General features: G+C 34.1%; 16 protein-coding genes, 1 non-coding gene and 1 pseudogene across 24 annotated transcripts in view; 7 read left to right on the plus strand and 11 right to left on the minus strand.

Moving 5' to 3' along the window:
* Window positions 1-5,061: 5,061 nt before the first annotated feature.
* On the minus strand, window positions 5,062-7,998 carry LOC137819438 (putative receptor protein kinase ZmPK1). Its single transcript, XM_068623293.1, has 2 exons — window positions 6,936-7,998; window positions 5,062-6,726 (listed from the first exon to the last, which is right to left on the minus strand). Exons 1-2 carry the CDS (start codon window positions 7,873-7,875, stop codon window positions 5,246-5,248), a joined length of 2,421 nt encoding a protein of 806 aa, XP_068479394.1. The 5' UTR covers window positions 7,876-7,998; the 3' UTR covers window positions 5,062-5,245.
* A 3,254-nt stretch (window positions 7,999-11,252) lies between these two features.
* Window positions 11,253-13,183, minus strand: LOC137818559 (protein WHAT'S THIS FACTOR 1 homolog, chloroplastic). Its single transcript, XM_068622058.1, has one exon. The coding sequence runs from the start codon at window positions 12,983-12,985 to the stop codon at window positions 11,435-11,437; it is 1,551 nt and encodes a 516-aa protein (XP_068478159.1). The 5' UTR covers window positions 12,986-13,183; the 3' UTR covers window positions 11,253-11,434.
* Window positions 13,184-26,497: 13,314 nt separating this feature from the next.
* TRNAT-AGU (transfer RNA threonine (anticodon AGU)) lies at window positions 26,498-26,571 on the plus strand. Its single transcript has one exon. It is a non-coding gene; the product is annotated as a tRNA-Thr (tRNA).
* A 1,743-nt stretch (window positions 26,572-28,314) lies between these two features.
* LOC137818570 (uncharacterized) lies at window positions 28,315-32,172 on the minus strand. The gene is made up of 5 exons (XM_068622076.1): window positions 31,623-32,172; window positions 30,601-31,540; window positions 30,275-30,370; window positions 30,007-30,143; window positions 28,315-28,889 (listed from the first exon to the last, which is right to left on the minus strand). Exons 1-5 carry the CDS (start codon window positions 31,787-31,789, stop codon window positions 28,733-28,735), a joined length of 1,497 nt encoding a protein of 498 aa, XP_068478177.1. The 5' UTR covers window positions 31,790-32,172; the 3' UTR covers window positions 28,315-28,732.
* A 1,499-nt stretch (window positions 32,173-33,671) lies between these two features.
* On the minus strand, window positions 33,672-35,385 carry LOC137818683 (WRKY DNA-binding transcription factor 70-like). Its single transcript, XM_068622243.1, has 3 exons — window positions 34,974-35,385; window positions 34,470-34,574; window positions 33,672-34,388 (listed from the first exon to the last, which is right to left on the minus strand). The coding sequence occupies exons 1-3, from the start codon at window positions 35,258-35,260 to the stop codon at window positions 33,923-33,925; spliced, it is 858 nt and encodes a 285-aa protein (XP_068478344.1). The 5' UTR covers window positions 35,261-35,385; the 3' UTR covers window positions 33,672-33,922.
* Window positions 35,386-56,054: 20,669 nt separating this feature from the next.
* On the minus strand, window positions 56,055-63,971 carry LOC137818697 (phospholipid-transporting ATPase 1-like). The gene is made up of 10 exons (XM_068622262.1): window positions 63,789-63,971; window positions 63,578-63,676; window positions 61,990-63,466; window positions 61,099-61,450; window positions 60,137-60,926; window positions 59,857-59,980; window positions 59,433-59,652; window positions 58,536-58,994; window positions 58,136-58,449; window positions 56,055-56,406 (listed from the first exon to the last, which is right to left on the minus strand). Exons 3-9 carry the CDS (start codon window positions 63,383-63,385, stop codon window positions 58,251-58,253), a joined length of 3,540 nt encoding a protein of 1,179 aa, XP_068478363.1. The 5' UTR covers window positions 63,386-63,466; window positions 63,578-63,676; window positions 63,789-63,971; the 3' UTR covers window positions 56,055-56,406; window positions 58,136-58,250.
* A 719-nt stretch (window positions 63,972-64,690) lies between these two features.
* Window positions 64,691-76,517, plus strand: LOC137818300 (serine/threonine-protein kinase STN8, chloroplastic-like). Of its 2 annotated transcripts, XR_011082054.1 has the most exons (6): window positions 64,691-65,398; window positions 65,991-66,164; window positions 66,353-66,757; window positions 74,850-75,213; window positions 75,964-76,025; window positions 76,122-76,517. XR_011082054.1 is itself a non-coding variant. In XM_068621631.1 (5 exons), exons 1-4 carry the CDS (start codon window positions 64,799-64,801, stop codon window positions 75,198-75,200), a joined length of 1,530 nt encoding a protein of 509 aa, XP_068477732.1. In that variant the 5' UTR covers window positions 64,691-64,798; the 3' UTR covers window positions 75,201-75,213; window positions 75,964-76,517. The 2 variants fall into 2 exon arrangements, 1 of the variants encoding a protein (XP_068477732.1); XM_068621631.1 differs by having other exon boundaries at window positions 75,964-76,517.
* Window positions 72,594-72,699, plus strand: LOC137819917 (small nucleolar RNA R71; annotated as a pseudogene).
* On the minus strand, window positions 76,468-80,078 carry LOC137818301 (mannan endo-1,4-beta-mannosidase 6-like). 2 transcript variants are annotated; one of them, XM_068621633.1, is made up of 7 exons: window positions 79,637-80,078; window positions 78,835-78,888; window positions 78,451-78,727; window positions 78,029-78,223; window positions 77,758-77,880; window positions 77,402-77,613; window positions 76,468-77,148 (listed from the first exon to the last, which is right to left on the minus strand). In XM_068621633.1, the coding sequence occupies exons 1-7, from the start codon at window positions 79,657-79,659 to the stop codon at window positions 76,716-76,718; spliced, it is 1,317 nt and encodes a 438-aa protein (XP_068477734.1). In that variant the 5' UTR covers window positions 79,660-80,078; the 3' UTR covers window positions 76,468-76,715. The 2 variants fall into 2 exon arrangements, with proteins under 2 accessions (XP_068477734.1, XP_068477733.1); XM_068621632.1 differs by having other exon boundaries at window positions 78,835-78,995; window positions 79,637-79,717.
* A 2,020-nt stretch (window positions 80,079-82,098) lies between these two features.
* Window positions 82,099-97,590, plus strand: LOC137814057 (alpha-galactosidase 1-like). The gene is made up of 18 exons (XM_068616593.1): window positions 82,099-82,246; window positions 82,527-82,696; window positions 82,790-82,852; window positions 87,119-87,225; window positions 94,505-94,563; window positions 94,886-94,942; window positions 95,051-95,085; window positions 95,194-95,297; window positions 95,410-95,485; window positions 95,814-95,872; window positions 95,976-96,041; window positions 96,115-96,198; window positions 96,290-96,354; window positions 96,434-96,516; window positions 96,713-96,803; window positions 96,892-96,941; window positions 97,044-97,187; window positions 97,274-97,590. Exons 1-18 carry the CDS (start codon window positions 82,099-82,101, stop codon window positions 97,364-97,366), a joined length of 1,554 nt encoding a protein of 517 aa, XP_068472694.1. The 3' UTR covers window positions 97,367-97,590.
* Window positions 97,591-99,609: 2,019 nt separating this feature from the next.
* On the minus strand, window positions 99,610-102,027 carry LOC137818686 (transcription initiation factor TFIID subunit 11). The gene is made up of 4 exons (XM_068622246.1): window positions 101,648-102,027; window positions 101,479-101,566; window positions 100,100-100,199; window positions 99,610-99,949 (listed from the first exon to the last, which is right to left on the minus strand). The coding sequence occupies exons 1-4, from the start codon at window positions 101,950-101,952 to the stop codon at window positions 99,822-99,824; spliced, it is 621 nt and encodes a 206-aa protein (XP_068478347.1). The 5' UTR covers window positions 101,953-102,027; the 3' UTR covers window positions 99,610-99,821.
* A 651-nt stretch (window positions 102,028-102,678) lies between these two features.
* On the minus strand, window positions 102,679-105,525 carry LOC137819060 (thioredoxin H9-like). 2 transcript variants are annotated; one of them, XM_068622784.1, is made up of 5 exons: window positions 105,123-105,525; window positions 104,505-104,572; window positions 103,432-103,557; window positions 103,221-103,343; window positions 102,679-103,009 (listed from the first exon to the last, which is right to left on the minus strand). In XM_068622784.1, the coding sequence occupies exons 2-5, from the start codon at window positions 104,523-104,525 to the stop codon at window positions 102,857-102,859; spliced, it is 423 nt and encodes a 140-aa protein (XP_068478885.1). In that variant the 5' UTR covers window positions 104,526-104,572; window positions 105,123-105,525; the 3' UTR covers window positions 102,679-102,856. The 2 variants fall into 2 exon arrangements, with proteins under 2 accessions (XP_068478885.1, XP_068478886.1); XM_068622785.1 differs by having other exon boundaries at window positions 105,428-105,520.
* Window positions 105,526-109,346: 3,821 nt separating this feature from the next.
* LOC137814065 (uncharacterized) lies at window positions 109,347-109,922 on the minus strand. The gene has a single exon (XM_068616605.1). It carries the CDS (start codon window positions 109,920-109,922, stop codon window positions 109,347-109,349), a length of 576 nt encoding a protein of 191 aa, XP_068472706.1.
* Window positions 109,923-110,357: 435 nt separating this feature from the next.
* On the minus strand, window positions 110,358-111,167 carry LOC137814071 (uncharacterized). Its single transcript, XM_068616618.1, has one exon. It carries the CDS (start codon window positions 111,165-111,167, stop codon window positions 110,358-110,360), a length of 810 nt encoding a protein of 269 aa, XP_068472719.1.
* A 4,474-nt stretch (window positions 111,168-115,641) lies between these two features.
* LOC137819298 (uncharacterized) lies at window positions 115,642-118,875 on the minus strand. The gene is made up of 5 exons (XM_068623099.1): window positions 118,418-118,875; window positions 118,156-118,255; window positions 117,627-117,744; window positions 116,288-117,091; window positions 115,642-116,203 (listed from the first exon to the last, which is right to left on the minus strand). The coding sequence occupies exons 1-5, from the start codon at window positions 118,518-118,520 to the stop codon at window positions 115,823-115,825; spliced, it is 1,506 nt and encodes a 501-aa protein (XP_068479200.1). The 5' UTR covers window positions 118,521-118,875; the 3' UTR covers window positions 115,642-115,822.
* Window positions 118,876-124,173: 5,298 nt separating this feature from the next.
* Window positions 124,174-126,188, plus strand: LOC137819383 (acid phosphatase 1-like). Of its 2 annotated transcripts, none has more exons than XM_068623215.1 (4): window positions 124,174-124,307; window positions 124,899-125,346; window positions 125,571-125,783; window positions 125,859-126,188. In XM_068623215.1, the coding sequence occupies exons 2-4, from the start codon at window positions 124,937-124,939 to the stop codon at window positions 126,034-126,036; spliced, it is 801 nt and encodes a 266-aa protein (XP_068479316.1). In that variant the 5' UTR covers window positions 124,174-124,307; window positions 124,899-124,936; the 3' UTR covers window positions 126,037-126,188. The 2 variants fall into 2 exon arrangements, with proteins under 2 accessions (XP_068479316.1, XP_068479317.1); XM_068623216.1 differs by lacking the exon at window positions 124,174-124,307 and adding an exon at window positions 124,440-124,538.
* Window positions 126,189-127,822: 1,634 nt separating this feature from the next.
* LOC137819035 (uncharacterized) lies at window positions 127,823-131,200 on the plus strand. 4 transcript variants are annotated; one of them, XM_068622742.1, is made up of 5 exons: window positions 127,823-128,022; window positions 128,123-128,151; window positions 129,192-129,447; window positions 129,515-129,636; window positions 130,860-131,200. In XM_068622742.1, exons 3-5 carry the CDS (start codon window positions 129,198-129,200, stop codon window positions 131,013-131,015), a joined length of 528 nt encoding a protein of 175 aa, XP_068478843.1. In that variant the 5' UTR covers window positions 127,823-128,022; window positions 128,123-128,151; window positions 129,192-129,197; the 3' UTR covers window positions 131,016-131,200. The 4 variants fall into 4 exon arrangements, with proteins under 4 accessions (XP_068478843.1, XP_068478846.1, XP_068478844.1 ...); XM_068622743.1 differs by having other exon boundaries at window positions 127,853-127,968; XM_068622744.1 differs by having other exon boundaries at window positions 127,880-128,022; window positions 128,123-128,215.
* A 9,467-nt stretch (window positions 131,201-140,667) lies between these two features.
* The window catches only part of LOC137818352 (acid phosphatase 1-like), a 3,703-nt gene continuing 1,592 nt past the window's right edge, over window positions 140,668-142,778 (plus strand). Inside the window, exons 1-2 of the mRNA XM_068621716.1 lie at window positions 140,668-141,462; window positions 141,550-141,762. Coding sequence (XP_068477817.1) covers window positions 141,059-141,462; window positions 141,550-141,762 — 617 coding nt within the window. The 5' untranslated portion in view covers window positions 140,668-141,058. The remainder of the gene's footprint in view (window positions 141,463-141,549; window positions 141,763-142,778) is intronic.

Consider the following 142,778-nt stretch of genomic DNA (forward strand, 5'->3'; position numbering starts at 1 on the left):
GCGTGCATTGCTCACCACTTACACACACCAGGATAGGGTGAGTGAACCCATGCCTGAACAATTTTTCATCGATTAAGGTGTACTTGCTCGAATTTTTGTTGATTTTTCTAGCCTCCGTAGGCTCTAGCGGGAGTATCCCATCAGCCAAGTAGTGTTGGTAGGGTGTCATCCAGGTTTCTCCTGCTTCAACTAGGTAAACCTGCAACGAATTCTCCCCAGCAACTGGGTACGCGCTTATTCTGGGCGTTTTTAACGTCTCCTGAGTCAATGACCAATGACTCATCTTCACCCCTTCCGAGGTGCTGATCTACTAGACTTCTGCCGTATTATCTGTGGCAGTTCGAGGTGTCCTCAGAGTCTCCTGGATGACTATCCTCTGTCTGTCCCCCTTGCCTGAACTGGCGAGCTTTGCTAGCAAGTCAGCTCGGGCATTCTGTTCTCTGGGCACGTGGACTAACTCGAACACTTCGAACGTCTCCCTCAGAATCTGGACGTACTCCAGATATGCGGTCATCTGATGGTCTTTAGCCTGGTATTCTCCCATGACCTGTCTTGTGACTAACAAGGAGTCACTCTTTGCCAGCAAACCTTTCACATCCATCTCTTTGGCCAACAGCATTCCAGCGATTAAGGCCTCATACTTTGCCTGGTTGTTACTAGCTTTGAAAGCGAACCGCAGGGCCTGCTCAATCAGCAGCCCATTTGGCCCTTCCAAGATGACGCCAGCCCCACTACCTTATTGGTTGAAGGAACCGTCTACAAAGAGCACCCATTTGAAACCTGCTCCTTCCTAGTGTGTGGCTCCCGATGAGAGCTCTACCACGAAGTCAACATAAACATGGCCTTTAATAGGGCCTCTGGGCTCATATTGCACGTCAAACTCATATAGCTCTACTGCCCAACGCACCATCCTTCCTGCAACATTCGGCTTCTGTAAGACCTTGCGAATGGGAAGGTTTGTCATCACTATTATGGCAAAGCTTTGGAAGTAGTGGTGAAGTCTTTGTGCTGAGAACACTACTGCTAGGGTTGCTTTCTCTATGGCCTGGTATCTAACATATGGCCCCTGCAATACTTTGCTGACAAAGTAGATTGGCTTCTGCACCTGGTCCTGCTTTTGCACCAGGACCAAACTGATCGTCTTTTCTATAACTGTGAAGTACAAACGAAGTGGAGTACTCAGCTGTGGCTTGCACAACACTAGTGGATTGGCCAGGTACTCCTTCAGTTTTAGGAATGCCTCTTCACACTCTCTGATCCATACGAACCTGTTATTCCTCTTCAGGCATTGGAAATAAGGATTCCCCTTATCTCCCCCTGCCGATACGAATTTGGACAGAGCGACCATGCGCCCTGTCAACTGTTGCACCTCCTTTATTGAGATCGGGCTCCTCATTGCTATGATCGCAGCGCACTTCTCAGGATTCACCTCTATCCCACTTTAGTGAGTAGGAAACCCAAGAACTTGCCAGCTTCTACCCCGAACACACACTTCTCAGGGTTCAGCTTCAATCTGTACTTAGCTATTGTGGTGAATAGCTCTTATAGATCTGCTACATGTTGCTCCCTCTGCTGGGAGGTGACCACCATGTCATCCACATATGCTTGGACATTCCTCCCTATCATGGGCGCTAGTACTATGTCCATCAGCCTTTGGTAAGTTGCACCCACATTCTTAAGCCCAAAGGGCATCACCTTATAACAATAACAAGACAGCTTTGTCATGAACGTTGTCTTGCACTCGTCCCTGGGGTGCATCCTGATCTGGTTATAACCAAAAAAGGCATCCAGGAAGCTGAGTAGTCTGCAACCAGACGCACTGTTCACCAAAGCGTCAATATTGGGCAGCGGGTAGGAGTCCTTCGGACAGGCCTTGTTGAGGTTTGTGAAGTCAATGCACATTCTCCATTTCCCGCTAGCCTTTTTCACTAGCACCACGTTTGCCAGCCACTCAAGGTACTGAATCTCCCTGATGTGGCCAGCCCTGAGTAGCTTCTTTGTCTCTTCTCTGACGACCTGACGCCTCCCGTCATTGAACCTTCGTCTTCTTTTGCGGGCAAGTCGTACCTGGGGGTCCATGGTGAGACGATGACACAAGAAGTCAGAATCTATGTCAGGCATATCTGAGGCAGACCATGCAAAAGCATCAAGGTGTCGAGCTATGACTTTGGTGATCTGGTCCTGTGTCTCTTGGCCTAGGGATTTGCTAAGTTTGAACTTCCCACCGATCTCCCTCTCTAACACGTCTTCGGCGGGTTCGGTCCGTCTCTCCCGGGCTATCTTTGCGCAGGTGACCCCTTCTTCCCTCGGAAGCTGAGTGGTAACAACGAACACTCCTTTCTTCGTCTTGAGGCTATTCTCGTAGCACTTCTTAGCCTCCTTCTGATCAGACTTGATGGTGATCACCGTACCCTCGAGGGAAGGCAGCTTCATCTTCATGTGCCTCGTAGAGGCCATCGATCCAATCATGTTCAAAGTAGGTCTTCCCAAAAGTATATTGTAGGCTGATGGAGCGTTAACGACGAGGTACCTGATGTTTGTAGTGCATGAAGTTGTGCCATCTGTGAAGGTCGTCCTCAACTCTATGTGTCCACGCACCTCCACCTGGTCCCCAACGAAACCATGCAAGAAACCGGTATAAGGCCTCAACTGGTCTAGAGACAACTATAACTTGTTGAGGGTCGACCAGAACATCACATCGGTCGAACTCCCCTGGTCCACGAGGACGCGGTGCACCTTCATTCCTGTTGTCACTATCGAAATCACCACCGGGTCATTGTCATGTGGAACGACGTCCTGGCGGTCGGCCTTGGTGAAGATGAGGTCGACATCGGGAGTCAGATCTATCTCCTGTACCTCTACTACCATCACCTCTCGTGCGTACTTCTTTCGCTGGGAGGCGGTGCATCCTCCTACTGAGAACCCTCCAGAGATGGTGTTGATCTCACCATGAATGGGCACCTCGTGCCCCTGATCTACTCTTGTGGCTGCTAACGCCTGATCCCCCTGCGGCTCTAGGAGGTAGTCCTTCAAGAAGTCGCTTTTCACTAGCTCGTCCAATTGGTATCCCAGTGACAAGCAGTTGCGTATGGGGTGGTCATATGCTTGGTGGAATTTGCACCAAGCATTCTTGTTGGGCTCCATCTTTTTGTCGGTCTTTGGGGGCATCTTCAGTCTTGCCGCTATGTTAGGAATAACGATCAGCTCCTTGAGCTCTACAAGAAAATTGTGCTTGGGGGGTGGGTCTCCCCGTGTGTGTGCTCTAATCTGGGGCTTCTCGTAAGGTCGTTACTTTCCTGAGCTTTTCTTCTCTATTGTCGCTTCATGCACCCTCATGGGTTGAGGTCGACCTGTTGCTCAAGGTCGGACAGGACCGACGCTGTCGCGTTTCTCTGTGACTCGATCTTCCACGGCAATGTGCACCATAGCTCGACGCCTGATCCCGCAGAACGTCTTCGGGTAATATCTAAGCAGCGATTCACTGAAGGGCCCTGGTAGCATTCCTTTGGTGAAGGCGTGCACCGTCATGGCCTCATCCGTGGGTTTTAGCCTCACCACCTGGACTCCAAACCTGTTCAAGAACTCTTTCAAGGACTCTCCCTGGTACTGTTTTATGTCAAAGACATCGTCAGAGATTCGAGGGGGAGCCCTATTGATAAGGTACTGCTCTCTGAACAGCCTTGCAAATTGGTCAAAGGTAGTAATGTGTCCGTCAAGGAGATTGACGAACCATTCCTACGCTCGCCTGCCAATGTGCTCATCAACAACTTGCAGTACACAGTATCAGATCCTTCTGTAAGCATCATCTGGGTGTGGAATGTTGTGAGGTGAGCCTTTGGGTCCTCTACACCCGTGAAGGTGACTTTCGGGCCCAAAGACGTGGTTGGTAACACAATATCCATAATCTCCTGAGAGAACGGCATCGGGCGTGCCCTAAATGGTATGGATGGGGCACGCTCATCCACCGCGCGCTCCCCTGCATGTTGCAAACTCCTGTGCAGTTCCTCATTGGTTATGCGCAACTCTTCGTTGTCTGCCTGTGACGCAGCTATGTCAACCCTAGACGCTGCTACCGCCTCCTGGAGGGCGCGCATAGTCTCCATGAGTTGTTGCATGGTGACGTTGTCCCCTCCCGGGGGCGTAGCAGATCCTTGCCTCGTAGTCCTCATATTGTTGGTAAACTCTTAACAAGATTGCGAGTGGGACCTTGTTTTATCGAGCCCCACGGTGGGCGTCAAATGTTCTCGTCGGTTGACTTGCTTGCCGGTTGACTTGAACGGCTAGCTTTGGCCCGCCTATCTCCGTCTGAGAATCAAACTTCCTTGGTTGAAGAATCTCTCACCTGCAAAGACAAAGGGCGCCTAGATGACCGTTTGCACTTCGACGCTCAAGTCAATACTAGGGCAAAGAAACAGTAAGTGTATAAAGTAGTTTCAGTCTTAGAAAAGGTGTACCTTGCTAGGGTTCTTAGTGCCCTTTATATAGGTTGAAACTAAGGTTTACCTTAGTTCTGTTACCCATGTCTAGGGTTCCTTGGAGAATGTCCATGCGCCGCTATTACACAATCTTAGCATAATCTGGCACATAGGACTTCCCTTTACTAGGGTGCAACGACTAATAGAATGGCCGCCAAGGTACCAACTCATGTCTCAATGTTGCGGGGCCATCTGTTCTACGGGTGCCCTAAGTATTCACGTGCCATGCATGCAGGCTACCCTTGGAAACCTTAACCCTAATGGGCCTTAGCGCCTCCAAGGGTTTTTTACTTGTGTCGCGCCGGGATGCGTCATACACCCCACATGCATGGATTCCTCATGACTTAGGTTTTCCTATATCTGAGTGTTTCATCTGATAACTGATATGATTTCTGGGGCCCATCTTTACTATCTGATACCGATGTCCGATGTCTGAGGTCTTCTCCGGAGTCGATGGACTGATCGGTACATATTTGATTTTTAAGAATTTGTTATTTTAATTAGCTTTTGATTTTGTGTACTTTTTTTCACCTCATCAAAGTTTAAAGTATAAATTTACATTTCACAATTGAATAAAAGAAACGTCTTCTGAAAAATATATCCTCTATTTTTTTCAGCCATTTGTATATATTTTATATAACCAACAGAAATATATAACAACTGCATTGAACTGCAGAACAGATTGAAGAAGAACCACAAGCACATGCAATTTATGACAAACAAAACAAAAACAAAGGAAGTGACAACCGTAAGACCCTTCTTTGTTCAAACTATCTTGAATCATGGTCATGATTTTGGAGCCTCTCAGCAACTTGGCTCATGTTGGGTCTCACGTTTTTCTCTTCCTCTACACATTCCAGAGCCACCGTTGCCAATATCTCCATTTCATTCATGTCATAGTTTGATCCCAAAGCAGGGTCAACGATCTCATCCACCCAAGATGGTCCCACTTCTGATCCTTTCCTCTTTTTCTCCCTCACCCATGTCACCAATCTCTCATTATGACCTGACTCTGATTCTAACTCTGTGAATTGGACACCTGTTGTTGGGCTCCTTCCAGTGATCATCTCCAAGAGAACAATGCCATAGCTGTACACATCAACCTTGGAAGTGATTGGCAAGTTGAAAACCCATTCAGGTGCCATGTAACCTCTTGTTCCTCTTATCCTTGAGAAGCTTGAATTCTTAAGATTGTTCCGGTTAAGTAGCTTAGACAACCCAAAATCCCCTACTTTAGGTTTATAATCAGAGTCAAGAAGTATGTTTTGAGGCTTGATGTCACAATGCAAAATCCACTCCAAGCATTCTTCATGCAAGTAGGCCAGACCTCTTGCTGTTCCCACAGCAATGTTATACCTTTTTCTCCAGTCAAGTGCATTTGAAGCTGATGAAAGGTTGTGAGCCAATGAACCATTTTCCATGTACTCATAAACCAACAACCTATGCTTTCCCTCTGCACAATACCCCAACATGCCAATCAAATTCATGTGGTTAAGCCTTCCAATGATACTTACCTCAGCCAGAAACTCGCTTTCTCCTTGGTTTGCTACTTCATGCAGACGCTTTATTGCCACCACTAGATTATCTGTCAAGACACCCTTATACACTGTTCCACCACCACCCCTTCCAATCTCATCTCTGAAACCTTTGGTGGCTTGTTTCAGTTCAGAGTAACTGAATTTTCTGAACCCCGTTTCCACGGCAACAACATAGCCTTCTTTATCAGTATTTTTCCTGAACAAGAAACACCACACCACAAAGATGCACACAACCTCAATTCCACCTAAGGCAACCGCAAACCACAACATGAACTTCACCAACTCATTTCCTTTTTCTTTGGTATATGGTCTCGCTAGAACTTCCTCTACTGCACTACTCCCCCCACATACCATGCCATTGCCATTACGTACAATTGCTATGTCATCAAAGTCACGGGGTAGTCTCAGGAAGAATGCTCCGTCGAAATCCGCTGAACGATGCCCATTTAGTAACTGCCACTTGAGGTAGCAGTGACTACCTAGCCCATCTTGCTTCGGAAAGTTGAACTGAAACCCTTTGCATTCGCACAACCTTAAACACTCATCCACACATTGTTGGTACGTGTGATTCGAATAGAGACCATAGTCGTATCCGTAAAAGTCCGTTTGAGGCAAGGTCAAGAAGTTAGACTCTTGCGGTGTGTTGCCGCACCCTGACTGGAAATTTGGTTCGCAACCTTGAGACCAGTCTTGAGTATTATTCCATCTGTGACCTGATCGCATAAACAAAAATCATCAATGAACACGCGAACCTGACCAAAACAGAAGCAGACAAGTGCTGCATTGGAAATCCATATATACAAGCACTTGGTAAGTCTCTCTCTATGCAATATTCTAGCATACGGTACCAAACATGTTTTAATATTTTTGCTTGGCATCGTACTAAAACTAGTAACAGGTACAATATTTGTGCTTGAAATACCTGGAAGGCAGGAACACTTTCTTCCAATTGTGGGGTCATTGGTGCAATAGCTGTTGGGTCCACAAATGCCATGAATAAAACAAGGTTGTTGCCGAAACAGCCCTGACACCACCCACTTCTCTTCTCCATCTATCATGGTGTACACCCTCACATTACCGTCATGATCCAGGGTCAATCTCCGCTGAAGCACCGTCCCGTAATCGATCGTTCTGAAAGTGAAGTTGTCGGAAGAAAGCACGGCACCCAAATCATCAAGCAAAGCAACCCTGCTATCATTGAAAGTAGATCTGCCGTTGCCATTACCGAAGTTGTTGCTCTGAAGCCAAGCGTAAGGCCAGAAAACGCTGGAAACTCGAGGGCCCTGGTAGATGAGGCGTAGAACATTCTCGAAGTCGAAGAAGAGCTTGTAGAAACCGGAGGAGTGGTTGCTCCCGCTTCTGGAGGAAACCAGGTTGGTGCTCCCTCTCAGAGGCTGATTTGGAAGAAGCGTGTCGGTTGGGAAATCGAAGCTCTGCCACAAAACAGTGTTGTTGGAGGAATCTTCGAGGAGTACGAGGTTGCCGGAGTCGTGCAAACGTAAGTGGACTTGTTTGGATGTGGTGGCGGTGGCGGTGGACCAGACTTGGAACTGGGCGGCGTCGGTGAGAACGAGGTTGCCGGATTTGAGAAGGGAGAGGGTGGAGCGTTTTCCGTTAAAGGGGTGGTCCCGGTTGGCGATCCAAACGAGGGTGTTGGGTGAGTTGGTGTACCATATTGCGAAGCAGAAAGCGTTGTGTCCGACGGCGTAAAAGCCTGCTGTGAATGTTGGTTTGGGTGATGACACTATCACGTCTTCATTCAACTTCTCTACGGAGAGAGAGAAGGAAGATGAAGCATGCAACTTATGGAACAATATCAGAGAAATCAGAACACCCAAACACAATGTTGTTGAAGATGCCATTAGTGGATTTTCTCATGCTATGGTATGGTCTATTATGGGTGTAATTTGTGAGTATTTAAAGTGAAAAAGGAAGAAGCATTCCAACACGAAGTGAGTAGGTGAATAGTTTAGGCTGAACATGATGGAATTCTGAATGATTAAACTGTACAAGATAGTACTGTTGAAGATATTATAGAAAGATTGAGAAATTGAACATTAGAATTGTCTTACTTTAATTGAAAATGAGAAAACGAGAGGAACCTGCAAAGAAGACTTAGCAACTCATTCATGTATTAGTCAACGTCGATGTTTAAAGTCATATGGTTCGAACAGAGAAAAAAAATCCTTAGTAATAGCACCAACCAACCACACACTTGTTCTTATTAAAGGATGTTGGTTTTCATTAATCACATGATTGTAGACCAATCCAATGTTCATGAAAACTGTCTTTAACAACTTTTATCAATTTTCTTTGTTCTTTCTTCTTTCCTTTTCGCAAGTAACATTCTTTCCAAGGCACCCAAATGACCTTAACCGATATACATCATCATTTTTTAAGGGACATCATCCTAGTATCTCCTAGTATACAATATACTGTTACTTTGTTGTGAGACATAATTTTGTATACTTTTCTGTTGCTTTGACTACTCAATCTGTAAGGACCCCCACCCCAAGTCTTCTGTAAAAACACCCAAAGAAAATCAGTTTAATATACTAAGTAAAATAGATTTATGAAGTTTCTGCGAAAATTCATTTAAAAATAATTTTTGCTTGCTTTGTGAAAATAAATTACTTTGATTTTAATGTTTCAACTCCATAATCCTCACACCCAAAGTATGTGATTATTCTATGTGCATGTCCACAACATCACTTAGTCCATCTGTTTTTAAAATTTTTATTTTAATCTAACAAACAAGAATTCACATTTCCTATTTAAAAGTTTTAAATTAGGCTGTATGCAGCAGCAAGTGATTAATTTCCTCATCATAATTGATCAATGGTTTCGTGTCAACTACAACTATATAATCATGCTTTCTGAGATAAATGTGAAATACTATTATATTGGTAGAAACATATTAAAGGGGAAAACATATTAAGCAATAGTGTCTATTTCAATGAGACTATGGTTCCCTCGAGGATATACTCACCTGCAGAAACTTATTTCCTTATTACAAAAACCAAATGACTGAGGAGATTGACTATGGATTCACAACATAGTTCTGCACCAACTCCTCTATCTTCCAATTCTGCAGGGGTCAAGTTCTCTACTGATAGCTGAAGCCTCAAATTCAGATATAATATTTTAAGTATTTATTTTCATCAACCTTGCAAATAAATCCAACTTCTGGTTCAGGGTTGAAATTTTTACAAGTCCAAGCTCTGAGATTTTTAGACCAATTACAATTACAAGAATCTTTCCGACTTGTTGCTGAAATTAAAGAACGGATTCAGGAAGAGCAGTTAATGAATAAATGGTGTTAAATATGCCTGGTGGAAAGCTGAAACTGCCATGTTCAGGGATCACTGATTCAGGTATTTTGAACAAAAGTATGCTTAAGTATTCAGGAGGGACCTTTAACTAAGGCCAAGAAATGCATTTTAGTTACTATAAAATAATTTTCTAATCTGCAGAACTCACAATTAAAATTCAATCTTCTTTACAAATCATCAGTAAAAGGATCATCGAACAAGTTGAATACTGCAAGCGTGGTGTAAAGCACTCATCACAAATCAGCCAGTACAAAATCAAATTTGATGCCAGATGTTTTCTAGTATGAAAACTCCAAGCTTGAAAGCTCTTGTGGAGATCACCATTGTTCTCTGGAAGGCCATCAGGGAATACAGAAACAAGGACCTCTTCATCATTCTGTCTCAAGTCTTTAACTTGTTGAATTGTCTTTCCTTGTCCATCTCCAGTATTTGAGCATCTTCACCAAAATCTGGTGGCAAACTGTCATTGTCTTCATCACTCCAGTCATCGTCGTCATCATTAACATCATCAAATCCTTTCTCACTCATTAAATTATCAACTTCTTCTCACCACTCTTCTTCCTCTTGATCACTTTCATCTTTTCTGATGATTAGAATGAAGGTTGGGAATGGGGGAACGGGGTGACTGTGGCTATGAGTCTATGACTGTGACTGAGTAAGTTGAAACCTCAAACTCATTGCACTAAGATTTGATTGAGATGAAAATGAAGCAGAGTGTTTGTGTGTAAGTGAAAGCACCAATAAAACCCAGAACACAACATTCTTACAACCTTCAGAACTCAAAATGGATTAAAAGGTTTGACCGGATAGATTACACCGTGAAAACGGTGAAGCCCACCAGTTTATACGGGTTACTGATCAATTGAGTGCCAATGGTGCAGTAGTTCCTTCTTCCTTTCCTGCATTCCACTTGAGAAGCCCAATGATTTTGTATCATTTTAAATATCAGGGAACCATGTCTAGAATCAGTTTTGCACTTCAGATTCTGATATTCTCTATTTGAAAATTTCAACCCATACTTGGTTATAGCATCAGTCAAGAGCTTTCTGCACTCAACCTCTGAAGTGCCATTTATAATTATCTACTCATATCTCCACTCAGAAGTTTACAAGAAAGACCAATTGAAATTGCAGTCTCTTGCTTATCACCAGTAAGAACCCAGACCTTGATTCCTGCTTGCCAAATGGACTCAATGGCTTCTGGTACGCCCTCCTGCAGCTTGTCCTCAATTCTAGTTGCTCCAAGAAGCTTTACGTTGCACTCTATAGGAGCCACCATTTGACGTAATTTTTCAGCTCGATCAGAACTTATTAACCGAATATAAACCACCCAAAACATAAAAGGCTGCACTAGTATATACAATGTAAATACAAAAGCCCAACAACATCTTGAATAGTAAAACACATACTTTCTCACCAAATGTGTGTTGCTATTTACCTGAGTTATTCACCATTGACATCAATAACAACGTATGTCTGTATGCTTGAAGTTATGCTTACTTTAATCTGTTAAAAGTATTGTTTTTGTTTCCGATATATAATACCACTCAAAAGTTTGTGAACACACTATAATTAATTAAAGAACAGCCACATCTTTAATTATAAGCCAATGGAGTTAATAGTGAGAGATGTGGTTTCATGAACTGCTTTGATTCTAGCCTTCGTTTTTTGTAATGCATTTCAAGATATTTTGTGTTTCTCCAGTGTCAAATTTTGTTACAATTACACGCATCTTTCCTGGTGTTAAATATGCCTGGTGGAAAGTGGGAAATATTATGTTTAGGGATCAATGATTCAGGTATTTTGACAAAATATTCTTAAGTATACATGGAGGGACTTTTCATAACTAAGGCCAAGAAATGCATTATAGTTACTACAAAATAATCAGCTAATCTGCAAAGCTCGCAATTGAAATTCAACCTTCTATACTGATCACCTTTAAAAGGAGGATCAAACAAGTCTAAATAAATAAAGTTGAATACAAGAAGCGTAGTGTAAAGCACCCATCACAAATCAGCAAGAACAAATCAAATTTGAAGCCAGATGCTTTCTTGTATGAAAAACTCCAAGCTTGAAAGCTCTTGAGGAGATCACCATTGTTCTCTGGGACGGCCGTCAGAGAATACAGGAAGAAGGACCTCTTCATCATTCTGTCTCGAGTATTTAACTTGTTTATTTGTCTTTCCTTGTCCAATCTCCAATATTTCAGCTTCGTCATCAAAATCTGGTGGCAAACTGTCATCGTCGTCATCACTCCAGCCATCATCACCATCCTCAAATTCTTCGTCACTGACCAAATTATCAACTTCTTCTGACCATGCTTCTTCCCCTTGATCACTTTCATCTTCTCTGCCATCACCTTCTCTCAAGCTATCTTCAAGCGTCCTGCGAGCAGGTCCCTTGGGGAATCGCGGAACATTAACCAGGACACGAAACTTTTCCTTTACAAGCAACAATCGGTCCTTGTCCACCAACTGAGAGTCCCGGTAAGCTTCCCTGAGAAACACAGAATCCCTGTCTCCTTTCAGAGAGACATAAAACATATCAGGATGCCTTATCAACATCCCCCTCAGCTGCTGAGAGAATCTGAACTCCTCGCGAAAGTGTGTGAAGTGATCAACAAGCGTCCGCTTCTCAAGTGTGAGACTCAGAATCTCATGAACAACTGCACAAGCATGTTTTTCCTTCTCCCTTGTCCCTGGCCTCAGTCCTGTGAAATCAGAGTAAGGCGACATATAAGGCAAGTCTCTGAATTGCATGATCTTCCTCATCTCACCCTTGGAAAGATTAAGACCCTTAGGAAGCTTCACCCTGTGGAACTTGAGAGGTCTGTCTATGATCAAATTCTGCTCCTCCATTTCCCTGATACGATTATCCTCAGCCGATAGCTCAGCCGCTGAAACTGCAAGCTCAGGGTCCCAATGAGTTAGTTCCAAGGCAGGGCCACGCTCAGTGGCAACCACTTTGAAGTACTGAGGGTACCTATGACAAATGGTGTCCCGAAATCCTTGCGGGAGACCAAAATCAGTCCTGAGATGTGCAATTTTCTCCAACAAAATCCGCTTTTCCAGAGACATCATCAACAACTTCCTGAGCTTGACAATCACCAACTCTTCCATCTCATTCCTAATCTTCAATTCCTCAAAATAGAGTCTCTCAGCTTCAGGGGTCATTTTGAACTTAAGAGAGTAAACCCCTTCTTCCATAATCTGAAACACAGCTGGGAATTTCTTCAATATGGCAATAAGTTTCCTCCTTTTATCAAGACCCAAATCTCTTTTGAACTTGCCAAGCTGCTTAAGCGACATAACCCTATCTGGTTGAGCCACCAGAATACTCCTCACCCTCAGAACGAATTTCAGCTTCTTGTCCCTCTGAATCACGTTGTCAAACGGAAGCTCTTTCCTTCTCTTCACCGCCGCTGTTATTATGGGCCTCATCGCATCAAATTTCGATCTCCCATGCGGCAATTGTGATGGGACCCAACTCAAATTTCTTCCCCAAAAATGGGACTTTTGGAGGGTGCAATTGAGTTTGACGGAAAGATTGGGTTTTGCATGGAAAGGAAGTGCGTTTGAGATGAAGAAAGGTAAAGGGGTGGACGATGAAGGTGGAGAGAGTATGAGTGAAGGCTCCATCATCTATTCTATCACTCAACACAACACCGAAAACAGCAGCAACAACACCAAAAGCAGCAGCAACAACACCAAAAATAGCAGCAACAACTAGGAACAGAAAAAATGCAGAAATGATGAGAAGAAGAGGAAAAGATGAGACTCACTGAGTGTGTGATGATAAACCCCGTGCGGAAACAATATCTTAGGGTTCTTCTGCTCTATCTATTTGCAAATATCAATTCATTATTTATTATATCACAAAAACTTAATTAATAAAATTACATTAATTCATTTTGAGAACAGATTGAGAGTGTGATAATAAAATTTAATTTTGAAAATAATATCAATGTGAAACTTGTTAGTACTCTATATTTGATTTCTTAAAAACAAACCTATGTTTTTCTTTAAAAGAGATGTTAAAGTCTTTTGAATTAATTTTTCAAGATATAAATATTTTTAAACAAATGGAGTGAAATATATAAAAATAAAAATAAGGAATGGTAAATTTTTTATCTAATAAATTATAAAATCAGAAGGAAAAAGTTACCGAGACCTCCTCACATATGAAGTACTAAAATGTTTAAAGTTGACCTTGATATCGTAATGACGAGCTTAATAAAGAATTAGAAATAAAATTATGCATAATATCATAATATTAACTACGAAAATTGTACTAGCTCACAGGAAAAAAACTCAATTTATTCTTATTCTGAAAAAAAAAACACTCAATTTATTCTTATTCTTATAAATAAAATGACGAACATCATATGAAAATATATATTTACACCTTTTACAAATACTCCAATTGAAAATGAATATCAAGAACTAAACATATATAAGACATATAAAGAATATCCACAGACAAAACATATCAAAGATATCGACCACCAAACATATATAAAACATGTAAGAGGAGATAGATGAATCTTACTTACATTGTATAATCATTGATTAAAAACTTAATCAAAATTCACTCTTTTTGATAAACATATATTTATATATATATATATATAAATAATAAAGAGTGAACTTTTGTACAATACTAAAAGAGATGAATCTTACTTACATTGTATAATCATTGATTAAAAACTTAATCAAAAATTACTCTTTGATAAACATATATCTATATATATAAACAAATAATAAGGAGTGAGATTCCTAGCAAGCACGTTAATCTTAATTAAACCTTACCAAGCAGGTTTAGCAGTGGGCTTGGATTAACCATCTAAATAGGGTCAGGCTCATTAGAACGCTATAAATAAGAAGGAACCCCTACGGTGAAAAGGATGTCACTTTGAACTTTGGATATAATCACTAAGAATAACCTCACCTAACTGGAGTGTTAGAGCCTCTTAGCAGGCACCTTGCCTACTCGGGCTTCTCGAAAGTTCATATAAGGAAAAGAGCAGGTGGAGTGAGGACGGACAAAAAGATAAGGCCTAAAGGGTTTGTAGGGAATATTCGGTCCTAGATACTCTTGTAAGAACATTTTAGCGCTCACCATGGGACCAAAAGAAAACCTACCGAAGAAACCGCATGGTGTTCACAAGAAGCATGACGGGAAACGAGCGACGAGACAACGAAGAGCTGCCAATAGACCCAATGGCCCTGATATTGGAGATGAAGAAGGAGTTCGAGAACATGAAACGGAAGAACACAGAAGAAATAGAGACTTTGAAGAAAATCAATTTATGAGGAAGAAATTGGAGTTAGGACATACTCCAACTGTTCACGAAACACATGGACGATCACGGTTAGTTCGGTAACCAAACCCATATGGAGGAAAATGGTTCACGCCTGAACCAAGCTGCCTACGTTGGTTCCAGAGGAATGGGCGACATGTTGTCCTGGAAGCATCCCTTCGCCGAGGCAATCATGGCAGTGTCCTTACTAGCAGGGTGGAAAGGTCCGGTGATTGACAAGTACGACGAAAAATTCGATCCAGACGAACACATAGATACCTATGTGACTCAAATAAGCCTCTACACAATTGATGATGTCTTGTGGTGTAGGATTTTCCCCACCTTCTTGAAGGGAACGACATTGAGCTGGTTCACGCGACTGCCACCACTCTCGATTGATTGTTTCGACACCCTAATGGCCAAATTATCGGCCCAATTCACCACAAGCAAACCTCATCACCTCACCTCTCTAGCTCTGGTCAATATTAGGCAAGAAAGGGCTAGACCCTTCGGTCATTCATGGATCAATTTAGGAGGGTGGCCCTCAATATTTGCAATCTGAGCTCAGAAGTGGTGTTGCATCATCTGGTAACCTCCCTAAAGTTGGGTCCATTTTCAAATAATCTTTGCAAAAAACTGGCGGCAAGTATGGATGAACTAAGATAGAGGGCTGCTAAGTTCATGCAATTTGAGAAAATACGGGAATTTAAGACGAAACTAACGGACGTCACTGAAAACCGCAAGACAGAAAAGGAAGCGTATGGGGGAGTGCAGCCGCCCAGACGATTAAAGGAATACTTGAAGCCTCTCAGGTTCTCACATTATACTCCACTGACCACAGGAGGGCAAAAATATTGGAAGAAGCCATGAATGTTGATATTATACCACCGTATAAGCGGACACCGACACCCCCTAAAGTCGATCAAAACCCTCATGTCGATATCATAGGAACTTCGGTCACACCACAGAAGAATGTGTGGCTCTAAAGGACAAAATTGAAGAGCTTATCCAGGCTGGCAATTTAAAGCAATTCGTCAACAAGCCAAGAGACGAAGGATGCACTCGCCAAAATGCAGTACTAAAGCCACGAAGACGAAGAGAATCTCGCCCGAGAACGAGAACTCCCAACCAATGAGCCAGTAGGGAAAGGGAGCAGGGTGCCCCCTCTAAAGGGGTAATCAACACGATTGCTAGCGGCTTTGCCGGAGGGGGAACAACATACTCATCCAGAAAGCGCCACATGCGCAACTTGCACTCAGTCAACTTCATAGGACGAAAGTGGACCATGTTGCCCATTACCTTTACTAACCAAGATTTTGAGGGGATTGACCCAGACCAAGATGACCCCATGATAATAATGGTTGATGTGGCGAAATACGTAGTCAAGAAAACCTTGGTCGATCAGGGAAGTTCAATTGACGTCCTCTTCTGGAAAACCTTCAAGAAGTTGGGGCTATCCTCGAGGGAAATAATTCCTTTCAACGAGCAGATCGTCAGCTTCTCGAGCGACCGAGTTGACACAAAGGGATATGTCGACCTCTATACGAAATTTGGAGAAGATGAAAAACACAAAACAATTAAGGTCAGGTACCTCATAGTTTATATGGATACTTCATATAACTTGTTGCTAGGAAGACCCTCTCTGAACCGGTTAGGGGCCATCGTGTCGACCCCGCATCTCACAACGAAGTTCCTTGCCGAGGATGGAAGAGTGACAAGGGTGAGGGTGCACCAACAAACGGCCCGAGAGTACTACACGGCCAGTTTAAAGGTCCCTCCGCGATATAAGCTGAAGAAGAGGGAAGTGAATATGATAACTGGAACTACGACCTGGACCCGGGACCAAACGATGAGTCGCGAGTGGAGCCGAGAGACGAAACTCTACCGTGGCAACTGGGGGAGTTCGGGCAAAATACCAAGATCGATGCAAATTTGGAAGAGGTGGACAAGTAGAGGATAACACAGGTCTTGACGCGAAATAATGATCTTTTCACGTGGACAGCTGCGGATATGCCGGGAATCGACCCAGACGTGATGTCTCATAGGCTATCCGTTTGCCGAGAGGCGATGCCGATATCCCAGAAGAGGAGAGGGTTAGGAGACGAAAGAAGACTCGTCCCGGAGAAGGAGGTATGCAAATTGTTAGAAGTTGGGTTATCCGAGAAATACAATACACTACGTGGCTGGAAAATGTAGTGTTGGTAAGAAAAAACAATGGTCAATGGCGCATGTGCACAAATTATAAGGATCTAAACAAGGCATGCCCGAAAGACACGTACCCGCTTCCAAGCATCGACAGGCTGGTTGACTATGCAGCTAGACACAATATCATGAGCTTTTTTTTATGCATATTCGGGTTACAAGCAAATCCCGATGTATGAGGCCGATAAACCGAAGACGGCCTTCACAACTGACAAAGGAAACTTCTATTACGAAGTCATGCCTTTTGGCTTGAAAAACGCAGGGGCCACTTACCAAAGGTTAATGGACCGGATATTATGGGACCAGATAGGATGTAACCTGGAAGTATACATGGACGATATGATAGTCAAATCGCCCACACTGGAACAACACGCATTAGACCTAGCAGAAATTTTTGGACAACTCTGAGAGTTTGATATGAGGCTAAACTTGTCAAAAGCGTCTTTGGAGTTCAAGGAGGAAAAATCCTCGGCTTCATGCTCACAAGTCGAGGAATAGAGGCGAATCCTTATAAGTGTAAGGCTTTGGAGCAAATGAGAAGCATCCGTGTAAACAGGTATTATTATGAAATTCTAACCACTACACTAGACAAATTTTTTAATATTATTATGATTTTTATTATACTTATTATTATTATTAATATTAATAATATGAATAATATGAATAGTATGAATAGTATTAATAATATTATTAATATGAATATAATATTAATAATATGAATATAATTTATAATATTAACAATATGAATATAATTTATATTATTATTATTATTTATATTATTATTTATATTATTATTATTATTATTATTATTATTTATATTATTATTATTATTATAATTTATATTATTATTATTATTATAATTTTTATAATTATCATTATTATTAATATAATTATTATAATTATTATTATTATTAATATAATTTTTATAATTATTATTATTATTAATATAATTTTTATAATAATTATTATTATTAATATAATTTTTATAATAATTATTATTATTAATATAATTTTTATAATTATTATTATTATTAATATAATAATAATTATTATTATTATTAATATAATTTTTATTATTATTATTATTATTACTAGCGGGAACACAGGCACTCACGTGCCTGTGTATCTGCATTTTTCATTTTTACTATTTATATATTCATATAATTTTAATAAATATTAAATTATATGAGAAAATATGTAAATTATCTAAATGCACCATTGATAATAGTTTTATTAAGATTTTATGTTAATTTTTTTATATTTTCATTTTATTGTTTTTGAATATTAAATTTTGATTTAACTTGGGTGTAATCTTGAACTTTGTAAGGTTATCAAGATTAAAATTAAGGTTTAAAAAAAATGGACCAGCAAACAATGTCAAAACATAATGCAAATGGTTGTATGTTGGAAGTTGTAGAATCTATCACCATATCAATTGAATCCACATCTTCCATGGCAAAGAAGTTGAAAAAAATAAAATAATAAACTAAATACAAATTACCAAACTTCCAACTTATGTAATATCTAATAGATCAAAGCACTAGTAGACATAAAAACTTTGCCCGCAAAGCTGGGCTTAGGATTCATACAAAAATATAAAAAAAAATTAAGAAAGCAATAGAAACAAAAATGTTCAAATCCTATAACAATGAGACACGTCTCTACTTCTAACGCTTTGGGAAGTGCGAGAAGGAGGAAACAATGGTGGTTGTTGTTGTACAGTGGTGATTGAAGAGGGACTAAGATGGGTGAGAGTAGGGGAAGAACATGGAGCGTGAAGGAAGAGGGTACAAAATGTGTCAAAATTTATGAGCATTTTTTTTCTTTGGATGTAACGGGTGAAAACTACTCCTTATAAGGAAGTGGAAGAAAGTGGTAACCGCTCAACTACTCCTTATAAGGGAGTGGATGTAACTGGTGAAAACTACTCCTTCGTAAGAAAGTGGATGTAAATGGTGACGGTGAAAACTACTGAAGAAAGTGATAACCGCTCAGTAATAATCAAATTGTTCACGTTTGGTCACTACTCGCATTTCCTAATATTTATTTCTCTCTCATAAAACAGACACCCCCTCTCATTATGCAATTAATTTTCAAAATAAATTATCTCTTTCAATTCAAACGGTTGCTCCATTTATTTCAAATATTTTATTAAATTTATTTCTCTCTCATACAACAGACACTCTCTCATTATGCAATTAATTTTCAAAATAAATTATCTCTTTCAATTTATAACCACTCCTCCACCTCTCTTTCAATTCATAACCGTTCATCCACCTCTTTTTCAATTCATAACTGTTCCTCCACATCTTTTTCAATTCAAAACCGCTTTTCCACCTCTCTTTCAATTCAAAACCGCCTCACTACGTATACCAAATATTGTAGAAAAAATAAGAAACGGCACAATGACCATAATACAATAATAAAATTAAATATTAATATAAGGATAAAATGGGAAAAAAATTAAGAGCAGCTAAGAGAGGAATAAGAAATGACACAATGACCATAATACAATAATAAAATTAAATATTAATATAAGGATAAAATAGAGAAAAAAATTAAGAGCAGTTAAGAGGGGAATCCCCTTTATATATAGGTATAGATTAATAATATAATTTTTATTATTAATAATAATAATAAGTATAAATTATATTAATAATAATAAGTATAATAAAAATCGCAATATGACAAAAGAATTTGTCTGGTTTATTGGTTACTACTTCTCTGGTGGTAACTGAGAGGACTTGGCTTCAAGTCCTACCTAATGTCGATATTGTTCTTAATAGAACGTAATGAACAATCGAAGGGACTTTAACGAGGCACAAACCAACGTGGCGGATATTCAAAGTCGCATCCAAATGAGCCCATTTGGCCGATTTCCCGTACGATGACTTATAGCGGCTACACCGCTTCGGTAGCTTCATGTCGTTGCCTCCGATGTTTTTTGAAGTAGTTTTTCCCAACATTCGGTGCAATGGTTACCATGATAGCTGCGAAGAAAAGAAAGTCAACAGATATCGAGTCGAATGCAAGTAAAGAAAAAAGGGAAAGTGTGGGTTATGACTCACCTTTCCATTTTCTTGGCATAATTGGGAGGTTTCTTACTACAATTAATTGTCATCAAAGGGAGGTTAATTACCATTAATTGTATTTATTATTGTTGTCTCCTAGAACCACTATATATAGTGGCTTCCTTCAAGCAATGTAACACACAACAAATAGCAACACACACTTGCTTCCTCTCTCTTTTCCTATACTCTCTATTTCTGCTCTTGGGTGTAAGTGTTTAACCCATATAGAGAATTTGTTTTGAGGCTATTTATCTATTAGCCTGAGAGGAATTCATTGTACTCCCAATACCATTATAGTGGAAGTTTTGGCTCTATCGTTGGTGGTTTTTTACCTCTATTTAAAGGGGTTTTCCACCTAAAAATTTCTGGTATCATTTTCATTTTCCTTGTTAATTTAATTTCTCATAATCTTTGGTTGAAATTATTATGCTTTCGCACACGATATCCCTACAAATTGGTATCAGAGCTTTTTTCGATAATTCAACCAGGATCTGTTGTTCAATAATGTCAAAATTGGATATTGAGAAATTTGATGGTAAAATCAGCTCTGCTATCTGGCGAGTCCAGATGCTAGCTGTTCTCACCCAGAAAGGTTTAAAGAAAGTTTTAACAGGTAAAATGATGAGACCAACCACTATGACGGAGGAGTAGTGGGATGAGATGGATGAAAAGGCATTGTCTGCAATCCAGTTATGTTTGTCCCGTGAGGTGTTGCGTGAGGTCATCAACGAGAAAACTACAGCATGCATATGGAGTAAATTGGAGTTTCTATACATGACCAAAAGTCTTGCAAACAAACTTCGGTTAAAGGAGCGACTCTTTACACTCCGAATGTCCGAAGGTACTCCCATCCAATCTCACCTTGATGAATTTAATTCCATCATAATTGATTTGGAAAATTTGGATGTTAAAATTGATGATGAGGATAAAGTCGTTCTACTTATTGTTTCTCTACCACCCTCGCATCGACAATTCAAAGAAATTATGTTATACGGTAATTATCTTACCTTAAGCTTTGATGATGTCAAGACTAATTTACTAGCCAAAGAGAAATTTGATACTCAAATTCATTCTGGAAGTTCTAGTGAAGGATTAGTAGTTAGAGGGAGAAACCAAGAGAAAGGTAGGAACAATAAGTATAAATATAGGTCAAAATCTAGAGGCAAGAACTCCAAATATTGTCGTTGTTGCAAGAAAAAGGGATACGAGATCTCTGAATGCTATAAATTGAAAAATAAGATAGATAGAGAAGATAAAGGAAATGGTAAACAACCAGAAAAATTTGCCGAAGCTAGTATTGTTGAAACTGAATCCGATGGGGATTGTTTTGTAGCTTCCAACACTGAACAAAGGTCTAAAAATGAATGGATTCTTGATTCTGGTTGTACTTTTCACATGTCCCACAATAGAGATTGGTTTACCACATATGAACCAATTTATAATGGTCTTGTTTTGATGGGAAACGATGCTCAATGCAAAGTTGTTGGTGAAGGAACAATCAAAATCAAGACACATGATGGAATTGTTAGAACTTTAACAGGTGTCAGATATGTCCCTAAGTTGAAACGGAATCTCATTTCCTTAGGCACCCTTGAATCTCATGGGTGTAGATACTCAACTGAAGGTGGAGTTTTAAAAGTGTCTAAAGGAGCTCTTGTGTTACTAAAGCCATTTCGATGTGATAGTTTGTATGTGTTGCAGGGTTCAACAGTTACAGGTTCTGCAACTGTAGCCTCACCCAACAAAGATAACACCAAGTTGTGGCATATGAGATTAGGCCACATGAGTGAGAAGGAAATTCTAAACCTCAAGAAGAAGGGTCACTTTGGTAACCACTGTACTAGAAAGGTTGATTTCTGTGAACATTGCATTTTTGGTAAGCAGAAAAAGGTTAGTTTTTCTAAAGCCATACACATAACCAAAGGTACTTTGGATTATATTCATTCGGATCTTTGGGGTCCGTCAAAAGTTCTCTCCAGAGGTAAATGTCGTTATATGATGACAATTATTGATGACTTCTCACGAAAACTATGGGTGTATTTTCTCAAACATAAGAATGAAGCATTTTGCACTTTTAAAGAGTGGAAATTATTGATTGAGAATCATATTGGCAAGAAGATAAAGAGGCTAAGGTCAGACAATGGCCTTGAGTTCTGTTCGAATGAATTCAATGACTTATGCAAGAAAGAAGGCATTTCTAGACACCTCACCATCTCAGGGACTCCACAACAGAACGAAGTTGCAGAAAAAATGAATAGAACTATCCTGAAGAGAGTTCGTTGCATGTTCTTCCATTCTGGTTTGAGCAAATCTTTTTGGGTTGAAGCGACTTCAACGACATGTTATCTGATAAATCGTTCTCCTAACGGATCAATTGATTGCAACATTCCAGAAGAAGTTTGGTCAGGTAACCCTGTTGATTATTCTAATCTTAAAATATTTGGTTGCCCTGCTTATTCTCATGTAAACCAGGGAAAATTAGAACTTCGTGCTAAGAAGTGAATTTTCTTAGGTTATGGCTCAGGGGTTAAAGGCTATCGTTTGTATGACCCAGAATCTCACAAAATAATTCACAATCGGAATGTGACCTTTAATGAAAAAGCTATGCTCTCTTCTGTAAATGATACTGTCATTTTCTCCATTGATACAGGTGGCCAGGAAGAGGCTCGAGAGAAGGTGGAGTTTGAGATTAAAACACTCGCTCATGAGGAAGACGTTCCCAATTCCTCCAGTACTCAAGATGATCAAGTCACTGCTATTGATGGTACAAGTGAACATTTGAGTCCACATGAGCAATGTCCACCTAAACGACGAGGATTACCACAGCCGTGGTCTATGGCTCAAGAACTTCCACAATAGAGACCAAGAAAACCAACTCAAAGATTAATTGCAGAATCTACTAACATTGCTTATGCTTTAACTATTGCACAAGAGATGGGTGAAGAAGGTGAACCCAAGAATTACTCTGAAGTTATCTCTGGTGACGACTCAACAAAATGGATTGTTGCTATGCAAGAAGAAGTTGAGAGTCTTCTCAAAAACGAAACATGGGAATTGGTGAAGTTACCAGAAGGAAAACGAGTCATTAGTTGCAAGTGGATCTTTAAGAGAAAAGAAGGGATCCCTGGTGTTGAGAGTACGAGGAATAAAACAAGGTTTCTTGTAAGAGGTTTTGATCAAGAGAAAGGTATTGACTTTAATGAAGTATTTTCTCCTGTTGTTCATCATACTTCAATACGTATATTACTTGCTTTAGTTGCCTTGTATGATTTGGAGCTGGAACAGTTAGATGTGAAAATTGCTTTTCTTATGGTAATCTTGAGGAAGAGATTTACATCCAGCAACCTGAGGGGTTCGTTGTTCCTGGAAAGGAGGATCATGTATGTCGTTTGAAGAAATCTCTCTACGGCTTGAAGCAATCACCAAGACAATGGTATAAGAGGTTTGATTCTTTCATGGTTGGACATGGATACTCCAGAAGTAGCTATGATAATTGCGTTTATTTTCAAAAGACATCTAATGGGTCATTTATATACTTGTTGTTATATGTTGATGACATGTTGATTGCCGCAAGAGATAAATCTTTAGTTAACAAGTTAAAGGCCCAACTTAGTAGTGAATTTGATATGAAGGACTTAGGTCCTGCCAATAAAATTTTAGGAATGGAGATCAACAGAGATCCTCAAGCTGGAAAACATTTTCTATCACAAAAGAAGTATGTTCTTAAGATGCTTGATAAATTTGGAATGCGAGATTGCAAAGCTGTTAATACTCCAATTGTCGCCCACTTCAAGTTGTCATCAGATCAGTGTCCAAAATCAGACGAGGACAAAAGGCGCATGTCACATGTCCTGTATTCAAATGCAATTGGAAGTCTCATGTATGATATGGTATGTACTAGACCTGATTTAGCTTATGTTGTTAGCATTGTTAGCAGGTTCATGCATAATCCAGACAAGACACACTGGGAAGCCATTAAATTGATACTTCGTTATCTGAAAGGGTCTCCAGATCTTGGTTTGGTATTTGACCAACATAGAGCCGATCCCGGAGGAGCAGTTGGCTATGTTGATGTTGACTATGGTGGTGATTTAGATCGGAGAAGGTCACTTTCAGCCTACATTTTTACCCTATGTGGGTCTGCTATCAGTTGGTATTCTTCACTTCAAGCCATTACGGTTTTGTCCACCACTGAAGCAGAATATATTACTGCTACAGAAGGTATGAAAGAGGCTATATCGAGGCTTGCTAAGTGAACTTGGTCTTCAACAAGATGTTCTTGTTATATTTTGTGATAGTCAGAGTGTTGTCCACTTAACCAGGAACAGTAAGTATCACTCAAGGACCAAGCACATTGAAATTAAACACCATTTTATCCAAGACATTGTTGATACAGGAGATATAATTGTTGAAAAACTTCATACGGCCGAAAATCCTGCAGACATGTTAACCAAGCCACTTCCGTCGGCTAAGTTCGATCATTGCCTGAACTTAATTGGTATTATCCATACTTAATCAAGGCTTCATGGCGAGAGAGTGTTTCAGTCAAAGGCAAGTCAAGGTGGAGATTTGTGGGTTATGACTCACCTTTCTGTTTTCTTGGCATAATTGGGAGGTTACTTGCCACAATTAAATTGTAATCGAATGGAGGTTTCTTACTACAATTAATTGTCATCAAAGGGAGGTTAATTACCATTAATTGTATTTATTATTGTTGTCTCCTAGAACCACTATATATAGTGGCTTCCTTCAAGCAATGTAACACACAACAAATATCAACACACACTTGCTTCATCTCTCTTTTCCTATACTCTCTATTTCTGCTCTTGGGTGTAAGTGTTTAACCCATATAGAGAGAATTTGTCTATTTATCTATTAGCCTGAGAGGAATTCATTATACTCCCAATACCATTATAGTGAAAGTTTTGGCTCTCTCGTCGGTGGTTTTTTACCTCTATTTAAAGGGGTTTTCCACCTAAAAATTTCTGGTATCATTTTCATTTTCCTTGTTACTTTAATTTCTCATAATCTTTGGTTGAAATTATTGCGCTTTCGCACATGATATTCCTACAGAAAACATACCCTCAACATCGTCTAGTTGAGTGGATGACAGGAAAACTCGCAACAGTTGTCGAGTAGGGATTTTTCGGAAAAGTTTGTCTAGTACGGACAAAGTTTCTAGGTCTTCCCAGGTTAGCGACGACCTTGGCCAATTACAGAACCATGCCGGCTCACGAGTTCAAAAGAAGGGAAACCGAGGAGAATCGTCATCGTAAAAAAATTGACAATCCTCCTCTCTGACCATAACTTTGAAAAAACTCCCTTTAAACCTCTTATATGAAGAACTGAAGGGAGCCAACAAAAACGACCTTGGTTAGCTTATCAAGGACAACTACCCTACTTGACTACCCGAGCGGGTACTATACATTTGAATAAACACATGAGGAGTCGGTTTTAAGCATAGCGACATACACATACTCGAACTATACGTTAGAACCTCTTAGTAGGCACCTTGCATACTCGGACTTCTCAGAAGTTCATCTAAGAAAAAGAACAGATGAAGTGATGAAGAGAAGGATTCGATAGAAAATATACAGTCCTATATACTTTTAAATAATATCATAAGTTTTATGTAAAAAAATAACTTTGAAATATTTTCTATTTACCTAGTCCTATATACTCTCAAGTAATATCATAAGTTTGATGTAAAAAAGTAACTTTAAAATATCTTCTATTTACCTGGATTTATGTAATTTTAAACATCACAAAAATATTATAGTAGTTATATTATGTCAATGTAAAAAATAAGAATGAAAAAGTGAGTACCATTACTCATGCTCTTGTTCGTGGGTTTCTTATATTTCATATTAAAATATTTGATATTGTTTGTAGATATTGTATTTCATATTGAAATGGTTGATATCTCTTTACTAAATTGTTGTTTACATCTACATTTATTGTATCATTTTATTTTTTGAATAATTCTTTTAACCTTTTTTTTAATTCACGGATTCGTGGCATTCATTCAAGTATTTGTGGTGATCTTAGTTCAAAATGGTTTCAAAAGCAGCATAGTTTGATTATCACAGTTTCAAAGCATTTCATTTCATTCTAAGAATTCATTCAAACAAACCATGAGTTTTATAATTAGATTTATTCAAAAAAAAAAAAATCTTCAATAAAAATATTTTTCTTAAAGTGTAATTACTTAGTGGATGTTTCTTTCTCTTAAGACATTTGAAATAATTTTTAATTTAATCAAATTAATTTATAAAAGAACTCACAAAATTTATTTGTTTTTTTATTCTAAATTTCGTCCAAAACAATACTATATTCCTAATTATTATTATATAAGCTAAGAATATCATATATATTATAACACGATTAAGAACATCTAAACGAGGTCATGATAGGAAATATTAAATTAATAACATTTGTGTGTTACTAATTTAATAAAAAAAAAACTGTAAGAATTAAAATTGGGAATTTGACATATTTAAAGAAGCATTTTATACTTTTGGAAAGTAAATGAAGATGCTTTCATTTGTTCTATATTTATTGTTTTGCATTTGATTTCAAGTGCTTTCATAGCTCAGTTGGTTAGAGCACCCGTTTAGTAAGCGGGAGGTCTTGAGTTCAACTCTCAATGAAAGCAAAATCAAATCTTTTATGTTTTCTAAACCAAATTTTTGTAAATTTGGTTTTTGGAAGTGATGATATCTGGGAGAAGATTCATTCATTCCAGCCAAAGCACAAAACAAGGTAAAAGGATGGATCTTTGGAAGGCACTGAGAATGTAAGAGATGCCCAGAAAACAGTGGCAGCAGCAGCAGCATGAATGCAAGAAAGGGTCATCATAGGGACTGTTTCCTCCACCACCTGGGTTTTGGTGCTTTTGATGGTGATGCCCAATTTCTTAGGTTTTCAACAAAATGAAAACCAAGTGCAGCAATTGAGACATAACTAGAAAGGGCTTCTTGATCAAGAAAATTGAAGGTGAATGATAATATTATTTGATTGTATGTGAAGAATGAGATTGAATGGGTTGGTAGATATAGAGAAAGTGGAAGGAAGGGGAGGATTCATATCAATTTCATGATTGGCAGTAATGATTGCAACTGTTGACAGCACTACCCAGCTCCTAACAGATCAGATGCCTCTACAGTTAATCATGACTCTGTGTTCAAGTTTATCCACAAACAGCCATTTTTTTTCTTAAAATTTAATACTTTTTGTTTATCACCAACCATTTAAATCAACCATCAAATGGGGATAATGTCATAGATTAACTCATATAATAATAATTTTACTTATTGTTTATAAGATGATCAAGAATACTCTTACCATATTTAAAATTACAATGTATCTTACCTTTTTCTATTCATATATTTGCATTTATTTCCATTTAATTAGGAAGACTAGAAAAATAGTATAATTACAATATAAGGATTTTTTTAGTTTAGTCGTTTTCTTTTTTTTTTCTTAGAAATTTTATTGTTTCAAATATTGGTTTTTACCCTTTTTAGTAGGAAGACTCTTTTTTTTCTTTCGTTTTACCCTTCTATTTTATTCTTGGTGGTAAAGAAAATAGGCTATATGAATGAATTTAGATGTTGGCCTAGTTGACAAATATAAGAAAAAAAATGAGAACATGCACGTATTTTTTTATGCAAATTATATTTATTTTAAAATAACTACTATTTTAAAAAAAAATATTTTATTTTGAGTTATTTGTCATCTCCTATATTGATACTTTTTACTTATTATTTTTATTGAATGAAAAAACAAGTTTCTGTTATTGATACCTATTGTGATTTTGAAAAATTATTGTGATTTAAATAGGTATATTTTAATCTATTCTCTAATTTTTTCACTAGTTTGTCTTCTGATTTCTCAAAAACATATCTAATTATCTCAACTGTAGAGGTAGAAAGGCTTACGTTTGTTTTCTTACAATGTTATTGATATAAATTAGATACAACATTACTTTCTTTGTTTGCCTCAAATTTAAAAGAGGAAAGGATTATGAATATTCACAAAATCATACTCGAGTCTTATATATATTATATCTTTATTCTTTGAAAATTTACATTTTTTGCGTTTCCACTTCATTTAGTTCTAGTTGGAATTTTTTTAAATAAATTGATGAAAATTGAGTTATTGAGGTTGGGGGTTATGTATAGGGAACCATATTGTGAAATTAGTTAATTTTACTCTTGAATGTTTTAACCCTTTTTTTCTTATTCAGTAAAGGTGTTTCCTGTGTTTCAAGTGAAAGGTCATTAATATCATCTCATTCCATTATTCCATCTTGTCTCAAATTATAAATTTGATTTTCGAAGAATAATGACTAGAAATCTAAAAGAACAATTTCACATTTTTCTTGGACATAACACAATTAGTGCAAGTTGAAACTACTTAAATATAGTCCGAGTCAGACTCAACAATGTCAGAAAAGTTCCTTAAAACTGGGTTTGCTACTAATTGTAGTATGAAAAAAGGCGTGAGAAACAGCAATGTAAATTTGAAGGCATGAGATGGATACATACGGATGATGGTCATTTGAAACCATACAGGGGAATGATTTGATCACACCATCTGTTAAGGAAAACTATTCAATCTAATTTCTAATGGAATGGGGTATGACTTGCAACTAAACCATTTTGATCTATTGATGAGATTGGCACTGCCTCCCTTGTTTCCCATCACAACTGACACCTGCTGCACCATTCAAAACCATATCTCTATATATGGACATCTACAGACATCCTTGTGAGAAATGAGGTCATGTGAAACACTACTATACAAGTTTGACATTATTCTCGCTTATCCTCCTCCAGATCTTCCCCAAAGGCAAGATCAGTCTTCCGATCAAGTTTGGCTGCCACATCCCCAGTTATCTTTGCTACACTGCTTGTCAGAGAGATACCCTCCTCATCAAAGTCATCTCCCGTTTCCTCCAAGTACGCATATCTAGAAACAAAGATATAAATGCAATCAGTCTTTCCAGGAATAAAACAGCACCAAACACAGAAAGAAGACCGATCCCATCGAGGCATGTATGAGCAAGAGAGAAAACGACTGATTACTCATTTCTTTAATGAGTAAAATGTATAATATTCATAGTTACTAAAGTACAATTGTTATGTAAGCAAATAAAGAAATACCTAACGTAAAAAAAGTATGATGTTGGAGAGCAGGTTAGCATTTCTCCAACAGAGATAAAGTTAAGTAGTGACTGCAATGCAAGAACTATCTAGACCCAACATATATTAACAGGGTTAATAATTAAAATCATTATCATTGTTGAAAACTTAACTTCAAGTAGTGGTTCATAACAACCCATGGAGGAGAGCAGTAGCATTCGCCTACACACACACACACAACTCAAGTAGCAACTGCAAGACTACGATTGTCTAGGCCCACTAATTGATTAGCATAGTTAAAAACATATATTGAAAATAACACGTTGAAACTAATGTGACCACTAAGTTCTAAAATTGGTCTAATTATCAGGCACTCTCCTTTGCAAGGGAGTAACAACACTTGTGGTGTGTGTGGATGGCATACTAGAGACAGAAAACGAAGACATAATAGTCACAACACTGCATATAAGGAATTACTACAATTTTTTTATGCTTTTAAGCATAACTTGAGAAGCGACATATAGTGACACAACTAATCTCTCATAACATGAAGTTGCAAAGATAGCTGTCCCATTTTCTACATTGGCACACGCATACACAGAGACAAAATTGAAAGATATAATGAAGGTTTAATGGAATTTTGCATTTTCTTCTATAGGTTAAAGGAAACTAGCACTAGTGTATCTAATCTAATAGTATACGATGCAAACAAAATCCAACAGCCACCTAAATGTGCAGTATATAAATGCAAGTTTGCAGTGAAATGAAAAATAAAAATCAGCAAATGAAGACCAAAAGCAACTGTTGCTATCACAATAACTACTTCTGTGGTAAAGAATATTAAAGGCATTTCAAATAAAAGGTTAAATATATTAGCATAAAAACACCAAGTGGCATAAAAAAAACATCATTCACCACACCAAGGCCATGAAAATGACAAGTACCTAGTAGGGTTCCGAGAAGGAGCCCAAAGGACACATATCACCAGCAAGAGAGCATATGAAAGCAGACACCAGAAGGCTGGAATAATCCAAGCGATTTGCCACAACTCACTCAATGGATCAGTAGCATTGAAGTATAGCTGGTTGAACACAAAGAAGCCAGATAATTAGCAACACTGACACGCATAAAAATGCTAAAGTAAAAATGTTTTGAAACTCCGGCTCTAAAATTGCTAATTTCTGTACATCAAATATCTTTTCCAATAACTACCTCAAAGCCAATCCATGCAATGGACAGTAGCACAGACACCGCGAGTGTATTTGTAAACTTTCGGTAGAGCTCCAGTTTAGCTAAGTTTCTCCTTGTCTGCATCCATAAATAACAACACAATCAAAGAACAATAAGGGCAAACGTTACTCAGCCCGACCATTTCAAAAGGGTAAACAAGTCATGCCTGCTGAACCAAACACACTCAACTAGAGCTAACAGTTGTACAACAAAACAGTCAAAACTCAAACCAAGGCAGCACTCACTCCGTTACCATCATAAACTAAATCAACAACAACACACTAGATAACCCAAGGTTTTGGAATTGCCTGCAGTTTCTCCAAGGTTTTGGACAACGATGAGAAAATCCATAAAATGAAGCACGAGTCAAGGCAAACAACAGGGAGCACCAAAAGCAGCTTGGTCTTCCCGGAGAAGTCATTGATGTTCCCCAAATGCTCAACAAGCTCGAGGGCCTCGGAGGCAACAAAATACAGCAGACCAAGAAGCAGCACTCTGTAAGCAATCCTGTTCCCACCGAGCGTGGGGCGAACAACCCCATACCCCATGGAGACAACCAACAGCAGCAGCCGCGACAGCGTCTTCTTCACCGAAGTAAAGGTGACAGCCCAGAGGGTAACCCCCATGGGTCTAGTCCCAGTGGAGTTAAAATTAGCATACTCGAAATACCACACAGCCATCTCACACATTCCAAGCGCAATAACAGCGGTGATATGATAATGCAAGTGGATAATGTCTTTCCAAAACTGAACAAACCTCAAAAACCAACAAAGACCGAGTAAAAGATAAGCCAGAGACATGAAGCCATAGAGGGTCATGAGAGGGGCCATTTTGCCAGGCAAGTACCCTTTAGGGTTACGCCACACGGTCCTTCCCTGAATGGTGGTGCCCTTAAGGGAAGGGTCGCAGAACATGAAGTAGAGGTAGTACATACCAGTGGCGTTGATGTCAAGGGCCATTGTATCCATCTGGGCCTGTTCCTCGATTCCCTGGAAGAAGGTTTTGATGCGCTTCGGCAACTCGAGGTTATCCGGGTTCTTCTGGATTATCACTTCGCCGAGGTTGCAGATCCGCTCCTTGGCCAGCTTCGGATCGCAGCAAATCAAATCAGATTTCAGGTACGAACCTCCGATCCGGTTCCGATCCCGTACCTCTAGCACTATGGCCTCCACTAATCCCGTGTTCTGCTGCATCCTCCCCTGCACGCTTGCTGATTCAGGCGGACGTGTAAACGTCACCGTTTCGAACCTGAATCCAATTGATTGGAATCAGAAACCTTAACCCTAGAAATGAGAGAGTGAGTGAGTGAACGAGTGAAGGGGAACAAGACCTGATGAAGGATTTGGCCGTGAGCGCTTCGCTGCCACCGTGGAAGAAGAAGGCGTCGGAGCGGTGGGTGAAGGTCTCGTTGGAGTAGTCGTGGATGGAGGCATTGATCGGAGTCAGTAACAGTAAGAGGAGGAGAGGAAGCGCGTGAGACTCAAACGCCGTCATCATCGTCGTCGTCGTGAAACACGCACATGCAACAAGCAATGTGATGCGATGCAATAGAAGCAATCGAAATTGTGAAGAAACGAAACGGAACGGAAGAACCAATTTTGCAGCTTGAAACAAAAGTGAAAGTGAAGCTCAAAACGGTGATCATGCTTCAGTTAAATCCTTCGTCAAAAACCAAAAGAAAAAAAAATATTAATTAAATTTGAATTTGTATTTTAGTATAAATTAAATACTTCACGTGTACGTATTAATCGAAAATTATTTTTACAATAACTTTTGCAATAACTATTTTTAAATAAATAAATAAATAAAGATTTTGAATTGGATATTTGGATGTTGGGTTCAAAGATGTGAAGATTTTAAAGAAGTGAAGCACCATGACTATGTTCTTCATTCTTTTTTTTACTTTTGACATGGTGGTTGGTTAACTTGTTAATTTTTAGAGTGTAGTTAGTGATTATGACATTTCAGTGTAAATCCAAAACAAAGATTGGTGAAAACAACTTATTAGTGTATACTTGATGCCCTTTCTCTCCTAAACAAAAGAACAAGACAAAGGACATATGAATAGGATTATTTACATTCTCCTTGGAGGTGAAGTGAATCATGAATAACCTTAATTAATTAATTAACTATCCCATTAATCCATCTACCCCTTTTACCAGAAAGTAACAAGAAGTAGCAAACAAAAATTATTTTAATTGCTGGTTGAAAGTGGATGGAGAAATATTATCATGGATTGGTATCATTTTAAAAGGTTGTTCAACAATTTGAGACAAAGATACAGGATTTTATCATTGAATTCAAAGGATTCAACCAACTTTTTGTTTTTCAGTGTGAACTCTTCTAAATTTTTCAAACACATTTCTCAATTTGTTGGAAAATTAGAGTACACGGACGATGATTCCTTGCACTATGGTACCGAGGAGGAGCCTTCTTGTCTTTATTTTGTATAAGCTGGTTGCTTTTTTTTCTTTTTCACATCGAAAAATGAATACATTTCATATATAATTTCATATAGTATATATAAGTGAGTGGTTTATAAAATTTATGTTTAAAGTTTATTTTTTAATATTATAGTCAGGTTAGAGTCTATTTTATCGAATGTTTGTGTTGAATTTATCGAGTTACCCGTTGTCGAATCACTCATTAATATATAGTCTTTCACGAGTTGGAGGGTCTCAACTTGACAGAGAACGTGTTGGAAATTTCATATTGACTAAAAAGTATATAAGTAAATACAAATTTTATTTCATAAAATTGAGTTAGATTTAAAATTTGGTCGTATAAAATATTTTTTGCCCAATAGATAACAAAATCATATCGACAAAGCACCATTGTTTTTGTAGCAGCCATAGTATTTCTAAATGCAATGGCTTAATAGTGATGGGGTTGTTTGTGCATCGCTTTACACCATCATGTTTTCTATCTTTATTTTACTTTAAAAGCTACCCTCTTTCCATGACTCTTCTTTCTTTCATTTCTTGCTTTTTTCTATGTGCATTAACCGTGTTGTGTCATACTCAACTATTTCTATCTGGTGATAGATATGTATATGACCATGATGATCTTCTTTTCAAAGTTCTAAAGTAATGCTACTTGTTCACACTACCATATTGGGTTTAGGTGGAAAAAAGTCCATTCTGGTCACATTAATTTATACTATTGAACAATCTCAGAACTTTCCTTGCTCTCACTTTCACCATTAGATAATTGATTAATTGAATGTTGTTAGATTCTATATGATGTTAATCTTGCCTCCAAAGTACATTTTTTGAATATGAGAACTCGTTCACATTGTTTTTGTATTTTTTTAATCTTGCTTTCATTGGACTGGTTTTGCAGAACACGTAGGTGGGAATAAATTCAAAACAAAAAACTATGGCAAACAAGACATATTCAGATTAATTTGTTTGATGAAGGGACACAGATTCATCAAAACAAAACCAAATGAATTGAAAATGGAAGAAGACTTAATCAAAGATATGTACTACAATGATGGAGCTAGCTAAAACAAAACTCTTCCAACTTTCAAGAAAAGCATGGAGCAACATTTATCTAGTTAAGTGACCTTTCACACTTTATTTATAACAAACACTCCTTCCAAAATGATCTAAGAAATTTGCGACCCAATTAATCATCAAAATCCAACAGAAGGTTGATATCATCAAGGTCAACAGAAGAATCACACAAGGCAGAAGACAAAACATCCCAGTGATCGAGTGGTAGAGTGACATTATTGTGCCATGAAGAATCATCTAAAGTGGGTTCTGAGGATAGCATGTAATCATTGGAGGAAGATGAGGGAATTCTCTCCTCTTTGATGAAGGATGGTGAGGGATCAAGAGATGCTGAGGATGATAAAAAAGGACAATCTTGCTTGGTTGGAGTAGGGAAGCTGTTGTTAAAGCTAAGCAGTATGGAAGTGTCAGAAGGAGAACTGATGGAATCAAGTATGATTTCAGAGTTTAGCAAGTCATTGCATGTGTGGTGGCCAAAATAGGTGGTCTTATACAAGGGAGGATCCTCTTGAATTCTTTGCACTTGTTTTGTTGCTTGACAATTCCCATCATACTTGTGAGTGCACCTGTAATAGTTCCTGCACAGGCTTACAATAAGAGAATAATTAAGGAAAAGGATGAAATATGTGGATCTATATACATATATGTTTGTTACCTACCTTGAGTATTTGGTTTTGAGGATCTCTTTTTGGCCATACTTTCTCCAGTGGTGGCCATCAACTGCTGGAGCTTCTGAAACCTTCTCCCATTCTTGTGTAGTTCTTCTGCATAAATACAAGAAATGCTGATTAATTTACACCAGCACTTGACCAAAACCTACCCTTAGTTTTGAACAAGCAAGCACAACCAAGGGGTAAAAGCAGTTAAAGACAAAACACCTTATATATTATACATCATAATATACAGTAATGCTAAACAATTTGATGGGGTCCATCAGCAACAACCTTGGATAGAAGAACAATGACCATTGAGGTTCCAAAGGGACACTTCAATTTTATATTGGAGATCCAAAAATGTTCAGACTCAAATTAAGAAACTGAGAAGTGAATTCAAACCTCATACTCAAGCACACAAACAGATCACTCTAGGAAGAAATGAATTGTGTCATTAAAGAGGAAAGAGATGTGTGTGATTAGAAAAAGAAAGAGAACTAGCATGATTACTTTCTCTTGTAGCAGCCTCTTCTGTTCTTGAAACTGGTGAAACTCTTGCAACTTTCTTGGGAGTCCTCAGATTTGGTGGGAGTGACAAGATTGGAAAGGTGATGAGAGGGATAGTACTTGTCCAAGAGGAAAAGGGTGTTGGTGAAGGATCTAAGCACGTTCTTGGCAAGAGTTTGGACAAATGGGGTGGTTGTTGCTGAATCATCTTTTTCATTGATGACTAGTCGAAGTTGAGTAGCAAACTCATGACCTCTCACAAGCTCCTCCTGCACCTTTCTATGATCCATATTCTTCTTCTTTCTCTTAATTACTTCCACTATATCTTACTCTTTTGGAGCCACCAAGCTCTTGCAGCTACCTTGCCTTTCTCCAAATGTTCTTCTTCTTGCCTCTTATATTCATATATATACATTGGTTGCTTTTGTTTTTTGTTTTTTCATGGATAGATTTATGTTAGTATATGTATATTGGTTGCTTTCACATTCCAAACACTTGCTTTTGGTCCACAACTGTACAAGGTATATTACCAGGTGCACAAGGTTGATTGGCAATTTCACATTTAAAATTGTTAAAATGTCCTTTTCTAAAATGACAAGATCTGGTTAGTTAAACATATTTTAATTCAACAAGATTCATAAAGGCTTTTAAATTTGAGAATGTGACCCAACTAAGAAATAAAACTTAGGTTAAAAGTGTTTGAAGTATTTTTTTAGATTATATTGTGAAATTTGAAATTGATTAAACCTTTAAAGAAAATTAAACTTGTCTGTATAAGATTTTTCAGATTTTCACTGGTTTCAAGGAAATAAATGCGACTTATCTAATATTTGGTTGGCATTCAATGTTGTTTTAAATGAAAATTCACTTCCTTTGTCAATAGGAAAAGTCATGGAAATGGAAAATTAAAAAAAAATACAAGTTTTTTAAAAGAATATTTTTTCTAAGGGATTAGAGTATACTTTGTGGACTCATAATTATTTCTCATGGTAGTATTTTTCTTCCTTTTTATTTATTTATTCAGGTTTAGATCTTTCATATGAAATGTGTACTTTTTAAAAAAATTCTGAGGTTGAAGTAAGTATTTGAATTGAATTGTAATTGTTTTACTGTTATAATAAATTTTATAATTGATGAACTATATTAAATATATATAATCATAAAAATAGTATTATCTGATTTATCACATATTGTTTTATCTTGATGTATTTATATAAGTTGATTAGACAACATCCCATATCAAAAATTATTAATATGGAAAAAATTATTATTCTTATTCTATAATTTATTCTCTCTAATTTAGAAAGAAATTCATACACTATCCATAAATATATTTTTGTCTAATGCTTTTTATTTACTTTTTTGATTTGATAAAGAAATATATTGTTAATGGTTGGGATATTGACAAAGAGAGAGAGGTTGTGAGGTTAGAAAATGGAGCAAACAAACAATAAAGAGGCACTTTGTTGAATAAGATCTATCTAGTGTCCCCAGCCACTAAAATCCATGTAACAATGGACGGCTTAGGATGTGCCACGTGTGTGAAGATTGTTGAGGTGATGTCACAGTTATTGTGTCATATGATGACGTGAAGAGAGATGTAAGATGAGAGTATGTTTGGGTATGAAAGGACGATGTTGCCCTTCCTGGATGTGCGGAACATTCTTGTCAAGTCATTTTTAAACTCACTAGTACGTTGACACGTGCAACGCACGTGAATTTTTCTAATATTTTATATTTAAAAATTAATATTAAAAATAATAAATTTATTTAGATATATATAAATTATTAAGTTAATGAAATGAAATTAAATATATTACAATAGTATAAGTTTCTTTTAGTATATTAATGAATTTAATATAATATAACATAAATAATAAAAAATTCATGAATATATTTTTGTCATAATAAATACATTACAATACAATATTAATATAATAAAATAATTTGAACAAATACATTATTATATAAACAATTATCTAATACTATGTATCTATTACGTATCTATGGTGAAGTCCTCTTCACCAACCTCATGTTATCTTCATACTATAATTTAATCTGCAAAAAAAAACTTTCCAAAAAATCTTTGCAATTAAAAAATATAATTCAATAGATTATACCAAGTACAATTATTACAAAAAAAACTATCAGTAAATGTGTGTTTCTTTCCGTAACAGATTGTAGGCAAAATCATATTAAATTATGAATTCACCTTTTATGATATAAATTAAATTAAAATGTAATGTAATATAATACAAATAAAACATAATGAAATATAAATACAATGAAATACTATTATATAAATAACTAAAGATCTTAAAAACCACACAACAACAATAAACATATATACATTATCAGGTTTCTAGATAAAAAAAGTAACAATTATAAATAATTTGAACAAATTTACATTATATAAATAATTATCTAATATTATGTTCCCATAAGATATTTACGAAGAAAATGAAGTATTCTTCACCAACTTCATGCTAAGTTAATATGCAAAAATCTCTCAGAAAGAATAATTATTGCAAATAAAAAATTAATTCATTATATTATACCAAGTACAGTTATAATAAAGGTAATAAAAAAATGTGTGTTTCTTCCAGAAACATTGTAGGCGAAAATCATATTAAATTATGAAGTCACATTTTGTCATATAAATTAATACTTGTGCACATAAATCTTTATTGTCAATTTATATAATTCATAATTATATAATATATAGATTTGTGTCTCCGTGTCCCCGTGTCAGTATCTATGCTAAATAGATTAGTAGTCCACAAATTAATTATAAATAAAAAGGAATGAATAAATTTTTGTCATAACAAACACATTACAATAGAAAAAAAAAATTTGAACAAATTTACATTATATAAATAATTATCCAATATTATGTTTCCATAAGAAATTTACGAAGAAAATGAAGTACTCTTCATCAACTTCATGCTAAGTTAATATGCAAAAATATCTCAGAATAATTATTGCAATTAAAAAATTAATTCATTATATTATATCAATTACATTTATAGTAAAAGTAATAAAAAAGGTGTGTTTCATCTAGAAACATATTGTAGGCGAAAATCATATTAAATTATGAAATCACATTTTGTCATATAAATTAATATTTGTGCACATAAATCTTTATTGTCGATTTATATAATTCATAATTATATAATATATAGATATGTGTCCCCGTGTCCCGTGTCCCGTGTCCCCATGTCCCGTGTCCCGTGTCCACCCGTGTCCCCGTGTCAGTGTCTATGCTACATAGATTAGTAGTCAAAAAATTAATTATAAATAAAAAGAAATGAATAAATTTTTGGCATAACAAATACATTACAATAAAAAAAAAATTTGAACAAATTTACATTATATAAATAATTATCTAATATTATGTTCCCATAAGATATTTACGAAGAAAATTAAGTATTGTTCACCAACTTCATGCTACATTAATATGCAAAAATCTCTCAGAATAATTATTGCAATTAAAAAATTAATTCATTATATTATACCAAATACAGTTATAGTAAAAATTAAAAAAAAATGTGTGTTTCTTTCAGAAACATATTGTAGGTGAAAATCATATTAAATTATGAAGTCACATTTTGTGATATAAATTAATACTTGTGCACATAAATCTTTACAGTCAATTTATATAATTCATAATTATATAATATATAGATTTGTGTCCTTGTGTCCCCGTGTCAGTGTCTATGCTACATAGATTAGTAGTCTACAAATTATTTATAAATAAAAAGGAATGAATAAGTTTTTGCCATAACAAATACATTACAATAAAAAAAATTGAACAAATTTACATTATATATACAATTATCTAATATTATGTTCCCATAAGATATTTACGAAGAAAATGAAGTATTGTTCACGCTAAGTTAATATGCAAATATCTCTCAGAATAATTATTGCAATTAAAAAATTAATTCATTATATTATACCAAGTGAAGTTATAGTAAAAGTAATAAAAAAAATGTGTTTCTTCCATAAACATATTGTAGGCGAAAATCATATTAAATTATGAAATCACATTTTGTCATATAAATTAATACTTGTGCACATTAATCTTTATAGTCAATTTCTATAATTCATAATTATTTAATATATAGATCTGTGACCCTGTGTCCTATGTCCCCGTGTCAGTGTCTATGCTACATAGATTAGTAGTCCACAAATTAATTATAAATAAAAAGGAATGAATAAATTTTTGCCATAACAAATACATTACAATAGAAAAAAAAATAATTTGAACAAATTTACATTATATAAATAATTATCTAATATTATGTTCTCATAAGATATTTACGAAGAAAATGAAGTATTGTTCACCAACTTCATGCTAAGTTAATATGCAACAATCTCTCAGAATAATTATTGCAATTATAAAATTAATTAATTATATTATACCAATTAACGTTATAATAAAAGTAATAAAAAATGTGGGTTTCCTCCAGAAACATATTGTAGGAGAAAATCATATTAAATTATGAAGTCACATTTTGTCATATAAATTAATACTTGTGCACATAAATCTTTATTGTCAATTTATATAATTCATAATTATATAATATATAGATCACTGTCCCCGTGTCGCTGTGTCAGTGTCCATGCTACATAGATTAGTAGTGCACAAATTAATTATAAATAAAAAGGAATGAATAAATTTTTGTCATAACAAATACATTACAATAGAAACAAAGTAATTTAAACAAATTTACATTATATAAATAATTATCTAATATTATGTTCCCATAAGATATTTACGAAGAAAATGAAGTATGTTCACCAACTTCATGCTAAGTTAATATGCAAAAATCTCTCAGAATAATTATTGCAATTAAAAAATTAATTCATTATATTATACCAAGTCCTGATATAGTAAAAGTAATAAAAATTGTGTATTTCTTCCAGAAACATATTGTAGGCGAAAATCATATTAAATTATGAAGTCACATTTAGTCATATAAATTAATACTTGTGTACATAAATCTTTATTGTCAAGTTATATAATTCTTTATTATATAATATATAGATGCGTGTCCCTCTGACTCTGTTTCCCCGTGACAATTTTATGCTACATAGATTAGTAGTTCATAAATTAATTATAAATAAAATTGAATGCATAAATTTTTGCCTTAACAAATACATTACAATAGAAAAAAATAATTTGAACAAATTTACATTATATAAATAATTATATAATAGTTTGTTCTCATAATATATTTACGAAGAAAATGAAGTACTGTTCACCAACTTCATGCTATGTTAATATGCAGAAATCTCTCAGAATAATTATTGCAATTAAAAAATTAATTCATTATATTATACCAATTAAAGTTATAATAAAAGTAATAAAAAATGTGTGTTTCTTCCATAAACATATTGTAGGCGAAAATCATATTAAATTATGAAGTCACATTTTGTCATATAAATTAAGACTTGTGCACATAAATCTTTATTGTCATGTTATATAATTCATAATTATATAATATATAGATTTGTGTCCCCGTGTCAGTGTCTATGCTACATAGATTAGTAGTACAAAAATTAATTATAAATAAAAAGGAATGAATAAATTTTTGTCATAAAAAATACATTACAATAGAAAAAATTAATTTGAACAAATTTACATTATATAAATAATTATATAATATTATATTCCCATAAGATATTTATGAAGAAAATGAAGTATTGTTCACCAACTTCATGCTAAGTTAATATGCAAATATCTCTCAGAATAATTATTGCAATTAAAAAATTAATTCATTATATTATACCAAGTACATTTATAGCAAAAGTAATAAAAAAAATGTGTGTTTCTTCCAGAAACATATTGTAGGCGAAAATCATATTAAATTATGAAGTCACATTTTGTCATATAAATTAATACTTGTGCACATAAATCTTTATTTTCAATTTCTATAATTCATAATTATTTAATATATAGATCTGTGTCCACGTGTCCCCTTGTCCCGTGTCCCCTTGTCCCCGTGTCACTGTCTATACTACATAGATTAGTAGTCCACAAATTAATTATAAATAAAAAGGAATGAATAAATTTTTGTCTTAACAAAGACATTACAATAGAAAAAAATAATTTGAACAAATTTACATTATATAAATAATTATCTAATATTATGTTCCTAGAAAATATTTACGAAAAAAATGAAGTACTGTTCACCAACTTCATGCTAAGTTAATACACAAAAATATCTCAGAATAATTATTGCAATTAAAAAATTAATTCATTATATTATATCAACTAAAGTTATAATAAAAGTAATAAAAAATGTGTGTTTCTTCCATAAACATATTGTAGGAAAAAATCATATTAAATTATGAAGTCACATTTTGTCATATAAATTAATACTTGTGCACATAAATATTTATTGTCAATTTATATAATTCATAATTATATAATATATAGATATGTGTCCCCGTGTCCATGCTACATAAATTAGTAGTGCACAAATTAATAATAAATAGAAAGGAATGAATAAATTTTTGTCATAACAAATATATTACAATAGAAAAAAATAATTTGAACAAATTTACATTATATAAATAATTATCTAATATTATGTTCCCATAAGATATTTACGTAGAAAATGAAGTACTGTTCCCCAACTTCATGCTAACTTAATATGCAAAAACCTCTCCGAATAATTATTGCAATTAAAAAATTAATTCATTATATTATACCAAGTAGTGTTATAGTAAAAACAATAAAAAATGTGTATTTATTCCTGATACATATTGTAGGCGAGAATCATATTAAATTAAGAAGTCATATTAAGTCATATATATTAATACTTGTGCACATAAATCTTTATTGTTAAGTTATATAATTTATAATTATATAATATATAGATCCGTGTCCCGGTCTCCCTGTTTCCACGTGTCCCGTGTCCCCGTGTCAATGTCTATGCTACATAGATTAGTAGTCCATAAATTAATTATAAATAAAAATGAATGCATAAATTTCTGCCATAACAAATACATTGCAATAGAAAAAAATAATTTGAACAAATTTAAATTATATAAAGAATTATCTAATATTATGTTCTCATAAGATATTTAGGAAGAAAATAGAGTTCTATTCACTAACTTCATGCTAAATTATTATGCAATAATCTCTCAGAATAATTATTGCAATTAAAAAATTAGTTGATTATATTATACCAATTACAGTTATAATAAAAGTAATAAAAAATGTGTGTTTCTTCCAGAAACATATTGTAGGGGAAAATCATATTAAATTATGAAGTCACATTTTGTCATATAAATTAATACTTGTGAACATAAATCTTTATTGTCAATTTATATAATTCATAATTATAAGATATATAAATTCGTGTCCCAGTGTCCCGTTTCCCCGTGTCAATGTCTATGCTACATAGATTAGTAGTCTATAAATTAATTATAAATAAAAAGGAATGAATAAGTTTTTGCCATAACAAATACATTACAATAAAAAAAATAATTTGAACAAATTACATTATATAAATAATTATCTAATATTATGTTCCCATAAGATATTTACGAAGGAAATGAAGTATTGTTCACCAACTTCATGCTAAGTAAGTATGCAAATGTCTCTGATAATAATTATAGCAAAAGTAATAAAAAATGTGTGTTTCTTCCAGAAACATATTGTAGGCGAAAATCATATTAAATTATGAAGTCATATTTTGTCATATAAATTAATATTTGTGCACATAAATCTTTATTGTCAATTTCTAGAATTCATAATTATTTAATATATAGATCTGTGTCCCCGTGTCCCGTGTCACTGTCTATACTACATAGATTAGTAGTCAACAAATTAATTATAAATAAAAAGGAAAGAATAATTAACAAATACATTACAATAGAAAAAAATAATTTGAACAAATTTACATTATATAAATAATTATCTAATATTTTGTTCCCATAAGATATTTACGAAGAAAATGAAGTACTGTTCACCAACTTCATGCTAAGTTAATTTGCAAAAATCTCTCAGAATAATTATTGCAATTAAAAAATTAATTCATTATATTATACCAAGTACTGTTATGGTAAAAGTAATAAAAAATGTGTATTTCTTCCAGAAAAATATTATAGGCGAAAATGATATTAAATTATGAAGTCACATTTTGTCATATAAATTAATACTTGTCAACATAAATCTTTATTGTCAATTTATATAATTCATAATTATATAATATATAAATCTGTGTCCCTGTGACTCTGTTTCCCCGTGTCAATGTTATGCTACATAGATTAGTAGTTCATAAATTAATTATAAATAAAAATGAATGCATAAATTTTTGCCTTAACAAATACATTACAATAGAAAAAAATAATTTGAACAAATTTACATTATATAAATAATTATCTAATAGTATGTTCCCATAAGATATTTACGAAGAAAATGAAGTACTATTCACCAACTTCATGCTAAGTTAATATGCAAAAATCTCTAAGAATAATTATTGCAATTAAAAAAATAATTCATTATATTATACCAATTAAAGTTATAATAAAAGTAATAAAAAATGTGTGTTTCTTCCAGAAACATATTGTAGGCGAAAATCATATTAAATTATGAAGTCATATTTTGTCATATAAATTAATACTTGTGCACATAAATCTTTATTATCATGTTATATAATTCATAATTATATAATATATAGATTTGTGTCCCCATGTCCCCTTGTCCCCGTGTCCCAGTGTCCCGTGTGCCCGTGTCAGTGTCTATGCTACATAGATTAGTAGTGCAAAAATTAATTATAAATAAAAAAGAATGAACAAATTTTTGTCATAAAAATACATTACAATAGAAAAAAAATAATTTGAACAAATTTACATTATATAAATAATTATATAATATTATGTTCCCATAAGATATTTACGAAGAAAATGAAGTATTGCTCACCAACTTCATGCTAAGTTAATATGCAAATATCTCTCATAATAATTATTGCAATTAAAAAATTAATTCATTATATTATACCAAGTACAGTTATAGCAAAAGTAATAAAAAAATGTGTGTTTCTTCCAGAAACATATTGTAGGGGAAAATCATATTAAATTATGAAGTCACATTTTGTCATATAAATTAATACTTCTGCACATAAATCTTTATTGTCAATTTCTATAATTCATAATTATTTAATATATAGATCTGTGTCCCCGTGTCACTGTCTATGGTACATAGATTAGTAGTCCACAAATTAATTATAAATAAAAAGGAATGAATAAATTTTTGCCTTAACAAATACATTACAATAGAAAAAAATAATTTGAACAAATTTACATTATATAAATAATTATCTAATATTTTGTTCCCATAAGATATTTACGAAGAAAATGAAGTACTGTTCACCAACTTCATGCTAAGTTAATTTGCAAAAATCTCTCAGAATAATTATTGCAATTAAAAAATTAATTCATTATATTATACCAAGTACTGTTATGGTAAGAGTAATAAAAAATGTTTATTTCTACCAGAAACATATTATAGGCGAAAATGATATTAAATTATGAAGTCATATTTTGTCATATAAATTAGTACTTGTGCACATAAATCTTTATTGTCAATTTATATCATTCATAATTATATAATATATAAATCTGTGTCCCTGTTTCCCCGTGTCAATGTTATGCTACATAGATTAGTAGTTCATAAATTAATTATAAATAAAAATGAATGCATGAATTTTTGCCTTAACAAATACATTACAATAGAAAAAAATAATTTTAACAAATTTACATTATATAAATAATTATCTAATAGTATGTTCCCATAAGATATTTACGAAGAAAATGAAGTATTGTTAACCAAGTTCATGCTAAGTTAATATGCAAAAATCTCTCAGAATAATTATTGCAATTAAAACAATAATTCATTATATTATACCAATTAAAGTTATAATAAAAGTAATAAAAAATGTGTTTTTCTTCCATAAACATATTGTAGGCGAAAATCATATTAAATTATGAAGTCATATTTTGTCATATAAATTAATACTTGTGCACATAAATTTTTATTGTCATGTTATATAATTCATAATTATATAATATATAGATTTGTGTCCCCATGTCCCCATGTCCCCTTGTCCCCGTGTCCCAGTGTCCCGTGTGCCCGTGTCAGTATCTATGCTACATAGATTAGTAGTGCAAAAATTAATTATAAATAAAAAGGAATGAATAAATTTTTGTCATAAAAAATACATTACAATAGAAAAAAAATAATTTGAACAAATTTACATTATCTAAATAATTATATAATATTATGTTCCCATAAGATATTTACGAAGAAAATGAAGTATTGCTCACCAACTTCATGCTAAGTTAATATGCAAATATCTCTCATAATAATTATTGCAATTAAAAAATTAATTCATTATATTATACCAAGTACAATTTTAGCAAAAGTAATAAAAAAATGTGTGTTTTTTCCAGAAACATATTGTAGGGGAAAATCATATTACATTATGAAGTCACATTTTGTCATATAAATTAATACTTCTGCACATAAATCTTTATTGTCAATTTCTATAATTCATAATTATTTAATTTATAGATCTGTGTCCTCGTGTCACTGTCTATGCTACATATATTAGTAGTCCACAAATTAATTATAAATAAAAAGGAATGAATAAATTTTTGCCTTAACAAATACATTACAATAGAAAAAAATAATTTGAACAAATTTACATTATATAAATAATTATCTAATATTTTGTTCCCATAAGATATTTACGAAGAAAATGAAGTACTGTTCACCAACTTCATGCTAAGTTAATTTGCAAAACTTTCTCAGAATTATTATTGCAATTAAAAAATTAATTCATTATATTATACCAAGTACTGTTATGGTAAGAGTAATAAAAAATGTTTATTTCTACCAGAAACATATTATAGGCGAAAATGATATTAAATTATGAAGTCATATTTTGTCATATAAATTAGTACTTGTGCACATAAATCTTTATTGTCAATTTATATCATTCATAATTATATAATATATAAATCTGTGTCCCTGTTTCCCCGTGTCAATGTTATGCTACATAGATTAGTAGTTCATCAATTAATTATAAATAAAAATGAATGCATGAATTTTTGCCTTAACAAATACATTACAATAGAAAAAAATAATTTGAACAAATTTACATTATATAAATAATTATCTAATAGTATGTTCCCAAAAGATATTTACGAAGAAAATGAAGTACTGTTCACCGATTTCATCCTAAGTTAATATGCAAAAATCTATCAAAATAATTATTGCAATTAAAAAAATAATTCATTATATTATACCAATTAAAGTTATAATAAAAGTAATAAAAAATGTGTGTTTCTTCCAGAAACATATTGTAGGCGAAAATCATATTAAATTATGAAGTCATATAAATTAATACTTGTGCACATAAATCTTTATTGTCATGTTATATAATTCATAATTATATAATATATAGATTTGTGTCGCCATGTCCCCTTGTACCCGTGTCCCGTGTGCCCGTGTCAGTGTCTATGCTACATAGATTAGTAGTGCAAAAATTAATTATAAATAAAAAGGAATGAATAAATTTTTTTCATAAAAAATACATTACAATAGAAAAAAAATAATTTGAACAAATTTACATTATATAAATAATTATATAATATTATGTTCCCATAAGATATTTACGAAGAAAATGAAGTATTGCTCACCAACTTCATGCTAAGTTAACATGCAAATATCTCTCATAATAATTATTGCAATTAAAAAATTAAATCATTATATTATACAAAGTACAGTTATAGCAAAAGTAATAAAAGAAATGTGTGTTTCTTCCAGAAACATATTGTAAGGGAAAATCATATTAAATTATGAAGTCACATTTTGTCATATAAATTAATACTTGTGCACATAAATTTTTATTGTGATGTTATATAATTCATAATTATATAATATATAGAATTGTGTCCCCATGTCCCCTTGTCCCCGTGTCCTCGTGTCCCAGTGTCCCGTGTGCCCGTGTCAGTGTCTATGCTACATAGATTAGTATTGCAAAAATTAATTATAAATAAAAAGGAATGAAGAACTTTTTGCCATAAAAAATACATTACAATAGAAAAAAAATAATTTGAACAAATTTACATTATATAAATAATTATATAATATTATGTTCCCATTAGATATTTACGAAGAAAATGAAGTATTGCTCACCAACTTCATGCTAAGTTAATATGCAAATATCTCTCATAATAATTATTGCAATTAAAAAATTAATTCATTATATTATACAAAGTACAGTTATAGGAAAAGTAATAAAAAAAATGTGTGTTTCTTCCAGAAACATATTGTAAGGGAAAATCATATTAAATTATGAAGTCACATTTTGTCATATAAATTAATACTTGTGCACATAAATTTTTATTGTGATGTTATATAATTAATAATTATATAATATATAGAATTGTGTCCCCATGTCCCCTTGTCCCCGTGTCCCAGTGTCCCGTGTGCCCGTGTCAGTGTCTATGCTACATAGATTAGTAGTGCAAAAATTAATTATAAATAAAAAGGAATGAATAAATTTTTGTCATAAAAAATACATTACAATAGAAAAAAAATAATTTGAACAAATTTACAATATATAAATAATTATATAATATTATGTTCCCATAAGATATTTACGAAGAAAATGAAGTATTGCTCACCAACTTCATGCTAAGTTAATATGCAAATATCTATCATAATAATTATTGCAATTAAAAAATTAATTCATTATATTATACCAAGTACAGTTATAGCAAAAGTAATGAAAAAAATGTGTGTTTCTTCCATAAACATATTGTAGTGGAAAATCATATTAAATTACGAAGTCACATTTTGTCATATAAATTAATACTTCTGCACATAAATCTTTATTGTCAATTTCTATAATTCATAATTATTTAATATATAGATCTGTGTCCCCGTGTCACTGTCTATGCTACATAGATTAGTAGTCCACAAATTAATTATAAATAAAAAGGAATGAATAAATTTTTGCCTTAACAAATACATTACAATAGAAAAAAATAATTTGAACAAATTTACATTATATAAATAATTATCTAATATTTTGTTCCTATAAGATATTTACGAAGAAAATGAAGTACTGTTCACCAAATTCATGCTAAGTTAATTTGCAAAAATCTCTTAGAATAATTATTGCAATTAAAAAATTAATTCATTATATTATACCAAGTACTGTTATGGTAAAAGTAATAAAAAATGTGTATTTCTTCCAGAAACATATTATAGGCGAAAATGATATTAAATTATGAAGTCATATTTTGTCATATAAATTAATACTTGTGCACATAAATCTTTATTGTCAATTTATATCATTCATAATTATATAATATATAAATCTGTGTCCCTCTGACTCTGTTTCCCCGTGTCAATGTTATGCTACATAGATTAGTAGTGCAAAAATTAATTATAAATAAAAAGGAATGAATAAATTTTTGTCATAAAAAATACATTACAATAAAAAAAAAATAATTTGAACAAATTTACTTTATATAAATAATTATATAATCTTATGTTCCCATAAGATATTGACGAAGAAAATGAAGTATTGCTCACCAACTTCATGCTAAGTTAATATGCAAATATCTCTCATAATAATTATTGCAATTAAAAAATTAATTCATTATATTATACCAAGTACAATTATAGCAAAAGTAATAAAAAAAATGTGTGTTTCTTCCAGAAACATATTGTAGGGGAAAATCATATTAAATTATGAAGTTACATTTTCTCATATAAATTAATACTTGTGCACATAAATTTTTATTGTGATGTTATATAATTCATAATTATATAATATATAGAATTGTGTCCCCATGTCCCCTTGTCCCCGTGTCCCCGTGTCCCAGTGTCCCGTGTGCCCGTGTCAGTGTCTATGCTACATAGATTAGTATTGCAAAAATTAATTATAAATAAAAAGGAATGAAGAAATTTTTGCCATAAAAAATACATTACAATAGAAAAAAAATAATTTGAACAAATTTACATTATATAAATAATTATATAATATTATGTTCCCATTAGATATTTACGAAGAAAATGAAGTATTGCTCACCAACTTCATGCTAAGTTAATATGCAAATATCTCTCATAATAATTATTGCAATTAAAAAATTAATTCATTATATTATACAAAGTACAGTTATAGGAAAAGTAATAAAAAAAATGTGTGTTTCTTCCAGAAACATATTGTAAGGGAAAATCATATTAAATTATGAAGTCACATTTTGTCATATAAATTAATACTTGTGCACATAAATTTTTATTGTGATGTTATATAATTCATAATTATATAATATATAGATTTGTGTCCCCATGTCCCCTTGTCCCCTTGTCCCCGTGTCCCCGTGTCCCAGTGTCCCGTGTGCCCGTGTCAGTGTCTATGCTACATAGATTAGTAGTGCAAAAATTAATTATAAATAAAAAGGAATGAATAAATTTTTGTCATAAAAAATACATTACAATAGAAAAAAAATAATTTGAAGAAATTTACATTATATAAATAATTATATAATATTTTGTTCCCATAAGATATTTACGAAGAAAATGAAGTATTGCTCACCAACTTCATGCTAAGTTAATATGCAAATATCTCTCATAATAATTATTGCAATTAAAAAATTAATTCATTATATTATACCAAGTACAATTATAGCAAAAGTAATAAAAAAAATGTGTGTTTCTTCCAGAATCATATTGTAGGGGAAAATCATATTAAATTATGAAGTCACATTTTGTCATATAAATTAATACTTCTGCACATAAATCTTTATTGTCAATTTCTATAATTCATAATTATTTAATTTATAGATCTGTTTCCCCGTGTCACTGTCTATGCTACATAGATTAGTAGTCAACAAATTAATTATAAATAAAAATGAATGAATAAATTTTTGCCTTAACAAATACATTACAATAGAAAAAAATAATTTGAACAAATTTACATTATATAAATAATTATCTAATATTTTGTTCCCATAAGATATTTACGAAGAAAATGAAGTACTCTTCACCAACTTTAAGCTAAGTTAATACACAAAAATCTCTTAGAATAATTATTGCAAATAAAAAATTAATTCATTATATTATACCAATTAAAGTTATAATAAAAGTAATAAAAAATGTGTGTTTCTTCCATAAACATATTGTAGGCAAAAATCATATGAAATTATGAAGTCACATTTTGTCATATAAATTAATACTTGTTCACATAAATATTTATTGTCAATTTATATAATTCATAATTATATAATATATAGATATGTGTCCCCGTGTCCCCGTGGCTATGTTACATAAATTAGTAGTGCACAAATTAATAATAAATAAAAAGTAATGAATAAATTTTGGTCATAACAAATACATTACAATAGAAAAAAATAATTTGAACAAATTTACATTATATAAATAATGATATAATATTATGTTCCCATAAGATATTTACGAAGAAAATGAAGTACTGTTCCCCAACTTCATGCTAACTTAATATGCAAAAATCTCTCTGAATAATTATTGCAATTAAAAAATTAATTCATTATATTATACCAGGTAGTGTTATAGTAAAAGTAATAGAAAATGTGTATTTCTTCCAGATACATATTGTACATATTGTAGGCGAGAATCATATTAAATTAAGAAGTCACATTTAGTCATATAAATTAATACTCGTGCACATAAATCTTTATTGTTAAGTTATATAATTCATAATTATATAATATATATATCCGTGTCCCTGTCTCCCTGTTTCCCCGTGTCCCGTGTCCCCGTGTCAATTTCTATGCTACATAGATTAGTAGTCCATAAATTAATTATAAATAAAAATGAATGCATAAATTTTTGCCATAACAAATACATCACAATAGAAAAAAATAATTTGAACAAATTTAAATTATATAAAGAATTATCTAATATTATGTTCTCATAAGATATTTATGAAGAAAATGAACTTCTATTCACCAACTTCATGCTAAGTTAATATGCAAAAATCTCTCAGAATAATTATTGAAATTAAAATATTAGTTGATTATATTATACCAATTACAGTTATAATAAAAGTAATAAAAAATGTTTGTTTCTTCCAGAAACATATTGTAGGGGAAAATGATATTAAATTATGAAGTCACATTTTGTCATATAAATTAATACTTGTGCACATAAATCTTTATTGTCAATTTATATAATTCATAATTATATAATATATAGATTTGTGTCCCAGTGTCCCGTTTCCCCGTGTCAATGTCTATGCTACATAGATTAGTAGTCTACAAATTAATTATAAATAAAAAGGAATGAATAAGTTTTTGCTATAACAAATACATTACAATAAAAAAAAAAATTTGAACAAATTACATTATATAAATAATTATCTAATGTTATGTTCCCATAAGATATTTACAAAGAAAATGAAGTATTGTTCACCAACTTCATGCTACGTTAATATATACAATTCATGAACATAAAATAATACAGAGAGATAAATAATTAAAGTATAACAAACTTACAAAATTTGTTTAGAAAATTAGTAACAATAAACAGTTATGTGTAAACAGTTATAATAATAATAATTATTTTGATATTTAGAATAATGAAAAAAAAATTATTTATTTAAGTAGGACATTAAATAATTTAGGATTTTTATGTGTTTAAAATTCTTAAATTATTTAAAAATATTATTATTATAAAATTTTATCCAAGTATGACATTGAATAATTTAAAATCTGTGTTTATTTATATTTTTAAATAATTTAAGAATTTTATGTATTATAAATTTTTATTTAAGTATGACATTCAATAATTAGAATTTGTATTTATTTCTAATTTTCAATAATTTATGTATTTTATTTATTGCAAATTTTTTATTTAAGTACTACATTTATTAATTTAAGATTTGTATTTGTTTATAATTTTAAATAATTTAGGATTTTTTTTATTTCCATTAAATTAAGTATGACATTTTTTATTTCCATTTAGGATTTTGAATAATTTAGGAATTTAATTTATTTAAAAAAATTATTTATTTAAAATATTAAATCATTTAGATTTTGTATTTATTTAGGATTTTAAAAACATTATAAATGTTATTTATTATTTAGGATTTGTATTCATTTAGAAATTTGAAAAACATAAAAATTTAATTAATTTAGATTTTCATTTAAGAATGACATTAAATAATTTAGAAATTTTATTGATTTTCAGTTTTTATTTAAGAATGAGATTAAATGATTTAGGAATTGTATTATTTTGAATTTTTATTTAAGAATGACATTAAATATTTTTTGGACTTATATTTATTTGATTTTGAAAAACCTATAAATTTCCTTTATTTTAGTTTTTTATTTAAGTTGGAAATAAAATAATTTAATATTTTTTTATTATTCAGTATTTTGAAAACTTATAAATGTTTTATTTATTTGAGATATGTATTTATTTAGAATTTTGAATAATCTAGTAACTTTATTGATTTTCGATTTTTATTTAAGAATGACATTAAAATTGAGTGAATTTATATTTATTTAGGATGTTAAAAAACTTATAAATTTTATATTTTTATTTAAGTAGAAAATAAATAATAGGACCAGAAATAGTAAGAAAACATAATGAAAGTATTGTCAGAAAGGTAATTATTGTTGTTGAAATTTTAAAATTTTAAAATCTGAAAAATTAAATATTTGAAGATTAATAATAATAATAATAATAATAATAATAATAATAATAATAATAATAATAATAATCTTGGAATTGGAAATAAGTGTGCAGCAGAAGAAGTCAGAAAAAGAAGATATGAATCAGAAAAGTAATTAATGATCTTGGAATTGTAAAATTTGAAAATATGAAATATTAAATATTTTAAAATTATTATTTTTAATAATAATCTTGGAATTGGAAATAAGTGTGCAGCAGAAGAAGTCAGAAAAAGAAGATATGAATCAGAAAGGTAATTAATGATATTGGAATTGTAAAATTTGAAAATATTTTAAGATTAATAATAATAATAATAATAATAATCTTGGAATTGGAAATAAGTGTGCAGCAGAATAAGTCAGAAAAAAGAAGATATGAGTCAGAAAAAAAGAAGATATGAGTCAGAAGAAAGAAGATATGAGTCAGAAAGATAATTAATGATCTTGGAATTGTAAATTTTGAATATTAAATACATTAAATTTTTGAATTTGAATTTGAAATTTGAATTTGAATTTGAATTTGAAATTTGAATTTTGAATTTGAATTTGAATTTTGAATTTTGAAGAATAATATAATGCGAATAATCTTAACGTTAAAGTTTTTCGGAGGAATACATTAATGCGAATAATAAAATTAAATACATTAAATATAATTAAATACATTAAATTGAAGAATAACTTTTTATGAAGTTTAACTTATTTATGCCAACACATTATTATAAACAAATAACACACATTTCATGTCTCTTTTCAAAGTAAACTATAAAGTAACATATTGAAATAAAAAATACAAAATAACATTCCATAATAAGATTTAATATGAAATTACAAAATTTGACCATGTATCTAAACAAAACTTGATAACTGAAATAAAGTAAACAATTAATTTTTTCCGGTGGACATTACAACAATTTGCAAATTACATAACTCTATAATAGTAATGAAATCTCTATAATCAGAACATTGTCTTTGGAAAATTAAATTCAGAAGAATACAATCTTGAATTTTCCCAGCACTTACAACACCATCATATGAATTCCACTATGAAAGATCAATTTGTGGTCTTCACAAAGTGCATGGATCTGACAAAATTTCCTCCATCCCAACAAAATTTTGCCGCACATATTTGAGAGGAAGTCAAAACCCTAAGTAGCCCAAAAATAACTTCATTAACGATTTTATCAGAAAAAAAATGAACAATGAAAACAACTCTGAGAAAAGAGGAAAGAAAAGATTTCACCTTGATGCTTGAAGGTACTATTGATATGAACGAAAATTCATTCCACTTCCACTACACGAAGCTGCACAAACTGAAATATAGATGAAAAAAAGGTGTAAAAAATTTGCCAAAGAAAGTTTAACAACAAAAAGGAGATCTCTTTGAGTGGAAGTCCAAATCCTAAGTAAAAAAAAACTCCATTAACGATTTTATCAGCAAAGAAACAAAGAGGTGGTAAAAGAGATGAAAAGAATAAGCAGAAACATGAAAATAATGAAACTTTGATAAGAAAAACCAAAAAAAATATCATTTTTATGCTATGAAACGTAACAACAAAACCCAGGATCAACAATGTGAAGAACAAAGAAGCAAGAAACGGTAAAAGAGATGAACATAATCAACAGAAACATGAAAATAATGAAACTTTGATAAGAAAAACAAAAAAAAAAAAATATCATTTTTATGCTATGAAACGTAACAACAAAACACAGGATCAACAATGTCAAGAACAAAGAAGCAAAGAAACAAAAGAAATGAAAAGAATCAGCAGAGACATGAAAAAAACGAAACTTTGATAAACAAAACCCAAAAAAATATCTCTTTGAGTGGAAGTCCAAACCATGAGGACAGACAAACTTACCCTGGAAAAGACTTTACCTTGGTGCTTGAACATACAATGGATATGAACGAAAATCCATTTCACTTCCACTACTGGTTGCGGAAGAAACTGAAATGAAATGTGGATGAAAAAAAGAAACTTAAATGAAATGTAGATGAAAAAAAACCAGCAGAAACATGAAAAGAACGAAACTTTGATAAGAAAAACCAAAAAAGAATAAATAATAACCTGGAGAAATAGGAGAGAACCACGGGAAATCCAGAGAAGAACTGTGCAAGAAACCAGAGAAGAGAAACCGGGGAAGTTGAAAAATAGGAGAGAGAAGGAAACAAAGAGAAGAACGGTGCAGGGAACCAGAGAAAGAGAAGAGAGATCGGGGAAGTTGAGTAATAGGAGAGAGAAACGCTGAAAGTGTGTATAAAGAAAGGGAGTATTTAAAGAAATGGGATTTTGCACACGTGTAAGTCATATAGAGTGCCACTTGTCACTCCCAGAATGAGTTTCAGCTTGCTATTTTTAGTTAAAATTTGAATTTTTTTCTTTTTGAATTTTTTTTAAAACTTACCCTGGAAGTGCCTTCTATTTGTTATATTTATAGATGTCTACTTGTCAATTTTTTCCTCTTCAACTTCTTTGCCAATCTAATCTATCTGTTTTTTCATCACATTTTTTTAAAAAGAATTTGAAATGGTTTAATTGTTTTGATCTAGAGTTTCTTCAATTTTAAATGTTTTATTCAAATAAATCAATTCATGTTTATTAAATTTTAAATTCTAGATTTAGATAGGGTGATTTTACTTCTACTATATGTAAAAAACTATATATATATATGTATTTTTTAAAATTAAAATTTAAATATTAATCTAAAGAGGAAAAAGGAAGAGAGAGAAGAGAGAAATAAAAATGGGAAAAAAATTATGAATTTTTTTAAATTCTTGTCTTTTTTGGAACTGAAAATTTTAAACTTTCAGGCAATCAAATTCTGATAAATTTCTAATTAAAAAAATTCTATCTAAACTTGTTACAAAGCATTTTAAGTTCTTTTCAATAAAAACTTTGTATTATGAATTTCTAAAATGCAAAAAATGATGTTTTTTAATCAAAGCTTTCAATTTTGAATTATAATTTATCTTGGATTTATATACTGACAGATTTGAATTTTGAAAAACAACCAGAAACTCACAATTAGGAATGCAATAAAAAAGATCAGAAAAAAGTATGAGTTCATTGTTTGGAACCATATCTGTACATGTTTGTTCTAGAACTATGAATAAACATTTATTTGAATGTTTAAGTTAGTTTTGTTAGAAGTGTTGCATCGGAATGTAAACAGAATAAATGAATTTGCTTGGTGTTTTCAGTGTACTCAATTCCAGAACGAAAGAAAAAAACATTTTTTTAGCCCCATTTGTAGCTCAGGTGCCTCTTGCAGCCTTTAGTTGAAGCATTTTGCAGGGTTGGCTGTTGGTTTGACTATAAACTGGACAAAAGGGCTGTGTGATTGCAGAAAATTGCATTATTTTATTTTATCCTTTTGTTGAGACAGAATCTTTTTCTTTCCCGTTTAAAAAATGGGGATAATAAGGATAATACAAGCTTCATTTTTACATAACTATTGTACATCTGATTACTCTGTATGGTAACCATCCTCTAAACAAGATTGGCTGATCATGATCATGATGCCAGTGCCCCATTTTTCAAATTTCACCCACAACCAATTGCCGAGTACCTCTTTAACCCTCTTTCATCCTCCTTCTCCAAGCTTGAATTCATGTGATTCCCCACGACATACTTGATTACTGTGTAGGATGGGCACCTGTTTTGAATTGTTGCAATTTGCTGATGCTACTCACCTGAAGAATTGACATAAAAAAAGATTAGGGGCAAGTACAAACGGATCTAAACACTTGACAAGAGAAAGCTTATTTTAGTTCTGTAAAAGAAGGGTGAGCACAACATTTATGCATCTTCAACCATGTATATATGCACGCACATATATATATATATATTCCTGGTACGATAACCATAAAAATCACTTGAAAATAAGAATTTAGAAAATACCAATTGGTGACATTCAATGGTGAACTTTTAACTCGTTTCTCAGTTACAAAACAAACTGTATACATGTTTCCTCAACTGTTTGCTAAACCCATGACCATCTCAGGAGTTGGCAAATGTAAACAAAAACAATCACAGAAAGCATCCAATAAAAACCATTCTTAACCAATTGGATTCCAAACTTCATTGCCACAGGACACACTTTAGCAGTAAATAATGCAGACAGTGGATGAGCATTGCACAGTCACATACATAAGTTTACTTTTTCTAGTGGGTAGGAACTCCATGCCCTGGGAGATTCCTATATAAAACCGGCCAACAGAACCCAATGCAAGCTGGATTTTTGGTTACCAAATTAATAAATTCTCGTATTCCAGGGAGGAATCCTTGTTGCTGCCAAATGACATCCATTCTCCCTTCAGAAATTAAATAATTGAAAATTTTAAATTTAAAGATTCATGTTGAGGAGAGAGAACCACCCATCAAATCCATCATTGTTTTTGCAGGGAAAACTATTTCCAAGGCAATTATAAAATACTCATCTGACTGTTGCCCAAATCAAAGACTCACATTGTGCCATTTGACAGAGTTAGGTTGAGTTGAATTAAGTTGCAAACGCAACAAGAGCTTTTAAACCTTTATAGAAAGAAAAATAAATGTACTACATATTGAATATTGAATATCAAAGAGTAAAAGAGAGATAATGCAACTTAATTTTAAGAATTGCAACTGAAAGTGTAACTGAATTATTACGTCTTAAGCATCTTACAAAGAGCGGCATATATAGCTGACCAACAAACAGAGAGGTTCAGAAGACTATCTGATCCCAATGATTATTGAAGGCCCAAGTCCCAATAAAGAAAAGACAGACAGTAAAGTACAAAGTTTGGATAAAGAATATATAAATCTAATACTACAAATACATATTGTTGAGAGAGCTCTCATTTTACTCCCAAAATCCCCAAAATAAAAACTCCCTTATCCAGCTTTAATATTTGTTCAAAATATTATAATCAAATCGTAAATTCAAGATTTAACGATGATTTTGGACCTCAATTTCCATAAATTTGAGTTTTGGTAACACCTACAAATATTATTATCGGTAATTATTCGTCCTTATATTTTCACTCATTTGAGTATTAGTCCCTCAGGGACCAGTACCTAAATAACTATAAGAATCAGTCCTCCACAGAACACAAGGTCCAATGTCTCTTTTAGTAGACACAATCAAGGTCATGGGACTTCTAAGTTCAATAAAATCTATGTGTAACACAGCATTACTATTACGTCATTAAGTATGAAGGGTTATAATAAACCATTGAGAGATCTCTGTCTCCTTTAACTACTCATCAAGATATCTTTTGGACTATAAGTAATACACATCCAAACCTATTAAATTCACTCTCAGCTTTAGAAAACCACTACGTTCAATGAAACAAGTTTTAAATAAAAAAAAAACATTAGATAACTATAAAAGAACACCATTCAAAATATGTTTTAGATACAGAGAAAGCATACACTTGCCTGGTCACTTATAAAGCCAAGCCAACTGCCACAAGAATGCAATGTGATGGACAAATACAGTGGAAACCATTCCAATGAGATTCTGTAGTTACTACAAGATTGATAGTAACTCAAGTTATTTAGAAAATAGACACTTTGATTGCAAATCATCATGCTGTTTGCTCATTGTCTCAGCTTCTCTAGCTATCTGGATATCGGAAGGACAAAAGACTTGATAAAAAGCTTTGCAAGAAAAGCGAGGTAGCAACGCCACGACTATTATAAGCAAAATTGTCATCCAATATGTAGGGGAACTTGCCAAATGATAAATAGTCCTGAAATTATTAGAGGAACATTAGCTATATATGTGCCACAGTACTAATCTAGAATATAGTATGCTAATAGGAAGACTGTGACTAACCCGTAATTGGGAAAGGCAGGTATAGAATCCAATATCACCAGGCAGCCATATGTAATGATTATTGATCCCCATACAGCAACATGACTAACCAGTGCCCACTGGTTAATGTCCATAGCCAGGTGTACGTTTACAAGGATAACAACTGAAATTGTCCATAAACTGCCCATGCTCCATATATCAATTGTGCTGTCCTTATAGGTGAATAGGGGAATGTAGAAGAGAACAAGACTCTGCCATAGTGTGTCAATCATTGTAATCCAAAATAATTGTAAATTGTAAGCCTCATGCCTGTGACCTGTACCATATAATTTTGGATACTGCAAGAGTGTACTATGACTCAAGTCTTTGTCCAACACACCAATAATGATAGTAGGGATAGATGTGTATATCACAGAATAAAATACACTGCTCCACTCTGTCAATGCAGAAGTTGTAGAAAAAGCAGTGCATAATATATACCTACGGACAACGATGATACCGTGATAGAATCAATAAATTTTTTATAAAATATCATTATGTAAATTAAATGACTTCTATCACTAAGCCCAGGAATTGGCAATACATCCTCCAATATATTACAAATTTGAACATGGATCGCATAGCATACAGCCAGAATCAGACTATTCTTAGTGGCCTACTTCATTGACAAATGTTAACATACAAACATAACATGGATAAATTCCTTTTCCCAGTTGAACCTAGATGTAGGAATTTAGGAAAAATAATGAAAATATCAATTTTTAAGTTCAAGTCCATGCATAAAACATTTAAGAGAAGATAACAGAAAAAAAAATATATGCTGAGCACAAGAATGAATCTACAAGATAAAAGAAAGACTAATTATATTAAACAAACTGGTGGAAGTCAGCCAGCGGTATGAAAAAAAGCCATACATACCAGAATAGCATCAACACAAAGACAGCATTGCGGTAAAAGTTGTACAGAACTAGATAACCAACACGCTGATAATTCCAGTGCCCGTGAACCAGAAGCAATTTTTTCAAGAACTGGAATTGTGCCATAGCAAAATCTGATGCCATAACAGCTTGGCGCCCTTCCTGCCCACATATTCCAACACCAACATCTGCCATTTGGATCATTGACACATCATTTGCCCCTGTCCAAAGTAAGAAAAAAAAAACAGAAGAGGTCATAAGTTAGATACTGAAAATCTTCATTTAAAAAAAGTGCATCTGTTCATATAAATAACAAGTTACATGCAAAAGAATCTTGATGACCTCAACTACTAATCATCACTCAGGCACCCCAAGAAAGTACAAATGTAAAGTATACGAATTTCGTATCATTGTGAAGAACTTACCATCACCAATAGCTAATGTCAGATCATCTGTGCGGCTTTTTATCAGATCAACAATTCCTGCTTTCTGCAAGGGTGCAACACGGCAGCATAGCACAACCCTACAGGAAGTTGCAAGGTTGAAAAGCTGTAGAAAGGAAAAGGGAAAACAGTAAATATTTGCCATGAAATTATTGATACCAATCTAAACAGTTGTGCATGCACTTAAATAAATTAAGCTTATGTTTTCCAATATACGTAAATATTCCCAATGAAAACTTTAAGTGAGCAAGGTTAATCTTGCCTCTGACTGCAGATCCTTCTCCAAAATATAAACTAAACTGGTTCCATCAATTATGAGTGCCAATTGAGAAGTAGTTCCTTCTTCCTTTCCTGCATTTGACTTGGGCAAGCCCAATGATTTTGTGTCATTGTGAATATCAGGGCAACCATGTCTAGAATCAGTTTTGCGCTTCAGATTCTGATGTTCTCTACTCGAAGATTGTAACCCATACTTAGCTATAGCATCAGTCAATAGCTTTCTGCACTCAACCTCTGAAGTGCCATTTATAATTATCTGCTGCATATCTCCATTCAGAAGTTTACAAGAAAGACCAATTGAAATTGCAGTCTCTTGCTTATCACCAGTAAGAACCCAGACCTTGATTCCAGCTTCCCGAATGCACTCAATGGCTTCTGGCACACCCTCTTGTAGCTTGTCCTCAATTCCAGTTGCTCCAAGTAGCTTTAGCTTGCATTCTATTAGAGCCGCTGTTTGACGTAGTTTTGCAGCTCGATCAGTCAATGAAGTGCTTGCATCTTCATACATGTTTTGCCACTCCTCAAATTCAGCATCTGAAAGATCCCTGGAGCCTACTACAAGAGTTCGTAAACCTTGCATAGAATATTCATTTAAATGACTCTGAGTTTTATGCTGTATGCGATTGTTTCCTTCAGAGTCAGGTGCTAAAATGCTAAACATAGAAGTGTCAGCGCCTTTAACCAACACCTTAACAGCATTATCAGGAAACCGGATAATAACAGACATCCTCTTTCGCACACTATCAAACTCGTGCAGGCCCAATACATCCAACCTATAATAATGCACACAAAAATGATTAACTGAATGTAAACCACACAAAGCATAAAAGGATGCACTTGTATATGCAATGTAAATATAATTCAATTTCATAAAATATAAAAGCCGAAAAACATTTTGGAAAGTAAAGCACATAGTCTCCCACCAAAATGGAGGTCACTATTTACCTGAGTTTCTCACCATTGACATCAATAACAACGTTTCCAGATGTTCGCTCAAATAGAGTATATCCATATGCAGATGCAGCTGAAACTAGAGCTTGTTCATCAGGAGACTCTCCCTGGTAATCAATACCTTCTATGTCTTGATTTGATTCATCTTTTTCACAACTGGAAACTTTACTACTACTGAGAATGGGGATCACAGTATTACAAGCAGCCAATGTGAGGAAAAACTCATGAGCAGCAATTCTTTCATCTAAATTTGAGTCTTTCTGCAACAATGCCATTAGTTCAGAATCAACAGCAATTTCAGATTTGAGGTTCCATTTTCGTTTACCATTATTGGCTGCTGCCGCTTCTGCAAAACATTACCAAAATTGGTTTGTGATGCATATACTGTCAAATTTCCATCGCATCATAAGCTTATAGATGATTCTAATGAGAAATCAAGTAGTCATTCAGCTCAAACATACAATACAACATAATCAAATGGTGGATGATAGAAAAATTTTATTGAGGGTATGGATATTTCATCAGACAACTCTAAGATGAGGCGGAAATTTTGAAAACTGAAAATAAGTCATACATAATTATAGAGCTTTAGATATGAATGAATGAAACATATTCCACAAGTCAATCCCAGGATTTATTGAGGTAAACAAATAGAAAATGAAAGCCCAAGAGAACATCGAGCTACTGGGAAATGAATAGCGCATTACTCAAACTTCCATGAAAAATCAAAAAAATTCTCATGATCTCAGTGCAACACATATAAAGCTTTTCGGAAAATTTCAAACTATATCAGCAGGACAGAGATAAAAGCATCGCTACCACATCTTTAAGCAAACTGGAATTACATAATGACCCCAAGTGAAGCCCAACTAAAGAAAAAAATACCTGTACTTTTATCATCTGTAAGCAAGGAGCCCCTGTAGTTCTTTCCATGTATACTGGCTCTCTGAAACTCCATTTTGTTTTCTGTTAGAGTTCCTGTCTTGTCAGAAAACACGTAGCGTATTTGACCCAAATCTTCATTTATATTTAATGATCTACACTGGAACCTTGATCCAGATTTAGTATCATACATATCCTTGTCCTCTATCATGAAGTACGACTGACCCAATCGAACTAACTCCATTGTGATATATAGAGATATTGGTATCATTATCTGAAACACAATAATAGAGCTCAAAAAGGAGAAGAATGTTTCCATTGTTATCCCATAGTACCTGTATTTCCTTCCCTCATTTGGCCCATTGTCGAAGAATTTTTTTCTGTAGTAAGGCAAGGTATCAAGCTGATCCTCGTGGCGTATCAGCCAGAGATTCATCCCAAGGGCAACAACTGCGCACATGATAAAAAGAAAAACTGACAACCACAAAGTTTCTCTGTTCATGTAACTTTCCAGTTTGCTTCTCTTGGAAGGGGAAGCTGCGCTGTTCATCATTGCTTTTGTTTGCTGTCCTGCATAGACCACAACACCAATTATCCAATTCGTGTTCTTCAGCATGCAACCACGCAGTACAATGTTTGACTGGTTAAGGGGAATCTTATGGCCATTGAACTCCATGTTGGCAGTGAACTCATAGATATTCCGATTAGGTGGCTCACATCTAATAACTCCATCGACAGCACAAGCATCTGGCAAAACCAATGAAGCTGTTTCTTGCTTGGCAAACCGTGTCTTCAAATTCGATTCACCATCCAAATTCATTGTCTGAATATAGGCAACCCCACTCGGATCGCTTGTTCCCAACAAGACCACGTCAGCAGGAATCATCCCATCTGCAAAGATTTTAACCACATCACCGGCCTGTACATTTTTCCATCTCTTGGAACGGAACTGAGCCGATTGAAGAACCAGACACTCACGATTGTTTTCATGGCAATCCGACCTGTGCCTGCGCCAATCCTCGTAGGCATCCTTGATAGCAGTGACGCAAAGCACAAACAATAAGGGGAAAAGGGAGACGGTTCGGCCGAAAACAGCTAGCGGAGGAAGCTGATTCAGGGCAGCAATGGCAAGGAAATAGAGATAAGCAACCCGGTGAAACTGAATGAACAGATTCTTGGGCAAGAAGGTGAGAAGAGTGTATCTGCTGGTTCGGATGGCATTCCCAGAAAACTCATACTTTTCATTAGTCTTGACGGGATCATTAACATAGATGAGGTTGGCATTGTCATCATGTATGATGATGTTATCATCAAATTGGACGCTGCTTTTGGGACGAACCCTGTGGCGGCGAGAATGGGAAGTTTCAGAAGGGGGAACATGTGGGGCATTATGTTCCATAGCACTCCACGATCCCCCCTAACGTGGTGCACTCAAATTCAAAACTTGTTCAGTACATTGGCAAGCCTATCCTGAACAAGGCTATGCAATTCCAACCAGATTCAAAACATTACATCAACAACGAACAATCATCTTCTCTTCCACGCAATCAGAAAATCAAACAAATAACAGAAATCGAAACAAATGACGCACCTAGTGGGCCTTCGAGCCCAAATTGGCGGCAAAATCACCTCATTCCGATTGCACTGCAAATTGCATCCATGTTGAAGATTGTTCCTCCCCCTCCCCCTCCTGCTGCAACAACAACAACAACAAACCATTAAATTGGATGAACGATGACAACAACAATTAAACAATAAGCAAATGAACGAAGAAATGTGGAAACCGAAACAGAAAACCTGACCTTGAAGAAAACACAGTGTGCAATCGAGGAGAAGAGGAAAGGGATTGGTTGGAGGTGAAGATGAAGAAGTTGATGTAATGAAAATGCAAATGCAAATGCAAATGAAATGGTAATGCAGGGAGAATGGGATGGGATTTGCGTTCCCCCGCGGAATGGAACGGAACGGCTAAAGAAAACCGTTAGATGGAACAGAATACTTACAGAACGATCGTATAAAAATATAATAACAAATTAACAATAAAAGTGTAATAATAATAATAATAATATACTAATAAATAACACTTTGTTTGTTATAGTAATAATAATATTCGTAAAAATATAGTAATAAAAATTCGTAAAAACTCACTTTGTTATTACTATATTCGTAAAAATATAGTAATAATAACACAGTAATGTAATAATTAAATTGATAATAATAAATAAATTGTAAGATTAAAGTTGGCAATTGAGAAGGAAGCGGGGCAACCACCAATTCCGTTTCAGACTGCCGCAACATTCAAACAAAAATCACTTATTTTTTTATTCAAGAAAATATATTTTTAATTCTTCATTATTATTAATTTTAGATACATTTTTACGAACAATATATATAGCAAGAATACAACATCTATTACTTGTTCTTTGTCACTATATTTTGTATAGTTGGCAAATGTACTTTTTGTTAGAATTTAAGATAATAAAATTTAAGCGAAATGTACATTTTACTTTAAAAAATTATAAATTTCAGGGCGCATTTAAATAATGTATGTATATTTTTTTTACTTAACATGAATTTATTGTAAAATTGAGCATATTTTATAATGAAATGAGGTTATAAAATATTTCAATAAAATTGTGCATAAAAAAATGATTTTCCATAAATGTAAATAAAGTGTTGCACGTGTTTAATATTTTTCTGTGGCTTCAAGTTTGATGGATGAGGTCTTAAATTTGGACCAAGAGAAGCAGTGGATAAAGTGAAGAAGAAGAAGAAGAAGTGGTACCTCTGATCTGAGAAGCATCATCACCCAATGGCTTCTCTGCTCCCTCCAACTCCAACTGCTACTTCCACGCTCAAACACAGCCAAATGGCTTCTCCCTTGAAGCTCACCACACCAAACAATGCTTCTTTCTTGCCAAACTCAAACCACCGTGTGAAGAGCAACTCTGCAAAGTGCCATGCACTGTTTGGTGAGGTGGCCAAAGGGTTGGTGGAGAACAGTGTTGGCATGGACCAGTTTCAAAGTATCCAATCAGGAATAGTGCAGTTTGAAAGAGTGACTGAAAGCTTATCTGACATGCAGAGGTGGGGGGTTCTCGTGTTTGGTGGGTTGACGTGGATTTACCTGACTGCGAGACCAGGTGTGCTTGTTGGTGCCATTGATGCGTACCTTTTGGCCCCTCTTCAACTGGGGTTCGACAGTTTGGTTGGAAGGAGGAACTTGAAGAGGAGTGACTTTGTGGTTGGAGAAAAGCTTGGTGAAGGGTCTTTTGGTGTTGTCTATTCGGGTGTTTTGGTTCCCAAGAATGGGAATGGGAATGGTGGGAGTCTTGATGTTGTGCAGAAGAGGGGGAGAGGCAAGGCAACGCCGGTGGAAGCCAAGTCTAAGGATAAAGTCATTCTTAAAAAGGTATTGTTGTTGGAACTTTTTTAAGGAAGTAAAGAACAGTGATCTTATGTTGGTGTTTGTTTGTTGTATGCACGAACTTAGATAGAGTTTTACCTTCGGTAAATTATACTGATTCATAACACATCCGATAGGAGAGCAATGCTTAAAGAACTTGTCTAAATTTTATCCTTTTTTATTATTTGCTCTGTTTGAATTCAATTGAACTGTTTTCTCAACATGTTATCTAGGTTAGTGTGTGGGAAGGGGGTGGGGTAGGAACTAGATAGCCTATTCAAGATGCTGAATATAGCAGTATTTCCTGCATTGAATTGATATGGAGATATTGGAAAAACCTTACTTTTAGTTGTGGTTTTGTTCTTTGATTTGATGGCTGGATGATATTTGAATGTTGCAGTCCACCAACCCTTGATCATTATTCATTCTGTCTTTGTTCTCTATTATAAATTCTTGTTTTCTGATCAAGAGAGGGAAGATGTATAATTCAAATGTTTAAACCAGAAAATTGGATACTTGATTTTCTGAATATCCATCATCCGGTTTTAGATTATTAGTCTATAGAAAGTATTTTGCAGCTGACTAATGGGATGTGCAGGTTAAGGTGGGAATTCAAGGCGCTGAGGAGTTTGGTGATTATGAGGAGTGGTTCAATTACAGGCTATCTAGGGCAGCTCCCGAAACATGTGCTGACTTCCTGGGAAGTTTTGTAGCTGATCAAACAAATTCACAGTTTACAAAAGGTGGAAAATGGCTTGTTTGGAAGTTTGAGGTGCTCTAGCTTGTATTTCTATTCCATAAACAATAGCCTTAGATGAACTAATCATAACTATTTAACTGTCAGGAGTTTTACAAAAAAGTTATTTGTATGATGTTCTTGAAAATATAAATTAAATTGCCATCTTAGTCTAATTTATTCCTCCATTTACTTCATTAATTGGAGAGTTCCATGTGTCATAGGGAGATCGTACTCTTGGTGATTACATGAAGGATCGCAACTTCCCTTCAAACTTAGAATCTGTGATGTTTGGACGTGTCCTGCAAGGTGTGGACTCTTCAAAAAGAAATGCATTGATCATCAAACAAATAATGCGGCAGATCATTACATCTCTGAGGAAAATTCATGATACTGGCATTGTTCACAGGGATGTAAAGCCAGCCAACTTAGTGGTTACTAAACGAGGGCAGATTAAACTCATTGATTTTGGTGCAGCAACAGACTTGCGGATTGGAAAGAATTATGTTCCCAACCGTACCCTTTTGGATCCTGACTACTGCCCCCCAGAATTATATGTACTTCCAGAAGAAACACTAAGTCCACCACCAGAACCAATTGCTGCTTTCCTTTCTCCAATCCTTTGGCAGGTATACTACTACTACCCTATTCGTGAAGTCAAATTATGGTTCTTCTGTAGGGATTACTGATTTTATCGAGTTGGTTAAAGCAGCATATTGGCTAAGATCAGTTCACAAAAATATAATTCTTCTGTAAATTAAAATTTGAGAACTCCTAATTAAGAATCTTCTAATTTTGGAGTATTAAGTAGTGGACTTTAAGTTTAACTCAACCTTAAGGACAGTTTTTGTCGAGCTCTTTTGGCTCTCAAACAGTTTTTGGATAGTGTTGATTTTTCTCGGCAAGTGTACCGAATCAACTGTAATATAGTACTCTTTAAAGTACGAATGTCGAACCCACAGGGAACAATTCTAATTAAGATGTTATGTTTTAAAACTCATTAAGTATAGAAAATAATTTTGAGACTTTGTTCATAACCAAATTAAAGATTTCACAAGAACTCAAAGATTTAGGGTTTGATTCTGGATGTAACAAAACCAACTTATCAAATATAGAGAAAGATACTTGGGATTGAATTGCGTTTATCTCAATCATCTGTATTTTGAAATAATACAATATATAATACTCAAAACTACTTATTCTTGATGCTTAATTTAAAGTCATTCATCTTGATCCCTCACAGATGAAATTCATAAGATAATTTCTTAAACATTGATTCCTCACATATTTAACAAATCATCCAGCTTTAGGAACAGAATTATCATGCAATCAATAACCTGGAATCTATTCCTAGCATTACAAGTTATCAAGCATTTTCGTCTATTTCAGATCCTTAAAGGTACTTTCCAATTAAATTTAAGGATCAAAATCAAGACTCTATTGATCAGACAGAATCAAGCAATAAGCATAAAACGAAAATACCAAGAACAAGTAGAAAAGAGAATTTTATATATATATCACCAAGAATACATTTGATCAAGATAAATTACATTCAATCCCAAGATAGAAAGAACTTAGCCACTCATGACAGCTCCTCCAATCTTCATTCTTGATCTGGATTGCATAAGAAGGGCTGATCAGAGCAAGTTCTTCTCCTAAGAACAGAGGTTTCTTCCCTTTCTCTCACTAGTCTCTCTCTAAAAAACCTAATCTGTTTTCCACCGCTGGTTTTGAGATATGTTTCAGAATTTATATAATCAACTTTAGCTCAAGCTAGCGATTCTAGCCTGAGCTAGATCAGTACTGCACCTTTAATCAACTCTGGATAGTTTTAGCTTGAGCTAAATCCTCTAGCTTGAGCTAAATCTTCTTGTGATCCAATTAAGTTTTTACTTTATTTCTCTTTCAATGCCAGCTTGAATACATTCTTTCAATGCTTCATATTCATCTGCAATTTTCACAAAAATTGAGATTAAATTTCTTCATTTGTTTCTTGGTTCAAAAAATATATAATCAGATTCAATAATTCTTAGATTAGGGTAATTTTCTTACATTAAGCAACAATTAAGTTCCAAAGTGTTCAATTTTCTCAATCATAAAAACTACACATTGGCACTTATCAAATTCCCCCCAACCTAGAATCTTGCTTGTCCTCAAGCAAAGTAATTGAATCCCAAAAAAAAAAATATGAGTTCATTCTTCCCCAAAATCCTTAGAAATCAAATCTATAGTTTAATATCAGAACAACTTCATGGAAAGAGCACAAGATAATTCAACAAAAAATTATGGTGTTTCCTATCAATTCAAACCAAGACAGGATAAGAATATATTCAATTTCCAAGGTAAACAATTGTTACTCTTCACTGAGAATCAAACTTAGGAATTTCTCTCTTCATTCCTCACTGGTGAGTGTTTTCCCTCTTTTTTTCACTGAATTCCAAGTTAATTTAAGGTGGCCCTTCATTTCCAGTTGATTACAAACACTTTCACAAACATAGATCTTGAGGTCTTTTCAGGTTGTAATGAGGCTGAGTTACAAAGAAAATTTGGTTTTTCCAGGATAACAAAATGCACACTTAACAAAAGATTAGCATATTTGCAATTCACTTTCTAATTGTGTTATCCATTATCCCTTCCATAAGATTCATTCAGATTGCTTCTTTTTCTATTTTTGTAATCCCCTTTGCTTTTCTTTTTCTTTTTTTTTCTTTTTTTTTTTAGAAAAGAGAATGAGAATTTGGATAATTTTGTCATTCCTTTTTTCTCTCTTTTTTTTTTCATTCTTAAAATCCCAGCAGCCACACCAAACCCAATTCTTTTAATTATAGAAATTTGAATTGCACCTATGCTCTCCTTTTGTTAGCATACCACAAGGTAGGACAATATATGTATATCAGAAGCTAGGGTGCAATAAAACAAATTTGGCTCAAAAAGGGTTATTTTTCTGCACATTTCATCATATATTGCAAAGGTTAGCTGTTTGGTTCTGAGTTTTCTCACCTCCACTCTATTAAACATGCCTCAATCCTCTCCATATTTGATTTTGTGATGCAAATTGACTAGAAAATTAGGCAACCTCAATTAAGTCTTCACTAGTGAAAGTCTCTCAAACTGTTTAAAAGTTTCACACTCTCACTTGGTTGGCTAATTTCAATTCCTCATTTGTTCTCAGACATTGCTTTCAACTATTTACCTTGTTCCAACTTTTACACATTACTATCCTTTCTCAATTTGAGTGATGGTTCCAACCACACATTCTTTTTTAAATTAAGACCATGATTAATCCATTTGGTTGTTCTAATTTAGAATTATGGTTTGATTTCTTTTTCCAAAAAAAATATACCATCATCTATATACAAGATTTCACAAAATATGCAAACATCAACCACTATACTAACTTAAGCTTGCCATCAACAAAAGCTAAATTAAGAAATATTAAACTAAACTGTTAAAGTCAACTTACTAAATTAAACTGAAAGTAAAGTTAAACAAAAAGATAAAACCAGTTTTTTGTTCATTGTGCATGATAAGTATCAATCTCCTCTTGTGATTTTGTTCCGCTCTGTGCCAACATCATCATTCTGAACTTGAATGTTCATCATTTGTTGCTGCTCCAGTTGGTTCAGCTGCCATTTCTGGTGTATCTTCAACTCTAGTCCCAACTCCATATGTTCCTGCCTCCCCTGAAAAATTGTGCCTGTCCCCAGGCCAAGATAGATAATCATGAAATTCAGTGGGTGTCAACGACAGATTATTTAATACCAGATGTGGATTTGGTGTGACTCATTTTTCTGCACATGTAAGAATAAGCATTTCTCAAACCAAAGTGTTTTATTTGATTGACATTTTAACAAACACTTGTTATGCATAATATAGAATGGCATTGAATGAGTAATTTTTGGTATTTAATCCATGGAAGACAGTGCTTAACATTGATTATCCTATTCCACAATCCTATTCAACATCAAGACATTGAAATTTCAAAAAGATTGAATCTTTCAATTTAAAAACGAAACTGTGAACTGGAAGCAGAAACATGCATGACTGGGTTTGGTTGAATGGAAATGGCAATGAAAATGATTATGGAGAAGAGTAATTACTTACCTTGATAATGACAATGTAGATGAAATGTTTGTTTGAGAATGATTATGTAGATGGAAGCTTTGGGATTTTTTTAGAACAGAGGGTGCTTCTGAAACTGAGTTAGGGTGCAGGATTTTCAAAATGTGATTTTTATAAAATGCTGCAGTTTTTTTTTTTTTTTTTTTTTTTTTTTTAGAAATCTCACTAGCTTAGGCTAGAGCTTCTTAGCTCAGGCTAAAATTTGGCAGAGAGCAACAAATTTGTTCTAGCTTAAGCTAGCTCATTTTAGCTCAGGCTAAAATTTGGCAGAGAGCAACAGATTTGTTTTAGCTCAAGCTAGCCCAGTTTAGCTCAAGCGAAAGTTGCAGAACAATTTTTTTTCTTCTTTTTCTGCATATTTAGCTTAGGCTAGAAGTTCTAGCTTAAGCTAAAATTACCCTGCAATGAAATTTTCTTGAAAATTTTCATTTTGTCTTTGCCAAAAGTCTCAAACCTTTCTAAGCTTTTTTCCATCCATTCATTTCACCAAACATTTCAAAACCTACATGACCATTTCACATATCAAATTGGTTTTAAAGACATCAAATATTAAAACATACTACTAAATCAAAACAAAAATTAAAGACACATTTCAAAATAAAACACTGGGTTGCCTCCCAGCAAGCGCTCGTTTAACGTCATATAACTTGACGCCTGATTAACATCATTGAAGGTTCAACAACAATCACATCCACTCTGAAACACTCTTTCTGATCATTTGAATATTTCATTGCTTCAAAAACATTAAAGCTTACTTCTTCATCTTGAGCACAAACCTTCAATCTTCCTTTGTCTACATCAATTATAACTTTGGCAGTTTTCATGAATGGTCTTCCCAGTATTAAAGGTACATCAACATCTTCTTCAATATCCATTACAACAAAATCTACTGGGAATAGAAATTTATCTACCTTTACCAATAGATCTTCAACTATTCCATGTGGATATTTGATTGATCTATCAGCCAACTGCAAAGTCATTCTTGTTGGTTTCACTTCTACATCTCCAATTTTCTTCAGCATTGATAAAGGCATCAAATTAATGCTAGCTCCAAGATCCAATAATGCCTTTCCAACAGTGAGATTTCCTATGGTAACCGGCAAAGTGAAACTCCCAGGATCTCTGGATTTCTGTGGTAATGATTTTTGAATTATAGCACTGCATCCAGCTTCCAATTCAACTATCTCCTGATCATTGATTTTTCTTTTCTTTGTCAATAATTCCTTCATGAATTTAGCATATGTAGGCATTTGCTTTAAAGCTTCAGTAAATGGAATGTTAATTTGCAATCTTTTGAGAATATCCATAAATCTTGCAAATTGTCTTTCCTTGCATTTCTTTGTAGGAGCATGTGGATAAGGTACATCTTTTATAGGAACACTCCTCTCTTGTTTTTCACTTTTTTGATTTTTTTCTATTTTCTCTCCAATATGTACAACATCTTCCTTATTCCTTCTTTCTCCTCCCTCACACTCACTCTGTTCTTTTTCACTCTCTTTATCTTTTAAAACCTCCTCCCCAACAACTAAGTTTTTCCCAATTCCTTTTCCTATAACTATCCCACTTCTGGTAGTGATAGAATTGCAATGCTCCTTGGGATTGGTTTGTGTATTGGCTGAAAATTGACTTCCTTGATTATCAGCTATCTGTTTAGCCAGCTGCCCCACCTGTGTCTCTAAATTTCTTATTGATGCTTCAGTATTTTTCTGATTAGATAGAGAGGCTTGCATGAATTTCTCAAAAGTATCCTCCAATTTGGATGTTCTCTCATGAACGGAAGGATAATGTGGTTGCTGCTGATAAGGGACTTGTCTGTTAGATGATCCAGCCTCTTGCTTCCACCCAAATCCTTGATTTGGATTATTCCTCCATCCTTGAGCCATGTTATTTGGATAATTATATGCAAAGCCACCTTGCCTTCCTTGATTATTCATATACTGAACCTCTTCCTCTGATGGATTTTGGTAAGAGCATTGGCCATTAAGATGATTTCCCCCACAAAAATCACACTTCAAAGCTTGATTCTGAATTGAAGGAGAATTTACTGCATGTAATTGTTGAGGCAGTTTTGACATTTGCTTGGTTAATGCCTCAATTTGCTGAGTCAAAATCTTGTTTTGTGCTAAAATTGCATCTGAAGTACTAAGATCCAACACCCCTTTCTTTTGCACTGAATATCTATCATGTTGAGCTTGGTAATCTGTTGAGGCTAAGGCATCAATGATTCTTGTAGCTTGTTCTGCATCAACACTCATCATTGTACCTCCTGCTGCAGCATCCAAGATCATTTTAGTATCAGGCCTCAAACCATTGTGGAATATGTTCAACTGAGCAATATCCTCAAAGCCATGATTAGGACATCTTCTTAACATCACTTTAAAGCGTTCCCAAACTTCACAAAAAGGTTCTTCTGGCCCTTGCCTGAATGTGGAGATATCAGACTTAGCCTTGATGTATCGAGAGAGTGGGAAGAATCTGTGTAGGAATTTCTCTTCTACATCATTCCAGCTACTTAGACTCTGGTTTGGATGCGACTTTAACCACTCTTCTGCTTTTCCTGCAAGTGAGAAAGGAAATAGACGCAGATAAACAGATTCAATATCATTTTCCTTGAAGCCCATGGTCCCAACCAACTCATAGAATGTGGATAGATGAGTATAAGGGTCTTCATGATCCATTCCAGTGAATTGATGAGTGCTGATTAAGCTAAGAAAAGCTGGCTTCATTTCTAATGATTTGGTGGCAGGAGGTATGACTATGCTGGAGAAATGCCTTGGTCCTTGTTGCATAGCATAGTCTCCCAATGTCCTTCTAGGTGGATTTTGTCTATTTTCAGCCATTTGGAACTCTGTTTGATTGTGTGAGTTAAGAGTGTTGGAAGATTCTCCTTTTGCTTGTCCTTGCTTCTTCTTTTCTTCTCTCTTCTTGCTCTGATTTCTTCTAGCTGTCTTCTCAATTTCTGGATCAAATTCCAATTGATCTTCAAGAACCTGTCCTCTTAATAGCATGTATCTAAGACAACTCAAGCAAGGATTAACACAGGATAAAAAAAATAAGATATAAACAAGTGTATATTCACAAAGAAAACAGAATATTCACAATACTCAATGAGTTATACTTCAGATATTCTTAAAAGAAATTGTTCCCCGGCAACGGCGCCAAAAACTTGTTGATTTTTCTCGGCAAGTGTACCGAATCAACTGTAATATAGTACTCTTTAAAGTACGAATGTCGAACCCACAGGGAACAATTCTAATTAAGATGTTATGTTTTAAAACTCATTAAGTATAGAAAATAATTTTGAGACTTTGTTCATAACCAAATTAAAGATTTCACAAGAACTCAAAGATTTAGGGTTTGATTCTGGATGTAACAAAACCAACTTATCAAATATAGAGAAAGATACTTGGGATTGAATTGCGTTTATCTCAATCATCTGTATTTTGAAATAATACAATATATAATACTCAAAACTACTTATTCTTGATGCTTAATTTAAAGTCATTCATCTTGATCCCTCACAGATGAAATTCATAAGATAATTTCTTAAACATTGATTCCTCACATATTTAACAAATCATCCAGCTTTAGGAACAGAATTATCATGCAATCAATAACCTGAAATCTATTCCTAGCATTACAAGTTATCAAGCATTTTCGTCTATTTCAGATCCTTAAAGGTACTTTCCAGTTAAATTTAAGGATCAAAATCAAGACTCTATTGATCAGACAGAATCAAGCAATAAGCATAAAACGAAAATACCAAGAACAAGTAGAAAAGAGAATTTTATATATATATCACCAAGAATACATTTGATCAAGATAAATTACATTCAATCCCAAGATAGAAAGAACTTAGCCACTCATGACAGCTCCTCCAATCTTCATTCTTGATCTGGATTGCATAAGAAGGGCTGATCAGAGCAAGTTCTTCTCCTAAGAACAGAGGTTTCTTCCCTTTCTCTCACTAGTCTCTCTCTAAAAAACCTAATCTGTTTTCCACCGCTGGTTTTGAGATATGTTTCAGAATTTATATAATCAACTTTAGCTCAAGCTAGCGATTCTAGCCTGAGCTAGATCAGTACTGCACATTTAATCAACTCTGGACAGTTTTAGCTTGAGCTAAATCCTCTAGCTTGAGCTAAATCTTCTTGTGATCCAATTAAGTTTTTACTTTTTTTCTCTTTCAATGCCAGCTTGAATACATTCTTTCAATGCTTCATATTCATCTGCAATTTTCACAAAAATTGAGATTAAATTTCTTCATTTGTTTCTTGGTTCAAAAAATATATAATCAGATTCAATAATTCTTAGATTAGGGTAATTTTCTTACATTAAGCAACAATTAAGTTCCAAAGTGTTCAATTTTCTCAATCATAAAAACTATACATTGGCACTTATCAGATAGACCAATTCAAGTACCAATATGTTTGTCCTTAAGTTGGTTTTATAAGATTGAGTTAGGCTTAAAGTTCACTTCTTAATAAGGAACATTAACTAAAAGATTCGTTAATGTCTTAGTCACGTACTGGTTTATTCCACTTGTATTTTGTTTTGCTGAGGAAGTGCTAAAGTGGAGTTATGTGATTATTGTTGCAGTTAAACAGCCCTGATTTGTTTGATATGTATTCAGCTGGGATTGTACTTCTTCAAATGGCAATACCATCTTTAAGGTCTTCAGCTGCTTTGAAGAATTTCAACTTGGAACTAAAAAACTGTGGATTTGATTTGAAAAAATGGAGGGACTATACTCGCAGCAGGCCTGACTTCCAAATTCTAGATAGTGAATCTGGTAGAGGGTGGGACTTAGCTACAAAGCTTGTATCTGAGAGAGGTTCCCTAAGAAGAGGACGTTTATCTGCTGCCGCAGCTCTGAGACATCCCTATTTTCTTCTGGGTGGTGATCAGGCAGCTGCAGTACTTTCAAAACTAAGCTTGAGCAGAAAGTGAGCTGCTTAGCAATGTGGGTATACTGTTTCATTTTTAATTCATTCATTTTTTTAATCACTGGTTATCTTTCAAATTTGTCTAGTCAAGTTTGATAGATAAGATTTCTATTTCCTCATGCTGCCCTTATGCTGTCTTCCGAAATTGTATCTAGAGTTATCTACTGTTTCCTTGGCAAGAAACCAAGCAAGATAATTTAGAATGAATGAAAATCACTTTTGTGAGCTACCTGTATCTGGGCATTCTCTTTTGCCTCACAAGGTGATGTAAAAATTGCTAGTTAACCCGAAAGGTAGTTTCTCAGTGTACAAACAACAGGTTTGTTTAGTTTTTGGGTTACTGGTAATATGACAGGAGGGATCACTCATTTGTTTTTGGTGTAAGAACTTAACAAAGGATATGGATACAAGGCTTCTAGAAGGAAACTAATATTAATTTTGTCTTTTCTAATTCTTAGTTGTTTCTCTTTCTACATATGTCTAGTCTTTGTTTTGTCTTTTCTTATTCTAGTCTTTATTGACTCTTTATTTTACATTCTATCTCTTTAGCTATCTAGAATGAGTGTATTGCTTGTATATATATTGAGACTTTTTGTTTTGATTTAATTAAGGAAAATAAAATAGAAGAAATATTTTTTCCCATATCCTTTGCCTTCTTTTTCTCTTTTGTTTATCCCAGTTCTTTTTTTATAATAGAAATAGGAATCATATCACTTTTGATTGAAGTCCTCTAAGGGAATGTTATTTTAAGAAATTTCTTTCATCAGGAGGAGGAGGAGGAGGAGCACATTTGAATTCAGAGGTGTTCCACAGCCAGCGTGCCTAACATGTGAATTCAACACCATCAATTATAAGACTTTGTTCCATTTTTTGTGTTCGGATTTTCCTCCCTAAGTTTAAGGGGAAATTTTCTACTCAATTTCAGGCATTTGATAAGCCTGGGGACATCAAAGCATACAGAGGGAAAAATTATTGCTGCAATATACATTTATATCTTTCATTGTAACCTATTTGACAACAATTTCAAACGGGAGCACATAGTGGTTGTAAGAGGTTTCTTTCTACAAAAGGTGAATGCTTGAAGATTGGTGGACCTTGTCTGTAAGACCATAACTTTGAGTTCAATGCTTGAAACGGGACATACAGCCAAGTAGAGCTGCAGTCTATTGACACATACCAGACGAAGTTACATACTTACATCCAGGATGATATTATGTATTTAGTTCCATATAGTTCTTTCATCTTAATAGTATTCTTGTACGAAATTGTGCTTCTTGTAAGAGTTGTCACTGATATAATAACATAGTTCTCCACACCAAAATTACTAGCTTATTTTACAAATTGCCACACAACTATCAGAACATACAAAAGTATAACTATTGGCATCAATACAAACAGAATTGTATGCTGCATACCCATGTTTATCTCTTCTCTTCACTTTTTTCTGGAGTATCGTTTTCATACTGAAGCTATTATCTTGGATGCATCACGAGAAGTTTGCAACTTTCCACATATGGTATTAGAGTTCGTCATGATAGAGTACTTTTTCCAACACATTTCGCTTCTTACAACCCCAACGGCATTTCTTAGAGCACAAGGAATTGAAGAGGGCTAGCCTTGTGGATTGAAGGGATATAATGCTTGATGTGGAAGGTGATTTTGAGAGAACAATTGCATACCCATCATCCATGTAATCCGTTCCATCGGGAAAGAGCTGCCACACAAGGCTTCCAGCACCACTACCTCCTTTCTTGGTAGAGTTTAGGATTGTCTTGTACACAGTGTTTACAAGGTTGTCTCTGTATGATGAATTGAAGCCAGGAGCTTTTGCAGACACACCAAACTCACCAAAAACAACAGGCATTCCAAGATACTTTTCTGCATCCTCTATGTGAGCTTCCATCCAAGACTTTATAAATGGGAGGTGGGAATCAGCAATTGATTGTGAAATCCTTTGGCAAGGTAATTAATTCATAGTCAGAAACTCTCATACTCATGCTGGATTTCAGATAATTTTTGGATGAATGGTAAAAGCAAAGAAGAAACACTTATGTCATAGTACAATAATGTAGTTTATAATCTGTATGCACTTGAATAGGATTATGATATTAAGATGAATGCTAAGAGTTTGCAGCAGTTCAGTTTTATGATACTGTACATACTATAGTAAAAGTCATCATTGAATGAATAAACTTAGTAACTTACCAAGAGTCTGGATATATGTGAACAGAAGCGAAGTCAACACCTAGAACCTGGTGGTTCCTGATAAAATCAGTTCCGACCTGTTGAGCAAATGCATTTGGGTTTAACTGATATCTCTGAGGTGTTGACGGGCCATAAAATCCTTCCAGTCCAATCTCCACTAGATGTTTTGTATCAATGCTTTTCACATAGAATGCCATTTCTTTTATCCAATCCTACAATGTCAGTTGAGCACAAGATGTGATATCATGGAAGGAACTTATTAATTGAATGCAATGATTATATGATATTACAAACTGTAAGAATAGCTCCACTGGACCTTCTTTTTAATGGAAAGCAAAAGTTCTGAAGGGGCAAACCTGTAACACATCACCTGAGGAGTCTGAGGTGCACCGAGGCTCATTCATCAGTTCCCAAGCAAAAATGGTTGGATCTTCCTTGTAAGTGATATTTGTGAATGTATTAACTCTATTGAGCACCGTCTACACAGTGAAAAATAGTACTCAACCCAATTAGTTATTAGGTAGTTGAGCATTGCAGCAAATAACAAAACAGGCTTCAATTCCAGTGTCCAATTCCCAAGCAACAAAAGGTGGTTTTTGATCTGTTAGATTGTAAGGAACTACTTGCCTTAACATGAGCCTGGTAATAGCTTCTGAGAGTTGGATGTGAAAAAAAGTCATCATCAGAGGTCAAGTTAAGGCCAGCTGCATTGCCCCATTTCACATACTGTGCTTTGCCCCCATAAGCCTCCCAGTTGTTAACCAGTGATAATATGAGCCTAATTTTATATTTCTTTGCTTCACTTACCACAAAATCCAAGGCCTACGGTTCCAACAATAAAATGGAATTGCATGAGGATTGCTATTTAACTGCACAGATATAACTAGAAATTTGACACTATCATAATTTAAAACATTAACAACTACTAGCCATAATACAATGGTGAAGAAAATATTGATTATACAAGAGAAGTCAAAATCATAATACTGTTTTTAGTTGAACATAAAAAAGTACTGAAAATAACAAGCAGATAATTCAGAAACACTGACCTTGAACACGTCTTCATCATATACTGATGGAGATTTCTGAAGAGCGCGCCATTGGCCATCATTGAAGGCCCAAGTCCTACAAACTGACATGCCCACAGACGATGCATGTTTGAACACCTCAGTGACCTTTCCTCTGGTAGACTCATCTGCAGCAAATACCATCAACCAGTACGTGTTGAATCCATTAACATAGAAAGGTTGGTCATTCACCACAAATTGGTTTCCTTTAGTTTGCACCATCTGCCATTCATTTTCTTCCATGTCTTCCATTTCATTTCTTAACCCCAAAAAAGGGAGGAAAAAAATATAATTAAGTACCAAAAGTTAAAAAGGACAAAAGTAAGAATTTTTGAACAATTAACAAGAGGGTTTTCTAATACATACCCATAACTTAAGAAAGAATCTGCTATATCAACGCTTTCCCCATCTTCATATTCACTGACATCAAATGCAGTTGAGCTTAAACTTTTACTAAGAGTCAGAAAAAGGACCAAGGAAATGGTACATAATCCAAATCTCTTGTGTGTTTCCATAGTGTTTGTTACCTAGCCACGATATCATATGGTGTTTTGGACAACATTATATAAGTGATCATCTTAAATTTTCTTACATAGAAGTGGATCAAAGAGAGAAGAGTAGTGTGTAAGTTGAGACCATGTCACTGCTCTAGCTTTAAAGCCAAGAAAAGCTTTTACTCTATTATATTCTCTTCCATTGCTTAGCAATGTGTAGCAAAGTCAGGTAGGAGTAAAGTAGCAAAAAAATGTGTGTCCTAACTCCCAAGGTACGCTCATGTCAAGTGGGCTCCACAAACCAGAACTAAGGATACATGAATCTTAAAATCAATTGATATTATGTAAAGTTTGTTAAATAAAAATATAAATAACCCCATATATGATTGAAGATCATTATACTTGAATAAATAACTCTTAGACTTGAATAATTATTGGTGTTTGACACTTTATTCTTTTGATAAACTACAATTAAGACTAGAAGTGATGACAAATGCAGCCACTTCTCAACACAAACATATCAAAGTATAACACCACCAAGTTTGTTCTTATTACTTCTTCACCTTTTTAAAATAAGGTCTTCATAGTCAATTCTGTCAGATGGCATATATGGTGAAGGAGTTGACGAGAAGAATTTATCCAGAAGAAAAATTAAAGAAAAAAACCAGATATACCTGTTTCTGTGTGTTGAGTCCATGTAGCTGCTAAAAAGGAGTTTGATCCCTTGATGGGGAGAAAAAGAAAAGATAGATGGAGATCAGAAGCATTTGGCAAAAGAAGAAGAGGGTATCGGTTGGAACTGACACTTCTTCCATTGTTTGTGATATTTGTACTTTACCAGCAACATTTGATGTTTTGTGGGGATGCCGATTAGATATATTAATGTCTGCCTCCAAAGTCAAACCTCATCTTTTTTTGGCTACTGTTGGTACTTGAGCTTGCTAATTGTCCTTGTTCCCAACTTATGAACAAGCATTTGTGTTTGGCTGTGCACCACATGTTCTTACACTTTTTTCCTTACAGCATTTTGATTACAAGACTTAGAATCTGTCCCAGATTCAGAAAATCCATGAAGCCACACATTTTGGTTTGCATGGATATCAAATTTCTATATTTGCATTCATAAATAAAGGACAAGTTTATATGGTTCAAGGTTTAGGATTATTATTATCATCCTTTGCCACATTCTAAGAAGTGTCCCTGAAAAATGTTTTGGGTGTTGTCCAACTAGGGTAACGGGAAAAAAATGAGAGAAAAAAACAGACAAGTAGCCACATAGTTTATTTAAAAAAATTACGATAAAATTAAAAAGAAAATGTATAAAACCTAAATTAGATCTAAAGTTGGTCAAGTGTAGCGAAGGTGTTAGTAACCTAATATCGATAATAAAATGGTACTTTTTTCATTAAATATGTAAAACTTTATTTTCCCCACAAGAAAAACACAAATGCACATGAAAATAAAGAAATTTTTTATTTGAGTCCATCAATTAACCTTGTTCTAATGTATTTTTATTTACAATGAAAAAATTAGGAGTTATGCTTAAGTGGAGATAATGTAAACTATATACTAATATTGTTGAGGGTTTGCTTGTATTTTATTTAGAGAAAACACATTTTTTTAAATTTTGCAGAAAAATGTATTAAGTAGAAGATGATGTGTATAATTATATAAATACTCAAACAATTAATTTTATTAAATATCATATTACGCATACAGTCATAACGATATTTAGAATTTATTAGGGCATAGTACCCAAAAAAATAAATTTCAATTTTAAATTTAAAAAAGAACATTGCTGAATGTATATGTAAAAACAGGTGGCAAATAGTAGAAATATTGGGCCTAACAAAGGGCCCATATTAAAAACTGATGGTGAAAATATAAAAAAACGAATGGCAAATAACCAAAGGCAATTTCTCCATGCACCATATCTATTAAGACATGCACTCAATGTAAAATTTAAAATTTAACATTGCCCTTGACTTCATATTTGCTTACGGATATAGAAAGCCAGAAGTGGTTATTATATACTCCAGATTTATATATCAATAAGGTCATTTTTGTGGTTCATTTAAGCTTCCAGATGGTTATATCTTGAAGTGAGTTATGAGTTTCGAATTTTCATGTCTAGAATGATATGTTGTAAATGATGTTGAGAGTTAAGATCCAGAACTCATTTATATTTGCTTACGGAACTTGGTATCAAGAAGGTCATTTATGTTGTCGAAATAAACTTCCAGATAGCCAAATTTAGAAGTGACATATTAGTTCCAGACTTATATATCCAGAACTTTGTCATTTAACTTAGGGATATGAATATCCAAAAGGAAAAAACTTTTAAACCATTAAAAACAAAACGAATATTTTATATGAATGTGTTGGGTGCAAATTTGAATTGATAGGGAGAATTAACCATGACAAAAACAGTGCTTCTTCCTGCACCTCCATCCCTTCTTCAGCCACCCCCATAGTAAACTTGATTTTACTATTATGCCCCTCAGTAAAATAATATTAAAAATTTAAAAGTAAACCTAATTTTACCCCTTTTCACTTTGTTTTAGCACTTTGCTTCCTTTCACCAGCAGCAGAAGCGCGGCAGCACCCACCCCTCTCCTTCAAAGAACCAACAGTTCACCTCCTTTTCTTCAAACGACCAACAGACCTTCATCCTCTCCCAGCAGCCCCCATCCTCGCCTTCAAAGGAGCATCATTCACTTCCATTGTAACTCCAAATCACTGTTCAAGCATTGAGCCTCTTCATCCAACACTGAAAAGGTTAGTTCCGGATTCTTTGTAGAGGAATTGTTTTAAAGCATGCATTGTCTTTGTTCCGCATCACATAGATTTTTAAATCCGGTAGTGTGTAGTTAGGTTCCATATTTAATAATCCGATAGTCTTTTTCAATAGTTCCAAATCCGGTAGTTTTTTTGAATAGTTCCGGATTACATAGGTTTTCGGATTAAATAATCCAGTAGTGTTTAATTAGGTAAGAACGAAAAAAACTTCAATTAAATTATTTTTGTTAATTATTGTTTAAATTGATTTAATTATATTAAATATATACAAATTTTGTATTAGGATCGGGGAGAACTTAAATTGGTATCCCACGATAGGAAATTACATAAATTTGGGATGCCTCATGCTGAGATTGAAGTTCTTATACAAAATTCTGGATTATTTAGTCTGTGCAATATAAGCTATGGGGTGGGGGACAAGGAGTTGATTTCAGCCTTTGTTGAAAGGTGGCATGCTGAGACAAACTCCTTCCACCTTCCCATAGGTGAGATGACCATCACACTTGATGATGTGTCATCTCTTCCCCATTTTGGGTCAATTCCCTACGTATGTGCCCTTAGAGTACAACGGAGCTGCAACTATTTTAACTGAGTTATTAGGGGTGGAGGAGGCTCGTGGGAAGGCTGAGATGAGGCAGTGTCGAGGCGTCCACGTACGATTGAGTTGACTTCGAGATATATATGCGGAATGTTGCGCTTAAGAGGTTTGGGAGTGTGCTGCTAGAGCTTACTTGTTGCATGTGGTTGGATGCACTTTTTTTGCAGATAAAAGTGTCAAATCTGTATCTGTTTCGTACTTGTTGTTATTCAACAATCTTCGTATGTGTGGTGGATACGCATGGGGAGCAGCAGCACTTACACATCTATATGAGCAGTTGAGGGATGCCTCCTACTTTAACACAAAGCAGTTGGGCAGTTATGTGACACTTGTTCAGGTATGAAACCATACAAATAATTAGCAATCACATGTTACATTCCATAATTTTTTGTATTAAATATTTTATAATTAATATGATCGAATTACACAGGCATGGATTTATGAGCACTTCTCAGGCATGGGAAGAAGGGATATTAATCCCTCATATGACGAGGTACATCCACGTGCAGCACGATACATTGTTGCCCAACACATTCAGATAAATTTGAAAAGCTTAGTCTCGTCCACATAACATGAACTTCAATAAGAGGAATAACACCCATAGCATATCTGGGTAATTGACAAGCACATGGTAATCCGTGAGTCCGTCTAAGTACACATCCACAACATTCACTATCAAACCCCACATCATTGATCCGATCAAACTCTTCAGCAATGAGAATCAAAGCATGTTTAGATACAAAGCCAACCAACATTTTGTACAACTGCACATTGAATGTATGTCCTATCACATGTAGACTCATTTCAAAGGATGCCTTGATTTCGTTATGTTGAAGTATAATAACATGTTTGATAGCATATGATCCTGCCGGTTGACCAAGCGCAAGAACGATGCCTCGTCACGATCTTTCCTCACCAACTTTAACACCGCGTGCGCTTCAAGTCCACGCTACAAATTGTCTCTCTGAGAACCTGAAAACACAGTATGGCGCCTCTGCGGCCGGTGGCGCTCCAACGCTCAAGTCAGCAACAGGAACACCCAAAAACTGAGAGAAAACTAGGTGTTGTAGAACCGTGCTCAAGTGTTCTCAACAAGAAAAATGAGTCGTAATGAACGTACCCCCCAAATTCTGTTAAGTTTACCTTTTATACCTGGGTATTTTCTCTCTCCAGACAGTTACACTTTGGACGCGTGGCTCGCATCCAACTCTACACGCGTCATCATCTGGGCTAGGGTAACTTAAGCGTCATTTCTATGTAGCATCCAACTCTACACGTGTCATCATCTGGGTCGGGGTAACTTAAGCGTCATTTCTATGTAGCATCCAACTCTACACGTGTCATCATCTGGGCTGGGGTAACTTAAGCGTCATTTCTATGTAGCATCCAACTCTACACGTGTCATCATCTGGGCCAGGGTAACTTAAGCGTCATTTCTATGTGGCATCCCGTTACGCGGCCAAGTCTCCTATTCAAGGTGTAACCTAGCACGTAACACGCTCTGGAACGCCACCCGACAAAGCGAGTATCGGATGCAACAAAGTACATCATCTCTGTGATATCGCTTGTCGTAGGTGCCACCTTCCTCGTTGCCACGCCATGCATGTTCTAGCTAAGGAAACCTCCCCATCGACGAATGTCCACTCTGGGAATCCCGTCATCGATGAGCAAGTTGTTTCCTCCAACTCACTTAACCTTTATGCTTCATGATGACGTAACAATCATCTTTACTGAACTTACACGCCTGAACTTACTCGCCTGAACTTCCAACAGCTTCAACTAAGTTTACTGGGAAATCCGGCGATGTGCCTCTTGTGGCGATTCTTGACCACCTGATCTTCCATTATCTAACACGGCGATGATACGAAAACCTGGCGACAACCGACTATGTACACTGAAGAATGCCACTTCCACAAACGACGACTATGTTAACTTCTTGACCACTCATCTTTCTCTCGTCCACGTGTCCCGCCAAGCACGCCCCACGTAGTCACTTACTGTTCACGTCATCACACCCGATGACCTGATCGGTACAACATCCCAACATGAGCACAAGTCTCCCATGCTATTTTGTAATATTCGTTTCAAAGACCAATGAGTTTATTCAACCCTGTATAAGTATAAAACATAAAACAATTAGACGTTATACATGTTCTAAACAAAGTAAAGGCATTGATATACCTGTTTGATGTTGTATTTTCCAAATGCATTAATGAATTTGTCCAACACTTTACAAATTTTTCTTTGTGCGGAATAATCCATGTGTTCTTCACATATTCAACAAGTAATGGCCACGGTGAACAAATAGTTTCAAAACTTTTAACAAACTCATCAAATTTAGCGATATCTGTACAGTCAATGATAGTCCTCCATGAATCCATCACAACTTCCGAAGCCTCGTAAGAATCAACCAACATTTTACACTTTGCTTTAACATTCTTATTGATATGAAACCGACAAAGAAGGTTTCTTGCTTTAGGAAACACAATATTGATGGCATTCATCAAAGCAAGATCTCTATCACAAACAATGACTTCAGGCCCTACATGCGATGTCAAAAGTGACCCTCTAAATTTTTGTAGTGCCCATATGAAGTTCTTTTTCTTCTAGCTAGATAAGAATGCAAAACCAGCAGAAAAGGACAAACTTGTACAAGTCACACCAACAAAACATATGTTTTTCTCCCTTGCTTTCCATTTGCTATGTCAGACCTAATAATGACAATAACAAAACCAAGTCTATAAGCAACCCTACAGACCCATTCAAGTAAGTCTTCTCGCGAAGGAAAAACCTACACAAAGTTATTCCAACAATATTACAAAATCACTTCTTCAAATTATAAAGCAATAAACATAAATAGAACGAAATTTTATTCACCTCATCTGTTGTAAAATGAGTACCATAATCCTCTTCAACTAATTCATGTTGATGCACAAAATTCATTAATTCTTCCATATATATCATTTCTACTTCATCTGATCTTTTTGTAATCAATCAAACCTCCATGTCCATACTTACACCTTCATTCATAAAACATAAATTTCTATTTTATTCTAATTTTCATAAATTCACACAAGTATGCAAAACAAAAACAACATTCAATTACCCTTCCGAATTGTGTAATCCATAAGTAAAATAGTACCTTCCAGATTAGATAATCCGTCATGCATTTCACAACTTCAAAGTGACTTCTGGATTGTTTAATCCATAAGTCAAATTAAAACAGCAAATTGCATTCTGGATTACATAATCCATAAGTCATATTTAAAGTTCTAAAATGACTTCCGGATTATGTAATCCATAGTTCATTTTGTATCGGATTACACAATTTGGAAAAGTGAGTACGTTTGTTCCGGATTTGGTTTACCTCCAGTTTAACTAATCCGGATCACTTTAATGTTGTCTTACGAATTGTAAAAACATTCCGGATTATAAGGGGGATAACATGAAGTTCATTGCACGGATTATACAATCCAGTGATCTAGCGGATTAACCCAATCCGAGGAAATAAGTGTTTAAAGCACCGAAGACTTACCTTACAATGACGAACTGAGAATACAAGTCGTGAAGACCACCCACCACAGCAACACCACCACCACGGTTACCACTAGCACTACCACCACAAGCACCACTATCACCACTATCACCACGACTACGGCAAGCCGCAAGCACCAAGCACCAAGCACCAAACACCAAGGACCAAACACCTTCGTTTTCACTATGCGAAGAAAGGTAAAACAAATTTTCTATTTTTATCTTTTTTTACTAATAGACAATTTTGAAATTTTAAAAGTGTATGGAGGTGGCTGAAGAAGGGATGGAGGTGCAGGAAGAAGCACTCTGACAAAAATCTTGAACCAGCCAAATGGATATGAGAGTTTGACTCTCTTCCAAATTTATGCTCTCATTTAACAACTGTTTTTATTACCTTTTATTTAATAATTTAATTTATATTGAAATTTAATAACTTAATTTAATATTTATTATTATATAATTGTTAAATAAATATAAGAGAAAATATGGAGTGTCAAAGTAGTTTTTTTCTTTTTCGGAAAAAAAACTGGAAATTTGTTTTTGATTTATCTGTGTGATTTGTTTCTCATTAGTTTTGTGCTTTCATTCCACGTACTTATTTTTAGTGAGTTAAAATTGTATGCATTATCATCATTTTCGTTTAACTACCCATCTAGACTTTAGTTACAAATATTTTCAAATATCAAAATGTTATAAGCTAAGAAATACAAATTTTTTATTCAAGTCCCAATATATATCGGAGTTTTATTTTGAGTACTAAATAATTTTATTTTCTCAAATATCTAATAGGTTTAATTTTCTTAAAGAAAATTTTCATTTATATTTTATTGTTATTATAAAATATTTTCAAATTCTCTTTTGATCTCTCAACTTCTGTTTTTATCATAAGAACTTTCAGTTTTATTTTAGCAATCATGTAATAAATATTAATTTTTAATATTTTAGATTACATGACACGTGTTTCAGTTTAATAGGATAGTATAATAGATGAAAGTATAACCAGATACTTAAACAAATAATTAAAACAACAGAAACCTTTGCAACCACTATTTTTCTGTTATCTTTTTCAACTACTAAAATTTAAGTAACTTAAGTGTGTTAACAGATATGAAAGTATATAGTGATTATTATAAATATGATGAGTGTTTGAAATGACAGTTACAGAAAGTGGTGATAGAGTTATTGGGAATGGAGAGAGGGGAAATGTTGATGTTTGTGGTGGTGACATTTATGTTTTGTTCTGTTGGTGATTCTTAGGTTGTTGAAGAATGTTGAAAGCCAACATGGTAGAAATCTTCTTAGCAATGGCCTTGGTGCCACTCCTCCAATGGGGTATGGCATCTATCATTTATCTGTATATGTCAATTATTTCAAGTTCTGTAATCACTTCCTGCAATTATCACATCACAACACGACCTCAACCTATGGAGGGAGCGGGGAGCAGCAGAGTGCGAGTACGGGGAGTAGAGGGGAGTAGCAAAGTGTACCCTTCAGATAGGCAGGGTGGCCAGAGATCCCGACGGAAACCATCTCTCCAACCTAGTAACTCTACAACGTTTTTCTTTTCGAATTTCCCCAATGGGTTTGGTGAGATGGACATGTTCAAAATCTTCCAAAGATGGGCAAGGGCGAAAGAAGTCTTTATTTCTAGAAGGCTTAACAAGTGGGGAAAAAGATTTGGGTTTGTGAGGTTGTTTGATGTGAAGAATGTGGGGAATCTGGAGAAGGAACTTGACCAAATTTATATTGGTAGTAGGAAGCTCTTTGTGAATCTTCCGAAGTATCACCGAAGTCGAGTGGAATCGCCTAGGGCGGAAGGTAATAACAAAAGTTCTCTGGCTAAGGGAAGGCATATGAACGGGGTGACGGAGCGAGTGGAATCGGAGGTCAGAATGCTAAACAAAGGGAAGGAGGTCTGGGTGGAGAAGGGGGGAAAAAATCTTTTGCAGATGCCGTTAGAGGACATGAGCGGTGGGAATGGAAGGGACCAGTTCTCAATGCGAAAAAACAATCCTTGCCGTGGATGGAGGAAAGTGTGGTCGGTCGTTACAAGGCGGAGATGGACTATCAACAGTTGGGTGAAGAATTTGTTAGAGGAGGTATGAGTATGGTCAGGGTGAGACAGATGGGGGACAACTTCGCTCTCCTAACGCCAAGAGGAGGGGAGAATATGGAGGAATTGATAAGGTTAAACAGAGATTGGTTTGATAGTGTCTTTGATAGCATCCAGCCATGGTCTGAAGCATTCACAGTGAGCCATAGGGCTGTTTGGGTAAGGTGCTTTGGCCTACCAATTTCTCTTTGGAACAGGGAGTGCTTCGCTAGAGTGGTTGGAGACTTAGCTATTCTGATCGATATTGACGACGCCACACTGATGTGGGAAAACATTGAGTTTGCTCGTCTTAAAGTTAGAATCGAGAATAATCGGTACATTAGGGTGGCAAGGAAGATAAGGATAAATGACCAATCTATAAGCATCTCTATCGAGGAGGAACACCCTGTGGCCGTGGCAGGCCAATGCAAAGGCTCACACTGCAACTATGATTCTTCAGATAGTATCTCTTCAACTGAAACCTACGTGGAAGAATCATCCTTCTCGGTGAAAAGCGGCGAGGAGGAGTGCGACCTTAGGGCCAAAGAAGAGCGTCAGGCGAAGGTTAGGGTGGTCGGAGGTGGAACGGAAGAAGGAGGTCAGGCGCAACGATCAAATGCTCGTTTTGGGGAGCTCTCTGCTGAGAATAGTGGGTGTCAGGGAAAAGGTGGAAATTCTTTCACCAAGGAGGCAAGTCAAAGGCAGAAGATATATGTGGAACCTGATTTTGGCAACGACTCTGTCCAGGCCTGTGCATTTTCCCGCTTGAGTATTAATGCACATGCTGAGCTGGCTAGTTTAGTAGTGAATATTGAAAGTATGGGCACCCAAAACGTGAATATGCTAGGTTTGGGCCAAGTTAGAAAGGAAGCCCAAGAAGAAGTGGTGAAGGCGGATGTGGGAGTGGACAATCTCGGGTCAGGCCCTGGACAAGCGGTAGCGGGTCCTGGGTCCGAGTGTGAGGCGAGAAATCGTCCCAAAGGAAGCCATGGGTGTCCACGGGGTTTGGAGATGATTTCTTTGCAGGAGCAGCGGAACACCATGTGTGCTGAAATGGAAGCCTGCAACATCAAACTCCTGGAATTGGAGAGTGGGTCGATGAAGAAGGTGCTGGAGCAACAAGGGGAGCAGTTTCGTCACACCATAGCCGAACCACAGGGCGACGTAAATGGTCTCGGAACTCACGGAATTGGTATTGAGCAGCCACTTTGCGGAGGAGAAGATGTTGGGCCAGCAGGAAGATTTTTAAAATCCTACCAGTGGCGCCGCAAGATCAAAGGCCTTGTTGAATTGGAAGACTCGAAATCGCATCCAAGGCGATCAGTTCGAATACGCAACAAATACCCGCAGGGTGCCATTTCTTCTCACTCTAGACAATGTATGCCAGCAGTTTCGCTTTCGGACGGAGATATTGATAACTGTAATCTAAGGTTGTGCGGTCCTGAATCGCCAGTGGAATCGGCCAAGTTATGGGGGATAAGTAGGAAAGTAGGGATAATCTGTCGTAAGGACGAACAGGAGGTTGTTCACGAGTACTCTTGTATGGAGGAAAGAGATTTGAAGTTTAGGAGAAGTATAGAGGACGGGAAGAAGGGAGGTTGTTTATGATTATTGTTAATCTAAACATAAGAGGTATGGGGGGAGGTACCAAAACAAGGTATATAAGGCATTTAATAGGTAAGGAGGAGGCAGATTTTGTGTGTGTACAAGAAACAAAAGCTAAGGAAATCTCGGATGCTAGGTGCTTCTCTTGGTGGGGTGATAATAAAGTAGGTTGGATTCACAATAAAGGAGACGAGGGGAGTGGAAGCTTGTTGTCCTTGTGGCATAAAGAAGTCTTTAGCTATGAAAATCACCTGATGGGGAAAGGTTTTATTGTGGTCATCGGTCTACATCTAAAATCGTCTTCTAGGTGTGTTGTGGCCAATGTTTACTCCCCCTGTGCATTGAATGCAAAGAAGACCCTATGGGAGGAGCTCTCCAATGTCAAACTGGCTTCACAAGATTCAGTCTGGTGCTTTTGTGGTGACTTTAATGCTGTGAGAAGTAGAAGTGAAAGGAAAGGTATCAGGGATAGGAGAGATCAGTCAAGAGAGATATTTGGCTTCAACAATTTCATTGAATCCAATTCCTTCTTGACCTGCCTTTGGTTGGTAAGAAGTTCACGTGGTTTAAACCTGATGGAACAGCTAAGAGCAGAATTGATAGAGCGTTAGTCACGGAAGAATGGTTGCAGAAGTGGCCCTTGTGCAAACAATATGTTCTTCGAAGGGAGGTTTCTGATCACTGCGCACTGGTGATTAAATCCGTGGAGAAGGACTGGGGACCCAAACCCTTTAGATCGATTGATGCTTGGTTCCAGGAGAAGGGGTTCAAGATCATGGTTAAGGATAAATGGAAGTCTTTCTCAGTCCAGGGGAACGGAATAGCAAAACTGAAGGAGAAAATGAAACTTCTCAAGTCAGATCTGAAAGTGTGGAACAGGGAGGTGTTTGGCAACCTTCATACCACAAAGAGAAGGATCCTACAGGAATTGGAGGATCTTGACAACAGAGATTGTAATGGGGACCTTGAGGAAAGCGAAATGTTAACCAGAATGGAGCTGACTAGCCGCTTAGTAGAAAACGATAAAAAACTTGAATCCCTTTTATGCCAAAAGGCTAGAGCAAGTTGGTTTAAGAGTGGGGATGCGTGTACTAGATTCTTTCATTCATCTTTGAGATGGAGAAGGCTAAGGAATGAAGTGAAGGGCGTTCAGGTGGGGGACCGGTGGTGTGAGGAACCAGGCACTGTTCGATTAGAGGCAAAGAAGTTGTTTGAAGCTAGGTTCAATGCTACGAAAGATTTAGGGGTAAGGTTGGATGAGGTAGAGTTTAAGACCCTAACCACGGTGGATAATGAGGGGCTGGTGGCTGGTTTCACTGAGAAAGAGATTAAGGACGCTGTGTGGCAATGCGAAGGTTCTAAGAGTCCTGGTCCAGATGGATTCAATTTCAACTTTATCAGGAAAAGCTGGGACCTAATTAAAGAGGAGTTAATGGAAGCAATGGTTTTGTTTCATGCGACTGGGTACATCCCGAAGGGCTGTAACGCTTCGTTTATTGCGCTAATCCCGAAGGTGAGGGACCCCTCTAAGCTTGAGCAATATAGACCAATCTCTCTGGTAGGTGTCATTTATAAAATCATTACAAAGGTACTGGCAGGTAGAATGAAGAAGGTGTTGCCTACAATAATAGATGAAAGTCAATCAGCTTTCCTGAAGGGCAGAGGGATCTTAGATAGTGTGCTCATGGCCAATGAAATGGTAGAAGATCTTAGGAAGAAAGGGAGAAGCGGCATTTGTTTAAAGGTGGACTTTGAGAAAGCGTACAACTCGGTCAGATGGGATTTCCTCTACGATATGTTACACAGGATGGGGTTCCATAATGTATGGATCTCTTGGATTAGAGGATGCCTTGAATCAGCCACTGTGTCTGTGCTAGTCAACGGGAGCCCTACGGAAGAGTTTAAGCCATCTAGAGGGTTGCGGCAGGGCGACCCCCTAGCACCTTTCCTTTTCATAGTGGTAGCAGAAGGCCTTGCAGGGCTAGTAAGACAAGCCTTGAAGGCTAATATGTTGACGGGCCTCAAGATTGGAAGGCAGGAGGTGGAGATGTGTATTCTCCAGTTTGCAGACGACACTCTCTTTCTATGTGAAGATACCATTGACAATGTGGTAACCTTGAAGGCCATTCTGAGGGGCTTTGAGCTAGCCTCAGGACTGAAGATTAACTTCCATAAATCAAGGCTAGCAGGTATTAATGTACAAAGCAATGTTATAGTATGCTTCACTAAGATTTTGAACTGCATTCAGATGGAGGTACCCTTCAAGTACTTGGGACTGGAGGTGGGAGGGAACCCAAGGAAGAAGCAGTTCTGGGAACCAGTTCTAAACAAGCTTAAAGCAAGGCTCAGTGCTTGGAAGGGGAGGTTCTTATCCTTGGCAGGGAGGATTTGTCTAATTAACTCTGTTCTAACTGCCGTCCCATTGTACTACCTCTCCTTGTTCAGAGCACCGGTTTCAGTGTGTAAAAGGATTATAAGCATTCAAACAAGATTCTTGTGGGGTTGGGGGAAACTGTCTAAGCCAATTGCTTGGGCTAGTTGGAAGGACGTATGCAGACCAAAAGAGGAGGGAGGGTTGGGGTGTAAGGATATACGCTTGTTTAATCAAGCTCTCCTAGCTAAATGGAGATGGAGGTGTGTTTCGGAAGAAAAAGGAAGGTGGAAGAAGTTGTTGGAATCTAAGTACAATCTGGGAATTGATAGTAGTCAAACACCTGTTAAGTCCCAATCTTGGTGGTGGAGAGACCTTTCCAAGATGTGTAAGGAGGGAGAAGGAAAAGGGTGGTTTCAAGAAGAGCTAGGCTGGGTAATAGGCTGTGGTGACAAAGTCAAATTCTGGGAGGAAGTGTGGGTAGGAAATGTTGACCTTAAATCCCTATTTCCGCGTCTATACTCACTATCTCTAAACCAAGGCCAAACAGTGGGCGAGTTAGGAGAATGGATTGAATCGGAGTGGAGATGGAGAATGAGGTGGAGGAGAGATAGATTTGAGTGGGAGTCATCTCTGGAGAGGGATCTTACTGCACTCCTATCTGGGGTCACTCTGAAAAAGAATGTCCAGGACATCCAAGTGTGGGGGAAGGAGGTACCGGGGTTGTTTTCGGTGAACTCTGCTTATGAGTGTTTAGCTAAGCATGATAGAGGCAACCAAAGTGAAGTGTATAAGCTCTTGTGGAAGGTGAAGGCGTTCCCAAACGTGGTAGTGACAGCCTGGAGGGTTTTGTTGGGTAAACTTCCTACAAGAGCGAGTTTGAGTAGGAGAGGGGTGATGTTGAACTCAACGGTGTGCCCTTTGTGTCAGCTAGAGGAGGAGACTTGTCAACATCTCTTTTTGGAGTGTCATCATGCCCAACGCGTATGGTCTCTATGTTTGCGTTGGGTAGATATCTCCTTCGTCCAGCATAATGATTTAAGGCTGCATTTCCAAAGTTTCCACTTGTTTCAAGCTAGCAACAAGCAAAATAAAATCTGGAAAGGGGTATGGGCAAACATCATTAGATGTATCTGGGATCAAAGGAACCTGATTACCTTCCAGCAAGGGGTAGTAGATGCAGAGGAAATTTTTCAGAGGGCTCAACTCAAGTCTTGGCTGTGGATGAAGCATAAAGCGCATTCGTTTTCTTATTCCTTTGTTGATTGGGTTCTTAATCCAACAATCTGCATTAAAAGCTGCTAATTGGAAGGAGGACGCACTCTTTTTTCTTGTTCTGTTCAGAGGTGCTGGATTTGGAGAACTTAGACTGTTAGGCTCTCCATGTGAAGTATTTGGTTTGGTAGGACCCTGTTATGGAGCAGGATTGAGTTCCCTGGGGTATGAGAGAGTATGTCTGGATAGCGGGAATATGTAGTGATGTAACCCGTTTCGGGGTGGTTTTTTGTGGTGAATGCAGGAGCATGTTGCTTGCTGGAAATGGAAAGCATCTAGGTAAGGAAAGCAAGTTGTTGGTATGGTTGTGGCGCCCCAGCAGTCAAAGAAGATGTACAATGCTGCAGTGTAGTCCCGGGTAGTAGCTGCTTACCCAGTCAGCTCTAGTTGAAGATGTTAAGTTATGGTCGATGAAAGTGTTGTGGAGGTGGCAGCTGCTGCTGGAGTCGTGTCACGCACACCAGGTGTGGCAGCAGCTGAAGTATGGCTTTTAGTAGGGTGTACAAAAACAGATTGGAAGTGAGACTTCTAGCAGGATGTACAAAAACAGTTTGAAGCAGTAGAGCGATGCTGTCGTGCAGGGAGTGCAAGACACGGTCCTGCTATTAGTGTGAAAGTGTGGCGTTTAACCTAGTGATACAACATGCTCTTGGCTGGTTTGAAGTGGATGGCTATGAACATAAGGGCTTGTGTGGCTGCTGGTTGGAGATGGATAGAGAGGTTACGTAGAGCTGGAGTTATAAGTGGAAGACTCTATGTTGTTTGGTGGTCCTTTGCTGGTCTTTCTTTGGTGCTCTCTTTGTTGACAAGTACATTAGTTGATAAAGTGAGGCGTGGAGGTCTTTTTGTGAAGGGTAATGGAATAAAGGTGAAAGGTAGGAAGTATAGGTGTGGATGTAGGTAAGGGTGTAGGTGAGGCCAAGGTGGTGTAGCGGTGTTTGGATGCCAAGGTGTATAGTGTACTGTTGCTTTTGTGTAGCAATTATTTAGGTTGCTGTCATAACCGTGTAGGTCCTCTGTCATGATGTCGTAATTGGTTTGTTGTTCTGTGCTTACAGTTTTTTAAGCAGGTTTTGCCACACAACGGTTGTCTCCCCTTAGTCATAAAGGGGAGTGTAACTATGTGGTTGATGTATACGGGTTGGGATACCCCTGAAGTATCCCTCTTAATTTTATTTATTTATTGCTGATAAAAAAAAAAAAAATCACATCACAACACAAACAATAAATCACTTTTTGATTCATGCATCAAAACATTTATGATACAGGTGGAATAGCTGGAATCATTTCCACGAACATATTAATGAGACAATCATCAGAGAAGCAGGTATTAACCATTTATACTATTTGTTATATGTATGAACACTCTCTCAATAAAGCATGTTACTTTCAGGTACCATAACTACAAACATTGGTGTTGTTGATCTGGGACAAATTAAGAACAAAAAAGATAATATTTTAAAGAAAGGATTTTTAGTGGAATGAGTCATAATTTTTTTATTTTCATCTGTACTCCTTTTTACTAAAAACACTGAAGAATTGTGGTAAAATGTAGCATGCATGGATATAAGATACATGATTGTTCTGTTTATCTAGTATATTCAATTCAACATCACAGTCTAATTGCAAAAATATTCATACTTTTACAGCTGATGCTCTTGTTTCTTCTGGTCTTTCTGAGCTTGGATACACTTATGTTAACATAGGTACATGAGAAAACAACTTTTTTTTTCCAGTGTTGAAAGTTTATTTTTATTTTTCATTGCAAAATGACATAAGAACTGCAAGTAACCTTGATCCACAATTCTTGGCAGATGATGGCTGGGGTGAAATGAGTCGAGATCTCGATGTATGAATTGTATTGTTCTTGTATGTTTTGTTTCTGCATCTCTTGAAACCAAGTTAAAATTATTTCATTGAAATTATTAAAGCATTTGATCCAAAATGTATGTGACAGGGTAATTTGGTAGCTGATAAAACAAAATTTCCTTCTGGTATCAAAGCTCTAGCAGATTATGTTCATGAGAATGGTCTGAAGCTTGGCATTTATTCAGATGCAGGGCACAAGATATAACCAAAACACATGTTTCTCTTAATAAAAAAAAATACATGTTCTTCAACTCTTTCAAATTTTAGGTTTATGCAGAACTATCTGATTGAGTGTATTTTGCAGGTATTATACTTGTGCAAAACGTATGCCTGGTTCACTTGGTTATGAAGAGCAAGATGCCAAGACTTTTGCATCATGGGTGCATATATATATGGCACTTCTTATTTACTAAATGAGGAATGCCAACAACATTTTTTCAACACTTTTCTTAACAATTTTGCTATTACTAGCTAAATTTAATTAGAAATTACAAAATTTGGTATGTTCTACTGTTCATTTAACGATTCCCCTCTTGATTTAGAGGCAAAGGCAAGACTTTCTAAAATTTGTAATTTTTTTCAATTTCAGTTAGCAGTAAAGAGTGTTAGAAAGTATGCTGCTAGCATTCCTCTATTTAATTTGCTTGACTCTATCATGTTAGTTGCAACTGAACAAACTGGTATCATTATCATTGTTTTTTCTTGCAGGGTGTTGATTATCTCAAGTATGATAATTGTAACAATGGTGGAATAAAGCCTCTTGATAGGTAGCAAAAGCTAGTTACAGTTTCATGGCATTGTTATGGTTATTTTCCAATTCTGTCTTGGTATTTAAAAGTGAAAATTGTTGTCTTCTTTTGTTATACATAGATATCCTATTATGACTCGAGCTTTGATGAAGGCAGGCCGTCCAATCTACTTCTCAATATGTGAATGGTAGTTTCTTTTATTTTTAGAATGTTGATTGTCTTCAAATTTTTCCCTCTAATTGCATGTTCTTTGGCCATAGGGGAGACATGCACCCTGCATTATGGGGTTATCCAGTGGGAAATAGCTGGAGAACTACTGATGACATTACTGATAACTGGGAAAGGTAAAATCAAAGCATAAGAAATTCTAACAAAGTTTGGTTTATGCTTTAGTGGTTGTAGAAAATATCTGTAAAATGATTCACTTTTTGGCAGAATGCTTTCAAGGATAGACACCAATGATGTTTATGCTGATTTTGCAAAACCTGGTGGTTGGAATGGTATGAATTTCACTAATGACTCATGTGAGTTTCTCTTTTATGTTCATCTGACATTCTAAACAATCCTTAAAATCAATAGATCCTGACATGCTGGAGGTAGGAAATGGAGGGATGAAGAAACATGAATACATTGTTCACTTCAGTTTATGGGCCATTTCCAAGGTACCATCCATCTCAAATCTCATGCTGCTAGTATCTAACTTCTATGAAGACATATATATATACTTTGGATTAAATTGTCTATGAACTGACATTGCAAATAGTGTGTATAATTACATTGTCTTCTAACTAAAAATAGATATAAGTTTCTTGAATCCCTTAAGAACTATTGACACTATAGAGATATTACATATTGCAGGCTCCTCTTCTTGTTGGCTGTGATCCTGGAAATATGACAGATGACACTCTAGAGATACTATCAAATGCAGAGGTTATTGCTGTTAACCAAGGTGAAGAGATACTAACAATTCTGCATTGTGCATTAAGCTGATGGTGTTTTTGTGTGTGGTTTTTAATATGGTTGTGTTCCAATTTTAGATCCACTTGGTATACAAGGTAAAAAGGTTAGGATGGAAGGTGCTTTAGAGGTAAATTGTTCTTGCTATTATACCATGTAATGTAGACATGCATGCAGTTGAAGAAGAAGGAAAGGAAAGAACAATGAAAATTGAAATGTGTTTTTTGATCAGATTTGGGCAGGTCCTCTATCAGAATACAGGGTGGCTGTTCTCATACTCAATAAATACGGTGATCGGCATGCAGTGATTAGTGCTGAATGGGATGATATTGGGCTTGACCCTTCAACTGTTGTTGAAGCAAGAGACCTTTGGGAGGTAAGACAATGATTTTGATCTCAAATTATACATTGTTTTTCTTGGATAGTGATGCTGTAACATATGTTATGTCGTAATGGATGCAGCACGAGATATTGAAAAGACAATTCGTGGGCAAATTGACTGTCACTGTTGAACCACACTCTTGCAAAATGTATGTGTTGAAGCCAATAGCTTGAGTTTCAAAACATGATGTTGGATTCATGTTTCCCTAGTTATGAATATTTATGCAGTATTTTGTGTCAGTGTATGTGTTTCTTTGATTATATCTTGATTCCTCATGGTTAGGATAATCCTTAACCATTTTTAGAAAGATTATACTTTTGATAATTCTGGGAGTTGTGTATAGTTTCTGATGTAACAGTTTAAAAAAGATATAATAAAAAATAAATTTGTAATTAAATTATGTAAAAAATAATTAAAGTAATAATATTAGGAGTTGTAGTGTCAGTATATTGGTGTATGTGGAAAAAAAAAAGGTGAATTTTTTTATGACAAACTAAACCAAGGAAATGTGGATTCTACAATCAAATCATACTTTTGGTTTGATGAAACTGATTTTAATTTTTTTCTAAAAATCAGTCACTTAATCCATTATAACTAAAATGAGTTACAACAATTATAGTAATCAGAATAGATTCTGAAAATATAAAATTCATTTTATAGTTTTTATTGAACTTTAACAACCTATTTTACATTTATTTAAAAAGAAGATAACGACAAATATAATACTTAACAACCTGTTTTATGCTTTGATAATAATTATCTTATATTTAATTAAAAAATTCATTTTAAAGGTCAAAATAAGGACTCAAATCAAATTATTGATCTAAGAGATGTAACTGTCAAGCCAAAACTTGTGGAAAACTGATTATTGTTTAGTTATAATATTCACTTATCATATATGGTTCATGTTTATAACCACTTCTATTTATCTGGTTAGTTATTATCATGGTAATTTTTTTATACTATCAAACCATTTTAAGAAGTTCAATACCTATTTTGTTTTAAAATTTGTACAAACATATTACATTGAAATAAAGATGAATAATAAAATGTGGGATAAATTGATATATAAAATGTGGGATAATATATATATATATATATATATATATATATATATATATATTTTAAAAAAAGAAAAAAGAAAAAAATTGATTAGGTAAGTTTGAGGAATTAGTTGAGATTTTAATGTAGTGAAAACGATGTGCTATTATTGAACCTGTAAAAATATATAAAATTGCTTTTGGCAACTCACAATAACTAATTGTTTGGATTTGAAGGAAAACAGAATAAAAAGTAAAATTATTTGAATTCATTAAAAAGAGTATAAAATAAAGATATAAAAGTGTGGGCGTGATTAATAAAAGAAATTTAATTTTTTATAAGATTAGAATTGTGTCCATGTGGTTACAATTAATTTAAAATAATAATTGAAATAATTACTATTTGTAAAGTCAATTGAAGTAAATACGCTGAAAGTTTAGCCAGACATAAAATTGTGGAAAATAATTTTTGATAAAATTAAAATATAAATAATTATAAAAATTGAAGTAAAATTATAAATTTTGTAAAACATAATTGAAATTGGTGTAAAGATTCAGAATGCAATTAATATTGAAGATAAAGTTTTACAATACAATATCATAGAAAAATAATTATATGATATCTAATACCGTCAACAGTATAAAAAAATTCACAAAAACTATTATTATTATAAGTTTATCAATTTATTATTATTATTAACTTTATTATCATGACTTTTATTATTATAATAATTATTTACGATTTTATTATATTTATATATTATTATTACTAATTTTTTATTATTATATTCTATAATTATTATTATTTAAACTATTATTATATTATTCTTATATTATAACCAATTACCTTATATATTAAAACATGACAATCGATTTTCTCTTCACACTTCAGTTATCCCCTCTGCATAATCAATTATCTCCATGGCATCTTACATTTACACTTGAAAATGTTCAAGAACTCTAACAATCACCCGTGATAGCTCCACAAAACCACCTCTTTACTCAACAACACCACTTCACGAACAAGCTCACATGCATGCATCACCATTGTGCATTTTCACATGAATCTTTGCATGCAATGTAAAGTGAAAGATAAGTTCATTGTGCATTTTCACATGAATCCTTGCATGCAATGTAAAGTGAAGGATAAGTTCATTGTGCATTTTCACATGAATCTTTGCATGCAATGTAAAGTGAAACCTAAGTTCTTATTTTCACTCCACCCTGCCCGTGAACAGTACTCATCCGAATGTAAACATATTACTCATCAGAATGTAAACATATTACTCATCAGAATGCAAACATAGTGGAAAGAATTATGATCAAGAAAGCTGACTCGTGAGAATATATGAGAAAAAGATAAAATGCTAGCTGAGTCACAGAAATGTGAATCTTTTTATATTGTAAATCATAAATAGATACAGACTGCAAAATTGAATCTTCCTTTTGCAAAGTAGTGATATCATGCACAGTATTCATATTTGGTAGATATAATTTATATTGTAAATGATAAACAGATACTGACTGCAAAATTAAATCTTCCTTTTGCAAAGTAGTGATATCATGCACAATATTCATATTTGGCCATCTACCGGAAGAGTCTGGAGGCTGATCTCTTAAATACTTTTCCTTCAAGTTTTAGTCGTCTATACGCTTCTCGCAGATGACAAGGCCGAATTGGTCCAGATTCCTTCCTTTCTTTCATAACTATTCTAGCTGCAAAAAATACTACAATTGATTAATATAAACAATTGGAATTATGCAAAATCTGTGCATATCCTTGAAATTATTACTGTGATATTTGTTTGCATTTTGCAATAATTTTAGAAGGAAGTGCTCAAACTTACAAAGGAAAACTAGCCTTACCTGTTTCAACAACTTCACCAACAAACATTTTTGCAATGCCTGATACTACAATCGTAATTGGCACTGAAATCTTCTGGGTCCCAGTGATGCTAGCCAATAACTGATAGAGGGAGGGAGGGAGAGGAGAAAATTTCATAAAATATTGTTATATAAATTACTAGTTCAAATTTGGATATAAAGAATGATAATTCGTAAAAACAACTGCAAAATTATGAGTTAAATCCAAAAGAAGCAGCATGCACACACCAAGCTAATAACCCAGGAGAAAATGCAAAAGGTTACCTCAATCAGCTAAAAATTGGACAAAGTCCAACTGTAAGGTGGTGGTGGTATAATTTAATCCTCTACGAGTCTTGACATTAAAATTATTTTTTCATCAATCAAGAAATAAACCATTCTACTCGTCTAATCCATAAAGCTTCAATTCTGACAGATGATCAATTTCATTAAATACAGCAGCTTATTGATCTCTCTATGATTGTTTGATGCAATGACATTGATAACATATCTGTGATGCCCTTATTCTTTTTTCTCCATCATATTTTACTTACACCTATTAACTTCCCGGGTAAAATTTCCTTAACATCAACAAGCCACCAATCCAAAACCATACTTGTTTTTATTTCCATAAATTACACAGTCCTGAGATTTCATCAAATCTACCCTCTGCCTTTTTAATCCCTACCCTACACTAACTCCTCTTGTATATAAATGTTTAAAATACATTACAGTTACTTCCTCTATACAATACCAATAAAACACATTACACAGAGCAACCCTGTACGGAAGAAACAACAAACGTCAAAAACACATCATCCATACAATACTCAGGAAACACATTACATGGTGCAACTCTGTAATAAAGATCACTAAGTAACAATTACCCCATGCAACACTGTAAGAAAGGTTACTGTAAACATTAAAAAAAAACAGAGGGGTCATGTACAATTTCAAACAAGAAATATCGGGAGTGTCATTGTAATTTTCTCATGTTTCAATCTCCTATCAAAACAAATGAAATCCAAATCCAAAAGCACGTTAACAGTATAAATCAGTATAACGTGTTTTACCCAACACAAAAACCATTAAAGTTGCTTCAACTCGAAATTAATCCATGTCACAGTTCCTTAAAGCAAAGTCAAACAAGGGAACATTTTCCTCTAATCACATTAACTGGATTAAATCAAACATGTGAATATACAGCTAAAGTGACAAATAAAAAATGTGAATATATACCTAAAATCACATTAACTGGTATTTCAACGTGATTTTAAATGATACAAGGTGAATACAAACATGCATCTTGAGAAAGTGTTAAATTTGGCAAAGCAAAGCAATGAAACCCAACTGGGATAATATAAGAAGAGAAGAAGACACACCCTTTTCATGTTAGCTCTCTGAAACCCAGCCCTCCGAAAGGACTCGTATCTACTCATCTGCTCATTGCTGAATTGCGACAAAATAGCCCTGAAAAAGAAAAGGGATGAAATTGGTAAATAAGGTAAAAAAAGGTAACGAATTTGAATTGAAGTGAAGTGAGTTACGAACTGCATCTTGGCCATTTTGTGAGGGTCGCCGGTGGAAGGGAGCTTGGAAAGCTCAACGTCCATGTTGTCTTCTTCCTCCTCCTCTTCATCGTCCTTGTCCTTGTCTTTGTCTTTGTTCTTGACGACCGCACTCGCCTTCTGTGGAGGCCCTGGATTGAGGGGTAGAAGAGAAGGAGAAGGAATAGGGTTTTGATTATGATTATGGTTATGGCTATGGTTATGGATTGAATCTGCCTCTGTCTCCGTCGGAGATTCAGGCGGTGATTCCTCGAACGCTGCTTCGAACGGATCCTTCGATTGCTTCATTCCGGAACACGCTTGTTTGGATCAGTGAGAGAACTTTTTCAGATAGGATTTAGAGTGATTTAAGAGTTATAAGTTATAAGAAGATTTTTTTTTTTTAAATATGTAAAATATAAGTTACAAATTTATTATTTCTCTAAAAAATATTTAAACAATAAAATATGAGATATTTTTTTTATAAATTTTAGTTAATTAAAATTTAATAAATATCTATAAAATATATTTTTAAAAAATCAAATCAAATCAAATAAAAATTAAAAAAATAATTTTATTATTTAATAATTTTATTTTAATTATTATTAAGTATGTAATTTATATTTATTATTATTATTTTAGTTACTATCATTATTTATAATTTTATTACCTTTATATATATATATATATATATAGATAGTTACAACCATCTCTTTTTTTTCAACATATTTTCTCCACTAGTTCATGAAAGATAAAAATACATTTTTGAGAAAAATATTGTAAGGAGATTTCTATTTTACTTTTATCAATACAACTCATTTTACAATCTTTTATAATTACAATCATAACAATTAATAAAAAAAATTATTTTAGAATAATTATTATAATATCTAATTTTTTAATTTATTATTATCACTAAAAAAATGGATACAGAAACTCGTGTGTTTCCATTGGTATTGTGAAAAACATTTTACTTTGTCAATACTACCAACATAATTTGTGTATGTTTCACGAAGATTAAATAGCAACAGTAACTTGTGAAAATATATAATCACTCAAATCAATATTCTGTAAAGCATAAAGCACACATATATTTACAGTGAAAATAAATACAATGACAATGTCACAGGAAAACATGCAGAATACACACTGCCACTGGTTCTGAAGAGAGAAGGGAAGAACACAGGTTCTACAAATTGACATACAACAACAATTACGGTTGAAATTGAGGAACTCCATCAGTAATCGCAGCAATCTTCTTCTCCAGCTCTGGCTTGTTGGCTCCTACAAGTTTGTCAAACTCTTTTCCATCTTTAAAAAAGAAGAAAGTTGGTGTGGCTTTGATGTCCAAGGAAGTGCTGAAGTCCTGCAAAATACAACAAAACCATGTTTATTGCTGTCACACAAGGAGAAGACAATAATTTAGTCCCATAACATCCAACAAATTTTCATCCTTGATCATTGGTTTCCATATAAAGAGTTCTCTGTTGCCTAGAGTGCTGTGTGTGGAAGTAATAAATTGATCAATGGAGGAACTTCACTTCCAAATAAATAACATATGCAACTTCTCTACTTACTGCCAGTTCATCCACGTCGACTAATAAGAACATGATAGACGAGTGTTTCTCGGACAAGTCGCAGTAATATGGAGCAATCATCTTACAAGGACCACACCATGTTGCACTGAAATTTGCAATAACCTGTTAAACATGAAGCTTTAGAATTAACTGTTGCACCCAAAGGAAAATTGTCCTACACAAAGTTCAAGTGTAAACAAGTAAAACTTACAATTTTACTATCCCTACTTGCTTGTTTCAAATGTTGGTCCCAAGATTCTTTGGTAGTAATAAGTTGCACATTCCCAGAAGCAAAATCCACATGATGATCAGAATCACCATCGTCAGTATTATTTTCCTGCAAACATTAGAAACATGAAACTACAGTCAGTCTAAGAATTAATGAAAGACATGAGCTGGTATATACAAAATTGTTTTAGAAGCATTGAGGTGTTATGAGGCTTGCAGAACTATTAAAGAAATAAAATATTTTCCCTTCCACAACACTTCCTCCAATTATAGGCTTCTACCAAATAGCTTAAGCTCTTAGCAAAGTAGGTCTTCTACAGAGTATTAGAGCCTCTAATCAAATGGACAAAAGTTCAAACCTTGTCACCTCCATTCTTCTACATTACATGAATATCACTAGTATAAGAACAGCACAAACTTAAACTACAATGGGATTTTACATGAAAAGGTGTGCTAGAATCTAAAACCATTCAGGGACTTCAACCTAATAGCTTTAACTTTGTTGGTCTTTGACAAGATGTAACAAAATTCTCTTTCAATTGAACATGTTCTTTTTTATCCAATTGTTGCTTGTTACCTAATGTTAATACCATTTTTATTCTTGTATCTATCCGTATTCACAAGTTATGTCAATTCGACATAGATTGACCAGATAAACAACAAATTTATGACTTCACTGTGAGGAACTTTGGTTATGTTATATCAATTGGAGTTGTGTTGACGTACTATCAATGGTTCTTAGACTGTCTGAAGATGCAACAATTTAGGTCTGCAAGTGGCAAGAAAACAACTCTGTTTTTGTCCCAGAAAAAAATAATCCATAGAAAAATAGCACCAGTAAAAGTTGCAACAGCAAGGCTTCCTTACACTACTATCCTCATAAGTCATAAACTACACCAGAGGGGAGAAAAATTGCTACAGACACATTCAAAATTATGACCTACGCAGTTTTAAGATAACAGTTTATCAGAGAACATCAGGAAAACATTGGGCTTTCAAGTTCATATGAGAAGAAATAACTAAAAAATTTCAATTGAAGCATCCAAATATTCTCACCCTATGCAAACAATTGCCCATGTAATTGTTTCAAAGCCACGACACTGCAAATCTTCAATAAAAGGACCCTGCAAACAGAATTTCGGCACAACAAATCTCTCAAAAATCCATAAAACTCGAAGAAAGAACAACAAACAACAGGGAAGTCAGAGACTGAAGAAGGGGATTAGTATGGCAATCACAGGAGAGTAAGAATTCCAATAAAAAGAATGAAGGTAGACAGCATGAGAATTGCAAAGCCTAGTTAGACACGATTTTCCTACTTAGATTTCTAAAAACTGTTCCAAGTTTTCATTACCAAAATGCAAAGTAAGGATATTAAATGATATGACAGGGGTGGTGGTGATGGTGATGACGATGCAAGTGGGGTCCCATCATTCATTCAGAAAACTCATTTAGAAGATAAAAACACAAGATTTATTGCCTCTAATAGCACAAGTTCTATATCTGGGATTTAAAGCTGCCAACTTTCCATCCATTCACAACAGAAAAAGAAACCCATGAAAAAACAACCAAAACTGAAGGGAGAAATTGTGAAATTGGATTAGGAATCAGATTGAAAGAAACCCCAAAAGTTCAATATCAGAGGAAAAAACGAAATGAAAATAAAAAACAGACCTTTGGGGGAAAAAACCTAGTTTGCAGATTCGGGGCAAAAAAGGAACCGCTCCTTGAATTGAATCCGTGATTTGGGACAGTGAGTTGAGGAATATAGCTAAGAGAAGATAAAGCGTTTGGATGGTGGCCAGGTTAATAAATAAATGTCTTTTTGGTTCCCAACACAGAAGATTTGTATTTGGTGTTCAGACATGGTTATTTTATTTACAGCAGTTAATTAATAATTGATAAGTAATATAATACCTACTAATCAATTCATTGAATAAAGAATGAAGACAAAGACTTTGAAAAGTTAAGAAATTCACATTTCTCAGGTGTGAAATGGAAGTTATTAATGATAAAAACCAGATGCTTCCTTAAAGAGAAGTGAAGGAAAATGGAATGTGGAATATGAAATATGAATGCGGTGATTCAATTTTGACCTCTGACCTTTGAAGACGAATCAGTACCAAGTTTTCCAGGTTATCCATAATCATAACTGTCTATTGTCCTTTCTTTTATTATTGTCTTTTTTCTCTTTTTCAAGAGTTAATTAAATCATATTTTTTTTCAAAATATTTTTCCTTAGATTTTTTCAATTATATTTATATTTAAAAATTGAATGATTTAATATTTCAAAAATACATGGATTATTTTATTGAAAATAACTAATGTATTTAACTAAATATTTACTAAAAATTGGATCCCAAATAGATTATTTTTATCCCAAATATTAAATACAAAATACAAGTCTTGTGAGAGCTATTTTTGTTTGGATAGAGTGATGTGTGAGAAAAAAAAAAGTGATTAAACGTTTATAATTTTCTTCTCAAAAAAAAAAAAATTAAAAATCTTCACTTTCTTCTTTTATTTAAAGGTTTCTTTTGAATTTTACAATATCATTTTTTTAATTATTTAATTCGATGTCAAAAATGTTTTTGAGATCACAAAGTTTAAAAAGTTACTTTCTTACATAATTAAAAGTTTCTAAATTGTGTAATCTAGAAGATATTTTTTTACGTATGTATTATATCGTTTAAAAATATTTTTTATATAATTTTTTTTTATTATTCAATTTGTAAGTGTTCTAGCCAAGACAGATGACCCTTAGTTAGAGCATAAAAGATAACATCAGAACAATCTCTTTTTTTTGTCTCAATCGTGCTTTTAGGTACACATCGTTTGCCTCTCTGACTTGCTGCCTTAATCCATTGCATACTACTGAACTCTTTATTTGCATCCTCTACTATTGTACTTGTCCTTTCTCTCTTAATGGATTACAACTTCATTTACTCCTGGGCTAGACACGACATTTTTCGCGAATTCTCTGTCTTTACCTCTTCCACCAAGATTGAAAACTTCCGTCATGCCCAAACCTTGAGTCGTTCTGATCTTGAATACCACATTCTCGTTGTTCCTAACATCCCTGATGAACCTGTTTGCAAAGACCGCCAGAACGAACAACCTTTCTGCTTCTTTTACGAAACTCTCTTTACTAAACTCAGCGTTCGTCTTCCACTATCATCCTTCGAAAAGGGTGTTTTGACTATCATGAACGTTGCTCCCGCTCAACTCCACCCCAATAGTTGGGCCTTCATCACGGTCTTCCAAATTCTCTACACTCACTTTGACATTACTCCTAGACCCGACATGTTGTTTTACTTTTTTGAATTCAAACCCTCCAAACGAACCTCCTGGGCTTCTCTCTATGGCGTCTCCGGCCGAGGTCTCTTATCACTATTTCAGTCTTCCTATAAAACATCTAAAGGAAAGTTTCTCAAAATTCAAACTGATTGTCTCGATTTTGACCTATTAACCAGTTTGCCTTTATATTGGTCTCCCCGACCCCAAAGCCAAACTCCCCGTTCTGTTGATGATTTAGAAAACAACGAATTAAATGGTTGCACAACACTTGACCAATTGGACACCATATTTGAAACCTCTATACTCTTAAATCTCGAACCCTGACCTACCGATGTTAAAGTTTGCATTGGTGTTTTACTCCTTCACTACTTTTCCATTTATTCCTTCTTTGTATTTACAACTAACCATAATTTTCATGCATAAAACACCATGTCACTAAGCAGAGCTGACATGAGGCTTAGCCTAAAGAAGAAGGAAAAGGCCTCCTCCATCGCCCCTTCAGCTGATTCGGAGAAGACCGACACCCTTCCTCTGAAGCGAACAGGCATGGGGAATACACACACCAAGACCTCTCGACCGATACCTGAAACAGAACACTCTTCCCACCAACACTCGACCTCTGGCAGCCAATCATACCAGAGCAAAAATCCCCCCAGTACTGCCTTCATTCCCACACTGACCACTTGGACAGATTTCCTGCAACACCTGAACAACCTTGCTCGGTCACATGAAACTCAAGTCACCCTCTTTGACTCTCAAAGGAAACAACTTGAAGAAGATTTGGCCACAACACAAAAGAACGTTGCTCTTTTGGAAACTCAACTTCACGACAGTTCTCGGGATAGAGACGATCCCCACTTCAAACTGCAACAAACTTTGACTGAGATGTCTTTGAAACAAAAGGAGTTTGCTACCACTGAGAATCTTCTCCAAACCAAAGTGCAGACCCTTGACACCGCCCTTGAAGCTGCCAAAGATGAGATCGCTCGTGGCTTCGTGGATGGTTTTAGCGTCGCCTTGGAACAATTCCGAGCTCTCTATCCTGACCTCAACCAATCAGAATTCGACCCATTCAAAATTGTGGTGAATGGGAAGATAGTCTAGGAGTAACTATATTATAAGCATGTTATTTTCTGGTGAACTCCTTGTATTTATCTGCTTTTGCCAAACTCTATATGTGCATATTTATTCTACTATATTAAGCTTCATGTCATGTATGGTCTTCGTAACATATAAACTAATCAACCAACGACGTTAATACCACTTTTAGCTAAACTGAAAAAGGTTCGTTCCATGCAATACATGGTCTTCTTTATATTATTATTTTCAAAACAAAATGTCGCTGGTACCTCACACAGCTCACGATGAGGAGATCACACTCCATGTCTTGCACGATCTTCTTAACAGATATTAAAAAACAAACAACGTCGGAATTTCCTTTAGTTGCACTAAGGAAATTATTCTCATGCTATGCATGGTCTTCTTAATTGTATAAATTTCTAGTCGACGTTGCTGGCACTCATTCAGTTAAAACTGACGAGATTACTCATCATGCTAAGCATGGACTTCTTAATTTTACAACTATTACATTGATTACTTTGGTAACTGTTCTTGCCGGTTGACGAGATTGCCTTCGTGCGTAGCTACGAACTGCGTAACAAGGACTCCTTAATTTGTCAGCTGCGAGAGCTTATATACCTTTCTGGTGCTTCTGCCACATGTTTCCCTCTGACATTAAGCCTATTTGTAGGTGCAGCCTTACAACACTGTAGCCCCTACCTTAGAGAAATCCCAGCGTGTAAAGCTTCCCCTCTCAGAGTGCATCCTGCGGGGGGTGACTGCTTGGGTGCCAACTCATGCACCCAGATCCTGGTCACTCGCCCTATGAGTGTCTCTACCTCCCCCACGTGCCATGCATGTAGATTACCTCCTGGGACGTGGCCCTCTCATGGGTCGTCTCTATCCCAGTGGTTCTCTAACGGTGGCGTGTACTATCGCATCCCCACACCTCATGCACAGATACGCCGTGAGTTGAGTCTCTCCCTGCTAGGACTGAGGGTGTGGCTTGGAAACCACCTTTCTTGTCTATTACTACTCTTCAGGGTACCGAGGCCCGAGGCTTCCACTCCCCTACCGTGTCGCCCTCTCCACGGTTGTTCCTGCCCGTGGGTATCGGGGGGTGGCACCACTCAGATATGAGCACTTCTTGGTCCGAGACCGGTCAACACTCGATACCTGATCAACCCCCTTTCTTACCTCATTGTGCCCCTGATGGGTCCCACCATGTGTTGACCATAGTCAACGCCCGGTACAGTAACTCTACTGGATTAGGTCATAGCAAGGTTGGCATCCTACCAAGCTACCTAATCCTTTGGCTATGTATTATCTCACATCTTATCACAATTAATCATATTGAAGAACGTATATGAGTCACCACTATTTTATCTCAAAACAAGAATATAATGTTGTTCATAATTCATGCTAATATAAACCATCAACACTTATTTCAAACAAAAATCAAAAGCTTGGCATACCCATGCCTTTATTTCATCATATCATAAGAACACACTAACTATAATAAAAACGAAGGCTAGTTATATTTCATGTCCTTGGTATTATCCCACCATCCAGAGTTTCCAAGCAGTATGCTCCTTTTCCCAGTATCTCTCGGACCCGATATGGTTCTGTCCATCTTGCCGCCAACTTACTATCCTTCTTATTTTCTCTTGCCTTCCTCAGCACCAAATCTCCTTTACGGAATCCCTTGTGATTAACTCGACTCAAGAACTTGGTTTCAATCATCCGTTTAGCGGCAACTTCTCTGATTCTGACTGTTTCTCTTAACTCATCAACCATATCGAGATGCAACAATCTTCCTACTTGTGACTCTGGCTCCCTAAAATCTTCCACTCTTCTTGAAGGCACACTCAATTCCACAGGTATCACTGCATTCGTCCCGTTCACCAAGCTAAACAAGATTTCTCTCATTGTTGATTGTACCGTAGTATGATAAGACCATACAATCTCTGGTAACAACTCTACCCATCGTGCCTTAGCATGTTCTACCTTCTTCTTTAATCCCTGCAAAATTATCTTGTTCACAGCTTCTACCTGCTCATTTGTTTGGGGATGTTCTACTGATGTGAATATCTGTTTGATTCCTATTTCCTTGCACATGTCCCGAACCCTGCTGCTCATAAACTAAGTGTCGTTGTTTGATACCAACTCCTTGGGCACACCAAACCTGCATATTATAGATTTCCAAATAAATTTCACCATTTTCTCAGTTGTTATCGTGGTTAATGGCTCTACTTCTATCCATTTCGTAAAATACTCGATGACGACCACAATAAATTTAAACTGCCCAACTGTGATTGGAAAGGGTCCTAAAATATCTATTCCCCACCTAAAGAAAGGCCATGGTGTTACCATTGAAAACAAATATTCTACTGGCTCCTGTATTAGATTGTCGTGTTGTTGACATTCATCACACTTTTTGACATATAACATGCAATCCTCTCATAGCATTGACCAAAAGAAACCTGCTCTCAATATCTTAATAGAGAGAGCTTGGCCACCGATGTGGCTCTCACACATCCCTTTATGAACTTCCTACACAATCCTTTCCTTTTGCGGACTCTCCACACATCTCAGTAAAGGCATCGAGTATCCTATACTGTACAATTTATCGTTAACCAGTACGTACCGACCCTTGTTCTTGCGCAATATTACCAATTCTTGCTTATCCATAAGTTCCTCCCCATCACACAACCATTTCTTATACATGTTCGTCCACCCCTCTTCTTTCCCTAGCTTTCCCGTCGTGACTTGCATTACGTCGTCCACCGAGACACTAGGAAACTCGAGATTTTCTTGAATCACCGACCTGTGACTGTCGGGCCTCTTGGTACTTGCTAGTTTTGACAGTAAATCTGCCCTTGCGTTCTGATCTTTAGGTACATATACCAATTCAAAATCCGCAAATTCTTTAGTCATCACACGTACCTGGGCCATATATTTTGTCAAATGCGGGTCCTTCGCTTGAAAGTTTCCAGCTACCTGCTCGGTTACCAGCTGTGAATCACTCCACACCATCAAACTTTTTACTCCCATGTGAACAGCTAACCGCATTCCTGCTAAGAGAGCCTCATACTCCGCTTGATTATTGTTGGCCTTAAAGGCAAATTTTACTGACTGCTCAACCAACACCCCATCTGAGTCCTCCAATATTACTCTTGCTCTGCTACCTTTAATATTTGATGCACCATCTACTGATAACATCCATTTATCATGTTTGTCTTGATGTTCATCTTCTGATGACGTTAACTCAGCCACGAAATTGGCCAACATTTGGGTCTGAACCAGACCCCTTAACTCATATATTAATCCATGTTCTGACAGTTCTATTACCCATTTCATCATTTTTTTTCGCTAAATCTATTTTTTGTAAAACTTGCTTAACAGGTAAATATGTTTTAACAATAACTTGGAAATTCTGAAAATAGTACCTTAATCTCCTGGCAGCTACAACGATCGCCAAAGCTACTTTCTTCAACTTCTGGTATCCCAGCTCCGCTCCTTGCAGCATTTTGCTAATAAAGTAGATCGTTCGTTGTTCCATCCCCGCCTCTTGCACTAGTACCGCACTGATCGCCTTGTCCGTCACACATAAATATAATAGGATCGACCTCCCTTCTGATGGCTTGATTAAAATTAATGGAGCTGCTAAGGTCTCGTTCAACTTTAAGAATGCCTGCTCACATTCCTTCGTCCATTGGAAATGGGTATTACTCTTTAAACACTGAGTAAAGGGGTATGCTTTATCACTAGCTTTTGAGAGAAATATGGATAACGAAGTTAAACGTCCCGTCAACTGTTGCACCTCCTTCACTAATTACGGACTTCGCATGTTGATGATTGTCGAACATTTCTCTGGATTCATTTCTATCCCTCTCTGAGTCAACATAAAACTCAAGAACTTGCCCGCCCTTACGCCAAAAACACATTTTTCCGGATTAAGCTTCAATTTATATTTATCCAATGCTTGGAACAACTCTTTTAAGTCTTCCACATGTGAAGCCTCATGCTTAGATTTGACCACCATATCATCTACGCATGCCTCCACATTTCTCCCAATTAAACCACTCAAAATACGATCCATTAATCGTTGATACGTGGCTCCTGTGTTTTTCAATCCAAAAGGCATGACTGTATAACAGAAATTTGACAAACTTCCCCTGAATGCAGTTTTCTATTCATCATTCGGGTGCATTTTGATTTGATTGTACCCCGAATAAGCATCCATGAAACTCAACAGCTCACACCCCGCCACCCCATCCACCAAGGAATCGATGTTCGGTAATGGGTATGCATCTTTTGGGCAGACTTTATTTAAATCTGTAAAGTCTATACATATTCTGCATTTTCCATTAGACTTCTTAACCAACACCACAGTAGACAACCACGTGGGATACTGAATTTCCCTCACATGCCCCACCTTTCGCAGCTTTTCTACCTCCTGATTCACTACCTCCCTTCTTTCGCCTACCAATTTCCTCCTCTATTGCACCACTGGCTTCCTCCTATTGTCGACAAACAGTTTGTGGCATATGACATCAGGATTAATTCCTGGCATGTCGTCCACTGACCATGCAAAGGCTTCAAAGTTCTCCTACAAACATCTAACAATACCTTCCTCCAACTCTGGTTTCAAATTGCAACCTATTCTGATACCCTTCCCTTCCCTCAGCATGATTATCTTCACATCCTCCATTGGTTGTGATTCTTCTGGCTCATAACATACTCTCGGATCTAATTCAGATTCCTTTCCTACTTTCCTTCCTCCTTTCCTATATATAAACATCTTTTATTCTTTAGACTTCCCTCATAACACTTTCTTGCTTCCCTTTGGTCCACCATTAACATTCCTACTGTACCGTTTTCACACAGATATTTCACCTTCATATGCATTGAAGATACTACAGCTCTCAGCTTGTTTATAGTTGGGCTACCTAACAAAATATTATAGGATGATGGCACATTAACAACTATATACCTGACATCGATAGTTCGTGCAAAATCACCCTCTCCAAAGGTTGTTCTGGTCTCCAAGAAACCTCGTACCTGAATAGGTTCCTCTGAGAATCTCACTAACACTCCATCGAAAGGCTCCAACTCCTATATTGGGATACTCAAAACAAACGCATCCCAAAATAATACATCCGTCGAACTGCCCTGATAAAGCAAAACACGATAAACCCTCATACTTTTCATCACCAACGAAATTACTACCGGGTCGTTGTCATGGGGGAAGACATCGACTAGGTCCTCATTCGAGAAGGTTATACAAGGTTCCTCTTCCGAACGTTCCTCCAAAAGCATCACAACACGTGCATATTTTTTACGATTTGCACTGGATAAACCGTCACCAAAAAATCCACCGACGATGGTATGTAGCTCCCCCATCGTGGGTTGTTCATGACCGTTTGATCCTCCCCCGAAAATCCTTCTCCCGATCTCCCTTTTTTCGGGTCCCGATCATCTTCACTCCTTGCTTTGAAAATCTGCAACGCTCCTTCTCTAATAAGCGCGTCGATTTGTTTTACACAATCCTCTGTATCATGCCCATTCGTTTTATGGAAATGACATCATGCATATCTACTAGGCCCCAAGTTTCGACTCGTTTTCTCTGGAAAGCGTAATAACCTTGTTGTGTTCACATCCTTGACAATCTCTATCTGAGAGACCATTAACCTTGACGACAACCACTCACTTCATCCTCTGAATGTATCCTGCCTTCCTGTCCAACCCTGTCGCCCTCCTCCCCATTCACTTCGCCCTCTTCCCTCATTGAATCTAAAACCCCCGTAAAGGCCTTCATACCTCTTTTCTTCCTTTCGGTTGACCCTAATGGGTCCCCCCTGTTATCAACTCCCTTTGCTTCTCCGCCTTCGTCCTTCTTTTCATCTTCCCTTTTCAATAAACTCCTCTACTTTGATGTGTGAGATAGCTCTAACTTTCACTGCTTCCATGCTTTTTGGTCTTCTTTCTATCAAAGACTCGCCAAAAGTTCCCGCTCTCAGACCTCTCGTGAAAGCCTCCACAAACATTCTCTCATTAGGCTCCGGGATTTGTACCATTACTTCACTAAATCACTAAATCGACACAAGAACTGCTTTATGGATTCTTTCTTTGCTTGTTTTAACTTGAACAAATCTGCCAATCCCAAGGGTTTCACCTTATTGGCCGAAAAATGAGCCATGAATAATCTGGTGAATACTTCAAACGACATTACCGATCCTTCTGGCAAGCTGCTAAACCAATCCAACATCGTACCCACCAAAGTACCCGCAAACATCTTGCACTTTGTCGCCTCCGAACCCCCACAGATCAACATTTGGGTTCGGAAATTTTTTAAATGAACACCCGGATCTTGCTTTCCAACGAAAGTTCCCATTTTTGGAAAAACATAGCCCGCTGGGATTGGTTCTCTTAAGATTTCCTCCGTAAATGGTTGAAAATCTCGATCATCCTCGTTACCCTCCTCAAACCGACCCATCACGTGCTGATCCAATTGCAGCTCGAGCTCTTCATTCCTTCGCTGCAACTGATTTTAAATTTGTAATGATTCCTCCAACATCTCCCTCGCTCGCTCACCTTCCCACCTCATCTCCTTCTGAGCCCTTCTAAACTCCTTTGCTCGTTCTTCGTTTTGCTTTCTCATAACTTCCATCATCTTCATCAGCATCTCGGGTGTCCCTCCGTCGTTTTCCTCCGTGTTTCGTCTATTTCCCCTCATTTTTCTTATTTAAGATTGTGGCACAGGAAAATTTCACCTGTAAAACAATCTCTCTTTTTTTCTCAACCACGCTTTCAGGTATGCATCGTTTGCCTCTCTGCTTGCTGCTTTAATCCACTGCATACCACTGAACTCCCTATTAATGTTCCGACCTCATGTCCGTTGGACAACATCGCTAGGGTCAATCACCGCATTCGAGGTATTGTTCGCTTTGGAGTTCGGTGCTCCGTCACAGTTTTGTCCTGAAAAGGCGTCTCAGTGGGTTGAAAGAGGAGAAAGTATATAAACTGTCATTGACTCGATTCCTGAGCGATGTTGGAGTATATTGGGATACGGGAACAATAAGTCATTTTGATTATCAGATTGTAAAATTTGAAGCCTTTTTTTTATTTGAAAGTATTTTTTACTTTTGAATTACAAATAAGATATTTTTTTTTATAAAAAATAGCTTTTAAATTTGTTTAATCCAACCATGCCTTCCTAATGTTACTTTGAAAAAAAGAGTAAAAATGCATTAATTTACAATTATAATTTGTTCTATTTCTTCACGTGGGGTTCATGTTCCAACAAAAAATGATTTTTCTTTTCAGAGCTGTAATCTCGTGCAAGGTGATACGATTCCTGAGAATATTCCAAGACGAAGATAAAGTTGAGCACTCTCTGCAATCATGAAAACAACACACACAACACCATAACCCACACTCTGTAATACAGAGAAAGCAAACAAAAACGAAACCCTAAAAGAAAGGGAAAAGGGAAAGTGATGAAGAATGAAAAGAACGTAAAGAAAGAATTCTGATATTGAAAACAGGTACGTAAAGCAATACAAGGGTGTGCAATATAAAAGGAAAGAAAAGCGTAAACTGGGCCTAAGTACATGATGGGTTACAGAAGGTAAAAAGGCCCAAATCAAGCCCAAAGACAAAATAAATTCTATCACAGGATTATCAACATATCAGTAATTTATATTTTAAATTATTTGACACTATGTTTTTTTTCTTTCAATTCTACTTTACAACCCCTTTTAATAATAAAATATTATGTTTTTTTTTAATTAAAATGAATATAAACAAAATTTTAGAATAAAATAATAATATATTTGATTTTGAGGTGTCTTCTTTTATTTCTGACTATGCATAATTGATAATTTTTTGCATGGTATTACTGTAAGATCGAAGTTAATCCATGCATTTCATGTAACAAGTTCATTTCCCCAGCTCTGAGACACGATAATGAAGCAGTAAATAGCATATTACAAATTACTGTGAGAAGGAGAATGCTAGTAGAATCCAAAGGGTTCTGGCAGGGATTCAAATCCATTGTCAAAGATAGCTCCTTCATCACACTTTCCATCAACACTATGCAGCCAGTTTGTGTTGTTCAAATCTTCTTTAAGCAATACTGAATCATAAGGATACACATCTACCACTGCATTCAATTTTCCCAAGTACTGTTTTTGCCTTTCACCTTTCTCTCTTCCATTTTTCCTGTTAGTGTTGTTTCCATTGTTTCTGCTTTGGAGGCTTCCGTTGATGTTCATTGACGATGCAACACTCAAACCTCGAGTGTGGTGTGTCTTGGGAGTTGAAGTTCGAACACTCTGAGGGTAGAGTGTGGCACTTGAAAGTGAACGAAGAGTTCCTGACCCGTTCCTCACATCCTAAATGAAAAGGGTTCATTTTCATTGCACCATTATGACACAAGATCTTTAAGGAGTAAATTGTGATTGCAGAAATGGACTTACCATGTGTCTGATAGCCATATCCAATGATTTCTTTGAGATGGTCCTTCCCAGACCATTGTTGTCTGAGGCTGTAGTCGAAGACTTCACAGATTTCCTAGCAACTAGCTCAGAGGCATCACCGGCATTTCCATGGACACGGGTTTTTGATGTGTACTCAGAGAGCCTCCCCCTGTTGGCAATAGGAGATGGCTGTCTCCTTGACACGGTGACAACTGGGGTTTGCATTTCTGAGTTGGGCTTCAAAGGAAGAGTAGCAACAGCACCAGGACGAGACCTGCCTGCAGAAACAGGTCTATCAGAAGGCAATGTTGTTCTGAGGTTTGGTGGTGTTTCAAGAGAAAAATCAGGTGGCACGATTAGCTGGGGACGAGGAGTAGCAGAACTGCGTGCAACACGCGTGGCTGATGGTAATGGAGATGGCAGAGAATGGCGGCGAGAGGGAGTAGAGGGCCGCGAAGGAGACCTTGAAGTGGCAGATGGTGAATGCAAGTTGGCAGGAATGGATGGCCTTGGAGTTGAGCTTGGAGTGGAGGGTCTTGAGACTTGTGATGTTCTAGTTTTGTTGGTGTCAGTGGTAGAACTGGGAAATGAGCGTGGTAAAAGTGCTCTTGGGGGTGTTGGTGTTGTTGTTTGGCGTGAGGTTGGAGTGGAAGACCTTGCTGCAGATGGAGAGCGAGTTATGGGAGAGGATGGCCTTGTGTTATGGATGGAGGAGGATCTGTTTGGACTGCGAGTCACTGAACCACTTCTTGCTGGTCTTGAGTGAGAGTGAGTGTTGTTGTTCTCTGATTGTGAGGCAGAAAGCTGAAAGATATGTAATGTTTTAAGAATTTATGCATAACAACAGAGTGAATTATTCTTTTATGCTGTGTTCATATAATATCAGAATACCAATTTGTTGTTATGGAAAGAAACAAGATATAGAATTCAGAAGGAGCCAACTTTAGTTTCTTGTCTTCTCCTATAAATGTTTGTTGGAATGGTTATCCAAACAAGTATGAGTAATTATCAGAAAAGATGCATCGTCTAGCTCTTCTGAGAGGTTGAGTATGCTTGAGTTTAATTTTTATGAGTTGAAAGCAAACATAAATTTAATGATAGCACATTGGAGTGCAGTTGAAGTTACTCAAAGGGACCGGTGAAAGGCATGTAAAGAAGCTGCACTAAGTAATAAGCATGGCATTAACAAAAAGCCAATACTTCTTCACTTAAGCTTGACAACTAATATATCTTGCTGCAATTACTTCATCTTATTGATAAAGCACTAATAAACTTGTAAGCAAAAAAAAGGTCTAAAATAATTGAGCATCACAGTGCTTATGCCTATGCTGGAGCATACCGTTGAGGCATGACTGTATGACATTGGTCGACCCAAACTGCTTCTTGGAGGCACCAAAGTTGGTTGGGATAAACCTTCTGATGATGGTAAATGAGGGGTCTCCGGGGGAGTAAGGAGCCTACAACACACAATAGCAGTGGTTAAAAATCGAGTATCACAAATGCATGTGCCAACATTGGGAACTATTTGAAGCTGCAGTCTGTCATTTCAAAAGGTGAGGAAACATGAAGCCAACCACAGAAACAGATCAAACAATATATGTATGAGTTGACATGACATTGAAAGTGTGTGTTGCATCAGTTTGTTTTACTAATGCGTGTAGCAAGATTCAGGGCAATTGGGAGTCATGCTTTGGCTTTTGTATGCTTTTGATTATTGATCTATGGCATTGAAATTGAATTGCAACTCACAACAATTACAATGGTAACATAGAGCCAAAAACATAGCTAGCTGAATACTCACATTATCCAGTGGAAGAATACAGTGTCTAGTATGATAAAAGGTGACAGAGAATGAAATGCAGTGTTACCAATCATAGTCATGCTTTCCTCCTTCGGTGGATGACAGTAGATCATCAATCCCGATGGTGGCCAGTTTTGCTGATTCAAATGAAAGTTTCCCCGGTTTCCCTATCCAGAAACAATCAAAGAAGTGATTAATGACATTGAATTACAAAGTCACATTAGCAAAGTTGAGTTTATGATTGCAATAAACAAAAACATAATTAAGAAATGGAAGAGAAAACGTTGAGTGAATGAAGGAGGGTAGCAATATGAGGAGTTAGGTAGGACCTTGGGAAGAAATTGTGTAGGAGAAGGGACGGATGTTGGCAAAGCCATTGAAGCTGTGACCTCTGGTGTGATGATGGTGAGTGACATTCCTGGTGTTGTTCATGATGCCAAGAACTCAAGATTGCATTTCATTGATCATGTCCTCAACACCAAACTCATATGTGTTGATATAATAGGGTATGATGAGTTGTGCTGGTTGGAATGGATGGAGTGAGTGCATTGCAGTGTTGTAGATGGCAAGCAAAAGCATTCACTTGTTTGTACGTCAACACACAAAACAGAAACAGAAACACAAAAACTGAGAGTGTGGGAGGGTACAATTCAATGCTCTAACTTAGTCATTCAGTTTCTTAACTTTTGTTTCATCACACTTTCATTCACTGCTTCTCCATTGGGTTGGATAGGGTGTGTCAGAAAATGTTGAATTACAAATCATAAAGCCATGGACATTGTCACGTGGTCACTTCCTACTGGCCCACGTGTCCACTTCATTCACTCATGGCAGCTTTGAAATGAGTTTGAGACAAACAAATGCCCCCATCGCACATGCTACCCTATCATTAAAGGGCTTCTTTTTGGAGTTTGTTTAGGACCTTATTCATTGCTCAAGAACCACACTCTTCAACATCTTCCACCCACCTTTTACAATTTTATGCTATTAGGTCTAGGTTTTTTTTTTCATTATTACTATGTTTTCTTTTTTATTTCATTCTATTATTTTAAATAATTTTAGTTCAGTCACTTCTTAAAAAGAATAAGTATAAGTAATTATTTTCTTTAAATTTATGGGATGTAATTACTACTCTAAACAAATTACTTTGCATGATCGAGTCATATTTCTGAACATGTTCGATATAACAAATGTTATCTAGTATTTTTTTTATATTTTATTCATAATAGGTATAGATCTCTGTATTTTTTTTAAGGAGTTTTCTTTATATTTATTTGCATATGTTCGTTCAAATCTCTTATTGTATGTTGGGTGAAATCTCTTATCACTACAAGAAAATCATGAGATAAAAACTAATTTTAGATAAAAAAACAATTAGTTGTTATAAAAACTAAATTAGAGACCATTGACTAAACAAATTTTTGGTTTCTAAATTAATTTCTATTATTGTTAAATAGTTTCTAAATTGATATCTAATTAGCTATCAAAGTTTTAACTACCAATTATTTATATTCTAAATTTGGTAGCAAAAAAACTTGGTAGCTAATTAGATACCACTTTAGAAACCATTTAATAATAATAGAAACTAATTTAGAAACAAGAAAAGTCGATGTGGGATCTCCAACAAATTGATTTTACGAAGTGAACTTTAAGCCTAACTCAACCCCATAAAACCGGCTCATAGGGTTGAGGTTTGCACCCACTTATATACAATGAAAAGCTCTAATCTCTAGTCGATGTGGGATCTCCAACAAATTGATTTTTATTTCATGATTTTCTTGTATTGTATGTCTGTTTGATTTTTTTTTTCTTTTATTTTTGTTTTTCCATGTGATTCATATGATTGATAGAGTTTTGTGTGGGTTTGAGATGTCAAGTTTCACACTAATAATTAACATAAGTTTTATAAAAAAAATTGCATAATTTATCAATATATATATATATCATAAAATTAAAAATCATAATAATAAATTAAAAATAATTTGTAGTTTTAAAATTAAAGCATAACATATGATACATAATGTGTTAAAAAGTTTTGTAGTACTCATTAGACATGATTCCACCTCTGTAGTGATGACATGAGTTACCTTTTTCCAACCATAGTTTCTTGAAGTCTAGTATTTGTTTATGTGAAGTGAAGGAGACTTTTAAGGCACTTCCAAGGCATTGTGTTATTATTATTGTCATTGTTTGGGTGTTAATTGATTACACCTTCTCTCAACCATTCAAACATTATTACATGATCATGCTAATAAAATTGGTTTTAGTTCCACACAAAATTTAACTTTAAATTATGGTGATGGTTTTTTTTTTTATTGATATTGTATGCCAAAGTTTAAAATTTAGATTAACTGAATTATATAATAATCTTAAAAATTTCTGTATAGAAATATATATTTAATTTGATAAATGAATTACCACTGGAAATTTAAATCGAATTAAAGTTACTTAAATTTATTAGAATGAAAAAAAAATAATTATAAGAGAAAGTTATATGATCAATATTAAAAAAAAATGCAAGAAAATAAAAAAAATCTAAAAAATTGTCTTATTTAAGAAGAAAAACATAATCTATATATAGTATACAAATTAACTAGACTGAAATTCCAACATACTGGTCAATTTTGTTCAGATAATATAAAAAAAATAAAGTATACGAATAATTTTTTAGTATATATGTAAATGAAAAAAAAATATTGAAAAAAAGTAACGGATGAGAGGTGGGTGTTTTGTTATGGCTAATTAGTAGTAAGTATTAGTTATAATACTTAAATAAAGATTTTTTTTTCAAAATATATATTACAAGAAAATCATTAAATAGAAACAAACTTTTGCAAACCACAAAAATATATTTTAGTGGTTACATTGATTAAATTAGAGATCATTTTAGAGACTATTTTTTTGGTTCTAAATTAGTTTTTATTATTATAAATAATTTCTAAATTGGTATCTAATTAATTAGCTATTAAGATTTTTGCTACCAAATCTAGAATATTGGTAGTTAAAACTTTGGTTGCTAATTAAATACCAATTTAGAAACCATTTAACAATAATAGAAACTAATTTAGAAACCAATTTTCTTTTAGTTTCGAAAATGGTTTCTAATTTAATTAATATAACAACTCATTATTTTTTGTTTCTAAAATTGATTTCTATTTCATGTTTTTTTTAGTAGTGTTATATATATATATATGTGGTTTCCAATTAAATAATGCAAATTTTCAAGGTAGAGAAATTTTTTCTTTAAAACTTATATATTTCTTTGTTGGCATAAAAGGTGTTGGGATAACACCATCAAGCTTCAATGGCTGAAGTTAAGGTGGAGAAAAGCAAGTATGGAAGATAGCACATGGTAGTAAGGTGATAATGGAACAAGAATCTAAGACCTTTGAAAGTGAAGTTATGTGTGTATACTTGGAACCTAGTCCCCTTTGAACTTAGATACAATTCCATGGATTCATACCAAAAAATCAACAATAATTCAAATGGTAGTGTTGTGTCTAAAGAGAGAAAGGAAATCTAGATTCTTTGGAAAAATAACTTCCAACCAGATTTAGACATCGATTTCATCAAACATTCAACCCAAATGTCAAATCACTCTTTGGAATAAAAATCATTATACTTCATTTTAATTTAAAACATGTGATAAATAGAAACCAACAATGATTACCACGTATCCAAATGTCATTTGGGGCATTTCAATACTTAGATTACAAGAGATATAAAAAATATTAGTGTTTTGGTATCCACCATAGATATAAAATAGTATTTTTGTTGGATATTTCATATGAAAAACTTATAATATATCAGTTGAGTTAAGGTTCAAGATCCTACATCAATATAAAATATAGATAATTTGATTTTATATATTTATAAATTTTATATAAATTTATGAAATTAAAATTACTTATAAAGATATTAAATTATCTAAATTTATGTTTTACAACGCTTATTTTTTAATATTTTATTTTATTTATACTAATATTTTCTGATATAATTTTATTTAAATTGTATTTAAGATAAAATAGAGATATCACTTTCCATCAATAAACTTATCTAAAGTAAAACATTGATATATAATTAAAAAGTGTATTGACTAGGGTGAGAAGCCGAAAGACCGTCAAAATATTGAAAGCTAAAATAATATAAATAATAGAATAAAAGATCACTCTATCAAAATTCAATAAATAAGTCCAAAATACTAAAATATATTTAGTAGCTGCAAGGTGTGAAAAGTAAAAGCTTAATCAATTTAAAGTCCAACAACAACCACTATAAATAGGCGATCTGCATAATATGTAAGGGGGAGTGATTTTATCTGATAATCAAACAAAGTGATTCTGATTTTATCATCGGAGCCCATTGCCATACACACACCTACCCGAAAGTGATCTTGGACCTAGAAGCCGAGAGTTGAACCAGATCCAATAGCTGAGTGATGGTCCACATCTAGTAGCTGAGAACAAGTCCAAGTTCATATAATAGAGTACAAGCTAGTTGATTCGGTAATTAAAAGCCCAAGTCAACAACAAGAAATCGAGAAGTCGAGAAGAGAAAAAGTTAATTGTTTCTAAACCTTATACGAATAAAAAGGTTTTCTTTATTATGTTATAGGTGTTATTGCCTATTCGTTAAATCGTTGAAATCGAACACAAAAAATAGAACATTTTAAAAATGGAAAAGATAACGTAAACTATTAAAATGTATGATTAAAAATGTTTTAAAGATATATTTATTTACATAGTTGTGTAAAGCTTGTAGTTATAACCAAACTTCTTGGGCATGTTTCTTCATCTAATTAAACTACTTAGCCTTGAGTGAAGTTTAAGCAGGTTAGAAACCGATGATATTCCTAATTGTGATTGTAAAATTATCAAATTTATTACTTGAGTATTTTGATTATGAAACTTAAAAACTTTTTTCGAATATGTTTAGGCGATTAATGATTTTGATTAAGTATCTATTCGTTACCCTATAATCAAATAATAATATATGTGATAAATTAAACTCTACAATACGCATTGAATTATTTTATTCAGTGAAATAAATCATTTTGATAAATTAAAATAATTGTTTAATGTTTGACACGGACACTAATACAACATGGACACAGATATACATATAATATCTAAAATGTAGGACACAGGGACACGAATCTATATATTATATAATTATGAATTATATAAATTGACAATAAATATTTATGTGCATAAATATGTTCCAGATTATTTTTTGAAGCAGAAAAATATTTTTTTATGACTGGTTCAAAAGAATTTGTTTCTTAATTTTATAATCATAATAAAAATTTATACAATAAGTTTGGGTTTTTAGAAAATTAATGTATTTTTTCTTTTTAAAATTGTGTTAGAAACGTACTAGAATTGTCAGAAATCCAACAAATACTTTTTGAATTGAACACTTCACGGATACTTATCTTATAAGTGTTATACGAGTATCGTGTCCAATACGACGCCATTTAAAAGGAGTGTCTTAGGTTTCGTTTGTAGCAGTGATAATTTGGTTTTGACCTTGTAGTGTGATATGGTTACATGAAGGTGTTATTAAAAAGGAAAATAAGAAAGAATTGGGTCGAATATCCAAGAAGATGGTGGCACACAAAATGTAAAAATGTCAAACACTTTATTTCTTAGGAACTTTTTAGGTGTCGTGTCCCTCTATATTCTCCACCCTCATTGGCATAGAGTGAATCCGTTACCCACTAGTGATATAAATCTCCACTATTTTTATCCTAAACCAATGTCAAAGCTTCCAAATACAGCACTAATATTCCAATACCAAGTTTAGTTGGTTGTTGAAGACGATACCAAAAAGAAGAAAAGGACTTTTGTATTGCTTCTTCTTCTCAATATATATATAAACCTTGGAGATATGAAAGTTGAAGACATTCATTCCTCAACTATGGTGGGTCCTAGGAACCCAACACCTCTCACATTTTACCTTTCCCTCTCCACCATGCATGCTCAACAACATTTTTGCTCTCTGACGCCAACCCCACCCAATCAAATGGAAACATATATTAGTGTGAACTTGCTGCAGCATATGCATAATGCATGCATAATATTTTTCTACATCTTTCTCCTTTCTATATAAATACCTAATACAGGTTTATCTTTTCTTCATACTCTGCAATTGCAAGAATCTTTACTTCTTTTTCTTTTTCTTTTTCTCATCACTCTCAGTGCCTTCCTTTTGACTCAGGTGTGACTAATATTTGGCCACACACATATCCATCCATTCTATTTTCAGCTCATTCTTTACTTTATTTCTTTACCTCCAATGCTACCAATATCTGTTATTGCTTTCTTCAACTTCAATTATTATTACTACTATTATATATTATTTCCTTGTGAAGTAGATCCATGATGTTCCTTGCACTTGTTCTACAACCTATAACAAGGGGTCACATTGCATCTATGTGCATGTATTTATGTGTGTATCATCTTGCACTTCTCCCCTTCATCTAATGTTGGAATACTGACACACCTGTTCTATGCCTAGACAAATTCCCCCTCCCAACATCAAAGAATCTAATTTTATTTCCTCGAGATATGGTCATGTTTGGTGAATTGACATGGCATATATTCTCTTCTAAAAGATAATCTCATTTTTGAGTAATTAGTTATTTTGAAGTATTATAAAAAAAGAAACTTCTCTCTCTCTATATATATATATGGTATTGGTGGTGCTTCTGATGCAAGCCATGATAGTGAATAATATTATCTTGTGAGGGCACAAGTGGTGTTTGATTTTGTAGTGGAAAAACTGAGAAGAATGTGGTGAATGTTGCAGGTATAGTGACTGAGGAAAAAGCGCAGTGAGGTGGGTGAATGGCTGAGAGAGCAGTGAGAGAGTTGTTGAGGGTGGTGATGGTGTTGATGTTACTGATGTTGGCACCAAAGACAAAGGCAATGAGCAGCAGAAGGGGCCAAAAAAGGGGTAAAGATGAGTCATCTGGGTCTGGTGAAGGGGATGCAATGAGCTTTTGTTTGAGTTGGAGATTGGCAGTGGAGGCAAACAATGTGGTTGCATGGCCAACAGTGCCACCTCAGTGTTCCCGATATGTGGAGACTTACATGATGAATGGACAGTACGAACGGGACCTGGATTTGATAGTGGAGGAAATATTGGGATATGTCAACCAAACATTGCTCCCTCCAGATGCCATGGATGCTTGGATTTTGGATGTTGATGACACTTGCATCTCCAACATCTACTATTACAAAAGCAAGAACTATGGGTATGCATAGTAATTCTTCTATTAATTTGATTCAAATTTGTGTTTGTACTTGTATTTGCTTCTCTGCTTAGACTTCCATCACAACTTTTGTTTTCTTTTTCCAACATTGGTCTATGAAACCAGATTATTTCCTTCAGTCTTAACTTTGTGATTAACCACCCATCATGAAAGCATGAATTTTTATTAATTCAAGGCTAGTAAAACAAAAGTTGGTCTATGTGCAGGTGTGATCCATATGACCCATCTGCCTTTAGGAAGTGGGCCAAGATAGGAGGGTGCCCTGCAATTCCTTCTGTACTAAGGTTATTTAGCATTTTAGTAGACAAAGGGTTCAAAGTATTTTTACTCACTGGAAGAGATGAAGAGACTCTTGGTGAAGTTACCAAGAACAACTTGCACAATCAAGGATTTATTGGCTATGAACGGCTTGTTTTGAGGTAAGATAATTGAATTACATGCATTGAAAATTGAAATGTTGAGACTAACTGAGAAGCATGTGGAACAAATTGCAGGAATGCAGCATACAAAGGGAAAAGTGCAATGAAATACAAATCTGATGTGAGAAAGCAGTTAGAAGAGGAAGGTTACAGGATATGGGGGAATGTGGGAGACCAGTGGAGTGATATTAAGGGAGATTATTTGGGGAACAGAACTTTCAAGCTACCAAATCCCATGTACTTTGTTCCCTAATCTTATCATAGTTAGTTTTTACATATGTGAAAATTTAGAGACATTATGGGAAAGATGTGTAAGAGCACCCTCTTTGTTCATGTTTGTGATTACATCAAGTCTTATGTATCAATTAATAATTAATATCTATGGAACAAAGTGTTTATTATTCTTTTCTAGTTTTTCACATTTATCTTTCATATCCACCAATGAGAATTCATATGCTTTCAGCTGGTGAATGGTGAATGAGATAGTTTCACAACTATTTGCTTCAACATCTCCATCAACAACAACAGACTACACTTTACACATCGATTAGAAATGATTTTACGGGATTTAGAAATGATTTCATGGGATTGAGTTATTTTACACGTAGATCCACATCGATTAGAAATGATTTTATGGGATTGAGTTAGACTTAAATTTTTTTTAATATAGTATAAAAGTCATTTCAAACTTATTCTAGCAAGTTTTTTTTTTAACTTATCAGGTCACTCGTTATCGGACTGACCTCGTCAAATAAACCGGTTTATAAAGTTGAGTTAAACTTAAAATATATAACTATTGTTCAAGATAAATATACTTAGCAGTCCTTAACAACAAACCTTAATGGAGTTTCCTCTGCACCACTTCCACCTACTTCTTCTATCTTGCATCACCTCTCAGTTAGACATAACACAGTGTTAACACTCCATGAGAAGTGAAACATGTCATCTTTATCCAGAACCAAACTGCAATTAATAATTTCTTTTGATGTCTATGATATAGAAAGAAAAGAGAATATATATAATAGTATATAATACAAATTATATTTAAATGACTAATTTTTACCTAACATTATGTATACTTTTCAACAATTGACTTTTAATTTAATTTTTTTATAATTTACGAAAATTATTAAAAAGTATAATTTTTACTAAATTATATTTTATTTTTATAACTACTTTTATACTATAAATATATATAATATTTAAAAATATGATTAATATTTTAAAAAATATTTAATTAATTATCGTTTATTTTTAATATTATAATAAATAATATAATTTAAATTTTTGTGTCACAATAATTATAAACATAAATCCATATAGCATAATATACCAAATAAAAACCTATGATATATATTGTGATGTAAATTATTATTAACAAAATCATATAAAATTTTATTTAATTTATATAGTTACTTTTATTGAAATAATAAATAAGCTGTATGGATTTTGTAAAATTAATATTTTAAATAATAATAAAAATTTATGCTTTAATCATCATTACAATTTACATTTATATGTGAATATTTTATATATAAAGAAAAAGGGAGAATTTGTTTTTTTCTATTTTATTGAACCTGTTATAATGTCCAGAAAATTGACCTTATAAAATTACTCTTTTTTATAACTCTTCTTACATGCTAAATTTTAGTAATTAAATCGTTTAATATTTTAATATTAACTTAAAAGTAATGTAAATCACATTTTAGTGATAAATTATAATTTTGTGTAATTACTTATATTTAAAAATATATATCATACGTTTAAATTGAATTTACTAAAAGAACTTTAAAACATTATACCATAAGAATTTATAATGTTATTACATTATTTTACTTTTATCCAACTATGAAATGAACAGTTACTATCTACTCAAATAGTTAGAATATATAATTTCAAACTCAAATTTTTAATGAATTTCAATATTTTTTTTAAATATAATCTTGTATTATATTTTAAATTGTTCTATGATAAGTTATAATTGTATTTTAAAAATATTTATGAAATATAAATTTAGATTATAGAGAAAAAAAAAGGTTAAGAAACCAATTTTGAAAATATTTTTGACAAAGAGATTGAAGTGAATAGATCCCACAGTTCTAAGTTCTACAGAAAAAAAATAAGAAGGAGAAGGAGAAGCAAAGAACCCTTTACCTAAAGCCAACTTTTTCTATTCAATTCTCTTGTTGGTTCCTTCTTTCTTAGCATTAGCGTTACATTCATTCCTCACAGATTCACAGTTATAATTTCTCTGTTACTCATTTTGTTCTTCAATTTCATTTGGCTATTTTTTTCTGTTTTGCTTTTACCATTTCGTTAATTTGATTCTTGCATTGCAGCTACCTGATCCTTCACCCTAAACCACCAGGTACATTCTCCATTTCACTTTGCTGTTGTTGGATGCCAAGTGCACTGTGAAATTACTCAAACGTGTAAAGCTCTGTTTGTTCTAATTTCGTTCTAAATTCCAATGTCACGAATCCATGGCCTTACTGTTACTTTCATACTTCCCCTTCTCTCCCGATTTCACCTTCTGCTTTCGCGACCTCTTTTATCACTTTTTTGTTTACACTTCCCATGCTTATTTGATTGCTCATAAACTGTTTGATTAAATGCCAGCTTGTTGACTGTTTCAATTTAGTTGTTTTCTGCTCATGGTTTCTGGTTTTTAGATTTTTTTAGATGTTTTCCAGTTGTTTCGTGCATTAATATCAGGACACCCTTATTTTTTACTTGGTTATCCTTTCTCCTTCTTTTTATACCAGTATACCATGTGTATTTTTATTTGTAACTACTACCCAGTTATTGCGAAAGCTGAAAATCTAACTGTTTGGTTCTTTCTTTACCTCAAGCAAATTGGCATCGTCAGTTTTATCTGAAGCTATGTATACCTGAACCTCTGTCTGGCCCCCATGAAAATTGTAGGCATTTTCCATATTATTTGACTTATAATGAACATTTCTAACACTTTAACAAATTTTGAAACTATGATTATTTGGTGTGAAGTTGTTGCATGCCCTGTGTGTCATTATTGGTTATTACAGTTTGATGCTTCATGTTAAAAACTTAGAAAGCATTGTAGTTATTCTAATTTGGTCTTAAATAGTTTCGGTGCAATATTATATTTTCGATTGTCCTATCAAATTAGCGTATTTAGTGCTGAATTTTGGCTTTCTTGTATTTGTGTTGTTTACTATCCTGTAAAATTTCGTACTAAAATTCTGAGTATAGCTGGGAAAAATCTTGTTTTCTCCAATTATGATTGCAGTCTGCATAGTGATAACTCAGAAGCTCTCTATCTGTGGTGCTTCCTATGGATATATTTATTTGAAATGTGTATCTATTACGAAGAAAAGTACATATGTTCCTTTGCGCTGCACATGAATTTATCCTTTCTATTAAATGCAGGTAAAAATGGGATTTGCAGGAGTTCTAAGGAACATTGTTCGCCCTCTATCACTTGCATCATCGAGAACCTTGACTTCACGAATCTCCACCAATGCTTCGTTGGCATCATTTTGTCCTGTTTTTCCATCTCCCTGCAAACCTCCCCAGTGGACTCTTCCCCTCTGGAATCACTTCCACAGCTTGACAGACACTCGCTTCCCAAAGAGACGACCCTCTGATAAATCTCGTCGAAAGAGGGCCAGCTTGAGACCCTCTGGTGCGTCCATTTTTGTACTTTTGATTTTGAATTTGACTCGAATTTTGAAACAATTTATGTCGTTCAGGGCCTTATGCTTGGGTTCAATATACACCTGGCCAACCCATACTTCCAAATAATCCCAATGAGGGGAGTGTCAAAAGGAGAAATGAGAAGAAACGCATGAGGCAACGCCGTGCCTTTATATTGGTGCGCTCTCCTTTTACCTTGTGCAAATTGAACTTTGGAGTCTTTGTGAGTGTTGAGTGTGTCCTTTGTTTACATTTAAAGAAAATGACAACCCTTTTCTAAATGTAATTATGCTTTGAAAAGAGGGAAGGGGGGCGGGCAATTGGAAATGAAACAGGAGAGGAAAATTCATTGTACTTGCTGATTGTGCTAGAATAAATGATGGTTACAAAATAAATTGTTATTCTGAATTAGTTTGATTTCATGTTATGGGAGTCATCTTATTTAATGCTGAAGAGGATACAGCTAGTTGGAAAGGCTATTGTGTTTGTTGTTATGAGAGTCATCTTATTTAATGGTGAAGAGGATAAACCTAGTTGGATAAAGCTACTATGTTTGTTGTTATGAGAGTCATCTTATTTATTGGTGAAGAGGACTCTTTAATTGACGACAACAAATTGATATGTAGTCTCAATATTCAACAATAAGTTGGATGGATTTCTAACAACGTATTTCTAAAAGTCTGTGTTAGAACTTCGTAAATGTGTATAGTATTGTTAGGTGAGTGTGTTTTAAACAATTGGGGAGATATATAGGATCTAGTAATGTGTCGCAAAAGCTCTAACAAGTCCGTGTGAATGCACTAACTGTTAGCCCTTGAAAGCATTTGTCTTCTTTTTTAATCATGGACAGCGCATTTTTTTAACTATATCCCTTTAGTTCTTTTTAAGGACTCCATTTTTTCATTTATCTTGTAACCTTCATCAACATCGGATATGAAAAGTACTATTATATTTTGCTAGAGTACAACTATCTTTGGTGGCAAGTATATATGCTATTTAAAGTCAAACGAGTTCCATAGACAAAAAATATAGCCATAATAATCACCATTTTTTTTACAAATTCAAATTTTGTAAATGAGGTGAACTTTTGTCTATGTTTAACTATATTAGACCATTATGTGCTTGTTCATTGAAAACAACTCTGGAATTTATCGGCATTCTGTGCAAATAATTGACTATCAAGTGTCAATCAGAGGTCTATTATGTATCCACTTCAAAATTTGTCAATGCTAAATGGAGTTGGTTATGACCGTTTTTATCTGTCAGGAGGTGCTTATTTATTTTAGCTATTAAGGAGGTTAGAGTGATTTTCTTAGAACTTAGTAGTAACATACCAATGTTATGGTATCAGTCCTAATATTTGTATTGGACTAATTGTTCAATGTTGACTCTTGCATACAGGCGGAAAGGAAGAAAAGGAAAGCTCAGCTGCAAGAGGCTAATCGCAAGAAAAGTATTCAGAGGGTAGAACGTAAAATGGCTGCAGTTGCAAGGGAAAGGGAGTGGGCAGAAAGACTGGTTGAGTTGCAGCGACTTGAGGCAGAGAAGACAACCTAATTAAATTTGTTAGAACCCTATCTGCAGTTGGTAACACTGGTTGTGCACTCTAAACACTGTTTCTATATTTTCAATTTTCAGAAACATGGAAGTCCAAATCCCCACATTTTCTTGTAGAGAGTTAGGCTAAACGCTGACACTTTTTTTTTAAACAAGAATGAAAAAATAAAAGAAACTTGCTGTCACTAGATCACTCTGCACATGCACAGTTTGTATTCACCCCAATTGTGGGTTTTGATCTATCTGATAAAAGTAGGACATTATGGTAGTAAATAGCAGAAGGAAATGAAAGAGTTTTATGAGAAAAGCATTAGGGTGAGGAATCTGTTGGGAAGGAACGAGGAAAGTAGAAGTGGTTTTGGTGTGATGAACATGAACATGAACTTCATAGAAAAGAAGGTGGAAGGAAGGGGAGGGCTTATCCAGAATCTATTTTCCATTTTAGGATATGCTTGGGCCAAGTCTTACTTGCACGCCTGTCTCTCCTCGTCATTTCATTTGGGTGTGCTCGGACCACCAACAGTAAAAAGATATAAAGGAATTGGAAGAGAGTGAAGATAGATTGAGATGGTTGGATTAAGGACCACCAATTGAAAACTAAAAACCCAAGAAAAATAAAGAGAATATTTGTTACTGATTTTATTCATATAAATAAATCTAAAACAAATTATACAATATATATATATATATATTTATAAAATGGTCAAATCATTTGTTAATATAAATTCATTTTAATTCAATATTAATTATACTTTTGTGATTATTATTATTGTTGTTGAATAGTTTTTAGTATTATTATTGCTATTTTCTTTATATATTACTATTAATATTTTATTATCATTTTTTTATCGGCAATATTTATCATCATAATGTTAACATATTCCGTTATCATCATTTTCATCTCAACGAGAGAGGTCAAAAAGCGAGAATCATCCCAAATTTCTCATTACGTTTCTTCTTTTATGATTTGAAACAAACACAATTTTTATTTGTGTTCGTGGTTTTTCTTAAGTACATTCTTGAAAAGTTCTTCGAAAATCGATAATCGACTTTGTTGAACAAAATAAGGGAAGATTTAGGTAGAATATTTTTCTGTGCTAAAAATAATAATAATGAAAGAAAATTATACAAGTGAATGTAAGAATTGAGTAAGTATTCTTTTGTAATAGATTTTTTTTTAATATAGAATTATGTATTGAAAATGTATTAAAATAAATAATAAATATGATTATTCTTCAATCAATTATTATATAAATATCTAAATTATGTCATTATATTTAATTTAATTAAATTGTATATGACTTAATTAGATTTTATATTATTATGTATATATGAAGATATCTACTTGTTATTTTTTGCTTCAATATACTAACCGTGGATACAAACTCCATCAACCAAATCAATTTTATTTTGAGTTATAATGGATTGATGAAAAAAATCTCTACATTTTGGTCCCAAGTTCAAATTCATCCCTCACCCACAACTATTAGATCCAGTATTTTAAATTTTTAAAATTCAAATTATTATTGATCTTTATTCGATTGGTGCTCTTACACGTCAAGGGCTTTAAATTTTCAGAATTGAAATAGAATAATTCGAAGGATAATCAATTACTACAATTATTCAAAAACAATAATAAAATAACTTACAAATAACCATAAATCAAAATATGATTTATTGGATATGAGACTTTTTCTTTGTCTAACAATAAATTTTTTCTTCACAAAAAAGTAAAATATGAATTAAATAATTGGGATGACGTGGACGATCAATTATAGACAAACAATTATTATTATAACCAATAATTGACTAATTATTGCGAGTCATGAGCTTAATGTTGTTTATCTCTACCTACCTTAGTTTTCTATTTTTGTGCCTCATTTTCTTACATGTTTGTGTGTCTATTTTATTATTATTTAAGACAATTTTTATTTTTATTTTCTTTTAATTTATATAAAAAATAATTAAATAGAAACTAATTTTAGAAGAAAAAAAATCAATTATTATATTGATTAAATTAAATACTATTTTAAAAACTAAAAAAAATATTGATATTTAAATTAACTTTTATTATTAATAAATAATTTTTAAATTAGTATTCAATTAATTAACAAATTTTTAGTCATATTTTTTTTAATTAAATCTGATAATTTATTAGACTATGTTCCTTAATACACACACTTCTAACATAATCACATATATTAATAAGAATAATTAATTTAGTTGATTTTTAAAAATAATACCACCAATGTACCAAATTTAGTGACTTAGAAAAAGGAGGAGAAATATAGAAGTATAGTCTTGCCTTCAAAAGTTAGGTAATCTCCATTATAATGAAAAACTAAGCAAATTGTCCTTTTCATATTCTTCAAAACAATAGTTGAGTGGAAAGATTAAGAAGGGTAAGAGATTAATAGTTATACATTAATAAAAACAATTTCTGTAAATTAAGATTTTTTTTAAAAAGTGTTGTGTATTATAATAGAAATAAGGTCTTTACATTTAGATTTACTTTTCTTAAAAAAATTATTTTACCTTATATAAAATTTAATTTAAAAAAATCTTATAAAAAAGAAGTCCGTGCAAGCAAACTCGTTATGAGTTGAAATTTGTCACAAAAACATTGGTAATAATAATTTATATTGACAGATAATTAAAATTATTTTAATTTATGATGCTTCAATATTATTTTTAGCAATTAGGAGGCATATGAATGATGATTTATAATTGTATAATTTTAAGTAATTAAAAGAATAAATATGATTAATTTTTTATATAAATGAAAATTGCACATTAATTGAATAAAAGTGGGGTGAGAAAGTGAGTTGAGAGTGACAAAGTGGTTAGTTCGATAAGCCACTTAAGATTATTTAACTTATCAACATTTTGTGGTGTTTTTTTATCTAGTTAATCAACAAACAATCTACGGGTGAAGCGAAAATGAAGTTAAAAAATATTATATTATTAAAATTAAAATTTAAAGTTTTAAATATTTTTTTTTTTAAATTTAATGCTCTTAAAAATAAAAAAATATGTTTGCTATTATCATTAATTTATTTTATAAATTTAAATTCTCTAATACTAATAAAGTTAGTATTAAAATGAAATTTATACTAAATTAATAATAAATTATTTTTTTAAATAATTTTTTCATTTAAATTAATTTAATGAAATAAAATTTAACATTTTTTTATTTAATTTTATTGAAATGGTCTTCTACTCCATAGGCCAAGATGTATAATATATTTTCTCCGTTTTTCTATACTGGATTATAAGTATAATTTTTATTAAATAATTTTATAAAATATACTGGCTGGATGAAAAAGAAAAAAGAAAATATTATATTCAAGATAATAAAAAAGTAAGAAATAGAATAACACGATTGAAAGAAAACATGTTTACTTATACCTATACACATACTCACAAATACAATGTATAGTCAATACAACGATATCTATATATACAACTTAAGGAATGGAATAACATAAAACTGTTAAATAGAAGTTAAGATAATTACAAGATACCATCTAATTAGTTTTAATATTACTATAATGTTTTTGGTAGATGATCTTTTGTTTCTTCTATCAGATGATGCCATCGTTTAATTGAATTCTTCAACATAACATTTGATGAACATGATTTAGAACCAATAATCATAATTCTCCAACTTGACTCTAAATAATGGAAGAGCTCCCTTCATCATCTTCCTTTTTCTTCAAACAAAAAATAAATAACATTATTTGAATCTCGATCTTGACAAAGACTTTGTAAACACATATGTGAGATTCTCTTCCGAGGTTGTTTTCTCAATTTTAACCTCCTCCAAACTCAAAAAAGTGCAGTCCAAGATCTATGTCTTTGATCATCTTGTGGTAGATATGACGATCAACTAGATGAATAACACTTTGACTATTACAGTTAATAGTCACACATTCTGCACAATACTCAACTCTCGTATCATCCTCTTCAACCACAATGCCTCATTCATCCCCTTTGTGAATGCAATATATTTTACATGGGTAGTAGATAAGGTCACAACATATTGCAATTCCAAACAAGGTAAACACATACCAAGAAATAGACTTTTTGGTATCGATATTACCTGCATAACCAGTATTTACAAATCCCTCTATAGCAACTCCATTACGGGTAAATCATTTTTGTATTAAACTAGATGATATTGTTTCATTTTGATATCTCAACACCCACTTCAAAGCCTCCCAATGAGCACGTCTTGGATATGCCATGAACTTGCTAACCGCACTAACATGAGTAAAATCTGGTCTATTTCATGTCATCCTATACATGATGCTCTACTTCATCACTACAAGAAAATAATTAAATATCAATTAATTTAGAGACAAAAAAAACAATTAATCATTATATTAACTATGTTGGATACTATTTTATAAATTAAAAAATTATTGGTATCTAAAGTAATTTCTAAATTGGTATCTAACATTAGCTACCAATACTTTACCTACTTACTACTTTTTATTCTAAATTAGTCTCTAATTAAATTAAAGACTAATTTTATCATTTTAGAGACTAATAAATTGGTTTCTAAAGTCAATTTTTCTTGTAGTGCATTAACATATGAAATAACTTTCATCTTCCCTTTCCTTTCCTACAAACTAGGAGCTTAGATAATTGAGAACTTTCTGTGATGTCCTAAAGGTGTTCCCATAGGTTTAGATTCATGCATCTTAAACCTCTCAATCACCTTCAGCAAATATCCTTGTTGAGATAAACATAGTATCCCAACCATATGATCCCTCAATATATGTCCATCCTCAATATTTGCTTTGTGAGACCAAGATCCTTTATTACAAACTTTGAGCTCCTCAAATAAATTTTTATATTGGTCGGTTATAAGGGTACCATTTACATATAAGAGAAAAAATAACAAAGACCTTTTTTTTATGTTTTGAGGATGTAGACTAAACTAACATAATTGCTCATCTGGAACCTCGTTTGCCTTAGGAAATCATCAAATCTTGTACCATTGTCTCAGACTCTATTTCAAGTTATACAATGATTTCTTCAAGAGACACGCCTTTCCCTTCTTCTTCAACAAATCCTTCAAGTTGTTACATGTAGACGATCTCCTCATTTCTCTCATTTTCTAGGCAACTCGACTTGAACTTACCTTTCTCGTGGCAGTTGTAACATTTAACTTTTGTCCTATCGTCTAATGAGTATTTGATAACCGTCGTTTTGCAATCAAATTAAAAGATTCCATCATAGACCGTCAAACATAGTGATAGACTGTCTAACTTAGAGATGATAGTATAGACAAGGTCAAATGACCCTAAGTCGTCTCCCAATGAATCCAATTGTGAATCCAAATGTTCAAAACCTATCTGCAAGTAACGAAAGTTAACAATAACAGTAAAGGAAGGGCGACTGTGATTGTTCAATAGGAAATTATAAAAGATTATTAAAAACAGTAGAGAATGCATATTGACTCTCAAGTTTATTCACCACAAATTCCTCATTAATTTTCCTAAGATTATCATCCTTCAATTCTCACACAAATGTCAAACTTAATCAAACAAATGTCAATTAAACTCAAAAGAATCTTATCAACAAAAACAAGTGTCTGCTGATGTATTAAGTATCTCACTAATTCTAAACATATATTTGTGAAATATTTATCTTCTATCTCTCAAACTAAGTGAATAAAAGATTAATTAGAACTAAACAAACTAATAAAAAAATATAATTAAAAAAACTTAATTATCAACAAGCCCAATTCATTCAACAATATGTTACGAATTTTATTAATTTGATCTACTTAATAAAGTGATACTAATTTATGTATCATTTTAACTACTTTTGTTTAGTATTTATTAATTTCCAGCCTTAACTCTTTTTTGTACTTTAATTAAGGAAAATGTCTATTTATGGACTTACTGAAGAACTAGGTCGGTGAAGTCTATGAGGCTAATTAATCATAAAAAATATTTTGGTTAATTTTCCTTTTGGTCCGACTAATATGGTGCATGCACATTAGGTCGGCACCGAAAAAACGGGAGGAGTTAGGTATCTAATCTGCATATTATTGAGTCGTAACAAAGAAATCATATGATAAAGTGAGTTTGTTTTAAAATTAATTTTATTATTATTATTAATCTAAAAATTATTATTAATATTTGGGTGTAGGATATAAGTAGGCATAAAATATTTAATCATTACATGTAAAAAAGTATTTTGATCATATAATTGTTATTTGATTTTTATTATTATTATTATAATTACTTTATTATTATAATTACTTTATTATTATTATTATTATTTTTCTTATTATTATTTTTATCAATAGGAAAATAATATTAATAATAATAATTAACAATCATAATATTATTAACAAAATATTTATTATTATTATTATTGATATAATTATTATTAATAAAAATCATATTAATATTATTAATGATGTTAATAATAATAATATTTATAATAATAATAAAAATAAAAATAAAAATAAAAATAAAAATAATATTAATATTAATATTAATAATAATATTAATATTGTTAATATTAATATTAATAATAATTAATAATTAATAATTTTAATAAAATTAAAATCAAAATTAATAATAATATTAATATTAAGTTCAAATTTATCTACAAATTTAAATCCATAGATAATTATGAGTAGGTAAGAACAAATTTTCTTTTAGTGTTAGAGGATTATCTTAGCTTACATCTTCTGACTAATCACAAAAACATGTGCGATCTCTGTTGAACCATCTTATATGTAAAGGTCATTCTTTTTCACCCCTTAGCAAATGTAGATGTTTCCCTTAGAAATTTTATCGTTCCTTATTTAATCTTGGTTAACAAACCCATTTTATCAAACATGCTTATTAACAAAAAATTCCTCTTAAGCTTTAGAACAACCTCAATTCTTGTAACAATACCTCCGTGTTATCAAACATCTTTAATTTTGATAGACTATATGCCTTTTACCTTATTGTTCTCAATACCTCCGTGTTTTATTGTTCTCAAGAAGGACTACTCCATATTCTTTTAGTTTTTAGGTCATAAAAATCTCCTTCACATAACACATGTGATTAGTGCATCTTGAGTCCGTGATGGAACTTCTTTGTGTATCATATGCAAATTCCTCCAACACCCATACAAAATCGTAGCTATCAAACACTACCACAACATCAACAAATTTCTTCATGAAATGAGTCTCCTTACATTTCTCATTTCTCTCATTTTCTAGAAAACTCGACTTGAAGTTACCTTTCTCGTGGCAGTTCCAAAACTCAACTTCTACCATATCATCTAACAAATATTGCTTTGACTTCCTCCCTTTAAACTCCTTCTTTTTCTTTCCCATCAACTTTGATACAATCAAACTCAATCCATTATCATTTCCTTTAAACTATTGAAACTTTTGAAGCGCCTCAGTCTTTATTGCGGTTCGCATCTCCTCAAGAGTAATGGTATGTTCCATACCAAATAGCAAAACATCTTCAAAATGTTCATATACATCTTAGACAAAACATTAAGGAGAAGTAAAGTTTTATCCTCATCCTTAAGTTTTACCTCAATGTTATTCAGATAGTCCTTAATTTTGTTAAAATCCACTTGCTGCTCCATCATCATTCTTAACATAGTCATCATGAATGAATATAGTTCTTGATTTATATAAAGTTTGTGTCGAAGACTTAATCATTAACAATGACTCAAGTTTCACCCATATCGACGCGACAATTTTTTCCATAACGACTTCCTTCACCTAAGACACAAAATTATGACATTTTTGGCTTTGTTGATCATGTCAATCTTATTCCTTCAAGACATCAATGCTAACATATTCGTCTCATCCCTTAAAGCATCAGTAGAACCTTACTATATCAAGATGAGATTCATCTTAATTCTCAACAATCCAAATTCGTTCTCCTCGAAAAACTTTTCAATGTAAAACTTGTTAGTCATATCTTCAACTTATGGATTTTCTTTTCTTTGTTCCCACAAACAACGACAATTGTTGGGTTTAGAACAATAATAAAACAAGAAACACAACAATAAGATTGAAAGAAAATACTTTTATTAACACTAAAAGGTTTAAGGCACAAAAAACTTCACAAGATGCAATATAATGTTTATATACACAATGACCTCCATATATAGAACCTAAAAGTCAAAACAAACAAAAAATTGTTAAAGAAAAATCATTAAGACCGTTACAACAAAATGCACTAGACATACGGTCTAATTAGTCTTAACACTATTAGATTGCCTCTAGTATACAATTTTCTATTCCCTTCAATCAGATGTTGATATCATCTAATTGAACTTTTGAACAAAGCGTATGATTAATATGATTTAGAGATAATTATTACACAAAATAATAAAACAAGGTTTTCATTATTTACTATAATAAACGTGAAAGAAAATATTAATTAATAAATAAATTACATGTAACATTTAATAATACTAATAATTTTTACTAAAACTTATGTTTTAGTTTTAATATTTTTATGTTACATAAAAAATTACTTGAAAATAAAAGTAATTAAAAAATATGTCGTGTTCTACCTTTTTTTCTTCCTAACCAAAATCAATACGAAGCACGTTTCTCTCGCTTAATTCTTTTCTTTTCTGTCTTCCTTCTCCGACCAAAACTTATATCATATATATTTGTTTGTAGCATTTGTAATGTAAAATGTTTATTTCCTTATGGAATTTTTTTTATTGTTTTGTTTTAAATAATCTATGTGTGACTACTAATAGTGCATCTTGACCAAGTCCAATGCCAAAAAACGTTTACATAATCAATTACGGTATGTTTAAATGTTATAAACTTGTCGTAAACAAATGAAATTTTATTGAAATATATTAATTACAAGTTAATTTTGTATTTTGTACGACATAGAAGATAATAGTGTATTCCGTACATTAATTAGTATTGATTAATTACATAATCATAAAGTAAATATCATTCATTGTTAGTTAAATTATATTATACAAGTTTATAAGTAATTAATAATATATGTAAGAAAACTATAAAGTCTAGTTTTGGCAATGAGAAAAGTAGAGCAATGATAATTTTCGATGAAGATAAGAAAAACTTTTCTCAGACATTCTACTAATTGGAAAAAAATGAATGATGATTAAAAATGCATGTAGAATATAAACTATAATATTAAAAATTGAGATAAAAGACGACAACAATTATAGAGTAAGATATTTATTTTCTGTTTAAAGGAACAAATGCGAAAGAATCATCATATTTAACGTGAAAAAAGTTTTCTTTGATGTTTTAGAATTACACGTAATTTCATATGAAAAACACTCACGCGATGAATAAAACACAATTCATAATAATATAATAAAATTTAGTCGGCAGGGACAAGGCGCAATCAAATTTTCTTTAAAACTATTTAATAAAAAAAATTAAACTCTTTAACCGTATTCATTGAGTCCTAATTAATTTTCCTAACAAAAGTTCTAAAGTAATATTATAATTAAATACATGAAATCCATATTAAAGATGTATTATATATATAAGTCGTGATAGGGTGACAAAAACTAAAAGATGACATTGCACGTGATACCCTAATTTTCTTTATTAATATTCAAACTATCTTAATATATATATTTGTATCTTTGACATTCCCCTAATGGTACAAAAAGAAATGTTTATTTAAAGTTTGTGTTGTTAATTTGAAACTTTTAAGAATGCAAAAATAATTCACAGACATTTTCATTCTAACCACACCTACTGAGAAAATGAGAAGGTGTGATGAAAGAGCATCAGAATATAGGGATAAAGGTAAAAACAAATTATTCTTGTTGTGGAAAGAGAGAAGGGAAGCAGAAAGAGGTTTTCGTTCTCATTTCCATGAACTTTCGATGAGGGACCCAGCAAATTTGTGATTAAAAGTGACTGTCTCATCCCACAAAACCCATGCCTCTTCTTCTTCTTCTTCTTCCTCACTCCTATTCTCTCCACATGCCAACCAAACCAGACCTTCAAACACTTTCTAACCAACTCATCCACCATTAACGAGTTGACAAAGATGATGTGGAAGATAAGAATTCTGCAAGCAGTAGTTGCAGGACTAACGTACTTGCTGGCCTTGTTAACCAAAGTGGTGGAGAGCCAAAAGGGTGGTCCTCCTCAGCAGAAGAGTGCGGAGAAGTCAGAGAGGGAGGCGAATGAGAGGTTTGGTCTGAGTTGGAGGGTGGCGGTGGAAGCAAACAATGTGCGTCGATGGCGAACGGTGCCACCTCAGTGCTACCACCACCTTCAGAACTACATGTGTGCAGGACAGTACGAGCGTGACCTAAGCCTCGCCGTGGAACACATCCTCCTCTATGCCTCTCAGATTCCTCTTTCCCCTGACGGCATGGACGCTTGGATTCTTGATGTTGATGACACTTGCATCTCCAATGTTTCTTACTACAAAACCAAGCGATTTGGGTACGTAACTCACTGTCTTTTGTTCTTCCATTTACACCACTAACTAATCATTAATGGTGGACTCATAATGATGAATAAAACCTGCAGCTGCGACCCTTTTGAGTCTTCCACATTCAAGGCATGGATTATGAAGGAAATGTGCCCTGCAAATCCTGCTGTCAGATTATTGTTTAACGCCTTGAAAGAGAGAGGCTTCAAACTCTTCTTGCTAACCGGAAGAGACCAAGCAACTCTCTCTGCAATCACCACTCACAACTTGCACAATCAAGGCTTTGTTGGCTATCAGCGTCTCATTCTGAGGTATTCTTTCATCAATCGTCATGTTCACATGTATTTCACTGTCATATACTTGCAAGAAGAGCATAATCTATGAAACAATTTCACACGCTTCTTCTAACAAATTTATGGAAACACAGTCAAAACACTGACATAGCACGTTGGTTACAATTTATTTCATGTACTTGTTTATGGATAGACATGATGACATGATGCATGTGTGTGTAATCTATTAACTGATAAATGTCTCACTCGTATGATCCTTTTTTTTATTAAACTTACGATAGAAAACATAGTTTTCCAATTATATTAAATGGGTGAAGACAGAGAGAGGATAAAAGAGATGGCGTAATTGATGGCGTGACGAGGATTCCAATTATTTGTTGACCTCTGCGTAACTTCCTAGAAACACTCCTCTCTTCCTTTCCCAAAAACATGTTCTTTGGTCAAACTTTCTTCCTCCAATAGTACCCCACCACATGCATGCTGTTTCCAGTTTTATTAACTTAGATACACTTAATAATACTAATTATATCTATCATTTTAACTACCTATGTTTAGTCTTTATTAATTTCCAACCTTAACTCTTTTTTGTACTTTTAATTAAGGAAAATGTCTATTTATAGACTCACCGAACAACTAGGTCGGCGAAGTCTGAGGATAATTAGTTATACAAAATATTTGGTGCATGCACATCAGGTCGGCAACTGAAAAACGGGAGGAGTTAGGTATCTAATCTGCATATTGAGTCGTAACAAGAAATCTTATGATAGAGTGATTTTGTTTTAAAAAATAAGCAAAAAACATGTTTTTTTATTTATTTACAGCACAAATAGACAGTTAATTTAAGGATAGGATGACGAGGATTGCAAACACATGTCTAGCGTGGTGGTTGACAAAGTCCATTGTCCTAGCATTGAAACTTTCATCTTTTCTGTTATTTACAGCTAGTGATACATGACACTGCATTCAATAATGAGAAAGAAAAAAGGACATGGAAAATGTGCAGAGATGGTGCATTTCTGAGTCCATTTTTTCCA

This window comes from Phaseolus vulgaris, chromosome 10, assembly GCF_000499845.2.
Source record: "Phaseolus vulgaris cultivar G19833 chromosome 10, P. vulgaris v2.0, whole genome shotgun sequence".
NCBI lineage: Eukaryota > Viridiplantae > Streptophyta > Magnoliopsida > Fabales > Fabaceae > Phaseolus > Phaseolus vulgaris.

Coding starts and splice junctions, on each gene's coding strand:
- LOC137819438 (XM_068623293.1), bottom strand. CDS start 7,875: ATGGCATCTTCAACAACATTGTGTTTGGGTGTTCTGATTTCTCTGATA. Junction 6,727..6,935: donor AAAGTGTTCCTGCCTTCCAG/GTATTTCAAGCA, acceptor TTATGCGATCAG/GTCACAGATGGAATAATACT.
- LOC137818559 (XM_068622058.1), bottom strand. CDS start 12,985: ATGATGGAGCCTTCACTCATACTCTCTCCACCTTCATCGTCCACCCCT.
- LOC137818570 (XM_068622076.1), bottom strand. CDS start 31,789: ATGATGACGGCGTTTGAGTCTCACGCGCTTCCTCTCCTCCTCTTACTG. Junction 31,541..31,622: donor ACGGCCAAATCCTTCATCAG/GTCTTGTTCCCC, acceptor AATTGGATTCAG/GTTCGAAACGGTGACGTTTA. Junction 30,144..30,274: donor TTGCATGGATTGGCTTTGAG/GTAGTTATTGGA, acceptor GTGTTCAACCAG/CTATACTTCAATGCTACTGA.
- LOC137818683 (XM_068622243.1), bottom strand. CDS start 35,260: ATGGATCATAGAAAGGTGCAGGAGGAGCTTGTGAGAGGTCATGAGTTT. Junction 34,575..34,973: donor AGAGGCTGCTACAAGAGAAA/GTAATCATGCTA, acceptor GTATTTATGCAG/AAGAACTACACAAGAATGGG. Junction 34,389..34,469: donor CTCAAAACCAAATACTCAAG/GTAGGTAACAAA, acceptor AAGCCTGTGCAG/GAACTATTACAGGTGCACTC.
- LOC137818697 (XM_068622262.1), bottom strand. CDS start 63,385: ATGGAACATAATGCCCCACATGTTCCCCCTTCTGAAACTTCCCATTCT. Junction 61,451..61,989: donor TACAGATGATAAAAGTACAG/GTATTTTTTTCT, acceptor AATGTTTTGCAG/AAGCGGCAGCAGCCAATAAT. Junction 60,927..61,098: donor GTCAATGGTGAGAAACTCAG/GTAAATAGTGAC, acceptor GCATTATTATAG/GTTGGATGTATTGGGCCTGC.
- LOC137818300 (XM_068621631.1), top strand. CDS start 64,799: ATGGCTTCTCTGCTCCCTCCAACTCCAACTGCTACTTCCACGCTCAAA. Junction 66,165..66,352: donor GGCTTGTTTGGAAGTTTGAG/GTGCTCTAGCTT, acceptor CATGTGTCATAG/GGAGATCGTACTCTTGGTGA. Junction 66,758..74,849: donor TTTCTCCAATCCTTTGGCAG/GTATACTACTAC, acceptor TTATTGTTGCAG/TTAAACAGCCCTGATTTGTT.
- LOC137818301 (XM_068621632.1), bottom strand. CDS start 78,983: ATGGAAACACACAAGAGATTTGGATTATGTACCATTTCCTTGGTCCTT. Junction 78,728..78,834: donor GATTCTTTCTTAAGTTATGG/GTATGTATTAGA, acceptor TTTGGGGTTAAG/AAATGAAATGGAAGACATGG. Junction 77,881..78,028: donor ATTACCAGGCTCATGTTAAG/GCAAGTAGTTCC, acceptor TTCACTGTGTAG/ACGGTGCTCAATAGAGTTAA.
- LOC137814057 (XM_068616593.1), top strand. CDS start 82,099: ATGCCTCATGCTGAGATTGAAGTTCTTATACAAAATTCTGGATTATTT. Junction 95,086..95,193: donor AAATGAGTCGAGATCTCGAT/GTATGAATTGTA, acceptor TGTATGTGACAG/GGTAATTTGGTAGCTGATAA. Junction 96,042..96,114: donor TACTTCTCAATATGTGAATG/GTAGTTTCTTTT, acceptor CTTTGGCCATAG/GGGAGACATGCACCCTGCAT.
- LOC137818686 (XM_068622246.1), bottom strand. CDS start 101,952: ATGAAGCAATCGAAGGATCCGTTCGAAGCAGCGTTCGAGGAATCACCG. Junction 101,567..101,647: donor CACAAAATGGCCAAGATGCA/GTTCGTAACTCA, acceptor TTTCTTTTTCAG/GGCTATTTTGTCGCAATTCA. Junction 99,950..100,099: donor TGGTGAAGTTGTTGAAACAG/GTAAGGCTAGTT, acceptor TATTTTTTGCAG/CTAGAATAGTTATGAAAGAA.
- LOC137819060 (XM_068622784.1), bottom strand. CDS start 104,525: ATGGGCAATTGTTTGCATAGG. Junction 103,558..104,504: donor TGGGCAATTGTTTGCATAGG/GTGAGAATATTT, acceptor TAATGTTTGCAG/GAAAATAATACTGACGATGG. Junction 103,344..103,431: donor CAAGTAGGGATAGTAAAATT/GTAAGTTTTACT, acceptor CATGTTTAACAG/GTTATTGCAAATTTCAGTGC.
- LOC137814065 (XM_068616605.1), bottom strand. CDS start 109,922: ATGTGCAAGGAAATAGGAATCAAACAGATATTCACATCAGTAGAACAT.
- LOC137814071 (XM_068616618.1), bottom strand. CDS start 111,167: ATGATGAAATGGGTAATAGAACTGTCAGAACATGGATTAATATATGAG.
- LOC137819298 (XM_068623099.1), bottom strand. CDS start 118,520: ATGAACAACACCAGGAATGTCACTCACCATCATCACACCAGAGGTCAC. Junction 117,745..118,155: donor GGAAAGCATGACTATGATTG/GTAACACTGCAT, acceptor TGTGTGTTGTAG/GCTCCTTACTCCCCCGGAGA. Junction 117,092..117,626: donor CATACAGTCATGCCTCAACG/GTATGCTCCAGC, acceptor CATATCTTTCAG/CTTTCTGCCTCACAATCAGA.
- LOC137819383 (XM_068623215.1), top strand. CDS start 124,937: ATGGCTGAGAGAGCAGTGAGAGAGTTGTTGAGGGTGGTGATGGTGTTG. Junction 125,347..125,570: donor TACAAAAGCAAGAACTATGG/GTATGCATAGTA, acceptor GTCTATGTGCAG/GTGTGATCCATATGACCCAT. Junction 125,784..125,858: donor TATGAACGGCTTGTTTTGAG/GTAAGATAATTG, acceptor AACAAATTGCAG/GAATGCAGCATACAAAGGGA.
- LOC137819035 (XM_068622742.1), top strand. CDS start 129,198: ATGGGATTTGCAGGAGTTCTAAGGAACATTGTTCGCCCTCTATCACTT. Junction 129,448..129,514: donor GGCCAGCTTGAGACCCTCTG/GTGCGTCCATTT, acceptor TATGTCGTTCAG/GGCCTTATGCTTGGGTTCAA. Junction 129,637..130,859: donor AACGCCGTGCCTTTATATTG/GTGCGCTCTCCT, acceptor TCTTGCATACAG/GCGGAAAGGAAGAAAAGGAA.